Here is a 144,179-nt window from a genome sequence, read left to right on the forward strand (position 1 = left end):
CGTCATTGACCCATGCATTTATTTCTATAATGTATACATGTGACACTTAAAATTCCCTACTACAATGATGCATCAATTTGAGATTTCAAATGACATCCTAATCCGTTTTCAGTTTTCCAATGTTCATGACAGCCAAATTTATTTACTACTTAGGACATGATCTGTTTATGATATACAGGTTGTACGTGATCATACTTCAGTCATCTAAGAAGTCAGAAACCAAAACTAAAACCAAATCCTTCTTGGGCAAAATAATTTCTCATTGAGCACAATCCTTTAGTCTAGAACTCTGCAAATATTTTTCAAAGAGAAGGCTCCTTTTGGATTTGTATAGCATACATTTATGAATTTACGAAAGAACTTCTACTAAACTTGGAATCAGTGGGTTTAGAAGAGTCACAAAATTGCCCCTCGTGTAATTTCTAAGGATAATTTACCATTACCACCCATATTATTTTTCAAAAGATAACTTTTGTTTCTCAAACTGTTGTACACAGAAAAATACAAACTCTTTACATTACAACTGAGAAATTTATTGATACTCCTTCATAAACTAGTAAGCAGAATTAAAGTAAAGAAGAAATATACAGCTTAAAACAGTTGAAATGATCCTAAAATTTTTATGACAATTATACATTTATGGCCAAAATAAAAATGAACAGTTTTTAATAATTAAATCACTTTAAAAATTTTGCTCAATAATTTACCTGAAATTAAACAGATACAAGGATAACTAGGATAATGCCACTTTATCCTTCTCAAAAAAACTGTGATCCTAGTAAAACAGTGGTTCGGTTCTGCTCCCCACTCACAAAAGCTACCTCTCCATTCTATCACTTATAAACGTGTTAACAATCAGCCTTTACTGATTTGTAAGGATGCCAATTTTGTTTCCACTTAAAAATGTTTCCAGTAGGCAGTCAGAGATATATGACTTAGCTGGCCTTACTCAGAAGAGTCGAGGATCAGTAAGTATCTCAACGTATCGGTCATGGCTTTCTTCTCAGTGCTCACTGAGGTCAAATGTCCTCATATAATTATAAATGTTAAAAAGTAAAATTACATCTTAGCAGCCAAAAATTTATATATTTTTTATGTATTTACAGTATTGTACATATTTACATGACCACATCCAATAGTGAAATGTAGAAACGAGACCACCTACAGAGGCATTCATTTAATGCCGCAACATTATTTTCTTGTGCAAACTGAAACTTGCCTCAAACTTCTTATAAAGCTATAGACAGTCAACATTGCGAAGGCCACCGTCCATGGTTAAAGAGCCAAACCTAAAACACAAAAGAAAAAAGGCAATCTCAAAAGATTCATTTATTTGGCCTCCAACATTTTAAAGAATATCAAATACTTTTCAGAGGAATAAACTATTATTTTTAAAGAGTTAACCAACTATAATTTGCTCTATTTCTTACTGAAACACAGTGCCACTATCATAAATATGTGAAGAAATACAACTCAGTGGCTTGGGAAGACTTCTTAAGAGAAAATGGGGGAGTAATGTAATCTAGAAAGTGATAGAAAGAGCTGGATAATTTCTTTTGGTGGGGTGGCATTTATAAGCAAAGATGTGGAGTTGGGAGTCAGGGACAGTAAGGAATGGAATCTTGCTAAAACAGAATGTTACTTGGAGGAACAGTGGAAAATAAAGTTGGGTGATTAGGCTGGGGCCAGACTATTATATTCTTTTAATTCAAGTATGAATTTAGACTTGACTTTTTAGGTAACAGGAATTTAGAAATTTTTGAGCCAAGGGAGTGGTATGATTAGATCAGTATTTGGGAATATTACTTTGGCTGTAAAACCCATGACAGATGGGAAGAACTGGTTAGGGAAATAGGTAGTAGATTATTATCATGGCTCACAAGGTAGGGGGAAAGGAGATCTAAATGAGGTTGATGAGGGGGAACACAGAAACGTTTGAAGGAAGATTACCAAACTTGATGAAAGGGAGTAAAGAAGAGTGAGTGTCTAAAATAATTTATGGGGACTTGCCTGGTGGCACAGTGGTTAAGAATCTGCCTGCCAACGCAGGGGTTTGATCACAGTCTGGGAAGATCCCACATGCTGCAGAGCAACTAAGCCCATGCGCCACAACTACTGAGCCTGTGCTCTAAAGCCCGTGAGCCACAACTACAGAGCCCGCATGCCTAGAGCCTGTGCTCTGCAACAAGAGAAGCCACAGCAATAAGAAGCCCGCGCACCGCAATGAAGAGTAGCCCCAACTCGCCGCAGCTAGAGACAGCCCATGCAGCAATGAAGACCCAACGCAGTCAAAAATAAATAAATTCATTAAAAAAATAAATAATAAAATAAAATAATCTATGTTCATGGTAGGAGGAGAAAGGGGAAGAAGATGAGTAAATTACAGGGGAGACTGAGTTGGGAAGGATGATGTTAAGTTATTTTAGATACAAAAAAATCTGAAGTGATAGATATCCATATGGAGACAGTGCACAAGACCTGGCTTCTATTACTAGTTCTGGCACAAATCCTTAAGTGGTCATTTAAGTTATGATTCTGCCATGTCTGATTACCCATGTATTGTCAAGCCTCCAAATAAGACATGACTTATTGCACATGCTTTGGGAAGTGGGGATTTTATTCCACAAAACATGTGATTCAATATAAAATTTTGTTAAAACACATTTTAATAGTCTTTTCTACTTGCTAATCTTTAGCCTTTCAGAATAAATTTAGGATTTAGCTAAAGTTGTGAAGAAACTATAAACTGCATAAATTTATAAAAAGTTAGATAATTACTATGTGGATGCTATAGACCAATAGGAAACCAAAAGGAAAAATACTTTAAAACCTAATAGGCAATTCACCGAAAAAAAATTGAATAAACCTATAAAAAGATGTTTGACATCACTATTAACCAAAGATATGCATATTAAAACAAGATTAAAACAAGATGTTGGTTTCTACTTAAACAAATTGGCAAACATCTAAAAAACTGATAACATTCAGTGTTGACAATGGGACTGTAACAAGCCTTTTAGAGGACAAACTAACAATGCCTATCAAAATTCAAATGTGCGGGGTCTTCCCTGGTGGTGCAGTGGTTAAGAATCCGCCTGCCAATGCAGGGAACACGGGTTTGAGCCCTGGTCTGGGAAGATCCCACGTGCTGCAGAACAACTAAGTCCATGCACCACAACTACTGAGCCTGCACGCCACAACTACTGAAGCCCATGTGCCTAGAGCCCGTGCTCCAAAAGAGAAGCCATCACAATGAGAAGCCTGCGCACCGCAATGAAGACTAGCCCCCACCCACTGAAACTAGAGAAAGCCCAGGCGCAGCAACAAAGACCCAATGCAGCCCTAAAAAAATAAATAAATAAATTTATATATATATAAAAAAATTTCAAATGTGCATACCCTTTGACCCAACAACTCCACATCTAGAAACATCAAGAAGGCAACCTTTCAAAAATTCTTACACAAGCAAATGAAAGTATATATACAAGTATGTTCACTGAAGCATGTTTTGTAATTGTGAAAAATTAGAAACAACTTAAATGCCCAACAAATAGGGATGCACAAATTGATATGGCAGATCCATACACTAGGATATCAGGCAGCTGCTGAAAATGAGAAAAATAGAGCTATATGTATGGATATGAAAAAGTACCCTTGATATACAGCCTTAAGTGAAAAAAGTGAGACTGAACTAGTATGAACAGAATGATTCCATTCTTATAAAACACATATGCACAACAAACTATTAATAGTCATCACTTCTGTGGGAGTGGGGAGGTATGAGAAAGAGGAGGTGGGGTCTTTTATTTCAATTTTTACAATTATATATTGTTTAAACATTTTTTTTACCAATTCAATAAATTCATTTAAAAAAATCGATAATACTGTAGAAGCGCCCGATAACTTTCTGCATGTAGCTCAAATATCATGTGATTTCCTGACATTTAATCTTTCCAAGCCTTATGAACATGTTTGGTCTTTTATTTGAGAGAACAGGGCTAGTGGGGAGATAGGAGGCTGGGTTCCAGCTCCAGTTCATCTTTTCAGGTATGAACGTCAACACCTGTGGAACATGGAGAAGGACTATCTGCTGTGCCCTGGAATGCAAGGCTGGAATGCACGCTTAGTGAGGCCATGCAGCGTGAAAGTGCCCTTCAAGTGTACAAACCACCACATAAATGTGAAATCCTTGCGTTAATATCTTGCGGGTGAGAGGACCTGTGGAGAAGCACCTAAGGGCTGGAAAGAGAAGGCTCCCATTCATGGGCCAAATAGGACTTAACTTCTCTGAGGAACCCAGACAAGGAAACAGCCACCAAAGTGGCTTTATTGGCTCTGTACATTTTCCAACTCTCTTTCTCCTTGATCTATTAGGATTCTGGAGATAAGCAGACACTCAGCTCCTCAAAGAACTCCATGAACAGACGGCGCTCACGTGCAAGGAGGGATTCAGAGGGCTCTGAGTTACACAGCACTGATCAGAGTGCTGGCATCTCCTAAGCAACTCTGAATCCAGAATTGAAAATGATAATTCTTTATGAGAAAATGTTTTGAAAAATGTGCAAAAGATTGTCGTTTTCACAGACTGATTCAAAGAATTCTATTAACCAGTGCTTCTATAAAATGGAATCAATCACAGTTGACTTGTCTTTATCGAAAGAACCCCAAACACATTAAAAGGCACCATGAAATTCACAAAACCTAAGGGTTCTGACTTAATATTCCTTTCCCATTGCTTAATCTACTGATACAGGAAGACAGACAGATACAAGTATAGATGTATGTTTATGTACTCAATTGCATGTATAATTACAGGGCAGAATGATCTTTTTATTACTCACCTTTCTAAAATATGATTATTTTCAGCAAGTTCTTTAACTACCCCTTCCATTTCTTCCTTTAATTTCTTCATACTATATTCAAAATAAAGATAAAAGTACCTGTGCTCAAAAAAAGTATTCAAGTGTTTTACAGTTATATTTATATATAGTATGTTTAGTTCTCTAGATTGATCTAAGTCATTAAATAATATTAGCAAATGTATTCATAACAAATATAAAACATTTCAAAATAAAAGAGCAAGATCACAAAATGAAATAAAAACAAATGGAAACACTACAGTTACCAAATAATAAATTTCTTACCCAAGAGTCATTTCTACTAATGTGTTAGAACATGGATAAATTGGGGTCATGGTATGTTTGATTCCACTGGAGGCTGCAAACATTTTCTGTGGCAAAGTTTCTTGTAACTAAAACATCAAAAACAAACAAACAAAAAAACCATATCAATCACAGAACAGAATACTTACTACAGATCTTATATCAAATGTTACAGGTTTTAATAAGTCCTTTAAAGCTTTAAGTTTTAATTTCAAAACCATCAATGAGATAATACTTAAAACTTTTTAAGAAAAACTTTGCTTATAGATGATTTAAAAAAATGGTCTATCAGATGTTTTTCACTGTAAAACATCTTAAAACTTGGCTCAAAATACATACCACAAGTGGGCAAGCAGAGCTGAATATAGGCATATTATACCCTATTTCCCTCTTCTCAATCATTATCAGATATAAACTTAGAAGAATTTTATTTTTCCTAGTAGGAAAAAGCCTTTTTTTTCTAGATAATTTTGAAGCTATACCTCATTAGTATAGTCTTGATACTTTGATACTTCTTCTTCAATATCAAAACACTGATTAGTTAGGGATAATAACTGTTTCCTAAGATGAAGCATCTTTCTGAAAACCAAAAAGAACCAATTAATAAGCAGTCTAATATTATTTTTACTTAAAATATATAATATACATTAAATTATATATTGTGCAGACAACCACTAATCACCCCCCAGAAAGTTTACTTACCTCATCCAGTCTTCTGACTTATCCAAAAAAGCCTCATACTTTTTAACACATTCATCTGTAAAGTGGGTCATAGCTTTTGTTGCATGATAATACAGTTTTTGCCTGTAATTTAGAAATAATCAGAGGCTTAAACCAATGTCACTGTTTCTATTTCCAATATTAAAGAATTTTCAAATATATGAAATTTATTTCCTCTAATGACTGTTGTGGGTTTAGAATATTTACGGTAGAAAGCCTAAGGTTTCCAAGACAGACATTATAGCAGCAAGAGGAGAAAAAGAAAGTTGATAGTAGAGAATGGTCAAAAACTATTTATCAAATGAGGTTAAGGTTAAGGAGGTGGTTAAGTCTGCCCTTGCCTATGTTCTCCATTATCTGTCCTTCTGCAATCAGAGCACAGAAGGCAGAAGAAGACTGCCCTCTTACTCTCCCATCTCAGTAACCTCTCAACCAGGGGCCAGATGAGTGGGCCTCAAATATGTGCACATACAGTAACAATTCTATAAAGCCAAGACTAAAATGTATTTTTTATTATGATTAATTCCAACGTTAAGAAGAAACATAACCAAAAATAATTATTAAACATAATCTGGACACTTACTTATCAAATTTGTGGATTTGTTCTTCATTATAAGCTAGTCCTAAAAATAAGAATATGTATTACTCTTGTAAATGTAGAATCATAAAATCACATGCAATTTTTTTTTGAGATTATTACTTCATAAAGGCTAAGAGTTTAAAGCAGATGTCACAAACTTCTGACCCATGGGTAGATACTGCCCACAAATGCTTTTATTTGGTCTGTACAGTGCTAATGTTAAAAAAAAAATTAACTGCCAACATTTTAAAATCAGGATATTTCTAATAAAGTCTATTTCTAGCTTCTCTTGAGGCCTAGGAACACTGGAAAAACAATCAGGTGAATCTGACTAGTGGCTCTCCCCTTCACATGGGGGTGGGGGTCCTCCTCTCTAGTCCCCCTCAGTTTCCACGGGCCAATCTCATTCCTTTCCATTACGTGCGTGTACTCTAGAGGTTTCAGAGTTCTGATCCCTGATTTGAAATACTCAAAAGGTTGGTTTTAAGGATAATTTTTAATACATTCAACCTCTTCCCTGACAGAACCAAGTCTCTGAAATAAATAACTTATGTAGACACCCATACAAATATACCAAATTAATTCAACCGAATTACAACTAGTAGGGCTGACTCAGATTAACAAATGGAAAATTTTACTCACTACGTTCTGCTTTGTCTTTTTTGAACTGATAGTAAATCTCTGTGATGCAGTTTAACAGGACTTGTAGCTTTTCTACACTATTTAAGAAAGAAAAATCCAAATAAATTAACTGGGTCAATGTGAAAAAGGACATTTAATAGTAAGAGCAGAAACTGCCAATGCAGTTATAACCTACTGTCTATCTTTTGGATGAGTGCCTTCTTGATGGGTCCATGTATCTGCCAGCAATCCACCTGGAGATAATTTGCTTTCAATATCCTGAAGACTGGTTTCTATTGTTCCCTGAGAACTGGAAAGCTAAATAAAACCAATTTCAGATCCAGATTACCAAAAATCAGAAATGATCATCACAATGCCAATGGAGCCTAAAGTTTGAATAACATTTCTTTTGTAGATTACTTCAGTTCAAAGTCAGAATAATTATTTTTATCTTTAAATGCAAGGGCAGTTGCTTAGGTTATATTCCACCAAGAGTACAATATGATAAAAAAACATGACTATTAATATATTTTATAGGGCTTCCCTGGTGGCACAGTGGTTAAGAATCTGCCTGCCAATGCAGGAGAAATGGGTTCATGCCCTGGTCTGGGAAGATCCCACATGCTGTGGAGCAACTAAGCCCGTGCGCCACAACTACCAAGCCCTGCGCTCTAGAGCCCACGAGCCATAACTACTGAGTCCGCATGCCACAACTACTGACGCACGTGCACCTAGAGCCTGGGATCTGCAACAAGAGAAGCCACTGCAATGAGAAGCCCATGCACTGCAGTGAAGAGTGGCCCCCACTTGCCGCAACTAGAGAAAGCCCACACACAGCAATGAAGACCCAATGCAGCCAAAAATAAATTAATTTAAAAAAATCTTATATAAAATATATTTTATAATCTAATCTAATTTTTTTTTAAAAACATAGAAAATACTTTTTTTTTTTTGCAGTACGCGGGCCTCTCACTGTTGTGGCCTCTCCCGTTGTGGAGCACAGGCTCCGGACACGCAGGCTCAGTGGCCATGGCTCACGGGCCCAGCCGCTCCGCGGCATGTGGGATCTTCCTGGACTGGGGCATGAACCCGTGTCCCCTGCATCTGCAGGCGGACTCTCAACCACTGCGCCACCAGGGAAGCCCTCAAATTAAGTTTTAAGTGGTGGATTATGCTGCTACTAGCAACAAACAAGAGCGCCCTTTGCATTCCGCTCGTGTTAGCACTGGCATTATATATAATTCTTAAAGCCTTGCTAATTTGAAAGACAAAATGGTATCTTACTGTTATAATACGCAATTTTCTATTACTCTTGTGGTTGAACTTTTTTTTCCAAGAGTTTCACTTAGATCTATTCATTTTTAAATCATTTCTAAATGTTCTCTATTTACTGCAGATTTAATGTTTTCCTTATGCATTTGTATGAGCTATTTTCATATATATAAAAAAATCCTTTATCTCATTTTCTCAATTTATTTGTTTTTTAATATTATTTTTTTTAACATAAGACATCTTGGGAATTCCCTGGTGGTCCAGTGGTTAGGACTCCACACTTTCACTGCCAAGGGCCCAGGTTCAATCCCTGGCTGGGGAACTCAGATCCTACAAGCCGCGTGGTGCGGCCAAAAAGGAAAAAAAAAAAAAGAAAAAACCAAACCAAAACAAAAAACATATAGAGATCTTAAATTCTTTTTTTTAAATTTATTTTTAAAATTTATTTTATTTATTTTTGGCTGCATTGGATCTTCGTTGCTGCACGCGGGCTTTCTCTACTTGCGGCGAGCGAGGGCTAATCTTCGTTGCAGTATGTGGACTTCTTATTGTGGTGGAGCACGGGCTCTAGGCGCACGGGCTTCAGTAGCTGTGGCACGCAGGCTCAGCAGTTGTGGCTGGTGGGCTCTAGAGCACAGGCTCAGTAGTTGTGTGCACGGGCTTAGCTGTTCCACAGCATGTGGGATCTTCTTGGACCAGGCCTCAAACCTGTGTCCCCTGTATTGGCAGGTGGATTCTTAACCACTGTGTCACCAAGGGAAGCCCCTTAAATTCTTATATAGTCAAATACATATCTTGCTTTTCATGCTTTATGTCTTCTTTAACATTAATGTTAAGAATGTGCTACCTTACACTTCTAAAATATGGAAAATATTTTATGGACAAAGTTATTTTTTACAGCATTACATAAAAGTGTGAGAAGTAGCAAGCAACCTGAAGGACCAACATTAAGGGGGTAATAAGTAAAACTATTAATAAATCAATTGGCTGCAATATCATGTCTATTTAAAAAGTAGTGTTCCTTAAGTTGGGAAAAGGCTGTTCTTTCTCTGGAGATCTTTAGGTATATCATGTTTCTAGGAAAGTTCGGATCTAATCTTGCCAGCAAAGGAACAGATTATGAGCTCACGATTGTCAAAATTTTGTAAATACTCACTCTCAACAGTTTGGTGTGTATGTCTGAAATTTCACCTAACTCTGCTGCTTCTAGGTTGATCTTCATCAACTTTTCATATCTGTATGAAAAACAAGTACAGAAAAATTAAATGAGCATAAAATTTTACATGAGCATAGATTTTAAAAGATGTTTTATAAATTATATTTGAGTTATTATCATAACTATTTAACAATAGAATATTGAATGCAAAGCCTATAAGCAACAGATCCCAAGAAAACTTGATGTCTCCGTAAAGAAGGGATTTTATACACTTCTGCTTATAAATTTGCATATTAAGAGATAAACTATAAAAGACAACTTTATTTCAGTCTTATGTCAGGATAATAGTCGAAATACTAGATTTCGGAAATAATGGAGGTCAAGAGTATATACTAGTTTCACTTATTATATTTCCTGTGCAGTACCAATAGTATAGCCTAGGAACAAGGCAGTTTAAAATATCATTGTTTCAAAAAGGCATTCTCAGGGGTAAGATTAATAAGGAAGAGTAAACTAAAAGTAATCTCCAAATTCTAAAAATACTACCCAAATAGGGTTCTAGAATACCTCTTCCTGCTTCCTTTGATCACAGGTTTTATATTTTCCTATGCAGAGTTGTCTGCTTTGCAAGGTAAAAAAAATGAGATGTTTCTATTTCAGATTCCTTTTCCTTTTCAAAGGGAAGGAGAAAATGCCACCAAAAAGATGGTACTCATTTCTTACTGAAATGACTGAGTATTTTTGCCCTTATGAGGAAGTGACTTAATCTAAGGTTGTCCCTTAATAGAAAGACTTGCAGAGTATGCTATATCATGCCAAGGATAACTAAACAAACTAAACAGAAATGGAAAATCATTGACATTTTAACCACTATTAGTAAGGAAGTAGTCTACTTACACTTTCACAGTCTTTTCAATGTTTCTGATGCAGAAATCTAATGTGATCACAACTTCCGTCTTTTTGTGAACAGTTTCATTATAATCATCTTTAACTAATTCTCTAAAAAATAATAATATTCCCATTAGTTTATCTAAAGAATTATTTGTTTTCTCTTGCCTTTCACTAATTACACTGCTGTGCTACTTTCTGTTCAGACAAACTTCTTAACAGTCTTGACTCATTATGAAAGCCAATTCACTTTTTACTACTGAAAGCATCTCTGTGACGCTTTATACCTAACCAGGGTACAAAACCATTACCACTTATCAGGGTAACAGTTTAGAAATCTAAGGCATTAAAATTATATTAAGGAATAAAACTAATCTACAAGCACACAAATAAGCTGAACAGCATTACATTTTATACCACCAGAATTAATTTTTAATGCTCATAGTAGACTACTGTCTGATTTATACTTAAGCAGGATGACACAGTATATAATATAATTGAAGACCTTCTGATCTATATCAAGGGCCAACAAACTAAGGACTGATGCCTGTTTCTGCTAAGAAAGGTATTTACATTTTTAAAGGTTGTAAAAACAAAATGAAAACAGAATTTGCAGTCCACAAAGTCTAAAATATTTACTAACTAAAAAAGTTTGCCAACAGTGGTCTACGTGAAAAACTATTTTCTCATGACTTATTGAACTAAAAGCTAATAAGTAAAAGAAACAAAAGCTTCATGGAGCAGCGACTGGAGTAGATAGCAGCAGCAAGAGAAAACAAGAACTATTAGCAACAATGCTATGAAAATAAATGGAGTCAACACTTAGATTTTTCCAAAAACCATTTAGTAAAAACAAAAAGGCTTCTTAATGGAAAGAGAAAAGCACAGGCTTACAAACTGGATATGTGAACACATAAAAAAAATTATAAGCATAAATTTATGGGTTTAACATAAACGTGATAGAAAAAAAAAGAGCCTTATACTTTTTTCTTCTTAGAAGCAGCAGCAGAACAACAAGAATGATGAAATGCTTCATATCTGTTTGTTCGAGAACGGAAGGACAGGTGTGAGGTGGGTAACCGTAAACTGTCACAAGCCTAAGGGCACTGTTGAGTCCATTATTATGTGTGTATAAAACTGAAACACTTCAAATGATGTTGTATAGAACTAGAGGCACGATTCTTAAGAGACCATTCATTCTCCATTTCTATCAGACGGAAAGATGACATATTATATATTCATCCACAAAACGTTTCTTAGGGCCACGGGAGTGAAAGCGCCAAATGCTAACCACTGGACAACCTGGGAAATCCTATATTTTTCTAATTTTTTTTTCTTAATTTTAAAATTCAGATACTATTTGTCCTATCTGTCTCATAAGGTTTTTGTAGGAATCAAATGAAAAAAAAAAAAAAAAAAAACAGCTGCTAAACGTTTTGCAAACTGTGAAACAAATGTATTATAATAAAAATCATACACGTGACCCTACCTAGTCTGAAGAGGTAAAGCATCAATGATGGGATGATTACCAGTTATTTAATGAGGCCTATGCGAAGATCAATTTTCAAATTTCAATCCATTACTTACATCAACCATCGTATCCCCTTTCGCATTAATTCCTGATAAAGCAGCAAGGTACTGGCAATTCTACAGGCATAACACACAACTCCTGTTACTGCCTAATGAAGAAATACAAGTCAATATTTGGTGCTAACTGTGGTACAGGGTAAGAAAAACTTTCACATAAAATTTTCAAGCTTTTGTGTTTTTATCATTAAAAACACAGTAAGCTACTAATTTCTAAAAGCTAAAGACAGATATAACTGCAATAAAAATTTTAAATAAACATAATGGTAAAAATGCACTGTCTCAATGGAGAAAATTTTCGTATGAGTTCAAGAAAGGATACAAAGAAGAAAGAACACAAAAATTTGTCATGGGTAAAAATCTAAATGAATAATTTCCTAAATTACATAGGTGTATATAAAGATACACCTTTTATTGCTTTACTATTAATAAGATAATTTTAATTCAAATGTTTATATAGTCATTTAATTAAATACTAACCTTAGCCATGCTGGCATCCCCATCTAAATCATAACGTGGATGTACTTTAGGGAGGGAAACTGAAATAATTAAAATCAGAAATAAAAAATTATGAATTATTTCATCCTTCATACATCAACCTCCAAATTAAACATTAACCTCTAAATTACCTCTAAATTAAATGTTAGTGGTAAAACTCTTTAATGTTCTTTTCCTGGTTAAAGAAAACCACTTGAACAAAATGCTCATTCCTTAACAAATTTCCTGCACTATTTCTAAGGAGTTTCATTTCTTTTTCTTAAATATATTCCAACATAACAAGCTCAATGCTTTTCTTTAAATCTAAATCAAATCCCAAGATCTAAACAGAAATATAAAACTCCAGGTAATTTTTTTTCACCACTAGAATTAGTAATTTAAAAGATTCCAAAATGCAGATCTAATTTTTCTTAAACTTCAAAGCCTGGAAAAGTGTCCTACTCACCCTGGAAACAATAAATATTTGTTGAGATTTATGATACAAAAGGTTATTTTGAGTGTTAGTAAAATACTAAAAGCAGAGAGCTACAGTAAAACATATATGACGAACTATTTTACCATTTTATAAACAAAATATTTAACGTCAAATTTTGTTGCACACAGGGTTTTAAATTTTACTACTACTCTAATTAACTTACAAAATTTTAATATTTATAAAAGTTGTACATTAATGTCATCATCAGTCGACTTTTTGAAGATGACAATCATTTTTACAGTTTTTTTTTTTTTTTTTTTCCTTTTGGCCATGCCGCATGGCTTGTGGGATCTTAGTTCCCTGACCAGGGATTGAACCTGGGCCCTCAGCAGTGAGAGTGTGGAATCCTACCCCTGTACCGCCAGGGAATTCTCAGGGTTTTTTTTTTTTTTTTTTAAATGGCTAGTAAGAACAATACGAAAAATCCCAACTTACTTTTTTCATATATCAATCCTATTGTACTCAGAGGTTCCCGGCTTACTACAAAGATGGGATTTTCATCAGCAGTTTTAGGGAAATGTTGTGCCAGTCTTCCAGGTTCTAGAACTAAACGTCGTCCTTCATATATAAGTTCTTGATTTGAAGAAATAATTTTGGTCTGTTTATACACCAGTTCATGAAATACAGTAGCACTATGTGAGAAAAATCCAAAAGGACAACATAATTGGGATAAAAAAAGAGGTAAAAAAAATTTTTTTAACGAGGGCCACATCATCTATTTCTCAGTGATACTTTAGATCATGACCAGTCCACAGAAATGCTGCTTTGTTGATGTGGATACTATAAAGTCTATTAAATTCCACATAATCTGCCTATACAGCAATCAATTCTAAAATATTTTTATGTTTGATACCTATATTGGATATGTGCAATACACAGGAGTTTTAATATTTAATAATAGGGAGCCAATGTAGCAGAGAGTTTAAGGGCACAGACTCTGGAATCAGAACAGCCAGATTCAAATTCCAGTTCTTCCACTTACCACTTAATTGTTGTATTACCTTCAGTTACTTAACTCCTCTGTGCTGAGGTTCTTCATCTATAAAATGGGAGTAACAGTCTCCACCTCACAGAATTGTTGTGAGGACTAAATGATTTAAATATATAAAGAACTGAGAACAATACTTACAACATGACTATGTAATGTTTGTTAAATGAATTAATAAAATCAGGCATTTTCAAAATGATGTTTTGGGGAAAAAGGTAGATTCTCCCTGAACAGATTCATGAAATCAAATAAACATTCCAGCAGCAATGTTGTGATTCCAAACAAAAAAAAAGCCACTTTCAAAAAGACTCTGCTGTGATTTTTGGCTCAGGCTTGGGTGGGCTTTTTATGTTCATGCACACTCTTAAGATGAAATAGTGGCCAACACCTATGGTACATATCTATTCAGGCTATTAAGCACCAAAATAAAGATGAAAAATATATTTTAACCTAACGTTATATGAATATTATTTTATTCATTATATTTACATTATATTTAATGTTTATAATATTGTTAGATATAGATTAGACAAAAATGTATAAAATATTATTCCATCTAATTGATTTTATTCCTTAATAAATTATCAGAGAAAGTCTCTTTTTGAGTTTTATGAGGCATCAAAACTGCTGAGTCTTGTCAAACAGCAATCAAAGCATATAGAAAGGGTGTAATGTTTTTTTGCCTTTCATTTTAAAAAACATTTTTTTTGAGATCTTTGTAGATTCATGTGCAGTTGAAAGAAATTATAGGGAGAGACACTATATACCTTTTACTCAGTTTTCCCCAATGGTAACATCTTGCATAAGTATAGTACAATATTACAATCAGGATCTTGACACTGGTATAATCCACCTATTTTATTCAGATTTCCCTAGTTCCACATGTAAGGATGTGTGTGATTTAATTATGTAGTTTTATCACATGGGTAGATTTTTATCACATGGGTGTAATGTGTTTTTTAAGATAAAACAAATGGTTATTTCCCTAGTACTCAATAAGGGCTTTATGCCACATATGCAAATAATAACTACACTAACTATCTTTAAGACTTACACTTTAATATTTTTTAAGTGACAGGACAATATTCTTAATAAAACCTGGCCCATTTATTAGTAAATGCTATTTGTAGTTATGTGATTATGTAATTTGAGAGAAAGCACAGAAAGGAAAATAGTCCTGCAAAACTTGCAATGTAAGAACAAGCTAATTTACCTGTAAATTTTAGAAAATAGAAAACTAATCCTTTTACTCCAAAGATAAGTGAAAAGGAATTTACTCAGCACTCAAACGTTTTCTAAGCAGAAAGTGGGTACCTCTTGTGAAGCTGGGACATCTTTTCTACTTCCTCTCCTGATTTATGAAGATACGTAATTATTATATAACAAGACATTATACAGTACAGGAAAAAATATAAAGAGGTACTTACGTATTATAGCTATGAATATAAATTTTATGAGCTGTCATTTGTTGTAGCGAAAAAACATGAATTATCATCCGGTGAAGTATATCACTTGTTTCTGCAAAAAACTGGTCAAAACCCCAACACTTTTCCTGATCTGCCTCAAGGATGTTTGCAAGAACAGGGGTAAGTAGAACTTGAAGACCCCTAAAATAGTATTGAAAAAAGTTACATGAAGAGTGAATGTGTTATATTCTGTCTAGGTACAAAATCATAATATTTACCAACAAATCAAAGGAACTATTATTAGATTAGATTAATTTAAAATTGTAAAAAATCTGCCAACTTTTCAGAAAGCCAGGTAACCTTGATTTAATATTGCCTGTCAATGAACCAGGGGTTACGGTATTTTTATGTTAGCTTTTACAGATTATTTTCTTTGATTCTCTCCTTCCCAAGTTTCCTCACTTTTCCAAACATATTCTAACATTGTATATACATGCTATCCAGGTGAGATAAGTTGATTGGAACCCTGTGGTCATGAGGATAAGGTAATGGTTTAATTACAGGGTCATTAATGTCCTTTTAATACGTCACTCCAATATGTAATTTTTTATGTTGAATTCATATGACTTTTGTAATACACTTCTTTAGGAAGGAAAATTACAATCATTTAGCAACCAATGAATGCCAATTCAACTAGGAATAATCTTTGACTAATAAACTTAAACATTAAAAAAGAAAAGAATGGAAGGACCTTTATTCTTTCTCATGCTTTCACTGAATTTTAAAATCTGCTTAAATAGACTCAATTATGGAATTTCAAGTAGTCTTGAAAATATATTCTTGACTACACGACACTGGAATAATTCCTTGCCTGTTAACAGTTTTTAAGGTATGCAGTGGACATTAAAATTTTTGCCTAACAAGTATCTATTCTCCCTCATTTTGTAAGAGAATCCATACCTCTCCACTCTCTAACTCTACTCCCTGTGCATAGATGGGCATGACAGTCAGGTTTGGTGATTATGATTAGTCAGAAGTGGCCAGGTGGTAGCATGTAAGTTGTTAAATAAGAATCAACCCAGAAATCTTTGCTAAACTATCGGGAAAGAAAGTCTGTCTTTCCACTGAGCTTCCAAAGCTGTGAGAATGTGAATCTGGGAATGCCAGCAGCCATCTTGTGGCTGCCAGGAAAGAGCCTGGCTGAAAGTAAACAGAAATCAGAGAAAAGCAGAACTGAGAGACCAAGTCTTGATGACAGTCTGAATCTGAGGATTCCACTGGGCTCTGAGTTACATACACATGTGAACTTTGAATTATAATGTCAATCTATTTTTCACTTAAATCTTGTTTCACTTTAACGAACTGAGTTAGGTTTTTCTCATTGGCTATCCAGTCTTGACTAATTAATGCATATAAGAAAGAGGATGGTTATCTTTTTTCTGTGGTTGTTACATTTTTGGTAGTTGATTTTATTGCTGATTGGTAGTACTTAAAGTCCTTACTATTAAAAAAAATCATATAATATACTTTCTGATACCTGAGCAATTTTTGTCAAAAAATTTATAACATGGTGTGCTAAAGAATAATTAGATAAATAAGGCCTGTTACCCTCCTGAAATATGCAATATATAGTTCAGATTGTCAAAGTATTGAGTCTGAGTGTCAGCAATATAGTTATTAAACAGCAGGTGCTCATTTCCTGACCCCTTTAAATGTTATGTTTTGCCTGAGATCTCCAAAATGAGTATTTTCCAAATCAAAATTTAACACAGATCACTATTATAATATTAAATTTCTGCTCTCCAATAAAGTGACCTTCTCTTGGTAATTCTAGCTGCATGACACAATTTTATTTTGGAGAGTTTTTTTTTTTTTTTTTTAATTTATTTTATTTATATTTGGCTGCATTGGGTCTTCTTTGCTGTGCGCAGGCTTTCTCTAGTCATGGCAAGCGGGGGCTGCTATTTGTTGCAGCTGTGTGGGCTTCTCATTGCAGTGGCTTTGCTTGTTGTGGAGCACGGGGTCTAGGTGCTTGGGCTTCAGTAGTTGTGACTCGTGGGCTCTAGGGCACAGGCTCAGTAGTTGAGGCGCACGGGCTTAGCTGTTCCGTGGCACGTGGGATCTTCCAGGACCAGGGATCGAACCCGTGTCCCCTACATTGGCAGGCAGATTCTTAACCACAGCGCCACCAGGGAAGCCCTGGAGACTTTTCTTTAAGTAACACACAAAAATGAAACTGTCAGTGTAGTGGTTTTCAAAAATGATTTCAGCACTGGAACTACCAGTTTAAATGAGTTTTCACAGCAATATATAAAATGGTAGGACATATTTTATTAGCTTGTGATATATATATAGTTTAAATAAATATTTTGAATTAATATATTTATTTACTTATATGTTGAAAGTAATACAAAGAGCACCCACAGATTATAAAAGGCATTAAGCCAGTAAATCATAACCTGTGTGTTTTCACTTGTGGATTATACAATTCCTACACTCAGGAAAAATAGAAGTTAATTCAGTAATTACAAATTCTAAATATTGATGAGTGTCTTGGCTTTATTTCTAGAGTAAAATCTAATAATTTACTCTCAAATTAACACAACTTTGTAAATCAAATATACTTCAAAAAAAAAGATATAGCAACAGAAAAAAAAATTTACTCTCTACTTTTAATTTCTTCTACCTTAAATCTCTCTTTGTGATAACAGGATTCATATATAATTTGAGTTCTGGCTGCCATAATAAGTAAGACCTATATGAACATTTGAAATGCTAGAAAAAGTAGTAGAAAACTGTTTTTCTTTCTTTTTTTAAAATTTAATTAATTAATCAATTAATTAATTTATGGCTGCATTGGGTCTTTGTTGCTGTGTGTGGGCTTTCTCTAACTGCGGCTCACGGGGGCTACTCTTCGTTGCAGTGCACGGGCTTCTCATTGCGGTGGCTTCTCTTGTTGTGGAGCATGGGCTGGCTCTAGGTGCGCGGGCTTCAGTAGTTGTGGTGCATGGGCTTAGTTGCTCCGCAGCATGTGGGATCTTCCCAGACCAGGGCTCAAACCCGTGTCCCCTGCATTGGCAGGTGGATTCTTAACCACTGTGCCACTAGGGAAGTCCCGAAAACTGTTATTTCTCACCTTCTGAACAATATGATTACTTTTTGAAAATGAGGATAATATTAAACTTCTTGAGTGTTTGTTTTTTAGAACTCTGGTTATTCCTATCTGTGCCACTATTTGTGCTACGTCATTATGAAGGTCAGCACAAGAGATACCAAGGTCCTTAGCTGGATCCCCACATAGCACACAATTCCAAGACCAGTGATTAGCAATCTCAAAGATGTATGTACACTCTATGTCCTAAAAGAGATCTGGCAAAATTATTTACATAGACCCAAATCGATCTTTATATTGCCGAAGATGAAAATCACGAAATCAAGGCATATGGTTTAATAATATCTACTGAAACATTAAACAAAACAAAACAAAACTACGCTTAAGTATTTGTGACTTCAGTCAACAAAGATTTCAAACACCAAAGTGCAAAAGAGAACTGGGTACACTATATTTACCGAGAAAGACTACAAGAAACAGGCATGTCTCCACTCCAGTCAATTGGTCCATTTTCTGCTTTCTGTACTCCAGATATTGCACCAGAAGGCTTTCCAGTAATTATTTTATACCTTGGGGGGAATAAAAGCAGATTAAAATAAGTAGTTTGTTACTGCATAGCCTATCAATGGGCTTTGCAAAAATATTTCCTCAGTTGCACCTACAATTATCTACTAGACGAAACTTTGTGATTGATGTTCACAGGATCCATAAAACAATCAAAATACTTTGAATCTGACTGACTGAAGTAGAATAGTGGCTGTACGATTACTTTACTTATGCCATAATTAATTTTCATTTGGGTTCTCACAGTGCCATAAAACAGCATCTTGATGTTCACAACAAAAATATTAATTTTTCCATCTGAAAAAATTGAGCAAACACAAAAAAAGTTATGTTACAGAATATCTCTAGACCATAAAAAAAAGCATCTAATCCCTCTTACCCAGATTATCCAAAGGCACAGTCAACTGGACCATGAAATTACTGGAGAATGAACAATAGCTTTCTTTAAAAAAAAGATAAAACTACACATAGCACAGTAACAGAAAATTTTTGCATATCGAAAACATATATACACATATAGGAATAGATGTGTGTACCAAAATTAAAAGTCAAAACTTAATCTGCTTCTTGAGGAAGGTGACAAAAATAAAGATGACTTAAAGAAAGAGATGGATGGGGAAGCTAGAGAATACTAATAATGATAGAGGCAAGGCAGCCTTTCAGGTGTCAGCACTTTCCAAAACAAAACCTTAAAGTAGGAGAGGAAAACAAGGTTCATGCCTTCCAGATGAAAATGTAAATCATAACACAGCAGAATCTTACATAAATTTATAAATATTATTTCTGGCATAATTTTTTTGGTTTGTTTAATGTCTACATAAATGTGCCCTGAGCAAATTAATATATTCTTTAAAACAGCAGAAGAAACCAGTACAACTGATTTGGACCACTTGCTGCTTCTTCAGTAGAGGCAGCCAGGACTTCTGCCTTAAGAGATTTTTCAGAGAAGAAGGAAATTAATGTGAAAAATAAGTTGCATTCATGTGAGAACCATGTGACTGTGGAGAAATAAGCAGAGATATGTGAGATTAATGCAAGAAAAGAGAAGTGAATAGAATGAATGACAGAATTCTTAATCAAGGTAACGCTTATAAATTCTTGAAAAAACTGAACTAATTTTGTTAAGATCCATATACAAATACATTTAGTAACATGTAAATGAGATGCTGAGGGATCATCATGGCTATAATGTGAGATGAATACATCACTCAATAGTAAAGTAAAACAGTCATTATTACTTCTTTAAGCACTTCTGAACATTCATTAGCATCAGTATTCATAAACAGTTGAGTTTCTGTGCAAATAAAGAAAAAAATTCTTCTAATGGTATTATCTGCCCACATGGTGGTCAGATAAAATCATCAGGTATTCCTAGTTGCTTATAAGTCATGTTTCCTTTATTTAGGGAGCATCACACTTTTATTTAATCCATTTTTAGGGCAGCAAGACATACTGATACTGCTTTAAAACACCTATGACAATAAAAACATGATTAACTGTTGGACACACTTTATGTTTCATGAGGAAAAACAGAAATTGACTCTTAGCCTTCATTAATGAGGAGATTTTATAAAAACGACACTGCTGTAAAGCAGTCTCAAGATGATGCTATACCAAAATCATCAGTACAGTAATGGATAACTTCTTCCCATGAATTTGTACACTGTCCTTGCTGGAAAACATTTAGATATCCAGGTTTTAGCAAAAGTCATCGTTACCAGTTGAACTGGTTTACTTCCGCAAACAAACAAAACAGAAAATATGCTTCTACTAATTTTCTGAGATGAGATTAGATAAAAGATTGTATTTTTACAGTTGTGATTATTACTTTATCATGTTTGCTTATAAAGGGCAGGGTCAAACATATATATAAAGTTCTGAGAGAAATGTTAAGATCTAAAAGAATGGTTGAACATGTTAGGCTGTCAAGTGAGTTACTTCACTAAACCAAACAATCATAACCTCATAAGTTTTATGTGTACATAGGTTGGCTGTTTCTCATAAGGCAAGGTCATTCACTAATTTCTTTTAAAATAAAAAGTGTGGCCAATGTATGGATGAATTTTATAATAGATTTCACATCTAAAAATCCATCCCTCTTTTCTTCCATTATTTGGTTTACAGTAGTGACTCTGTACACAGTAATTATTTCCTAATAATTATGTCAGTACATAAATGTATAATGTACTAGTAATATGCATTCAGGCTTTGGACTGAAACTGCAACACGAAAAAAATGTAATATTACATTAAACGTTATTTTTGAAATGGTTAAAGAAATCAGGTCAGCTCAGGGTAAGAACCGTATTTCTTTTTTTTTTTTTTTGCGGTACGCAGACCCCTCACTGCTGCGGCCCCTCCCGCCACGGAGCACAGGCTCCGGACGCGCAGGCCCAGCAGCCATGGCCCACGGGCCCAGCCACTCCGCGGGCATGTGGGATCTTCCCGGACCGGGGCACGAACCCACGTCCCCCTCATCGGCAGGTGGACTCCCAACCACTGCGCCACCAGGGAAGTCCCTGTATTTCTTTTTGATCCGCTAATGGTTCTAGTACTCCACAGAAGTTCTATTTTTTTTTTTTTTTTTTGGTTACATGGAGGAAAAAGCCTGATAAGGACACAGAAAACTAAATATACAGTGCATTGAAATAAACTCCAGAAAGCAGTGTATTTTTAATACGAATCAAAGACTGGATGCCATTTATGCTTTGTACATAAGATAGTTAAACATGGTATGAAACGGTATGCCTATACACTTTGATAAGGCTGCATTCTTATTAAAAAACCAAATAGCTTAAAATATCAGAAATGATGGCTAGATCAATTTTCAGTAGCGTACCCCTCTAACATGATGAAACAAAATAAGATAGAGATACATTTAAAAAATTATTTATAATTTTAGATGGAGAAACCACTTACATCACTTCCTTATTCCTACGTGGCCCTTCAAATGGTCTAAATGGCAGTGATCCAGTAGCTGCATGGTAAAATGTTACCCCAATGCTCCAAAGATCAACAGTCGCTCCATATTTCTTCTGATGATCTTTTCTCAGCACTGCTCTCTCATACATATCAGGATGCTTTAAAAAGAAAAAAAAAGCTACTAACTTGTGTTCTATAATACATTACACAAAAATGGGTATTCAATGATGCTTGGAAATTCTATTATATTTTCCTAATTATTTCACTTTCCCAATCTGAAGAGGCTATTTCACATCCTGCCCGTTCTCCTCAAACCTCCAACACCGTCTCCTTCGACCCTCAATTTTCATGACCTCACTTCATAATTCAATGAAGAAATGGAAGAAATCAGAGATCAACTCTCCCTTATGTCTGTTTCCAAATACCAACCTACCTGAATCTGTGTCCAGAGCTAAGCCTACTTTCCAGTTATAATGGAACTGCTCCTATCAAAGGCTAACTTTTCCATCTGTATTATGGGGCCCATCATATCATCTCACCAATTCTAGAAATCAATTCCTGTAACTACCACTTTTATTTTATGCATCAATTTCCCTTCGTATGGATCATTCCTTTCAGCTTACACACATGCTTTAATAGCTCCCATTAAAAAAAAAAAACCTAAATAGACCCTACATCCCCTTGTAGCTATCACCCAAATCTCTGCTTCCCTCCATAGCAAAACTCAAAATAGCTGTCCACACTTACAACTGCCTTATTTCCTCATCTCCCATTCAAGCCAATGGCATTAAATATTACCTATATCCTTTAACTCCCCAAACTATCTCTTGTCCTGGGCTCTGGATTCATATATCCTACTGTTTTCTTGAATGTCTAAAAGGTAGCTTAAATTTAAGGTATCCAAAATAGATCCTTGGTCTTCCGACTCAAACCTGTTTCCTTCTAATCTTTATCCTTTAAGTAAATGGTACCATCATCTACCCAGTCGCTCATACCCAAAACATATCAGGCAGCCTTGACTCCTCTCCCTCATCTCTCACATGCAATCCAGCTGAGCAAGTCATATAGGCTCTGAGATGAAAATTTAATTTTCTAGAATTAATTCAGAGGACTAGCCTGACTAGGTACACTGGGGGATACAGCAACTGAGACAAGTAGCTGGTCTGATGTTAAACACACGTCCTTAAGCACAGAATACACTATGATACAGTTGTGGAGAACAGGTGGAACTTAGAGGGCATGGCTTAGGAGCTTACAGATCCAGACAGAGACTGTGATGGACATTAAGCTCTGCAGAGGACAACCAGTGGTCATACATGCTTAGCCTCGTGACATTTGTCTTTATGTTAGTTATGCGCTGGAACTTAAAAGATTTTTCGAAGATAAAGCTACAAGAGTGTACTCTCGATCAAAGTAGAGTCATCTCCCAAATGATGCCAAACGAAAACAATGCCTTACGACATTGTGGTATTTGGCAGTGACCCAAGGGACTGGGAACCCATGCAGATAACAGTGCTGGGAAGGTGTTTCTAAATGATGCAGTTTATGAATCTGACTCTCAAAGGGTCACAAGCCCTGGATTATTATTTTTTGGGGGGATGGGTGGCCTCTTTTGGGAAATACATTTTAATGAGAAATCAGAAGAGGTGATAAGCATGAGGAGCTTAAGTGAGTGTCCCAACATGCCTACCAGACACACGGGGGCTGAGTGGTCTTGCTGGTTCTGTGGCAGAGCACCTAAAGCAACTACTGGCCAAAGAAGCGCTGGCCAGACCTTTGACCCAGCAGCCAGTACTTAGTGTATCAAGGTGCTGTGAAGAGGCCAAGAGTACCTGGACATGCCTGATATCTTCTGGAACATGAGGCCGCCAACCTGGGAAGAGGAGATACAGCGATTCTAGAAGGAGACAAAGGGGGATCTCCTCAAACGGTGCAATAATACACTGCCTAATTGGTACAGCTGGAAGGCCTTCCCTGGGCAGTGACGGACTGATTGTGGCCTGACACAGGCTGGTCTGACGTATCTATGCCCAGTGGCTCTCTCGCAAATGTGCTACTTGTACTTGTGTAGGGACCAGTATTACTGGGCCTGGGTGTCTGCATCTGAGATAGGAGCATAAGGACAAACCTACTGCAAGTTCTCAGATATTATTAAGATAGCCATCATATTAAAAATGGCAGAAGAAAAAATGCTGGTGTTTCCTTTGGTCTTTAACACACAAAAAGGAGAAGATTCAACATCTGGTCTGGGAATTCCAAAATGAGCAAAGTTTTCATTTAAATACAGAAATATTTCTAGATTGCTGAGCTTCAGGCCATTACGTGTCTCATTTTATAACTGTGGTGTACTGTATTAGAAAACAGGGCTGGGCATAATCTGAAATAGGAAAAATAGATCCGAGTAAAATTTTAGCCAAGAGAACAGCATGGACTTGGAGTAAATTTATTTAATAATTTAAATAATGTTTAAATGTTTCGTTCTTTCCATTTTAAAAGTCTGTTAGAGGCAAAAGCTGACCTGCGGTCCTAGGAGAATATGTGAAAGACTGACAGTTGGTAATAGGGATCAACCTCCTGAACGCTAGTACTGTACTGCTGTTTGGTTTTTTTGGTTATCACAGTAACTGGGAAGGGCTACTGGTATTTAGTGGGCAGAGACCAGAGATGAGAGACATCCTGTCAAATATGAAACAGTTCTGAAAAATAAGCTTCTGACATCTTGCATGACTTTTGAATATCTTGCCGGATATTTGTGCAGGAAAGAATAATGATCTCAGTTTGTTTTATATATAAACAATGTATTTTTGTACATAAAGTAAACAAAGTATTTTTGCAGCTACAGGAATGCAGTACATGTAAATCTACTTTGTTTAGTTAGAAACTTTATCAAGAATTATTCACTGCTTTGGAAAATCATGTCAGTGACAACACAACACCTGTGATATGTGACTCACCAATACAACATACAAGTTATCACTGCACGTGCACTGGAGGTGTTATTACATACAGGTGAAAGCGTCCGATTACTTACGTTTTCTGCCAGTGAAGGTGCTCCTAAACTTTTACATATTAACTATCTATGATTTTATTATATTTTCCTTTATATTATTATTAAGATACTATGCTATTCTTTTAATTAGGTATGCAGGTGATTATATTATCTAAGAATTTCATTTTAAGATACTGAAAAGAACATTGTAAAACATTTATTATAAAAAGGGGGCGATCATACACGGTAAAACCACTAGCCTGTATGCCCTGGCTGCCTTCTGCTTACTTCTCCAATTCCAACTCCTACCACCTGCCTCTTCACTCACTAAACTGCAGCTATTCTGTCATCCTCTCTGTTTCTCAAACATCCAAGGTCATTCTTATTTCTAGGCCTTTGCAGTTGCTTGTAATGCTTTTCCCCCAAATCTCTGCATGGCTTGCTTCTTTTTATCATTTAAGTGTCAGTTCACTTAGGACTGAAAGGAGGCTTCCCCCAGCTATCTTCTTCCTGCTAGTCACTATTTTATTACCTAATATTGTCTTTCCAACACTTTAATTATCTGAATTTATCTTATTTACTTGTCTGTTGTCCTCACTAGATTGTGGGTTCCATAAGAGCAGAAATCATGTACATTTGGTTCATCACAGAAGTCCCAGTTCCTAGAACAGTGCCTGGTACCTAAATAACTGTTGGATGAATGTAATCCATTTTTAGGTATTCTTAATAAAGACTACCAAAATATAATTGATTAATTTGGGGAGATATATTGATAGAACAAGACATCTTAATTCATGCCAGACTTAGTATAATCTGAATAAAGCTATGGGGCCAGGTAGACTTTATTCATGTTATAAGATTACAATGGCAGAATCCAGTTGGAAAAAAAGTCACAGATTCTAAGACTTTTAAAACAAAACCCAGAGCCATGAGCAATTAGTGATAGCTGTATATTATAAACTTCCTGATTACATGTTAAATATACTTATTTTTCAGTGTCTTTTCTTAAGTGTTTCAAATGTTTACTAACTTCACACAAACACACTTACATAATCTGTTTCAACCACAGAGCTTTTCTAGTTTTCTAGCATCTCAAATTAGTTCTTTTAGAGGCATTCAATTTTATGTGTGTTTCTAACAACTATTCTTTTTGTCTTTCAATAACCAACCTCCCTGAAGAGAATCTTCTGCTTCAGAATTATAATGAAGTTTCCTCTACAGGGAAGAGTACTATAACAAGTTTGTAATGTATTAACTGCTCTGTTCCAAATAAGGAAGCCTTTACTAGTTAGATGTTTCTGGAGTGTACAGACAGTTCTTTCTTTTAATATAGATGAATAACATTAGTAAAATTATTTAAGATTATTATAAAACTTGTAAGAATTTTTAACAGAAATAACCCCCTGAGAAACCGATATTTAATACCTCATTACAAACCATATTCATTAGAATAGAAAATTTAATTTTTGCCATAAAAGTTGACATTTCATAGTGAACTGGTTGACCAATTATCCATATTTACAATATATCCAACTTCTTTAAATAAAATTATTAGTGATACGACTTACCAAATATTCTTCTGTGCCATACAGAGAAACAAACTGCTCATCATCTTCTAATTCTCTAGCTGCACCAAAATCTGTGAGTTTGTACACAGACTGTCCGTCTTCCCCTATTACACGCATGATATTTCCTGGCTTAATATCACGGTGAACTATGCCATTTTCTCGGAGATGATTCATTCCACCCACTTCAACAATAAATATAAAACACAGGAAATCATAATGTAGGTATCTATGCATATGTATGCGTGCATCAGACTCACTAATATTAATATTAATATTAATTTATATTCACTCAGTGTAAGTTTTTACATAAGTTGGTCCAAAGTCATTTTAATCAAAGAAGTAACAGATTATACTTATATTTTGTATTCCATGTTTGAGTAATGAGGAGTTTTAGAATGATAAGGACCAATATGGTCTAAGGAAGAGTCCAATCTCTCTTAAACACTATCAAGAAAATGGAACACAACAGTCTTAAGCCTATGACCTCCAGAATTACTTTTGGTTATATACCTGTGGGCCATCTGCTTAAACTTAAGAATGAAGATTCCCAAGAAAGATAATCTTTCACCACAATTATACATTTTTACCTTGGGAAAAAATTCCACAAAAGAGTAAACTGGACTCGATACATAATATAGTAAAAAAAAAAGTAATAGAAGGAGGCAAAGTGTCAGACTTGTTTCCACAAAAATATATTTCTCATATGCTTAGTGCTCTTCTAAAAATGCCATTTTCTTTTCTTTCTTTTTTTTTTAAGGACAAAGGTGGCAAAACTGCTGAAATTAAGCTGTTTGGGCTAACTGACATGCAATGTCACAGAGTGATAGTCTGAAACATTTGTTTGACAGCTGATAGATGAGTGCCCAAGCATGACATATAAAAATAAGTTTAGGGGTATCAACATTCAATTACGAAAGCTCAGAACTACCAGTACACTTAGGAAGGCATCAATCATCTATAACTTCTATTTGATTTTCTAGGCTGTAGCACATATTGCTTCTTTTTCATTTTACCCTCACCTAAGTAGTCTCTACTGCTTCCAGTGTCAAGTTCAAGAATTCCCACTAACCTCATACTTTATCACTGGGCTTTTCCTATTCTTCAAATATTGATTCATTTCCTTCCAAGAAGATATTATTCCCTTTGGTTGCCATATATATTTTTTAATAACAGCTTTGTTGAGATAAAATTTACATATCATAAAACTCATTTTTTAAAGTAGTTAAGAGTCACGGAGTGTACAACCATCACCACCAATTTCAGAACATTTCCATTACGCCAAAAAGAACCCCACGTCTATTAGCAGTCACTCCTCGACTCCACCCTCCCCTCAAGGCCCTGACCACCATTACTCTGCTTTCTGTCTCTATGGATCTGCCTATTCCGGACATTTCACGTAAATGGAATCATACAAATATTGTGGCCTTTTGTGTCTGGCATTTTTCAAGTTATATCCATATTATAGCATGTATCACTACTTCACTCTTGTAATGAACAAATAATATTCCATTGTATGGATATACCACATTTTGTTTACCTATTCATCAGTTGATGGATACTGGGCTACTTCCTTTTTTTGGTTGTTGTTATACATACTGGTGTACAAGTTTTTGTGTGGATTTTAAATTCTTTTAGATAAATACCTACTAGCGGAATTGCTAAGTCATATGGTAATTCTGTTTATTAACCTTTTGAGGAACTGTCAGACTGTTGTCCAAAGAGGCTGCACATTTTTACACCACCACCAACGGTATATGAGGGGTTCAATTTCTCCACAGCCTCGCCAACACTTGGTTCTGTTTTGTCTTCTTGATTTTAGCCATCCTAGTGGGTGTGTAGTGGCAGCTCTTAATTGTTTTGACTGGTATTTCTCTAACGACTAATGACCTTTCTATATACTTGCTGGCCATTTGTATATCTTGTTTGGAGAAATGTCTATCAAATCCTTTGCCCATTTTTAAACTGGGTTGTCTTTTTATTGTTTTGTTGGGATAAAAATTCCTCATCAGACGTACGGTTTGCAAATATTTTCTCTCATTTTATGGGTTGTCTTTTTACTTGATGTTGTCCTTTGAAACACAAAAGTTTTTAATGTTGATTAAACTTATCTTTTTTCTTTTTGTACTTGCGCTTTTGGTGTCATATCTAAGAAAGCACTCCATAAAGGTCTTTGGCTTTGAATGTAAGAAATTTATTTTAAAAAATTCTTATGTCATTAAGTTATATATACACATATATAATCATATAAATAAACAAACATACCCACATCTCGCAAAACAATTAAAAATTCAGACTCTGGTAGTCCATAGGCATTACATGGTTCTTCTAAAACAGTGTATAAACTTCCACATGGACAAAATTCCATAATAAGTACTTTATGTCTCGTTGTTACCTGAAAAAAAAAAAATCACTGATTGGGGCTCAATATAAAAAATAAATTTTTATTATATGCCAATACTTACCTGATTTCATTTAAAAGTTGGATTTACTACAATAATGAAGGCACTTTCAATTGCTTTTTACCTGGGGTTTGTTAAATATTTGTTGACTGTACAGATGAGAATTAACATCTTCTAAATTCGTATTAAAATTGGATTTGTCAGGCTTCCCTGGTGGTGCAGTGGTTAAGAATCTGCCAATGCAGGGGACACGGGTTCGAGCCCTGGTCCGGGAAGATCCCACATGCCACAGAGCAACTAAGACCGTGCACCACAACTACTGAGCCTGTGCTCTACAGCCCACAAGCCACAACTACTGAGGCTGCATGCCACAACTACTGAAGCCCGTGCTCCTACAGCCTGTGCTCTGCAACAAGAAAAGCCACCGCAATGAGAAGCCCACGCACCGCAACACAAGGTAGCCCCTGATCGCCGCAACTAGAGAAAGCCCGCACACAGCAACAAAGACCCAACGCAGCCAAAAATAAATAAATTAAAAAAAAAAAAACTGGGTTTGTCTTTGAAGACAAACCACAGCAAGTCTAATTAGAAAATCACTGCTACAATGTTATAATGATTCTTTCAAAATTATGTTTAATTTCTAATACATAACGTACATTTATTTAGGATATTTGTTCTTCTAACAAATCTCTTAAACTTGAAATTCTTCCTGTGACAAGCACTTTTACTTCAAAGAATGGAGTTCTAGACCTTTTTTTGGCCACGCCTTGAAGCCTGCAGGATCTTAGTTCCCCAACCAGAGATCGAACCCGTGCCCCCTACAGTGGAAGCGTGAAGCCCTAACCACTGCACTGCCAAGGAGTTCCCAGAGTTCTAGCCTTAAAAATAAATAGGTGGCAGAATAGTTGAGTCGTCCTCTTGCAGCAAAGTTCTAGTCTGCTCATATGAATCTGAGCTGCTGATTTGTTTTAAACCTTAATTTTAATGTACCACTGAATATAAGATACATCATCAATTTAATAACAGCTTTATAAAGAAAAAGAAGTATTACCAAATTACAAATACACATTAATTATAAGATACATGCTCATTTCAGAAACTCAAAAATATGAATGAGACTTAAATCCAGTATTCATCTCCAACTTTCAATTCTTCCTTCCTTTTATAATTCTTTCTACATATCCCCAATATATACCCGTAAAATATTTTAAATTTCTCTACGATTGAGTAGTATAAAAGAAATATTTTTTTAAAAAACTGTTGTTTTGAAAAAATGAAATAACTGAATGCTGATGAATTGTAAATTTGAGAAATACCCATAATCCCATCACCCAGAGATAATTATGTTAATATTTTGGTATGTTTCCTCTCAGTCTTTTTTCTATGCATCAAATCATATTACAGACACATTAACACTTTGTATACCATACTGTATATATCAAGATCACACTGCAGGGCTTCCCTGGTGGTGCAGTGGTTGAGAATCTGCCTGCTAATGCAGGGGACACGGGTTCGAGCCCTGGTCTGGGAAGATCCCACCTGCCGCGGAGCAACTGGGCCCGTGGGCCACAACTACTGAGCCTGCGCATCTGGAGCCTGTGCTCCGCAACAAGAGAGGCCCCAATAGTGAGAGGCCTGCACACCGCGATGAAGAGTGGCCCCTGCTTGCCACAACTAGAGAAAGCCCTTGCACAGAAACACAGACCCAACACAGCCCAAGATAAATAAATTAATTTAAAAAATTAAAAAAAGAAAAAGATCACACTGCATATATATTTTTAATACTGATTTTCTCACAGAACATTATACACAAGCATGCTCCCAGGTGATTGAAATTTGTTAAATATCTCTCTTTATTACTGCTTAACTACTGTGTAGTAAAGAATTAATTTTAGCCAGAGAGGTCCGGTCATTGCCCTTGGCTACTGGGAGGTGATTTGCTAGGCTTCTAGAATGTCCTATCTGCTAGAAGTGTCTTTGTCTGTGGGTTTTGGCCATGTGACAGTCTAACAATGTGATTTATGATGGGGATTTTGGACATGCACATCCGTTCCAACTTCCAGAGGAAATGGAGGCTAAAAGTATCATCAGAACCTATGGGAAGGGCTGACTACAGGTCAGCCATGCAGGCAGTATGTGATTGAGCCCCAATAAAAACTTTGCACACCAAAGGCTCAGGTGAGCTTCCAGGGTTGGCAATACTCTGTGTGTACTGCCATACATCAATGTCAAGAGGATAATGTATCCCTGAGGATAAGGAAGATTCATGTTTAGAACCCTCCTATATTCTGCCCTATGGCCCTATGGATCTCTTCCTTTGGCTAGTTCTGATTTATATCTTTTTGCTATACTAAAATATAAATTATAATGTAAGTACAGTTGACCCTTGAACAAAGCAGGGGTTGGGGCGCTGACCCTCTGCACAGTCGAAAATCTACACATAACTTTACTGTATCTGTGGTTCCGTACCTACAGATTCAATCAACCTTGGATTGTGTAGTACTGTAGTACAGATTTAGTGGAAAAAACGCCCATTTTTAAGTGGACCCAGGCAGCTCAAACCTGTGCTGTTCAAGAATCAACTGTACAGTGCTTACCTGAGTTCTGTGAGTCATTCAACATTCTAGCAAATTATCAAATCTGAGGGCAGTCGTGGGAAGCCCCGACTGGGTAGCCAGTTGGTCTTAAGGGAAGATAGCCCTGGTGACTCCTGAACCTGCAGCTCGTGTCTCAATGTGCAGTCTGGTGGGGACTTCTCTATCTACCTGCATGGTTTGCCAAACTCCTCTGCAGCTTGCATCAGAAGTTTTGAACAGACTTGGCAGTCTGGAGGGCTATGCTCTTAACCTCGAGTGTAGCTAACACTGGGTGACTAGCCAAACATTCTAACTTATTTACCCATTCTTTATTATAAAGAGGGCAGCAACGAACATTTTTGTGCATAAAATTATAATTTACACTTCTGATTACTTCCTAAGAAGTAATCACTAAAAATGAAATCAGTGGGGCTTCCCTGGTGACGCAGTGGTTGAGAGTCCGCCTGCTGATGCAGGGGACACGGGTTCGTGCCCCGGTCCGGGAAGATCCCACATGCCGCGGAGTGGCTGGGCCCGTGAGCCATGGCCGCTGAGCCTGCGCGTCCGGAGCCTGTGCTCCGCAACGGGAGAGGCCACAGCAGTGAGAGGCCCGCGTACCGCAAAAAAAAAAAAAAAAGAAATCACTGGTATGAGGAGTATAAGCTGCCAAACTGTTTTTCAAAAGGTGTAATTTTATCGATTACCCACGCTAACAGAATTTATATTTTTCTAATGACATTTTTATTTTCACTGTTTCCCACTAAAATCAATTCTGTCTTTTACAACTGGACTTCATATATCACTCTCTGGATTCCAAGGATTTTTATTCTTTATAAAGCCTTCTTTTTACTGTTTGACTTTCTTCTTGATCCTTATATAATTATTTCAATTTAACTTTAGCTTTTGTTTTTAGTAATAATACCAGTAACCATGTTCTATAGTCTTTTATTTCTTATACTACTTTTTCTGATTCCATGAGACTTCATTTCCATTGTTATAGCTATTCAAGAATCTTTGAGAATAAATATTTGGTGGTAAAAAAAAAAAAAAAAAAAAATATTTGGTGGTGTAAGCCCTAATTTTCACCATTAAAAAGCCCACTGTTTATAGGACAATTTTTATATTAGATTATTTCTCCTGAATCGTAATAACTACAATAAACATGACACCGTTAATTAAAGCTTGACTACTTACCTCCTCTTCAATAGCAAATAATTTGACAATATTTTTGTGATTGAGTTTTTTTAACACTTCAAATTCTCTCATTTGAACATCCACTGGACGAAGAAAGCTTATGTTATTAAATACTTTGATAGCAAATAAGTCACCAGTTTTCTAAGAAAAAGAGAGAAAGGTTTTATTTATTTATAATATTATAAAGAAGATACAAAAGGTAGCATTAGCACTAGATACGGCAATTTATCTTTTTTATAGAACACCCTGAATATTTTTAAGCATTAGGCAATTTGTACTAGGACTCCTGACCTTTTTATTTTAAGCTGAAATAAATCAATCAACTGTTCAGTATTTCTTTCAAATTGAATGCTCTGGAATGTAGAAAAGGCTATTTTTTTTCATATTATAAATAAAGCTTCCTCTCTCTATGTATATTTATATATATATAAATAAAGCTTCCTTTATTTATATATTTCATATCATAAAGCTTCCTTATGATACACGTGGCAAAGATAGTCATTTACATATCAGAAGAGCTCTAACAGTACCAAATGTGAATGTGTATTTTGAATAAGAAATAGAAAGTGAAACTCACAAGGGTTTCTCCAGGGCCTAACAATTTTAAACTAATCAATGTAGGAAATGAAACATTAAAAATTATATTCCACATATGCAATTTTTAGTAAGAATCTCAAAGTAAGGCAACTAACTTTAAGATCCCCTAGCTGGGGGCTTCCCTGGTGGCGCAGTGGTTGAGGGTCCGCCTGCCGATGCAGGAGACACGGGTTCGTGCCCCGGTCCGGGAAGATCCCACATGCCGCGGAGCGGCTGGGCCCGTGAGCCATGGCCGCTGAGCCTGCGCGTCCGGAGCCTGTGCTCCGCAACGGGAGAGGCCACAACAGTGAGAGGCCTGCGTACCACAAAAAAAAAAAAAAAAAAAAAAAAGATTCCCTAGCTGGACAGAATGTGTATGTATGTGTTGGGGGGCTGGGATTTGAGAATAAGGTTAAAGCAGACCATCCTCATTGGACTGCACCACTGCTGCCTCGGGTAACCTTCTGCAACTTCACCTAGAGGACTAGGGCAGATTGTTGCTTAGCAGATCATTTCTAAAGGATCAAAGACACTTCCTTTCCTCTACCAAAGCTCCGGCAGCACCCCAACTCTCACTCTCTCATGGCATACTGAAGTAGATTAAACACAGAATTACAATGCAGCCATAGTTGGGAGGGAATCCTAGAGGTACAAAATACATGCTAAATTTCAGGTAAACATTACATTGTCATGGTCTTCATTTAATTAACCTTTCTTTGAGGCTCTCTTCCAGACCCTCCCACCTCTTTCCAACCACTCAGGCCAGATTCTCTGAATTTAACCTTACTTTTCACACAATCCAAGGTTGAACTTGCCTGGAGTTAGTGGAGAGACTATTCGTTTCTCCTATGAGCTCGGGGTTCAAGCATGCCCTGCCTAAAGATGTTTCATGGGTCTCTGTCTTTTAGGACCTCTGTGCTCTTCCTGCTTTGAAGCCCTCTCTACAGCTTCTCACACAGATTCACCACCTACAGCCATCACCCTCTTGCCCTCACCTCAGAATTTCATAATCTTCTTCTTAAAACCATTTAGCTACATCACAGTCTCACTCTTCAAGATCCCTCTTTGGAGACCACCACCTGTGTTATGTGATCACTCCCCACTCTCTCCCCTGCTCCCCCCACACCAAGTACCCATATATTCTTTCCAGAGGAGAAGACCCATTGACTGTTTTCAGACAGTATGAAAATGGAACAACTTAACTAGAGCTCAACTACACTGTTTTCCCATTTGATCAGCCAGGGTAAGGACACTGCCAAATCTATACCACGCAACAGAGAGATTTTTCTTGAGGACACCTGTCTCAAACTTAGTCTGAAATTAGGAGAATCCTAACAGAGGAGCAAGCAGGGAAAAGAACACAATGTTGCAATGTACCCACTATGACCCAGGCCAGTATTTTCCCGCCTTTTGTAGTCTACATCATACCTGTGAGATCACTGGGATATGTGTGGGAATGTCCCATTGTCCCTCTATTCAACTGCACAGTCACCTATCGGTCACTGTCTCTAAGTCAAAGCATGATGAATAATATTTAGAGATGCACGTGTACATATATATACAACGTGCAGGTCAACATGTCCTTCCTACAGCTCTCTCCCCTTTAACTGCACCTCAGTCATCACACACGTATACACCCGTCCACACACAGTAGCAGCTCAAGGCAAATTAATGAAAAAGAGACAGATTAAGTAAGTAATATACTTTGAATAACAAATAGTAAACTTAGGGACCGGGTCACTCTGAGCAGTAACATAAAAGGGTTTAGCTAATATAGTTAAAGATGTTTGAACAGTTATTAAGGGCAAGTAGGATTTGGGGGGTATAGTCCTAAACCCTTGAAATTGATGTCACTGAGAACAAACATGGTTTCTCAAAACACATCCCAGGAAAGACTGCTAGGGACTGAAAACTAAACTGGGTGTTAGCAATATTTTAAGTCAGTTCTTATGCCTCTCAAATCCTTATTTGAAGCTTTCAAACTATATTGGATAAAGAACAGTTTTACTTCCTTTGAAGAAGAACTTCAGGACAGTAGTCTACTCTGTCCTCATTCATTCATTTATTCTTTCAGTCAACAAGCATTTACAGAGTGCCTGCTAAGTGTAGGCACTTACATGAAGGACACTGGATATCTACGTAAGGAAAGAGGATCAGAAAATGTGAGATATTTACTAGTGGCAGGCACTTTATGCCTCCCTCAATTCCTACCACTACTGACTACCTGTCACTCCATCAGTTTCTAATTTACGTTCCTTCCAATACCACCTTGCTACTAAACCCAACACTCTTCGTGGGCAGGTACAGCACATTATCTGTAGCTCAAATCACTAGGTCCATCATAGTGTCTGACACATACCAAGTGATTACTAAAGTCTGTTAAGTTAACCAGGGTCACAGGAACACAGACGGTCAGGTGCGTCTCACTGCTAAACCCAGAGGTGCCACGCCACCCGTTTTCTCTTCTTGGCACAGTGCACAAAACAAAAACAATTTCTAGGACAGGAATGTCCAAGGCTGATCACTATGAATCTGACCAAGGACTGGAACCTGCGGACAATGCTAGAATTGGAGGTGAAAAAAAGCTAAAAACTGTACGACACTACTTCCGATTCACTCTCTAAGAGCCAGAGGAAACAGCATGCATCTATGAATGTTCATCTCATTGCCACAGACAGAACTGACTGGTGGCCTCAAGGTTACAGAAAAATATAAGGAAACTCCTCCTTCCTAAAATGTTTAGAGCTCCTGTGCTGAATTCACAGTGCTGAGAAACTAGTGAATGATTATTTGCATTATAAAAGGATGTTTTTGTTCCATTATTTTTCCAGCTTCCTTCCCAGAATAGAAACTTGAATGATCTTAAATTTCTTCATTTTAAATGACTTTAATTACCTTTCACTTCATCCTCCAATACAGAACCTGACACAAAGTCCTTTTGATTCTTGAAATGCCTCTGGGATTTAGCCCTTTTATTTTATTCTCACTTGCACTAACAAGTTCTGACTACCGGGATATATAGTCTTTTAAATCTGGGCTCCTTGATGATAACCTCACTTTACTCCCATCTACTCTGTAGAATGTTTTACTCTGGGGGCATGAAGCCTTACTACAGCACAGCAGAATCATCTGTGGGTTTCCCTCAAAAATGCCCATCTGCTCCTCACCATGCCTCCCTCTATTACCTCCTATCCCAAATCACTGCTGCACTGAACTCGGTCAGTGAGATCACTCACTCACGTAGGAGGATTAGGTCGAGGAAAAAACCAAACGGCACAACACTAATCTTCCCCAGTTCCTTTTTTCAAACAACCTTCTGTTTTTCTCCATTCCCCAACACATGACCTCTGCCACCACTGGGTAGATATTACTGCCTCTGACACAAGCTATACCTTAAGCAACCACAAAAACACATACTCTCTCTAGACAAATTAATCAAAACCACCAAGTCTCACTTTAGTACAAGTGTGCGTCTCAGAAAACTACATATATGGTGCTTTCACAGTATTCTCTGTACCAACCTTATGTCTTCCACGAAAGACATTTGCAGTAGCTCCTTGGCCTAAAATATCAGATAAAAGCCATAGATGATTAGAAGTGCTCTGCATCTCGGCGTGGTTAGGTGATCCTCTCGTTATACTAAGAGAAAAGAAAAAAAAATTGCATGTTTGTTTTAAGGGAATAATACATGTAAGAAACAAATGTTAGCTATTTTTACTCTCAAGAAAGATCACCTATTATTTATTACTAAATCAAAGTGCATAAACAGTCCCAAAAAATCTAACTTTCCAGAAATATTAAAGACTAAAATGCTGCATGGGCTCTGAAAAAACATCAACCAATAACATCTTATATATTCAATTTAATTCACTTATTCACAGGGCTGAAAAAACATCAACTTCCCTTCTAATTTTGTCTCTGTCAATGAGAGTGATATTGGCCATTTACCTCCTTAAAATGTTTTGAAAGATTAATCAATGATAAATCATATTATAAAGTGTTTTAAAATAAAGTAATAAGGTAAAATACAACAGAAATATAGAAAAAAATTACTTTGTTTCCTTCCAGGGCAGGGCAACACTAATGAAAACAACTGTTGCCACAGCCTAACACTTCTATAACTTAAAATTTCACCTACACAAAGCCTGACAATCAGGAAGCAAAGGTGACCTTTCAGCAATAAATTTTGAAATTAACTTAAGGATAGTTTCTTCGACCTCCAAGTATATAAATATACACATACTGAATGTGTATTAGCAAGTCTTAAAAAATAAGCAAGGGGAGGCTCAGCATGTATGGGGGGGCAGGAGGTATATGGAAAACCTCTGCACCTTCTGCTCAATTTTGCTGTGAACTTGAAACTGCTCTAAAAAATAAAGTCTATTAAAAAAAAGCACCACCCCTAGCCTTGTCCTTCAATATTGAAAAGCTGTAAAAGTATATTGTAAATATTTGAGCTCCATGTTGGAATAAAAATGAGGTATGCTAAATAGCATAAACACTTGTCCCACCATGCCACCTTAAACCTGATGTAATATCAGGTTGAATCAAAACAGATCTTGCTCTCCCTTCACAGTAAGTTAGAATGGACTAGGTATTCAGTGATGAATTAACGACTGCCAATATTCCAAGTAGGGTTAAGTACACAAAGAATGGCCAGGGGTCCAAATTTCACCAATCTTTGATATACTCAGAGAGATGTATATAATTTTACCACCCATCTAATTCAGATAAGGGAATTTTACATACAGCAACTTACTGGAAATAAGCAATAAAAATACGATTCCTTTTTCAAAATATGAAATACACATTTGTCAGCTACTGAGATAATAATAAACTTCTCAAATATCTTTTCAATAATATTTTCAAATACTTCTCAATATGAAAAGCTTTGCTCATTAATGTAACTGTTGCTTGAGATAACTATAATTGGCAAATAATATCATTAAGTATCTATCTATACCTAGTGGGTAATATAAAACACATTTATCAGCTAAGATATCTGCTCTCTATACGCAGAAATTAAACTATGGTGTCACAATGATCTGGGAAATGTCTTTTAAAATTATCTTCCAATAACCCCACAATAACCGCATACTAAAACGTGACTCAGCACACCCAGAAGGTACTTGCTATATAAATCGTTCCAAAATTTGGACACAATATAGGCAGGCACTCAACAAGTATGAGACTGATAACCCTGCCTTAAGTCTACTTCCTTATGCTGTCCAAAATGAAAGTTACCATCTGTCCATAGATGAAAACAGGCTTGGTGACGCTGCATATGGACAAAGTTCCAGGATTTCCAAACCCTACCACTAAGTGAATCTTTATTAAACAGATATTATATTCAGCGTTCCTCAGGGAAAAAAGTCGGTCTTTGGTTATGCATTTGACAATTACTGGGTAGAACTTGTTCTGAGGCCACCTACTAAAAATGCCTGGGAAACGGATTGGAAATTACACTCATAAGCCACGTCCCAAAGGAAAGGTTTGGGCATTTGCATTATACGTGTGTACATTAAAAACGCCTTTGGCTTCTGGCTCCCGGCGAGTCAACCCCCGCTTCACTAAAACACGTCTCTTTTTAATCGTCTGAAAAAAAAATCAAACGATTTAAACACTGCCAATAGCGTCAACGCTCGGAAAGAGGGGTAGAAAGCGGCCAGCCTAACTCCAAGGAAAAGGGGCATCCGCCTGTCCCGGCGGCCAGGGCCCAACCCCGGTAACAGACACATCCTCTTTCTCGGCTGCCCAGCGCCACCAGACCAGGGAGGGTCCGGGTCAGACAGCCGGCCGTAGGACGAGGAGTCCAGACGCAGGGGACGGGCCCGCGCGACCATTCCGGCCGGCTTCGCACGCCCCGGACACCCGGGAGGCGGTGTCAGCCCAACCAGAGTCGGGGAGGGCTCGGCCTGGGGTCCCGCTGTGCTCCTCCGGTTGCCCGCCCCGCCCCCGCCCTGACTCAGCATCCCAGTTTCCCACTGGGGGTGGGAGCGCTCCGTGAGGGCCGTGCCCGGCTCGGCAGCCCGTACCCCACGCGCCTTCGGCCTCTCCGCCCCCGCCCGCACCGCTTACCTCGCCCGGTCTCCGCCGCGCCACCGCCAGCGGGCTCCGGCGGCCTCCTTGTGCCTCAGGCCACTTCCGGCTTCGCGAGCACGGGCCGGGGGTCACGTGACCGACGGCCGGCGTGCGGGTGCGGATGCGCGTGCGCACTTCCGGCACACCGACCTGGGCCTCTGCCTCAGTTGCCAACGCTCCTCCCTCGCCCGGCTCTCCGAGGCCTCTGTGGCGAGGGGCCGAGAGGCTGTGGGGCGTTTGGACCTCGTCCACACCCTCTGCCTGTCCCCCTCTTACTCTGAGGGTGAAGCCGGAGAGCCCTGCGCAGTGAGCGCAAGGATTCAGATTCCAACTGCGAATCCCGCCCCGTCCCCGACAGCCAAAGGCGGAGTGAGGTGATAGTGGGACAGACGGTGGACGGGTGATTACAAACATGCAAATAATCACGGGTGTGCAGAATGCTGGACACATGAGGGGACATCGCTGGAGGATCATACTCTGCAGGGATAGATTCGTATGTATCTTAAAGACCACATTGGCTGCAGGGGAGCCAGATTATCGGCTGCGAGTAATTCGGACGTGAGATTCTTAATGTAAATAAGCTCATTTAATTCCCTCTTTTTAGACGGTATTTTGGAAAATGGCAATACTGGAGAATCTAGGGACTAAAATCAGGTCCCCTGCAGTATTCGTGCCGCTAGGATCTCAAGCAGCTATTCCCGAGTGATCCTTGTTGCCCACTGACAGAACTGCAGCCTTTCTCAGCTTAACGAGAGGCCGAGAGGCCGAAGAGACCTCTGCAGATAAGGGCTAAATTTCTGAGTGAGGGAGGCGGAAGCAGGGAGTTCTTCCCAGAGAACTATAGGAAATAGGAAGCTATGGCAGAGTGGTTAAGAGCAGAGGCTTTTGAATGGAATAGACCTAGGGTTGCAGTCCCAGCTCTCCCTGCCAAATACTGACTTTGTCATTTTTAAAAAAACCTCTGTAAGCCTGTTTAATCACATATCATATATACAGTGGAGATAAGACCACTGTAATGCTTGTTACAAAGGAATTTATTAAACCTTTAAACAATGTTTAAGTGATGGAATCATTCTACTGTAACAACAATCTATTCACTGCTTACATTCCCACCAATTTTAGTTGTCCCCTATCTAATGCCAAGAAGAGAACCTGTCCAAGTTCCTTATAACTCACATCTCAAAGGTGAATGGGAGAAAATGTGATTAGCTGAAGGCCTTGATTCACATGTTTACCACATGAGTGAGGAACACTGAAATACATTTTCTTAAAGATCAAGCCGTTTGTGAACCAATTAATATTAGTATTTAAGATTTAAATAAACTGTTAGGCACAGAACTATACCAGGCCTCATAAAACTCTCGTAGTTCCATAGTTAAGTCATACAAATCGCTCAGTCTTACTGCCTCAATGAGGCTGTTAACAGATGAGATTCACCCTTGAGACAATTATTTGGGTGTTTGCTTTTGGAGACTAAACAATACAGAAAAGGTAATTCATGGTGGAACAGTTTCCTAATTGCTATGGTACTCCCTAAGTAAAGTGCGCTAGGCAACTTCGGGGAAGGAAGGTGGGAATTATTACACATGATTAGATAACATGAAGTTTTAATTTCTGTTACAGACTCTTAATTCCCATGTTTTGATTTCTCTTAGCTCTGAAAACTTGTTAATCTCCTGAAGGGCTTTAAAGAACCAGGGGAAAAGGAGGTGTTGCCTTTACATATTCGGAATAAACAGTACAATAACAATAGCTATTATCAAGCCTTCATTTGCAGATGCTGTAGTAAGCTCTTTTCATGTTTAACTTACTGAATTCTTAGTTATGAGGTAGTTATCATTATTTCCCCCACTTTACAGATGGGGAAACTGGGGCAGGGAGAAGTTATTTAACCTGCTCAAGGTTCTGAAACCAATTACTGGCAGCACTGCTATTTGAACCTACTTAATCTGGATCCTGAGCCTGTCTAAGCTCTGCAATTCAGTATACTTTGGACAATTAGTTCAAAGATCACTGCAATAGATGCAATGATCTCTCCCACTGTAAAAGAAACAATTAGCTCTCACTCATCTATTTTTAAAACCATTTTTATTTAAGTACAGTCATCCCTCAGTATCCACAGGGAACTGGTTCCAGGACCTCCACAGATACCAAAATCCTTGGATGCTCGTTTCTTATATAAAATAGCATAGTATTTGCATGTAATCCACGCACATCCTCCCATATACTTTAAATTATCTCTAGAATACTTATAATACCTAACACAACGTAAATGCTATGTAAATGGTTCCCAAGTGCAACAAATTCAAGTTTTGCTTTTTGGAGCTTTCTGGAAGTTTTTTTTTTTTTTGCGGTACGCGGGCCTCTCACTGTTGTGGCCTCTCCCGTTGCGAAGTACAGGCTCCGGACGCGCAGGCTCAACGGCCATGGCTCACGGGCCCAACCGCTCCGCGGCATGTGGGATCTTCCCGCACCGGGGCACGAACCCGTGTCCCCTGCATCGGCAGGCGGACTCTCAACCACTGCGCCACCAGGGAAGCCCTGGAAGTTTTTTTTCCCAAGTATTTTTGATCTAAGGTTGGTTGAAACTATGGATGTGGAACCTGCACCTACAGAGGGCTGACTGTATAATATACATTCCACTGATCTATTTTTATAATTAACTGTCAACTTAGTTTAGTACCTTTATTCTATGATGTAAGGAAAATATTTATAATCTCTTCTGGAATTAACGCCAGGAAAAGATTTATGTGCAAAATTTTGAATACAATTTTAGGGAATTTAGAAGACCACTGAAGCCCATCCATGAAACCTCTAGGGACCACATGGGCCAAAGGTTAAAAAAAAACCCTCAACCACCCTAAAACCTTACTTGGGCTTTTAAAATTTAAACTTAAATGATGGCTACAGTAAGTGTGCTGCTCAGTTTTGTCCACCGTTTCTTAATTTTCCAATACTACTACTGATATTATTTGTCTTCTTGGTTTCCTGCATAGTCATGAATAAAAATGGGGGAAGGCAGGGGAACTAAACGGGCAGCTACTACTTACAAGCATCATAAACACATAGGTATATTGTGCCCTAAGTAAATCTAGTAAGATGGAAAATATTAGATTTTTAATTCTATCAACATACTGACACAGGCTTTTTCTAGTTCATTTAAAAAAAGGATTCTGAATTATTTAATAGAACTAAGTCACATGTAATCTTTTAGGAGCATAATTAAATAAATCATCCATACAGTTATATGTGCAATCCTTTAAATGGGAAATCAGGGAGAGATGAGAAAATAAGACTCCAGTATTTATAATAATTCTAAAGAAGACTCAGTAGATTTCACTACGTAAAATTTATTTCTTTTTTTTTATAAAAAATGTATAACACCAGCACCTACTCTTCAATCAGTTAATTTATGAAACCATTCTCTTTTGTAGAATACACATTGGCATTGAAACGGTTTAAAGAAATGTAATGGCTATCTACAAAAAATTAGTTTTGATTTGTTGTATTTCCCCCATATTTGATGAGTCTGCACACATAAAAGAAAATTAAAATTTTCAAACATTTTATATTCAGCAATTAAAAAAAAAGTACACTGTTTTCCTGCTATGGTCTTTATAAAGGACTTAAATTTTCAAGTTAAAAAAAAAGGTACTAGGATAACTGCTGTATCTTATAACAGCATTTTTATATAGAACGATTTGAATTGGCATGCAAGCAACTTCTCTAGTTGTCACATACCAGTAATTTAGGGAAAATTACACCCATTTTACAGAAAAATCCCAATGCATATACTGCAATAAGCTCAAAGCAGTGTTAAAAAGACCAGTGTGAATGGCACACAACAATTGTTTCTTTATAAATTATTAACTGGAATTCTGATCATGAAGTAGGCACAGGGAGATCCAGTCCTTAGGGCTTTGCTCTCTGGAAAAACACCTGTAAATAAAGTATTAGTACAATTAGTACTGATGTCAGAAGATTATCACCTTTACCTGAAGAATGGCTCCAGGTTACTGGGTGCTAGTCACTCTTTTGTAAAATACAATAGATTATGTAAAACATTTAATATACTCCATAAATCCACACATAATGCAAGTCAGGAACTTTCTCTTCTGGACAACTTGATAAGGTCTAGAGATAACTTACGTTGCCATTTACTAGTGAAAATATGGTATCACCTCCAATGCCGTGAGATTCAAGCAGTCAGAGGAAAAGACGCTCTTGACACCTTTTTGCTGATTGGCACTACTGTCAAAGTTAATGCTAGGAAATTAAATTTTGAGGAAGAAACAAGTCAAAGCTAAAGACAGCAGTTGCTATCTCTTAACTATTTATTTATTTGATTATGAAAAAATACTTCCAATTCAACACTTGAGACTATGAACGAGTAGGCTAGAGGCTGTGCTAGGCACTGGCTCAGTATTACTACCTTCCATAGTTGGGTACATGTTAAGTTAGTATTCGAAAGAATAAATAGTAGGCAGTAAGCTCATTATGGATAAGGACCACATTCGTCATTATATCGCTAACACCTAGTAGGTCAGACGTTCACTTAACAATTATTAACTGTCTATTGACTAAGTGGAGAGAAAAGAATCATCAATATATGAGCAAAAAATAGCCCTACAAAGAGGCCATGCTTGAGATAAGCCTAGAAGAACGGGCAGAATTCATAAAGACGAAGCATGCTAATAAGGCAGAATTCTTGAAGAACAGCAAGAATAGTAAAGACTGTTCCTGCAAGAGAAACCGGAAAGGTAGTCTGAGATCAGAATCTGAAAAAAAAAAAAACACCTAAACTAAGAAATATGTACTTTTTAGTCAATAAGTTATGAAGATTATGAGGAAGAGGAAGGAATTTCAGAGGACTGTTCAATGTTTTCAAACAGATCAGCTTGGATAGAACAATGGAAGGGAAATCAGAGTGAGATAAGAAGCCTACACCAGAGTGGCAGCAGTAGAGACAGAAAGGAAGTTAGCAAGGAGGAAACAATCAGCAAGATCTAAGGATCAATCAGATAGGAACAGAGTAGGCACAAAAGAAGGAACTTCATTTTTTCCAACTAGAAGAATAACGCTATCACTGAAGAGAAGCTGGGCTGGGGAGGAAGACTTTATAAATGCTGTTTGGATGAATATGTTTGGGGCACAAGCCTGCTACAATGTACGCACATCTGCTATAACAGATACCTCTAACAGAGAGTTACAATGTTTTTAGTCCTTTAATCCAGTGTGATTGATCTCTTACTTAACAGAGGTTACCTCCACAGGCACTTTGCTTTTATGGGGAAATGGGAGAGGGGAGGGTTCTCAATGACAGACAGTAACTCTATCTTCTCACAAACTCTTTTGTCAGTTTAAGCTGACAAACTACTACTAGAGGAAAAACTTGCAAGGGAAGATGTTAGCACCAAAGTCAAAGGATAGCACATTTATTTATCAGCAAAGCCCCTTGACTTGAATGCCATGGGCAAAAGAACGAGGGAGCCATTAAGTTACCTGCCCCTAAGAAATTTAACACAGTGCTTTACCCTCAAATTTGCTGAATGAAGATAATAAATAAAAATAAAGAATAGTTCCTCATCCTGTCACACTGTAACTTTATTTCTAGACCATGAGCTCCTTGAGGGCAAGGAAAGTCACTCATACTGGTATTTGCAGCAGTTAGCATAGTCTGTGTTACATAAAAAGCAGTAATGGAGTACTGAATGACTGACTACCCAGGTGAAAGCAAGATACCTGCTTCATGGATTTAACTGTAAAAATGAATACCGAATACATATTTGGTACTTCTTGCCAACTTGGAGGTTGATTGGTTGGTTTGTTTTAATTTGGTGATTTTATGAATGTAAAAATAGCCTTAATGGCCAAATCTGAGGATTCTACTTTTTGTCCATTTTGCAATTCAAAAGTTTCAAGATAGGGTATAACCAAGTAATTCATACTTGTTTCTTTATTTTTAGCTCCTTCCTTTCCACTCAATATGGGCAGCTGTTCATAAAGATTACTTGTTCTCCCAGTCCTCTAGTTCCTGTTTAATTACATCACAAAACTTAAAGGAAACTTACATTTTCATACCAACATGCTCAGGCACATACACATTCGGTTTGCTTATCTAACTTTCTATATCTTTTGTAGGAGCTCAGTTGAAAGGGGCTTCACAGAAAACTCTGAAGTGTAACATCTGTTAACCATGGATTCTTAGAAGCAGGTTTTAGAGCAAAGAGATCCCCAAATATGTAACTGTTGATCAAACTACAGTATGACACAGTATCCTGTAATATGTATTCTCTCTTGGCTCTGAAACATCACCTAATTGTATGAAGATATATAAGTTTTTCCAAATACCTACCTTTAAGTAGTTTTTAAAAACTTTAGCATCAGGCTGCTGAAGCGCTTGGCAAAACTCCTGGGGGGGCCAGGAGGGGAGGAGAGAGAAAAGAATGAGTCTATTTGTATTAAATTCATCATAATTCAAAACCACAGTATTCTTTTTAAATTATGATTAAAAAAATAAAATCGACCATCTTAACCATTTTTATGTGTATAGTACCAGCAGTGTTAACTATAGGCAACTGTCATGCAATAGATCTCTAGAATTTTTTCATCTTGCAAAACTGAAACTCTATACCCATTGAACAACGCCCCCTCTTCCCCTTTTTCCAGCCCCCATCCCCTGGCCACCACCACTCTGCTTTCTGTTTCTATGAGTGTGACCACTTTAGATACTTCATAGTAAGTGGAGTCATGCAGCATCTCTTTTTGTGACTGGCTTATTTCATTTAGCATAACATCCTCAAGGTTCATCCATGTTGTAGCATATGACAGAATTTCCTTTTTTTTTTTTTAAGACCCAGTTGTATTCCATTGTATGTATATACCACATTTTACTCATCCATTCACCCATCAATGAGCATTTAGGCTGCTTCAAATCTCTAGGATTCATATTATAATTTATCAATTAATTAACCTGAACAGTTCTCCTCACCAAAAAGGTTATATGACATTTTCAAATGTAATACTTGTCAGACAGGCTGCTTTCACTTTTGAGAACATGGCCTCCTGGGCAAGATTGACTCTTGCCTCAGAAGGGTGGGTGGGACAAAAACCACATGGCTATGGCTGTTTTCATCTAGTAAGAGGGTAACTGAGCGAAGCCAGACTGAGAGAAAAAGAGAAAATTCTCTTCAATAGAGTTGTGCAGGGACTTCCCTGGTGGTCCAGTGGCCAAGACTCCCTCCTCCCAATGCAGGGGGCCTGGGTTCGATCCCTGGTCAGGGAACTAGATTCCACATGCTGCAACTAAGAGTTTGCATGCTGCAACCAAAGATCCCACAGGTGGCAGCTAAAAGATCCTGCATGCCACAACTAAGACCTGGCACAGCCAAAAAAAAAAAAAAGGATTGTGCAAATAGTGCTGTCAGAAGGCATATGAAAAAGGGAAAACTGGGAACCATTATCTTTTATAAGCAAATTATTAGATAGAAATATAATACGCAGAAAGACAAATATCATATATTGCTTATATATGGAGTCTAAAAAGAGGGTACAAATGAACACATTTACAAAACAGAAACAGACTCCAAAAACAAACTTATGGTTACCAAAGGGGAAATGTGTATGTGTGTGGGAGGGATAAATTGGGAGATTGGGACTGACATATACACACTACTATATATAAAATAGATAACTCATAAGAACCTACTGTATAGCACAGGGAACTCTACTCAATACTTTATAATAGCCTATATGGGAAAAGAATCTAAAAAAGAGTGGATATACGTATACGTATAACTGATTCACTTTGCTGTACATCTGAAACTAACACAACACTGTAGTCAACTAAACTCCAATAAAAAGAAAAAAAGAAAAAATGATTTTGCTTCATTTAGCAATCTGGGAAACTACTGATATTCAAAATTGAATGGTATATTTCTATTTTTGAGGTGCACTAAGATCATACGAGTAATTAATAATGTATTGTTTTCATAAAATACTAATTTACTTGTGTAACAAATGATAACTGAGAAAATTAATACCAAGTTAAAGATATGTCATAAAATAAGAGATCATAAATTCACTAAAAATGTTTTATGATTACTCTTATGTGAGATCTGTTTCTACCTCATTAGAATTATGTGCTATTGGACAACAGGTCTGGATAACTATGCATCCAGAAAACAATCGAATGCCATCATAAAAATCACTCTGAAAGAGTGCAAAAATGTAAGATAGCTTTCCAGGCACTTACCTCAAAATACAGTTTCTGATTCACAAATTAAGCACTGGTGAGCTTGGCCTGTGTAAAATGAACTACCTGGCACAAACTTTCAGAGCAGAGGTTCGTGTGCCACAGCCCCCTCTGGCAGTCTGGGGGAGCCTGCTGGACTTCTTGCAGAATGTTTTAAAAAACATACTTGTGACACATGGGGTTACAAAGGAAGCTAATTCAATGAATTATGGTTATCAAATGTATTTGTGACATGTGGTAGAAGAAGAAGACTTATTGATTTAGATAACAAGGTCTAGTGGCATATTCTAATAACTCATAATTTCAAAAAGATGAATATAAATAATATTTCGAGATCTGTGGAACAACTAATGCGATATAAAAATATCTGTGATTTCTACGGGTGACAACATCACAGGCAATGCAAATACTACTGTGATTTGTCCCCTACACAATGGTAGGAAATTAAATTTCTGTTAAAGGTAGTGAAAATAAAAAGTTTTTTTCTCATTCAATTTCATAGGCCCCCTGACATTTGGACTTTTGCTGTCCTATACATAGTAAATCAAGGAGAATGTAGTTTGGCTTCCTTGAATCAAAATTTAGATTGAATTACATAGCTCTATTTCTTTAATTAAGAGGAAAATCCACTAGGACAGATCTTACCTGAATTATCTCTGGAGCTACTTGCAAGGAAGGCAGGTATTCTTGTTGAAGATACTGAACACATTCTGGGCCCTGAAAATTAAATTGGAACAACATATGTATACTTTAAACACAAAATGGTATTGTGATTAAGAACACAGACTCGGGAGCCAGATTGCTTTGGTTTGAATCCTGGCTCTGGCAAATTTCTAGTAACTTGTGCAAGTTATTTAACCTCTCTGAGCCTCAGCTTCCCCACCTGAAAAATGGAGTTATTGTGAGGCTTGGATGAGTTAAGAAACCTAAAGCTGTTAGAATAGCACTTAGCACTGAGGACACGTTCACATTACTTAGTGCTAGTTATGCAGTGCTAAAGATTAAACAAATACTCTTCTAAATGCAGGAAGTCACAATGCCAAAGCCTGGTTCCATGCACTGAAAGGAGAAAGCAAAGAGAGGGGCTTCTGGTTCAATCTACCATTGGGTGGACTATAGGGTGTCTATGGGTGTGCAAGGGGAAGCCTGTGGGTAGTGCCAGGATAATGAACATCTTTAGAAACTAAAATACAAGCAAGAAAGAACAAAATGCTATGTCGGGAGATAACAGCAATAAAAGTACACCCCTCTCCCTTCCAGTTCAATAAACTAGGAAACAGGAATTTAGTAGCCAGGTAAGGAAACCAATACCCAGAAAGATAGGGTGATTTGGCTAATTTGCTGTTAATTAAGTCTGTACTAAGTAAAAAGCAGGTCACCTGACTTCTAAAACCATTGCTCTTCATTGCCAACTGCTGGTACTGCTAGATGCTAAAACTCTAATAGTTTTCTGGGTTTTTAAGGGTAAACTTGGTAGAGGGAAGGGAGAATTCCACAAACTAACCCCTAAGCCCTACACCTTCTCAACAGCTACAAAGGAACTTAAGATGCAATTTGAAAACGGTTTTCCTATAGCAATTTGTTTCTGAGACGGTGGCCTCGACCAAATGCAATAAATCCAATACTTAAAAAAAAAAAAAAAGAAGGAAAAACAAAAAACCCAGCTAATTTCACTTTCAAACTTGAATCTGACTTAAAGGCTTTAATACGTTAATGACTCCAATCTAGTCCAACTGAAAGTAACAGTTATCAAAATGAAATCAATCCAACTCTCCTCAATGTACTTCCCCCTGCATTAATATCTCACCTTTTTCTTTAGTCTACTCTCCCTACACTTACTGCCCATTCACTGCTCATCATTGCATATAACCCCCCTGTTACCACTTAAAAATGGAGTATACTTTTTTTTTTTAATGAGGAAAAGTAAATTTAGACCTCAAGAGGAAGTCAGTCAGGTAGATAAATGAGAAAACAGAACAAGGAAGTAAAACGTTTTCTAATATGTTCCATTTGATTCAATTCTCTGTGTGTCTAAATAACAGCTCTAAGGACAAGATAAATACTTCTGCATTGTAAACATCATTCTTACTGTTTGTTATTCCTCATCCTCCTTGACTCTCTAGCATCCAAAATGTCAACTAGTCTCCTCTTTCATGACTCTCTTCCCTTAACTTTCATTCCTTTGATTCTACTTCTAGCTTTCTCTTGACTCTTGCTTTAGCCAAAGTTCTTTCTATCCTGGTCTTAGAAAGGCTCATTCATTCCTACTACTTCATCTTAGCAAACTACAACCTGAGGACTCCAATATCAGTATTTAGTTCTAACTGCTCTAGACCCGTATATCAAAGTGCCCTGTGAACATTTTTTCCACTTAGCTCTCCTAAATTCAACCCCACTGACTACTGACTTACCAACTTTTCACATGTAACACACACCTAGTTCCGTTTTGGTTTTTAGCTATTCTACCTCCATGCTTTAGCTAAACGGGATAACACTATTTTCTACCAAGTCTACCATGTGACATCTGATCTGTCTTCATACACCCACCGCATAACTTTGCCCAGAGTGCCAGCTCCTCCTGGTCAGCCCGATGAATGTACATTTGTTTCAAGGTCTATCAGAAAAACAGAAAAATACCCCCTCTTTTCAATGGCTGTCTTAGACTGCCCTCATAGGCAAAGCTGCTCATTCATCTTTAGTCCCACCATGTTACATTTAATACAAATGTATTAGTTTAATATACCTCTGTTAAAGTACGTACTTAACCCATCCAATTGAGTTTTTAGGTACTGGTCTCCCCTGATTCTAAGCTCCAAAAATATTGGGGCACTTTTTATTCATCTTTATACAGGTCTCCTGCAGCCCCAAAATGCATACCCCTCACCCTAGCACATAGAGAAAATGTCTGATTGAAAACTCTTCAAATCTCTTTTGGAATCAAAAATTCAAGTTCAAACGAAGAGGGGGCTATACGGAGACTCTGAAGAAGACGTCATGCTTTTATTTTAGGCAACTGAGGGAAGACTCATTAGATGACTGCAACTGTGTGGGAATGCTAGTCCTGTGTTGGCATCCTAGCTTTGTGAAGTTGGAGACAGAAATTTTTGTTTAAAAAAAAAAAAAAGCTACCTGATTTTCAAATATTGGCAGTCAACTCATTATTATTTAAAATACTGTATAAAGCAAACAACACACCAGATAGATTCAACCCAGAATTGCTTATAATTTATACAAATGGTTAAACTGACAAGGACAGTACAACATTCTGAAGTAGTAAAGTGTTCTAACCAATCTGTAATACTAAGAAGTTGGACAAATCTGTGAAGAACCACGAGGTAGTGAAATCTAGATTGTGAAATTCTGGTTAAAATTTTTCTCACTCTTTGTCAAACCAAACAAACATACATTTTAACCTTCCTGTTACCCCAAACATGAAAGACAATAAAGGATACTACTATTTTCATTCGACCCGCCCCTCACATCCAAAAAAGTCAGAACTGAAGTTAACTTTTATAAAAGATATAGCTTTCAAGAACAAGACATACTCAAAGCTACAAAAAATAAGGGACTTCCCTGGTGGCGCAGTGGTTAAGAATCCGGCTGCCAATGCAGGGGACATGGGTTTGAGACCAGGTCTAGGAAGATCCCACATGCTGCAGAACAACAAAGCCCGTGCGCCACAACTACCGAAGCCCATGCGCCTAGAGCCTGTGCTCCACAACAAGAGAAGCCACCGCAATGAGAAGCCCACCAAAATAAATAAATAATTAATTAAGGAAAAAAACCTATAACAATAAGCATGTGAGCTGAAAACGAAGGGGCAGGGAATACAAAGCTTACCCGTTTGAGATGAATTGTTTTCAGCGTCACTGCACACTCAGATAAAGCCTGTGAGAAACAAGTTTAAGAATTTTAATATAGTCAATTCTTGGTTACTGTTACAACTTTTCTTTTTATTTCCCTGGCCACTGCTCATTAACATTTACCTCCAAAGAAGGGATGGAATGATTTCCTGGGTGGCTCAGTGGTTAAGTATCCACCTGCCAATACAGGGGACATGGGTTCAATCCCTGGTCCAGGAAGGTCCCACATGCCACGGAGCAACTAAGCCTGTGTGCCACAACTACTGAGCCTGCGCTCTAGAGCCCGCAAGCTGCAACTACAGAGCCAGTGTGCCACAACTACTGAAGCTTGCATGCCTAGAGCCTGTGCTCTGCAATGAGAAGCCACCACAATAAGAAGCCCACGCACTGCAACAAAGAGTAGCCCCCGCTCGCCTCAACTAGAGAAAGCCTGTGTGCAGCAACAAAGACCCAATGCAGCCAAAAATAAATAAAAAAAAATAAAACAAATTTACAAAAAAAAAAAGTGATGGAGAAAGGAAAGGTAACAGGCAGGCAGATGGAACAAATGGGTTAGATAGAAAATTTTAAAAATAGAAAAATACAAAAATGCTGTCTTAATGCAGTACATGATAATTAAGAAATCTAGCTTTTACTAGGTCCTGGGTAAGTGAGTAAAGGGCAACTGCTTGACATTAAGCATTCTGAAGATGAGATTTGGGGAAACTATCAAATGAGGAAGAGAAAGTTACTCTTAATAATTAGGAAAAAAACCATTAAGCCAAGTTTTAGAATGAAAGTAGAGGCAGGAAACTAATAACTCAATCAAGCTTTAAAAAATGTTTGTATCATGTACCCTTTCATGGTCCTAGAAAAAGAGTTATGGCTGTTAAAGTTGGAGGAGTTGGATTTTATACATTCAACTTTAACATCAAGATTTAGTTAAGAATCAAAAGGTCCAAAAGGTATCAATTTTTAAAAAATGAATTCTAATTTGAAAATTTTTTGTTTTAAAAAGGCATTGAAATCTAATATAACCAACCTGGCATTAAAAAAGAAATTGTGAGTTAGAACACATGAGATGTACACAAAGTAAATAGAAACTCCTAGGTGCTTACCAATACTGTTTGTGCATCTGCCAGGTCAAAGGTTTGTTTTAAAGGTGCTAAGAAACATGCGGGGACAATGTGCTTATAAACAAAATCAGCAAATCCCACTGGTCCGTCTTTACCTCCTGTCAAGAGAATTCAGATTTTCATCTTGTATAAAAAGAAAGTCATTTAATTTATCACTGGTGAAAATCAACTCCCAGCTCCTGTCTATGTTAGGGCCAGGATCCCATTTCATCTCTCTTGTCTTAGGAAACAGGTTGGGGAATAAAGTTTTTTTTTTTTCTCTAAATCATCTTACCCCAGAGTTCTACCAACTTGGAAAGGATGATAAAACACGTTTTCTGGGCAATTGGATCTGGATATTCGACTGCTCCTTGAATAACAGTTACCAACACTCGTTCTACATTCTCTGCACCTGAAAAGAAAAAAAAAAAACTGAGTTCAATCTCATAAAGAACTAGAAAGGCAACCTGAAGCTCTTACTTCATATACAGTAACATAACAAAAACAATTACAGAGTTGCTAAGATCCTCAGTTTTTATTAACGTGGCTCCTAAATTTTAAGCATAAAACATTGAAAAATTACTATTCCCTTATTATCTTGCCCTCTGGATTTCCATATAGCAAAATATTCTATGTTGATCTATATAGTCTCATTTATTTTAAATTTCAAAACAGCAAAGTGGCCAGTAAGATTTAATTGTCAGGTCAATTCTAGCAAGTAGCTATCACACTATTTATACTATGAAGGAACCAATTAATACAGCTTTAGGCACGCATGGATCATTCTCTAGGATAGACCACATACTAGAACACAAAACAAGCCTCAACAAATTTAAGAGGATAGAAATTATTTCAAGCATCTTTTCTGACCACAACGGCATGAAACTAGAAATCAACCACAGAAGAAAAACAAAAAACCCCCAACTACATGCAGACTAAACAACATGCTACTAAAAAAAAAAGGAGGAAATCAAAAAATACCAAAATGCTAATGAAAACACAACCATATGAAAATCTATAGAATGCAGCAAAAGTAGTCATAGGAGGGAAGTTTATAGAGATTCAGGCCTTCCTCAAAAAACAACTTAACCTACCAGCTAAAAGAATTAGAAAAAGAACACGCAAAATCTGAAGTCAACAGAAGGAAGGAAATAAAGATCAGAGAGGAACTAAACAGAGATTTTTAAAAAAAAACAGAAAAAGTCAATAAAACCAAGAGCTGGGGGACTTCCCTGGTGGCACAGTGGTTAAGAAACTGCCTGCCAATGCAGGGGACATGGGTTCAATCCCTAGTCTAGGAAGATCCCACATACTGCAGAGCAACTAAGCCTGCACACCACAACTACTGAGCCTGTGCTCTAGAGCCTGCGCGCCACAACTACTGAGCCCGTGGGCCACAACTACTGAAGCCTGTGTGCCCTAGAGCCTGTGCGCTGCAACTACTGAGCCCACGCACTCTAGGGCACACATGCTGCAACTACTGAAGCCCGTGTGCCTAGAGCCCGTGCTCCACAAGAGAAGCCACTGCAATGAGAAGCTCGTGTACTACAACGAAGAGTAGCCCCCACTCACCACACCTAGAGAAAGCCTGTGCGCAGCAACGAAGCAGCCAAAAAAAAAAGTGCTTTATTTAAATAAATGAACAAACAAGTAAGTAAATCATAGCAATATTTTCTTATATCAGTCTCCCAAGGCAAAAGAAATAAAAGCAAAAATAAACAAATGGGACCTAGTCAAACTTATAAGCTTTTGCACCGCAAAGGAAACCATAAATGAAACGAAAAGACAACCTATGGACTGGAAGAAAATATTTGCAAGTGATGAGACCGACAAAGGCTTAATTTCCAAAATATACAAATAGCTCATACTACTCAATAACAACAACAAAAAAGCCAACCCTGTCAAAAAACGGGCAGAAAACCTAAATAGACATTTCTCCAAAGACAGACGGCCAACATGCACATGGAAAGATGCTCAACATTGCTAATTATTAGAGAAATGCAAAACTATGAGGAGGTATCACCTCACACTGGTCAGAATGGCCCTCATCAAAAACTATCCAAATAATAAATGCTGGAGAGGGTGTAGAGAAAAGGAAACCCTCCTACACTGTTGGTGGCAATGTAGATTGGTGCACCCGCTATGGAGGACAGTTCCTTAAAAAACTGGCGGTTCCTTAAAAAAACTAAAAGTGGAGTTACCATATGATCCAGCAATCCCACTCCTGGGTATATACCCGGAAAACATGAAAACTCTAATTATAAAAGATACATGCACACCAATGTTCACAGCAGCACTATTTACAACAGCCGAAACATGGAAGCAACCTAAATGTCCATCAGCAAATGAATGGATAAAGAAGACGTGGGGTATATATACAATGGAATATTACTCAGCTATAAAAAAGAATGAAATATTTCAATTTGCAGCAACATGGATGGACCTAGAAATTATCATACTAAGTGAAGTAAGTCAGACAAAGACAAATATTGTATGATATCATTTATACGTGGAATCTAAAACATGACACAAGTGAACTTATTTATAAAACAGAAACAGACTCACAGACATAGAAAACAAACTTATGGTTACAAAGGGGAAGGTAGGGAGGGATAAATTAGGAGTATGAAATTAACACATACACACTACTATATATAAAACTGATAAACAACAAGGATTTACTTATAACACAGGGAACTGTATTCAATATGCTGTAATAACCTATAACAGAAAAGAATCTGAAAAAGGATATGTATATACATGTATAATTGAATCACTTCACTGTATACCTGAAACTAACACAAAATTGTAAATCAACTTGAAAAAAAAAAAAGGAATACTGCTTTAGGAAAATGGGAACTGAATACAAGTTAATTTTAAGGTCCTCTATGTGAAAATGATTCCCACCCTGATGGTAATAAAATGTCATCTTTGGGGCCAACATAGAACTACTTCAAAAGTTTAGTGTTTACTCCAGCTAGCTCTTGCTCATATAGATATACAACTGTGACAAGTACTTAGACAATTTAGGCACTGCATGCATCCCCACCTTGATTTGCTATGACTTCGCTCATTCCACTGCCTGTGACTGTTTGCAGGAAAGCAAAGTAACTCCTGCGCAACATCTGCTTCTCTAAAGCAGCAGACTGGTCGTTTTCTTCTGCTGGTCGGAGCAAAACTTCAAAAATTGCATGAAGAAGAGGCATAAACATTTGTTGTAAAAATGGGGATACCTGTATCTGAAGAGATGAAACAACTATTACTATTTCAGAAATAAGAAAATTAGTAATACGAAACTTAGAAAAAACATGTTTTACATAAAGCCTTTTTCTAGAGATTCTAGTTAGGACACATATTTACATAATTTGGTTAGCAAATATCAATGTTAAAACAAAAATCTATAGAGCATAACAGTATTGAAAGCCTCAAGATCGTTAAGTTCAACCCTTTTCCTACAGTTCAAGATTCAGGTTCAAATAACATGGAGTCAGACTTATTTCACAATCAAATATTGCCATGGATTATTTTCAAATTTAAATTCTCAATAAATGAATTCTACTGCTAAATTATAAATGAATTTATATGATTGACTCTCAGGCTTTACATGCCCTTGAGCAAATTGCTTGACTTCTGTGTCTCAGTCTCTTCATCCTTAAAACAACAATACTTAACTTCTAGGGTTGTTACAAAGATCAAATGAATGTATAAGAAAATGCTCTGAACAGATTCTGAACACAGAAAACACTATGTAAGTGTTAGTAATTTTTATTAGCCAACTTATGCTTAGGTTACATTTCCTTGTACATAAAACTGACACTGAATTATTTTTAAACTACTTGGGCACCCAAATTACAGGGCTTAAAATTTATTCTTTAGGCATTTATTATTCAATGCTGTTTTATTTGCTTTTCTAAAATACCAGACTAATAGCTTTCTTCTGCTGCATAGAACAGAAAAGGTCTGTTCTTATTAAAACATCTTTTAAGCATTTCCTATGTGTCAGACAGGGTTGCAGACATTGGGGATGATAAAAATACCTATGATCCATGCCCCCAAGAAACTCATAAAAAAAAAAAAAAAGAGCAAGGGTCAAATGCTAAAATATACCTAAAGATGAATACATCTAATCTTGAAGTCAGGAGATCTTAAAGTCAGGAAATTCTCTGAGCTCTGAAGGTTTGTGGTACCTTAAATTTGGCTGTAATCTGGTTGATAAGAGGAATGAATTCCTGGAGGTCTTTTGCTTCACAATCTTTGAGCATGTGTTCTGAAGCAGATGGAATGAACGGAAGGACTTCTTCCTCCAGGCAAATAATCATGCGATGAAGGAACGTGCGAACCCCACTTCTGAGAATATCCTTTTGTAAGGGACAACTAAGGGCTGGCAAGAACGTCTGTAAACAGTCCAGATAAACTTCGGAACAGCCACACTGTTTCACAGTCTGCTTGTTGCTGAAAGCTTTGCTGGTTCGACTATATAAACAATTATCAGGTAACTAGTTTTAAGTTTATTCTTCAAATGTTTTATGGAGTAGTCAAAAACAACACACAACAAATTACAAAACTGGCAAAACAAAGAAGCCATTTCTTTATTTTCCATGTCACAGCTACGTCTATCTTTAGCTGATATGGTTATTTGTAAACTATTGCTTCCAGTTACCATTCCAGAAAGAGCTCAAGTTAAATGAATGAATGAAATGTAATTAATACAATCTCTCAAATGTGAGTCCACCTAAATGTTTTACTAAAATCCTGCTGACAACTTATGCAGAAAAGAGAAAAAAATCTATTTATTATGAATAGGCTATACTACACAATCTGTAAACTACCAATTTATATTTAAAACAATCTTAGAATCAAGTTATTTATACAACATCTTTAACATAAGCTTTTGCACTAAAGTCTTCTGCAGAGCAATTTCTCTGTGTAGCTTCTAATTAGCAATCACTATAACTTTCATGCTGTTATTATTTGCCAATAAACAGAGAGAAAGAAAGGGCAGCTTGGGTGGTCTTCAGGACACAATGTAACAACTAAAAAGAAGCCTCAGCACCTTCTCTTTAAGGTTCCAAAACTGATCCCCTGATGTCATTGGTATATAAACACTTAAGACTAATCTCCTTAAATACGTAATCAATTTATAACAAAGAAATCAGAGGAGTTAAGGATTTAGATAACTGTCAAGTCAGAAATGCAGAATGTTACATGACCTAATTCCTTCTTCAGTTAAATCTAATTCAATGAATTTAGAAAAGAAACAATTTAGACAATTCTCTGGACGATCTAGTTTTGGAAACATAGATATGCATGCCCAATTAGAAAAATCCAAGCAAATGATTCTGTGTATGTTGAAAAAATCACTTCACAAATTTAAATGCAGTCACTCACCTGGCAAATCCAACAGCGTGGTTGAGACAGTCTGCAAGAGATGCCTGCCTTTCTTCGTCCTGCGCCAGCATCAATTTTTCTAACAGAATTTTAAACTTCTCCATGAGTGGAGTCAACAGATTCCTCATTAATGCCTGCTTCCGTTCTGCTGGGTACTCACTATTAACAATCAGCACTCCAGCTGTCTCATAAATAAATAATTGATCATCGCTGCTCAACAAAGACTGGTAACCATTCTCCTAAAATGAAATTTAGTCTTATTGAAGTTTTTCTTTGTTCAGTTCCTCTCATTTAAATGAGAATAAGTACAAGAGGGACAGGAGATTTAATCTATCACATCAACTCATTATTAAAAAGAAGACTGAGTACTTATAAAATTTTTCCCAGGATCATATAATGGAAAACAAATGGAATTAGAGGTCAAAAGATCATGGGTCTAATTCTACCCCTAACAAGTCTTCATAAATGGTCATATAATGTAACTGTTCGTTTTCTAACTTGTTTTCTTTTGTAAAACGTATTTATTATTAGGAGGCTAACAATCAGGTATACAACGTGCTTTGAATGTTAGGACAAAGGCCACACAAGTTAATACTTTCAAGAGTGTTTAAGAGTTAAATAACAATAAACACCACACAATAAACACACACATACACAACATTTGTTACTTTAGAACATCTGAAAATAAGACTGCAAGTGAAAAAAAAAGATCTCATTCAAGCATAAGCAAACATCTATATATTGATTCATTTTTATTAATGAGTTTGTTATTTATTTTTATTTATTTATTTTTTTTGTGGTACACGGGCCTCTCACTGTTGTGGCCTCTCCCGTTGCGGAGCACAGGCTCCGGACGCGCAGGCTCAGCAGCCATGGCTCACGGGCCCAGCCGCTCTGCGGCCTGTGGGATCTTCCCAGACCGGGGCATGAACCCGTGTCCCCTGCATTGGCAGGCAGACTCTCAACCACTGCGCCACCAGGGAAGCCCGAGTTTGTTATTTTTCACATTTATGCAGTTTGAGAGGCCAGGAGGAGGGGGAAAATATCAGAGGCCTCTCTAGCTCTAACATTAAAGCTCCCTGTTAAGAAATTATTTAAAAGCCTAGTCTTGAAACAGATAAATTATGTGGCAGTCTTATTAAAAAAAAAGACCTCATCTTTTAAAAGAGAATGTCCCTATTTATTTATTTATTTATTTTTGTGGTACGTGGGCGTCTCACTGTTGTGGCCTCTCCTGTTGTGGAGCACAGGCTCTGGACGCGCAGGCTCAGCGGCCATGGCTCACGGGCCCAGCCGCTCTGCGGCATGTGGGATCTTCCTGGACCGGGGCACGAACCCGCGTCCCCTGCATCGGCAGGTGGACTCTCAACCACTGCGCCACCAGGGAAGCCCCCTATTTATTTTTTATATAAATTTATTTATTTAGGCTGCACTGGGTCTTAGTTGTGGCACACGGGATCTTTTAGTTGCGGCATGCAGACTTGTAGTTGCAGTTTGCGGACTCTTAGATGCAGCATGTGGACTCTTAGTTGCAGCATGCATGCAGGATCTAGTTCCCCAACCAGGGATTGAAACTGGGCCCCCTGCAATGGGAGTGTGGAGTCTTACGTACTGGACCACCAGGGGAAGTCCCATGAAGTATTTTAATATATATGTTTCTCTAATACGTAGGCAAAGATAATTTAACCATATAATGTACTAGTAACCTTTCATGCAATGAAATTATATACCTTTGTACCCTGAATACTGGTATTTATTTTTTAAAAACCCAAAATATTATTTTATGTTTAACACTTTTCAAATGGCAGCTCTAGTAATAATTTTCATCAAAATGAAAAAAAAATGTCAAGGTCAGTATTTTGCTTTACACAAAAACATGTATCAGTCAAAATGTGCTTACAAAGTATCTCAACTTAAATCTGTCTAGTGAAATAAACACCGAAATATACAGATCAACCAGCATTTAAATTTTACCCCAAGCCAGAAGTTTCACAGAAAAACTTCAGTCTACCAGTAGCAGTCACTGAGAATGGCTAATGTGATCATAGTACTAAACAGAGAATAATTTAGAAACCGAATTTTCCTTCTCCAAAAAACACTTCACTGGCATTTAACAGTACAGAGAGCAGACCATATCTCACACTGCTAAATCTATCAGTCAAATTTTGATTCCTTTCTATTTCTATTACTATGTTTTGTTTATTGTATCTCAACAGAGTTTTGGTAAACAAAACTAACCCTTGCACACCCTCCATCCACACTTTAAAAAACAAAAACAAAAACAAAACAAAACAAAAAAACACCCAAAGGCATTAACACTAAAGGCTAAAGGGATATGTAGCCTCAATATTGGGGAAAACATCACTCAGAAGGATAGATACTTACAGGTGGAGAAAGTTCTAATAAATCTTGTATTCTATTCAGAATATCCTCAATGAAAGGATTCATTTGTTTACTGAATAAAGGCAAAAAGGAAAACCACAATTACATAAATAACAGTGCTTGGCAAAGTGCGGAAATGCCAAATCCCTCTTTAAGGCAGAACTAAAAAAAAAGTTCAGTGCTAAGGTAGTCACATGTGATCATTCAGACTAGCTATGATTTTTTTAAATTACAATTTTATAAGCCTAAGAATAAGTAGTTTTCATACCAAAAGCTGGTACTAGTAAAGAACAATACAATATAAAACAGGTTAAGTTCAAAATGTATTTCCAAGGAATATCATCTTTAGAATTTCACAGAAGCCATAGAGTTATCTACAGCAGTAAAACTGTTAAGTAACTAATGTCACTAGTGATGACAGGTGTTACATACAAAAATATTCAAACAAATCACTGTTTAATGATGAACAAAGTACCTGGCTAAAGAGAAGGAAAAGAAATCGTAACATCATGATACAAAAAGGAACACCAAAATTTTACAAAAGCCTTAGGACGAAAAGACCAAATCTACCACAGGCTCTTAGAAAATAATTTACATCTTACTTAACAATCTTAAAAACAAGAATTAAACATTATAGATGAAATCTTGTACTTACTTCAGAGATTTGACAAATCTAGAAAACAGGTAAGCAGTTCTGCTCCGTACTTTTGCACTAGAGTGCCGCAGACCCCTGTGATCTAAGAAAGCCATCTAAAGAAAGAGAGACACTTTTACTATTTCTGTACTTATTTAAGGCTTTTATTGCTATTGTCATGACACATTTTTGTTCATACCAAATTCTACTTTTTAGCTCTAGAAGGGAAGAACTAGGTACATATAAAAAGTAAGCCTACACTACACACAAACAGGCCCTTGAGTATTTGTTTTAAATAACTGACTAGACACAAACTCCATTTTAAAGGAATGGAGGAGGGGTTAGTGTCAGTGTGTTGAAGAGTTTTGGAGAGCTTCTGGCTCTGGAAAAAGTAATAAAAGAAAGATAGAATACTATCTGCTCATTAGCTGAAACACACGGAAAATAAAAGTTGAGAGTAAAGTGTATACTTACTAGTACACATGGAATGTGTTGAGGTTCAACTGTGAAAAACTTTTCGTATCTAACAACAGTTTCGAAGAACTCCAATGTCACAGATGTGTGCTGGTAGGAACTAACTCCTGATGTTACCAACTGGAGCAGGAAAAAGTTAAGAAATCTATCCTTATTTACTGCAACATCAAAATGTCCCAGTATTAACATATATTAAGCTCTAACAATTAAGGAACTCACATTAGCTTATATGAAAACAGAAAATTAAGTTCAAAATAAATTATCTTTAGTATACTTACAGTTCGCATCATATCCTGCAAAGCACTAGCTTTTGAAACATCACCTGAGAAGTGAGCACCATGAGATACTGGAAGAGCTTCTGCCAACATATACAGCAATCTTATTGCCACTTCAACTTCCATAAACCTTGTAGTCTGCCAATTCCTACCAAGGTATATAATATGTCAGTGAAATCTGAATATAAACTTTCTATACAACTAGTGATGCACGGGATAAAAAGACACCAACCAAAGCCTCTTTAATTATTAAACAGTCACAGCAATTGTTAATTTTGCCAGGCAACATAATTCATATCACAAAAGTATACAAAACTAATGAAATCCATTTTATTGACATTCCAAAGAGCAGTATTTCCCCCCAAGAATCAAGATAAATCAGAGGCAAGTGCATTGTTTCAGAGATACACGTAAGATCTTCATAAGTAACATAAATTAATAAGTCACGTGAATCACTTATGGTAGACCATCATCAGGGAGAAAAGGAAAGAGGTGACTTGTTAGAAACAGCATAACAAACTTACTGCAGGGTAGAACTAAAAACTCTGCGAACAGAAGCCAGCAGTAACTCGGGTGAAACTTGAGCAAGCCTGTCCAACAATAACTTCAGTTGTTTTCTGTATTCTACAAACATGGCTTCGTCTTCACCCTATGATATTTTAAAAATTCCATTAAAAGACATAAAAGATCTTAAAACACATAAAATGGTGAGTTCTCACTAGTTTTTGTATTTACAAATTTAATACACTTTTATTTTTTCATTAATATTTATTTATGTAGGAAAATGTACTATGCTCAATAGCCTTTCCCCTCCTGCTCACAAATAATTATTTCTGAACACAGCCCTAGACCATGAAAGCCTAGAGCCAGAAATAGCATAGGGAGGACGTTAAAAACAAAAGTCTAACAGGAAAGAGTTATTGAGGGACAATTAAGCAAAGGACAGATAATGCAAGGCTTTGGGGAAAAAACAAAAACAAGTCTAAGCCAGGATGGGTTCATGTAGGGCTCTGTGAGAACTCTGGCACCTTATTTATACTCCTTGTATCTCACTGTCCACTTTAAGAACTGCAATAATATCACATGATTGAAGACATTATATGTAACGAGCCTAGCACTTCATAAGTGCATGGTGTGTTAGTGATCATCACCATTATTCTTTTACAGTTAGAAGTTTTTGAATGCCTGAAGTGGGTAACAGAACACGTTAGCACACAACTAGACAGTACACGCCATCATTGAGTTGCTAGAAAGCACCGATGACCCTTGTGATTGATGAGAAGCTGACTCACTGACAACCCTGGACAAGCCTTTAACCAGAACAAGTCCAGAGACGGTTAAGTACCTCATTCCTACTCTCCCACAGACAATTATGATCTGATGTCCATCAACTGGGCTTCAATTGATCACTCTTACTAAATATAAAGTGAAATATGATCACCAATAATACTGTCAATATTTATGAAGTTCAATGCTACAAAGTGTTTTTAAAAGGGTCATTTTAAAGAGGGACAAAATACAAAAAAATGAAGGAATATGAAAGTTTCCATTAATTTCACCTAAGTAGAGGTCAATATAAACAAGACTAGGGACTTCCCTGGTGGTGCAGTGGTTAAGAATCCACCTGCCAATGCAGGGGACACGGGTTTAAGCCCTGGTCCGGGAAGATCCCACATGCCGTGGAGCAACTAAGCCCATGCGCCACAGCTACTGAGCCTGTGCTCTAGAGCTCGTGAACCACAACTACTGAGCCTGTGTGCTGCAACTACTGAAGCCTGCACGCCTAGAGCCTGTGCTCCGCAACAAGAGAAGCCACCGCAATGAGAAGCCCATGCACCGCAAAGAAGAGTAGCCCCCACTCGCCACAACTAGAGAGAAAGCCCGTGAGCTGCAATGAAGACCCAATGCAGTCAAAAAACAAAAACAAAACCCCAAGACTAATTTTTTAAGATAATCAAAACTCGGAATATTAATTTGATGTAAGTAAACAAAATTAAAACTGATTTCTCCTCAATGCAAAATTCTTACCTCATTTTCAAAGTTATATTCTTCATCATAGGTTAATTTTTTCATAACGGCCAACATGATTGCCTAAAATTAAGAACAAAATACCTTTTGTCAGTCTCCTTAATTTCATATAATTTGAAATTAAGCTACATTTCAAGGCAGACTGCAGATGTAGATTCTATTATTGGTTTAAAAGAAACAAAAAGAAGTCAATTACCTCTACATTAGCTTTTTGCTGATCAGAGAGCACTGTAAGCTGTTGAAAGAAAGCAATCATTTATTAGCTTTCCTAAAGTTATACTTGCTTATCAGAATATTTTTCTGATCAGTTAAGATCTTTTCAAACATGCACACAGCTTTTCTGGAGGGCAGTTTGACAGTACATTTCTATATATGAAATGTACCTAACCTAAGATCTATCAATTTCACTTCTAGTAAGTAACTTGACATGTAGGCAAAGACATGTAGATGAATTTGATTTTAAAAGACACTTATAAATGTATTCAGCAAAGAAGCAGATTATAGAACAGCAAAGTATGATCTCACTTTGTTTTTAAACACGGCCAAAAAAGCCTAGAAATCCATTATGAGATACACAGTGGGACTATCAATACTGATACCAATTTTAACTTTCTTCATACCTTTCCACATTGCCTAAAATTTCTTATAATATGCATGTAGAAACATATTAGATTTATAACAGAAGCTAAACTCAGTTTGGAAAAAAATTATTTTAAGCTTGACTCAATTCAACTAATTCAATGTAAATATCAATAAAATAGGAATGGCTCTCACCTAATGTCATAATGAGAAATCACTAATTCTTTAAAAGGCTACATGCTATCAATATAATATGGGAGATTCATACCTTCTACATTTTAAGGTCTATTATTGGAAGCAACTCTCTAGGGGGAAACTTTTCATCGTAAAAAAAAATTGTTTATAAGAAATGATGCATATGTAATTAAAATAACGAACCACGGGGACTTCCCTGGTGGTGCAGTGGTTAAGAATCCGCCTGCCAATGAAGGGGACACGGGTGTGAACCCTGGTCCAGGAAGATCCCACATGCCATGGAGCAACTAAGCCCGCTCGCCACAACTACTGACCCCGCATGCTGCAACTACTGAAGCCTGCATGCCTAGAGCCTGGGCTCCACAACAAGAGAAGCCACCAGAATGAGAAGCCCACGCACTGCAACGAAGAGTAGTCCCGCTCGCCACAACTAAAGAAAGCCCGCATACAGCAACGAAGACCCAACGCAGCCAAAAATAAATAAATTAAATAATTAAATTAAAAAAAAAAAGAACCATATTTAACAAAATTTCTACTGTATTTAGAAATAAACAGAGGGGGCTTCCCTAGCGGTCCAGTGGTTAAGACTCTGCGCTCCCAATGCAGGGGGCATGGATTCAATCCCTGGTCAGGGAACTGAGACCATACATGCCACACAGCCAAAAAAATAAATAAATAAAAATAAACATTCATGGAGTTCCCTGGTGGTCTAGTGATTAGGATTTGGCACTTTCACTGCTGGGGCCCAGGTTCAACCCCTGGTCGGGGAACTGAGATCCCGTAAGCCGTGCAAAGCAGCCAAGATTTAAAAAAAGAAAAAGAAATAAACACAGATTCAAAATAAAAGAAACCCCTAAACCTATAACTAATTCTGAAGCTTTTTAGTCTAGTGAATTTTAGAACCTGGCCATTTCTGTTTTTTGGCTAAGAAGTTTAAAGAAAAAAAAAAAAGATGAAAATACATTAATAATTAACAGTAAATGTCATTAGAGTGTAGAATTATGAGTATTTTCTTGTTTTCATTTTTCCTGTATTTTCCAATTCTCTATTGCTTTTCTATATTATCTAGTGGACAAAAAGATTAAAATAAGGACTTACCTGTTTCAAAATATGAAGATAATCATAACAAAATCCAATAATGTTAGAAGAGATGTCATCATCCTCATGAACTAGGAGTTGCAACATCAGTGCCACCTTTGTTTCAATAGCTTGTAGTGCCTCTTGAGCATTCTTGATATCCCCATTCTTAATTAATTTAGTCCAGCTAACTATCAATGACTGTCCCATTCCATTTACCAGTTTAGAAAATCTGGCCAGGAAGTCAACATCTTCTTCCTACAAATGATCAATACTTCAATTTAAAACCAACCACCTAAGAGGGAAAACTCTAAACTTAGGTATGGGTCAAATACCAATCATAGGAGTCATTTTTATTTTATTTATTTATTTTTTATTTTTGGCTGCGTTGGGTCTTCGTTGCCGCGCACCAGCTTTCTCTAGCTGCAGCGAGCTGGGGCTACTCTTCGTTGCGGTGCGTGGGCTTCTCACTGCAGTGCTCTAGGCACGCGGGCTTCAGCAGTTGTGGCGTTGTGGCTCATGGGCTCTAGAGCACAGGCTCAGTAGTTGTGGCGCATGGGCTTAGCTGCTCCGCAGCATGTGGGATCTTCCCGGACCACGGCTTGAACCCATGTCCCCTGCATTGGCAGGCGGATTCTTAACCACTGTGCCACCAGGGAAGCCCCAGGAGTCATTTTTAAACTAACATTAGACACTAACAATTCTACCATTTTGACTGGGAAATCTTAAGAATTTGAATTCTTCTACTATTATTATCCATTAGTACTAACTCTTCAAAGCAACTTTTTTTAATGATTATAGTCATGTAGACATTGCCAACTTATAAAAGCTTAAAAAAAAGAGATCTGGGCTTCCCTGGTGGTGCAGTGGTTGAGAGTCCGCCTGCCGATGCAGGGGACACGGGTTCGTGCCCCGATCCAGGAGGATCACACATGCTGCGGAGCAGCTGGGCCCGTGAGCCATGGCCGCTGATCCCGCACGTCTGGAGCCTGTGCTCCGCAACGGGAGAGGCCACAACAGTGAGAGGCCCGCGTACCACAAAAAGAAAAAAAGAGATCTGTGGTTTCAAAACCTTCTCTCTAAACCACTGAATTTAGTAAATATGCTCTAATAAATTTAATGCTGCCATATTATACTATGTATAAGAATTTACAACAGCCCTTTCTGATACTATTTAATTTGAACCTCAACTGCACTACAGAGAGATAAAACTGCTATTATAATAATCTGCCTAAGGTCACATCAGCACTAACTCTAGAACTTAAAATTAGGTTATTTTCATTAATTATCCTTATGATGTTTCCTACAGAAAGAGATTTTTACCTTCACCATTTTAAATCTTTTACCAGGGACTAAATAAGACAATTATCAGCAGTGTAAGAAAACACTACTATTTGTCAGCTAGGAAAATACCAGAGGTGTTGTACTCCTGACATATCAACAATACAAAGACTTCTCAGTAATTCTTTACCAATATCACAGGTAAAATTAAAAATAAAAACCTTCAAATTCAGTTTCTAAATTACTAATTTACCACACTCAGCCCTAATTCTGCTGAGGCTAAACTTTAACAGCTCAAATGAATGTGATGAAAATATAACATTTATAATTAAGTCTAATTTAGGTCAAAATGCATTGCCATGCTTCTTAAAGTGTGGTCCATGAATCAGCAGTATCACAGTATCACCTGAGAGTTTGTTAGAAACGCACAATTGTAAGTACCATCCCAGATCTTCAAGTTGAAGTCTGGTATAATCTATTGTTCAAGGCAAACATTACAGATAACGTTATGGCTTTCTAGATACAATGTTTCATTATTATAATGTCAAGGAAGTTTCCAGCATTTAAAGACAAAACAAAAAGAAAAGAAAAGCATATTTAAATTACTGCCTATCCTAATTTTTTCTAACATTTTCAAAACCTTATACATAAATTTACTGACCTGGTCAATGCTGAAAAACCCAGCAGACTGTAATACTCGACACAAAGATTCTACTAGTTTCATTTTATCAACAGGATCCATTCCTTTATTTACAATTTCAAATAAACAATCACATGCTTCTTCCCGTAGAACTTCTATTGACATATGACCTAGCAGCATATTTATAAACCTGGCAATGGTGAAATAAAATTGTTACAATATTTTCAAATTCATGAGTTTTACATACTGTATTTTGTAGGTTTATATTTTTAAAATATAGGTTAACTTACCTATCATTGGCTATAAGGGATAAGTCTATCCAAGAGACATAAGCCCCAACTACTTCAAGGCACTGACATGTTACTTCTGAATTAGTATACTGATAGTTTTGTAGGATTTGGTACCATGATTCCACCAAGTTTGGAATGCACTGTTCCCTCATGGTATCTTTTATGAGAGTATTCCTACGAGCCTCCTAAAAGACAAAACAAAGTACCATATACACAATTAAAGTAGATTACCTCCCAAAATAATGTTTAACATCTGAATAATAGTTGCACACAGTAATTTCCTCACCACTAAACTTCCAGACTTGTTAACACATTCGCTGCCGCTATTTCCTATTTATCTGCTCTAAAATCATAACCCGTGATTCTAATTCCTCCTTCCATTCTACTCATTTCCTCAGACACAATTTCTTATTAAACACAAACTATAAATAAACATTGCTTAGAAATCTTAACCATGTGATAAAAGTTATTTCTCAATATTATACAAATACTTAAAATTACTTAAGAGAATAGCAATTACTTAAATGTTACAAACATATTTGACATACAATGACCTCAAATTATCATACACATTTGAATTAAGCTATTTCCATTGTGTTCTTTAAGAAAAAGGAGAAAGTTATATTGGGTAATACAGAAATAGAGAAAGACTAAGGTGATGGGCTATGCGACTAACTGAGAATACAGAAGAACCCAGCACTGATTCATAAGCAATGCTTTTTCCTCACTCGGTGACTATAAAGCAGTAGTAAATATAGGCCACATTTGTCTACAGATTCATAGGAAAAAATCAGTTTGTGTATTTCTCTAGAGAAAGTTCTTGCCTGGTTAAAAAAAAATCTGAATACTCTTAATTTCACCCTACACCTGGAAAAAAACCCCAAGTTTAAATTCCTTTGTAAAACAAAATTCAAAATGTTGAGTAAATTTATAAGTATTCTTAATAAAGTTTTATCTCAAAAAAAAATAAAAAACTCTTCTTGATCCTTTTATTATATGCCCACCACCTCCTACAATATCTACATTAAAAACTTAAAATTAATAGGAAGTTACTTGCCTCTGATGTATGCACCACATCACGATCCACCAACTCTGAATCAATAGCCATGAGAATTCGGAGGTACAGATCTACTCCCCTTGGATTTAGGTCCACTACTGAGAGAATGTCAAAAAAAAACTTGGGCCATTTAGTGAGATATTCTGTAACAAAAAGCAAGGCGAAGACTTGGGCTGCTTTATTTCGTATAAAGGTCTTCTCTGGTTGGGGATTCAGCATCTGACAAACAGGGAAATAGTTCATAAAATCAAATGTAAATGGAAAAGACTCAAACGTTGTTTTCCTATTTATCATTAATAGGCTAAACCCCACCAAACTTCACTAGGCTCTAGAACAGCTGTGCAACAAATATGCTTGAGAATTACCAAAGTTCTGAGGTGACTAGCCAGATGGAGAACAATCAAATGAACAAAGGTGCTAACCGTTACACCTCTCTCACACTTTCAGAGAAAAGTTTCATGGGCAGAGCGTTAGTAGTTCCTATAATTTTTTCTAAGAAGAAAAAAAATTCAATGATTTTTCTTCTAGCTGCTTGCTCTTTAAGGAAAATAAACATCCTAGCTACACAACTGCTTTAATACGTTAAGATTAGCTAAAATTAATGAAAAAGAATGTAGTGAATAAAGAACTCTATTGGCTCCTTTGAAAAGGGCTCTTTGGTAAGAGGCTGTCCAGGAGAGCTCACCTTAAGCGTGAACAGCAAAGCCACTCTTGTCAAATAGTTAAAAAAATATTACATTTTAAAACCAAAGTTTCCACCATGTGTCATGGACAGAATGACAGCTTCAATTATCAATATAATTTAAAGTTATTGCTAAGTTTTCATCTACCCATGAGCTTCAAAAACAACTTTCTAAAAGAGCTACATGATGAAATGGAGGATAAATGAGTGACATTTTTGAGGTGAAGCTGCAAACTCTTGCAAAAATAAAAATTTAAATATCTGGCAATTTGAGGCACTAAATATAACAACTACTATTTTACCTGAGCTTGAAGCCAAGATATGAGTGTCTCCCTAATCAGCTGTTGTTGAACAGTAGTTAGTTCTGAATATCTGTTCAAAATAGGGAAGAAAAATAACAATGATAATGTTTAGTGTCTGTGGTTTTAAAAAAGTAACAGCCTCTTATAAATTTGAATGAGAAAATTTGTACAGCACTTGACTATCTAAAATTCCCTAAAACAAATTGGTAATACCTCTCATTACTGCTTTAAAGACAAGGGTGGGAGAGGCAGGTGGGGTATCAATACTGATCTCTGTTTTGTGGTTCAGTTCATGTTAAAACAAAATGGCAGCCACACAATTTTTCAGGCGAAAATACACCCATGGTCTCAGGTCTGTGGTTTACAGAATAAATCAGTAGGCAAACTAAGGATCCCGAGAGCAGCAATTCACTGTTTTTACTTAAATTAGGCAGGGGTTCTAAATGCAAGTGCCCACACTGCCACTCAACTCTAACAGAGAGTCATCGTTCAGAGAAACAGGCTCAGTATTGCTAGATTTTCTAATTTTTTCCAGAGAAGCTGGAAATCTACTTTTTTCCTGTGAAATGACTGGATTTTTATGCGTAACCAATGAACTCAGTATTTTTAAAACACTTTTTGGGATAAATCAAAATACATCTATGAGCTGGATATGACATATACCATCAATTTACAACCTATGTTATGGTGTCCCCAAAGAGGGAAAAACTAATTTAAAAAATGGCCTCTCGGGACTGCCCTGGTGGCGCAGCGGTTAAGAATCCGCCTCCCAATGCAGGGGTCACGGGTTCAATCTCTGGTGCAGGAAGATCCCACAAGTCACAGAGCAACTAAACCCATACACAACTACTGAAGCCCGTGCGTCTAGAGCCTGTGCTCTGCAACGAGAAGCCATCGCAATGAAAAGCCCAGGCACCACAACGAAGAGTAGCCCCTGCTCGCTGCAACTAGAGAAAGCCTGACTGCAGCAACAAAGACCCAACGTAGTCAAAAAGAAATTAATTAATTAATTATTTTAAAAGTTAAAAAAAAAAAAAGCCCTCTCCCCACAAATCTCAGGGAGAAAAGCCTTACTTGTATTTAACTTGATGTTCTAGTACTTGAAAGCAGAAAAATTTAATGTGATCATCACTGAAAAAGAAAAAAAAAAATTAGATAAGCAGAATATGAATTAGGGAAAACAAATCAAAGGTAAAATAGTAATGAATAAACTACAGTTGAAAAGTTTCTCAAACTAGACCTTTGGCTCATTGATCTCAAGTTTTACATTCACATCCATTTGTTTAAAAAGCTAAGAGAACTTTTTATGTTATACAATATTCAATGGAAATCTGGCAAACGGAATAAGCAAAAAAATTTAAGCCGCACTTTAAGTACATACAGTGCTTTTGCAAACAGAAGGCACTCCCCCTAAATTCCAGAGGTTAGGATTCCCAGGACAACTCCTCCGTTTTACAGTAGAAAGGCAAATGGTAGGACAGCCAGAGACTGAGTCAAACCAGAAATGGTCATCAAAGTCATACTTAAAAGTTCTACTGCAGTCAAATCCAAAGCAAGCAGAGTCACCTGGACTGGCAGTCCAGCCCCCAAGATTCATACAGAAAACCAGGTTACCAATATATTGCCCTTATAAAAGGGGAGTAAAAACCAACACCCACCCATCATCCACTTCCAACTGTGTCTCTAGGGGTGACGGCAGAGCTGCAGTGAACCAGCGACAAACTCTGACCAAGTCCCGTTAGTGAACAACCATCTGTTCATCTTAATACAGTTGGTCGAGGCCAGGCTTAGTCATGGGACAATTTTTCATATACAAAGCTAACTAGTCAATACAAGAATGGAGATGTTATCTTCATTTAGACTACATCAATTAACCAAAAAATAATAAAAATTTCACACTTAAGAAAATGAAACTTAATTTTTTAAAGTTTTTAAAAAAGTTACGTTTAATTTGCATCTCTTCTAAGACCCTAGGGTTTCTAATCTTATCATGGATGGCACTGAAGCTTTAACTAATTATGTGACTTAGATCTTCCACTCAAAATATAAACTATAGGGAGCCTTTAATTAAAAGCCAGCCCTTATTTACTCTAAGACATCTAGATATTCTCAAAACCAACTTTCACTAAACTGGAGCACTTCCTTTTGGCTATAAAATGTAGTGACTGATATCCACAGCATGCCAAGAACTCTAGCTAGGAGTCATCACTGACCCCTATAAACTTCTACTCCCACTAGTAGAGTTGTTTATTTACAACTAGTCAGCTGTGTTTCCCCAAGCCTCACTATGTGCGTTGTACTTCTTTTGTATGTAAGTAACTTAATTATTATATAAACTAATGAAATGAGTATGATGACAGTTTATATTTTCATAAAAATTAAGTTGAATACTTTAGAAAGAGTTCATAGGAAGTCACACTGCACGGGGAAAACCTTGGACCTATGTGATGTGAGACAGATAACTTGGAGAGATAGGAACAAATAAATAAAAAGTTTAGAAATCTGTACTCACTGTTCCTCAATCCACTACAGGGACCCAAAGTGGAAATTACAGAGGATCAATTATGGGTGTGATCAACGTTGAGAATGATGAAGTGAATGTTAGTGGCATATACGCAAAGAAAAGTCCTTGGTCCAATATCAAAAGATTAGTAACTAAGTGTTTATATACTTTAAATTAAAATTAAAAATTAAGATATATACAATTTTTGATTACCTCCTTTACCAACTTTTTAGAAAACCAACTATCCCTTCCCATCATAAGAAGATAAGGAAGTTTCTACTGTATAGAAACCATATGCCGCTTGGGATCTACTGCCAGGTACTCAGAATAAGGCAAAGGATATTTTAATGAGAAGTCAATTCTGGAATGGCCAAATTATTAGTTTACTATTTTTCTCATTTCTACACTGAATAGTTTTCCGAAATATAAGTCATAAAATGTTTTTATGAAAACATTTTCCAAACAGGTAAATGTAACAATCCTGTCAAGTTCACAAAAATTTAAATTCTCCTACAAATCACGCAAATTTTGTTTTAGTCACCTGTACGTCCTCTGGGCCAGAGCTTCTGCACACACCTGCCAGGCATCTGGGGAAATCTTTAACTGCTCAAAATAGGCCAGGGCCTGTAAGATTGCAAAGCAGAAAATGCATTTGGAATAGTCAATCTCAATTCTCTGCCAATACTCGATAAAGTTTTCTGGGAGTAGCAAACTAACAACAAAAAAGTGACTAAATAAAAAATAGCTAAACATTGAATTCAGGCTTCTGAGTATGTGCAACTTAGTGATCATTCCTAGGAAAAAAGGTTAAGTAAAAACCAAATTCCATCAGTTGGATACTCCAACCTGTTTCTTTACAGGAAAGGAGACAACACAAAAATGCCCTGCAGGTATCTATGAATTATTAGGAAGATCAAAGAGCAAACATGCTATTAAAGAGGTGATTATAAAAGATGAAACATACTCTGTATGTCATTTGATCTACTGTTTAACAGAAAAGGAGAGTTATTTAAAATCTTCAGCTATATCATGTAAGTTTCCTAAAAAGTGAGATTAAAGTTGGAGTTCAAGTGCTTGATATGAAGTTTGCAGAAGTACCAAATAACTGAAATGGTCAAAGTTTTAGGAAATGTGTTTCTCATCCCTGTATTCACGAATTCTGGGGCCTGTCATAAGAACAAGTATACTCTAGACTGGATGCAGCACCAAGTCCATATGCTCTCTACCACTGTTGGGAAAATGGGAGTGACTTCTGCCACTTTTCCATTAGTATGTTGCAACTGGAATCAATGACAGATGCAGGTTTCACACATGACAATGGACAAGCAGTAATCTCACCAACTTGTAAAAAATATCTCAGTCAGGAAAATAACACATAATCTCTAGAAACACTGCTAAATGATTTTAAAGCAATTACATACTGATATAAACCCTGAAATTAGTTAGAAACAATATTAAGCCTTAGAGGAACCTAATTTCAATTAGCCAGTATATATTTTTTAAATGTGGTTTGTGCCCCATCCATGATGAAGACAATTTTATTGGTCTTGATCAGCAATTTTTAAAATGAAACAATACAGATATCAGACTGCACTGCACCTAGCAAGAATAACTATTATTTTGTGTAACTTGTCTTAGTCATGTGTGTATACGTCATATATTCATGTGTATATGTGTCTATGTTTACATATATATATATATACATACACACACACATATACTGTCAAGATATAAAATTATTTTTTCCTTTCAGATAGAGGTTAAAAAATAATAAGCAGCAAAAAATCCACTGTAGTTAGGTGATAGTTTCCTGTGTTATGTAACTGTATGAATGAGGGAATGGGTTTTCAGACGTGGTCTCAGTGGCTGCTCCCACTGACAGAGGACCAGATAAATGAACGTGAGCAGATGAAGAAGATCACCAAATACTATCTTAAGTGTAAGTAACAGCTACCTTTAGAAATTAAGAATATAGGAACCCAAGCAGCTGCAAAATAATCTAGTTCAGGTGTCTAACAACATCTATTCCATGAAACCTAGAGTTTCCTTTAGGAATACCCCAGGGGCCAGGGCAGGGGACAATGCTGAAGTCAATCGTATACTGCATTACCACCTAATATTTCACTTACCAAACGAGGTGGGGGAGGTGTGATTCAGCTGCTAGAATTGTCACTGACATACCATTTTCTTTCCTTTTTTTTTTTTTTTGTGGTACGAGGGCCTCTCACTGTTGTGGCCTCTCCCGTTGCAGAGCACAGGCTCCGGACGCGCAGGCTCAGCGGCCATGGCTCACGGGCCCAGCCGCTCCGTGGCATGTGGGATCTTCCCGGACTGGGGCATGAACCCGTGTCCCCTGCATCGACAGGCAGACTCTCAACCACTGCGCCACCAGGGAAGCCCCATTTTCTTTAAATAATGGCAAGTTTTAAACCAAAGACAGATATTCTATTTTTTTAAGTGATAATAACTTGAAAATTTTCAGTTTTAGCTAGTCTTTGCATTCTGAATCCATGTGATACTAGCATCAAAAAAAGACTGGGGCAATGACGAACAAGTCAAAGCTTTTATCACCCAGTTCTCTCTCGTACCTTCTTTCTAACGCTCCACTGTCTCTAAGTGGCAACAGAGTCAGTTCAGCTACTTACTGCCCATGTAGAAAACAGAGAACTACAGACAGACAATTGGGAACCAGGGTTAGGTAGTCATTTATCTTACTACGAAACTGAATTAAGTTCCCACTACTCCTGAATTCCAATATCAGGACTATCAGAACTCAGTTTTCCTTAAGATTCCTTGTTTTTCATCCTAATTGTTATGCAGGCTGGCCTAATGGGATATCAAATTAAGCCTGCACTAGGATGCCTAACATAAGCCTGTGACTGATAGAACCCATTTTTATTGATTAAAAACCTAACTTCTATATTAAAACCACTGCCAGTGTACTAGTTTTACTTATCTGAAAAAGAAAATCATGGCACATTTTAAAAAAAAAACCTGTCGGATGGTGGAATTTAATTATAAAACAAAGGATTTCAAAAAAGGAACGTAAAAAATAACAGAAGTTTATTTAATAACTAAACAAATAGTCAAAGATTTTAGTTATAATAACTATGTAGTACCAAGCCAGACTAAAGGTACAGGTCTGTGATGCTTCGACTATGTGACTAAGGGTTTGAAGGCAGGTAGCTTACACTCCCATGAAAAGAAATATTTGTCCATACACAGAAGACATGGACTTTCAATGACTTTTCATGTCCTAATCAGTTTGATAGGTATCTTGTAAATAGCTATTTAAATCTCAATTCTTATTATTTACCTCCATCTGGAGGGCTGGTTACTTCTTTTAACAGCAGAGACATGCACATGATACTATGCTGGAAACCCCTGGAAATTTTTTACTACTTAAAAGCAGAAAAATTGCTATTTTTTGTGAAATTGTTAAATTGCTATTTTTTGTGAAACTGTTAACCTCGTTTAGCTTATTTATAAAAAACATTCTTTGGGGTTTCCCTGGTGGCGCAGTGGTTGAGAGTCCGCCTGCCGATGCAGGAGACACGGGTTCGTGCCCCGGTCTGGGAAGATCCCGCATGCCATGGAGCAGCTGGGCCCGTGAGCCATGGCCTCTGAGCCTGCGCGTCCAGAGCCTGTGCTCCGCAGCAGGAGAGGCCACAGCAGTGGGAGGCCTGCGTACCACTAAAAAAAAATAAAATAAAATAAATTCTTTGTTATGAGAAGTAGAAAGAAGAAAATGACTCTCCATCCACTTACCTTATACTTCAAACCACCCATGCATCTTTAAAAAATTTAATTATAGGCTTGTTCTTTAGATTCTTCTATCATTCAGCCATAGTCATGATTACAGGTGTAGGCTAAATTACGTTTAATTGTTTATACTTACCCAAATATCCCAGCACCTCATAATGGATTCTTTGTCATGTGATCATTTTACATAACCTGATGGCATATCATAACTGCTTACTTACATGTCTAAATAACAAGGATGTTAACTATCACTAACATGAGGGTTAAGCAACTTGTTTAGACCAAACCAAGCGATGGGAAAATATAATATGCACACCGGCTACTATGGAAAGTCCCTTGAACAATCCTTTGCATTACAACTTTTAAATAATTAGAAATAGTGATGTGACATAAAGACCTGCCTTGAATTACATGAGATTTTAATACTTTTAAGCCAACTTAAGAGAAAATAAATCACAATCACTCACTGTTTCTGTATTCAGAATATAGTCAAATACCTCAAATTTGTTTCTCTATTCACTTCCACCCAAATTAGACCTTTATCAGATGTATATTTTTGATTCAAGTCCTCTAATGCAAATCTTTCCGTAACATGCTTTAAAAAATAATTAAGCCGACTTAACTTACCCTTTGCCTGAAGTCTGAATCAGCATTTGGATTTAGCCCTAAAAGAGCCTGTTCATCCATCCCTGCTGCTATACTTGGAGTTTTCTGATTACAATAGGCGTGCCCTCTGATCCCACAGAAGAATCCACAAACATCTGCACACACACACACACAAAGTTGAAAGAAAACAATACTTGATAAACAAAATAGATGCTTATCCAGAATATCATAACAAGCGGTAACATTATGCAAAGAAGTTTAAGAGTTAAAAGAACTTCTTTTGAACCTATCCAAATTACAACTAAAGGAGCCTAAGTCTCAGAAGATTGGGTCTGCTAAATACTCCGCTAATGTGTAATTTCTAAAAATCTAAGGTATGCCATTAAGGTTCTCAAATGTTTTTCTTCAAGATCATCAATAAAGTACAGAAAGTCATTCTTTTTCTTGAAATAGAAGTATCTAATTTATGTTATTACCATCTCCAGTAAAGTGCAATTGTGCAACTACATTAAGTTAAAAAAAAGACAAATCCAGATCATCTTATTACACTAATACTTGCTTACTGCCATTTATCAATATCACAATCCTTTAAAAAAAAATTAGAATGGCTGACTAAATACGGATCTCAGAGTGCCTTTCTGGAGAGTCTACCAAGTACTTCAGGAGAAGTCAAATGAAAAAGGAGCTAAAGAGTGAAAAACAAGTCATTTAGCTTTTGAAAAATGGGCTAGCTCTGCCTTTTACAGATCTCTGCTCTTGCCAGCCCAATTCCAGAAATGTATTTCAAAAACTGTTTTCTAACAGTAGCTATAAAAATTGACAACACTGATTTTTCTTATTTAAGAACTTCTTTTAGTCTCCGGAAAATACTGCATTTTTTCACAATATAGGGTCTAACATTCTCCAGTAAGAACATGACCAGCCCTAAAGGCAACTTGGTTTCTGATAAACTGTTTATTTATCTGCAGAAACAAAGAACAAACTCTACCTGAGGTAGGGAGACCAGATCTTACTACTCCTATTAAAAGGTTGTAAGGCTTTTTAAAAAAAAATTATCATAACCAATTAGACCATAACTGATCTAACCAAAGAGAAGATCAGAGCCTAAAGGGGTCAAGTACCTAAATGGGGGATGTGGTGTGGAAGGGGGTCACAGCCTTTCGGGAATGGTAAGACCAGGATCAGATCCAGGTTAGAAGACTCCTACTACAACATGCTTTTCTGTCTCCCTGGCTCTGCCTGAATCAAATGATAAATCAGGATATGTGCTGAGAGCCTTGGAGAAGAAAGCTTGACCCCTTCTCTTACTATTACCATCATACTTGCAGACTACAGAGGGGCAGTGTAACTCCCCACTGCCCTCAGGATTAAGATCCAAACACTTTTCAACGACTCCTCACCATTCTGTACCCTAACCCAGCAAGGCCAGTGGTATTCTGCCTTTCATCTTCTTCGGACACATTGCTCTTTCCTTGTTACTTAGTTAACCTCTGCTTGTTCTTCAGAATTCAGCCTAGAGGCCACCTCTTTCAAAAACGCTTCTTTGACCTCTATTGTTCAACTCTCCCAAACTGGATTAGATGCCCCACCTAAATGCTGATACATTGTCACTGTCTGCTTACTACTTTTCTCTCATTAACCTTAAAGGGAAGGAGGGACTGTCTGAGTATTTGTCATTGTGTCCCTAGGACATAATATAACATACATTTTGGATTTGGAAAGACCTGTATTGGTACTCTGATCTTGTCATTTTCAAACTAGGGCCACATAGACAACTACCAAACCTGAGAGAGAGAGCCCTTTCTATGAAATGGGAAAAAGAGCATCTGACTCATAAAGTTGCAAAGACTTCAATGAGATAAGGTATGTAAAAGCGTGCCTGGCACCTAGTGGGTCCTCAATAGCTTATCTATCATTCAGAGCTAGGCACACGGGGGAATGGGAACTACTTGGAGTAACCTAGATTTCTTTCTTTCTTTCTTTTTTTTTTTTGCCGTACGCGGGCCTCTCACTGCTGTGGCCTCTCCCGCTGCGGAGCACAGGCTCCGGACGCACAGGCTCCGGACGCACATGCTCAGCGGCCATGGCTCACGGACCCAGCCGCTCCGCGGCATGTGGGATCTTCCCGGACCGGGGCACGAACTTGTGTCTCCTGTATCGGCAGGCGGACCCCCAACCATTGCGCCACCAGGGAAGCCCTAGATTTCTTATACTAGTAAACTGGCATTTTGAACAGATGGAAAACCAAAAAGGTACTGTTGAAAATTTGACGACAATTCCCCTGAAAAATGCACACACAGAAAGAAAAGACAATCTGAATTTCTATGAATCCCAGATTAAGTCCTATAAAAAGATTCCTTGAATTTGGCATGGCTTTAGGGAAAATTGCGTAAACTTGGTCACTCCGATTCTACCAAGGGAAACAGCAAGTGGTCCTAAGTAAAAACATCGGAAACAAAACAACTTAAGGAAACAAAACTTGTTACAGTTGTCAGCACAGAAAGAATCCCCCACGGAGAAGGCACTTGGATAATAATCAACATGCAATGGTAAATTACTTACATGTATGCAAAAAACGGAAAAGTTACAACCTCTGCAAAAAGGTGACAATTTTCCCAGTAAAAGGTTGCGCATAATGTTCTAACACCGCATAGCGGTGCAGGCTTAAACATTTGTTACAATGTGATAAACACTTCAATTACGCATCTAGCAAATGTTCCGGGGGAAGGCGAGCAACATACTCGAAATATCCAGCCCTAACTCTCCCATGTATAGCCATTAAATCAAGAATCAAAACAATCTGGAAAAATTCCTCTATACCTACTGAAGACTGATCAAAGACCAGGACTGAATCTTTCCAGCCTTTTAACACCACTCTGACAAGTCGCTTTAATAAAACGTAACTTCCCTCAGTAACAACTAGCACTTTCAAACAGTGTTACAATTAGCACTTTCAAAAGGTACTCCTTTTTTCGGGTTACAGGGAAACATCACGCTTCTCTACTCCGGCAGAATTGTGAGGAAGGGAAAAGCAAAAATGGCGTGCCGTGCTGGCAAATTACTACACAGAAATAATACTTTTTTTTGTCCTGGGACGGGGGTCGGGGGTGGGGTGGGAGGAATCAAGTCTGAGGTCTCTGCAGTTGAAACTGGTGGGACACGCTACAAGTATTACAAACGGGATCGGCCACTTTTACTATATCGGGGGCCACAGGCAATGGGGGCCCTCCTCGACCGGCCTTGGCCCCTTCCTTCCCCCGATCCCTCCCCTAAAGGGAGCCTCGTGGCAATTCGGGTGATGAAACACCCGGCAACGAGCGGCCACGCACTGGGGACGCGCTCAGTCTCGGCGGCCGCAGCTTGTACCCACCCCCACCCAGTCCGCCTAGCCTCTGGGAGCATCGCCATGCAGGGCCCGACCCGCACCACTCCCCGACATGGGGGATCCCCGGGCCAGTCCTCCCGGCCAACTTCCCCGCAGCCTCGCGTGGACCGAGTCGGGTCCGAGTCCCGCCCCGAGCCCCGAGTCACCTTCCCTATCACTCCATCCCGCCTCCCAGCCTGCACTCCCGAGGGCCGGTCAGCAGAGCGGAGCGGCGCCGCAAGCAGGGAGCAGGGAGAGCGGCCCTCGCCCTTGTCACCGTCGTCCTCCGCCACGGCCGCAGCGCTAACCCCGGAGACAGAGCTGGCCGGGGCCGCGCGCCTCTCGCCGCTCCGCGTCCCCTGGCGCCTTCTATTGCGTGGCGCCGGGCAGGCAAGCTAGCAAGCTGGCAGGCGGGATCGGCGCCCCAGGAAGGGAAAGAGCGCGAGGGCCAGCTAACGCTGCCGCCGCCGTCGCCGCTGAGTCAGCGCGAAGCGCGCTCCCCGCGTCGGAGCCGCGCGGACCAAAGCCTGCAGCCTCACGGAGAGTGCGGACTACGGCCCGCGAACCTGGACCGAGAGCCTACAACTCCCAGCATGCAATGTGCAGGGCGACACTTCCGGGCAATGGGGCGCACGCGCTCGCCGGGCGCTCGCCAGGGGACGTGGTCGCCGGGGTCTCTGGTGCGTGCTGGGGTGGGGGTTCGTGGGAATCTCTCCCGGCTGTAGAGTCACTTGCTGTTTCTGCGCCAGGACAGAGACCCAGGGTTGGGTTTGCTTAGCACGTTCCATAAAGGCTTTGGTAGGTAGTCGGCAGGTTAGAGTATGGAGCCCCGGAGAGCCTCACCACGTGGTCCAAACCACGTGTGAGTCAGTTGTTTAATTATTCTCTTTTGTGGTCCCACGTGTTCCCCCGCGTGAGGATCCTCCGAGGAAAGCTGAAAATTAAAAATTTTCTTTTTAAACGTACCAGTATTTGTCATTCGTGAAAAGAAGGAGCGCTTTCTTAGGAAGTCCTATTCGTAGGTTCCTTCTATGATACTGTTACTTCGTTTATTCATTCACCGATTAGTTTGTTAATACTGAGTAGAGGTAGTGTGGGCACAAGCTGCGTAGATTTGGATCACAGCTCGCCCTACTTCCGTCACCAACCACCCCGCTCACTAGTTGTTAACCTCAGTTTCAGGCGCGTTACATAATCTATCTGTACTTAAGTTTACTCATCAGTGAAACGGTGGATGATAATCATATTGACCTCAAAGTGTTGTTGGCAGGATTAAATTAATACATGTGTTTGGCATACAATAAGTGCTCGTTATTTAGGTTTCATTGTTGATTGTTAAGTATGTACTGAATACAGACTAGGTTGCCCTCACTGGAACTACAGTGAAAAACAAAACTTGGGGGAGGGGAATGGAAGGAAAAGTAGAATAAAATTAATGTAACCATTTAACAGCTACATTTATTTAGTGACCGGCCATGTGCGAGACACTGCACCAGGCATTTCATATATAAAGAATCTCGAATCACTTTTGCATCACGCTTGTAATTTACTCGTTTAAAATGTCAGGCTAGGATTCCTGTGCTATTACAGTGTATCCCTAGCGTCTAATACCATGCCAGCCTGTAGTTACAATTCAATAAGTGAACAATATGGAGGCCTAATGCTAATCGTGGTCTAAGTGGCTCCAAAGTCTGTCATATGTTCAGTGTATTCCACTGTATCATCCTAAAGACCCTCAAAATACAGTCTATTGTATTGTTACCATCTATATTTGCCTTTTTCATTTGTAAATTTATTTTGTGGATACTTCATATGGGGAAGTTTATCTACAGCTTATCTAGTATCTATAGCTTATCTACAGTTTATCTAATAACACTGGCCCTTTATGGTAGTTCAAATGCCTAGGATTGTAAAAAACCTCTGAATTTTGTAAATTCATGTTATTTCGTAACAAATAAGGAAACTACTTGGAATCTACCTGAAGAGGATCTGAGAGGGATATTAAATTTGACCATTCCGTATTCTGGTTCCCCCATCCATAAAGGGATGGACAGTTTCCCATCTCAGACTAACATAAAATGCCAGTTATCAAAATGTTGACAAAGAGCTGTGATTATTTTAACTTAAAGCATGTGTGCTTGCATATGGCAATGCTTGTATGTACTAATTGGCAACATTTTGGAGCATTTATTATGTGCCAGAAACAGTCCTGAATGTTCAGATGTTAATCCACACAACAAGGTACTATCATTACGCCCATTTTATAGATGAGGAAACAGCAGTGCATAAAAGTTAAGTAGCAGAACTGGGATTCAAACGCGCATAGTCCGGCCCTAGAGTCTGTGCTTCTAACCCCTGTCTCTCAAATGAAGGTCCACTAAACGGTGATGACACTGTAGAACTATTGTGCTAAGTCAATTTTTCTTCCTATAAATATGGTGAGGCACCTCTCTTATAAAAATAAAACATTGTTCCTGTCCCATATTTCCCTTTTTTTTCAATTGCCAGAGTACTTGAAAGAATTAGGGTAGATAACATTTATATATTTCATTATGGTTTACAATATGTCTCCATATAACTTTTCTAATTTGTTCCTCTTAACCTTGTAGGGATGGAGCAGATATCATGATCATGATCATCATTTTTAATTTACAGAAAAGGAAACAGGGGCTTCCTTGGTGGCGCAGTGGTTAAGAATCCGCCTGCCAGTGCAGGGGACATGGGTTCGAGCCCTGGTCTCGGAAAATCCCACATGCCGCGGAGCAACTAAGCCCGTGCGCCACAACTACTGAGCCTGTGCTCTAGAGCCAATGAGCCACAACTACTGAGCTCGCGCGCCACAACTACTGAAGCCCGTGCACCTAGAGCCTGTGCTCTGCAACAAGAAAAGCCACCGGAATGAGAAGCCCGCGCACCAAAACAGAGTAGCCCCCACTCGCCGCAACTAGAGAAAGCCCATGCGCAGCAACGAAGACCCAATGCAGCCAAAAATAAATAAATAAATAAATAAATAAATAAAAAACAGGTGGATCTATTTTAAGTAACTTATCCACATAGCTAGTAAATGGTGGGCTAGAACCCTAGATTCTTGATTCTAGATTTCCTGTCTTCAGGACACCATATATGTTGCCTACACTTAATCTTCCAGTCTCTCACTTATTGTAATCTGTTTTCTGTTCCCAAATCACTCTACTAAAACTCTTACAAATGTTCCAACCCTGTGACCATATTTATTAATTTATTTCAACTTTTCTGTTGACTATCTCCTTCCTCCTTGAAATTCCTCTCTTGACTCTGACCCTGTGTTATCCTCAAAATCCTTTTATTTTTTTTGATGACTACTCTGTCTTCACTGCACTCCTACTTTTGTTCTCTTTACCATGTCTTCCCCAAAGTTGCCTTCTTAGCCACCTGGCTTTCTGTTTTCTGCACTTGCTCTCAGTAATTATTTCCATGGCTTCAACACTCATTTCTATGAAGATAATCTCCCATTCTCTACTTCTGGTTCTAAGATTCTCTACTCCTAACGTGTTACAAGACACCTACACATCTCACCAGTATGTCAACTCTTAACATGTCCAGAACCAAAGTCGTGATCTTACCCACAAAATACATCTCCCTCCTGAAGTGGCTATTTCTACCAATGCATTCAACTCCTCAACATAACTCAGTGCTCTTAGGGTCAGTTTGTTGCTTTCATGTTCAGTGATCCAGTTCAATTCCAGCATAGTGCTGTCACATCTATCTTTTCTGTTCCTTTCCTTATTTCCTCTACCTTACATTAGGCTTTCAAAGCTTCTCTCATGGACTTACTGAAGGAAACATCCATTTCTTGAAAGTTATCTTTAGGTTGTGAGACTACAGGTGATTTTTGTTATCTTCCTTGTACCTTTTTGGATTTAAAAAAAATTCACAGTGAACATGTAGTCCATTCATTAAAAAAAATTTTTTTAAACTGACTATAATAAAAGGAAAAAAAGAAAGTTTCATTCACTCTTTGAGAATTTATTGAATGCTACCTCCCTCAAGAAGTGTTTCCACATTTCCATAACCAGGCTTATTTGATCATTTCTTTGATGTTGTGCTTTTTTTCTCATACCTCTCATGTCATTAATATATTTTAATATGTTTTTGTTTTGTATTAAATTTGTGTGGTTGTCTTACCTATTAATCAATTCTTGAAGACTGAAAATAAGTTTTATCCTGATTCTGTTTATGGGTAATAATTTCTCTGTAAATATCTGTGAAATGTATTGAATTGAACCCAAATAATATAATATGAGCTGATAACCACTGAGTTCTGTGTCAGATTCTCTTATTTGTCTCAAAGCTTATTAAGCCTAGTGTCATTGTCACCAAAAGCTCATTCATGATGGGTTTCCTGGCCGAGAAAGAAGTCGGAAAATAGGTCAGGTGAGCTGTCTTTATTGGGTTCTAGTCCAATCATTGGTTTCTTTTAGAGTAAGTGGGTGTGAAGCAGGAAGCCTGAGGCAGAACAGAGCACTGGGGCATTATTTAGTAAAAGAAAAAGTTGTTTGTTTTAATCCAAGGCATTTGCGTGTTTCCTTAGACTTTATCATAATGATACCTCCTCTTCTCTATATGTCAGTTGACTGCTAATGTTGTAGATATTAAATGGTCAGTATCCATTAATACTAAGTAGAAATACCAAGGGATTCCTAATTCAGACACCTTTAAAAGTGCAGGTTCTATTTACCTACTACAGGCTTCAAGTATCTCTCTATACATACTGTCTTTAGTTTCACGCTGGGAGATGGGAACACTTGGGATCCCTAGACCCACTGAAGGGTACTTCTAGTTTGAAATCCTTACAGGATTCTTACGACCTATGGCCCACTGCTCATTTCTCCACCAAAAATGCAACTAAAAAAAAAAAAAAGGTAAAAATGCCATTCTTTTGTTTGTATATTTGTGCATGTAGATTAGATGTTGTCTTGAGCCTTAATCTAAAGTTTAAAAAGTTAGGCTAGCACCCAACAAGGAAGAGTTTAATATTACTACTTTGTATATGGGGAACTAAATGACCATATATGTACCAGGAAATCACATACTTGTTCAATTTATTTTTAAAACACTTACACATTGTCGCTCTGTTCTAGGTACCTGTTCTAAGTACTTAGAAACATTGCTAATCCTCATAATAACTCTATGGGGTTGGTACTATTACCCCATTTCACAGATCAGGAAACTGGGGCACTGAGCAATTAAGGTAAGTTGTCCAGGAACTCCCTGGCAGTCCAGTGGTTAAGACTCCATACTCTCCCTGCCGAGGGCCCAGGTTTGATCACTGGTTGGGGAACTAGGATCCCGCATGCCGTGCAGTGTGGCCAAATAAATAAAGTTGTACAATGTAATTTTTTAAACTACTGAGTGGGACCTGGAATTTGAACCACGTCATCTGGCTCAACACTACTGTCCTCTCATCCTTAGACCTAAGGCTATTCTGTTCTTCTGGTTAAGGAGAGTGCCTTTGGGTATTAGTTCCAGGTAAGTAATGTTCCATTCCTTTGGATAGTTTTATCAAGAAACATCCCTTAAGTGCTTGATTGCATAGGATCTGTACCAAATGCTTCCTGAGTTTGGATGGATTTAGAAGATAAGGAATAAATGCTTATGTAGGGTGTATTTATGTTAACTATCCTCATAAAGCTTACCAAAAGATAAGGGAATATGGATACTTTGCATGTCTGTAGTGCTTTCAGAACTCATAAGTCATTGCCTTTGCTCCTCACATCAGCTCTTTGGTTAGTAGGGCATAAATTAGTACTAGTTTCATTTTACGAATGGTCAAATGAGGCTCAAAAAGGTGAAGTGACTTTCCAAAAATCTCAGATACTGAGCAACAGGATTAGTGCTCTAATCCAGTTCTCCTGACTCCAAATCCAGGGATCTTTCTCCTATATGAAACCCCTTTCCTGTGATCCGAACTTTGCTGTTACACTGGCAACAGTATAGAAAAACAAGTGACTGGAAACCAAGATACTGCCTTCTCTGTGTGCCACAAAGTTAAAAATTTAACTGAGCTCACCTTAACCACCAGACCCTTTGTTAAATTCCCTTCTTCATGTGCAACATTTGTTCAGCCTAGTACCCTTATCACCAAAAGCTCATTTATGGTGGGATTCCTGACAGAGCAGATATGCTGTCTTTTCCGGTCCTGATCCAGTAATTCTGTTTCTTAGTCCCAGGAAGTGGGTATGGAACAGGGAGCCCAAGAGACACGAAATAGCAGTCTGGACTGATGCCTTTCCCCACTTTGCTCACATTCCACCTCTGCAGTAGCCATTTACTTTTCTTTTTTTTTTTTTTAACATCTTTATTGGGGTAAAATTGCTTTACAAATGGTGTGTTAGTTTCTGCTTTATAACAAAGTGAATCAGTTATACATATACATATGTTCCCATATCTCTTCCCTCTTGCGTCTCCCTCCCTCCCACCCTCCCTATCCCACCCCTCCAGGCGGTCACAAAGCACTAAGCGATATCCCTGTGCCACGAGGCTGCTTCCCACTAGCTATCTACCTTACGTTTGTTAGTGTATATATGTCCATGCCTCTCTCTCGCCCTGTCACAGTTCACGCTTCCCCCTCCCCATATCCTCAAGTCTGTTCTCCAGTAGGTCTGCGTCTTTATTCCTGTCTTACCCCTAGGTTCTTTTCAACCACTCTTGTGAGGTGTGGCTATTTGGCAAAGCTGAAGGGCCTTTGCCTTCTGTTGGTTTGAGGCAACAAATTCTAGAATGGGTTACATAGCGAATAGTCTTTATTTCAGAGGAAATAGCCATGCCTCTGGGGCTCCAGGTATGAAGTTATGAAGAGTCAGATGTATGATCAGATTCCAAGAAAACTTGAAATGCTAGGTCATTTAAAATTTTGTCAGCAGGTGGCTCTTCTCTCCTTATTCACCAAATACATTCTCGCCAAAAAAAGAAATATTGTTTCTACTTCTTTGCTGCTATCGAGTTCCTCAGACTTCTTTAGTCACATCCAAACATTTCTTCTCAGTTCCCTTTTGCAGCGATTTAGTCTACAATAAGTTTATGCATTTTAATTTATTTATACTCTCCACAAAGGATTTGAAATTGCTTACAACATACAGTATGCCATAGTAAAATATGAGGAAAAGGAGAATATAAAATGCAATAAAGAATATGTAATTCGATTCTGGGTTGCAGGTAGCTGGAGCAAATCAAACAAAATATAAATATATGGTTTGCATTACCAGGTCTCTGGGTGAGTGAGCAGGAAGGGAGAATGACTTTTCTAGGATTTGAAATTAAAATGAAAGTTCTCACCTAGAGTTATTGGAGGCAAGTTTCTGTTGCTGTGTCCTTCTCATCTCTCTAACCTAATTTATAATAAGTTATTCATGGTCTGTAAAAACTAAGCAGTACTTTTACTACCCTGCAGTCTCAAGGCTGCACGATCAGCATTTCTCAACCTCTAAGCTTCAATTTGTTCAAGATGCAGGCTTCACCCATTCATTCATCCTACACAGATTGAGTTCCGACTGCCTACAGGGCATTGTCCTGGGCACTGGGAACAGAAACATATCCATTAGGTAGGCTTGGGTGTGCTCAAAACAATTTATAAGATTTTCTTCTGTCTGATTTTATGTCGTTGGAGAAAGAAAAGCTACGTTTCTACTCATAAAAATTAGAGAGCTATGCCATGCAGTGTTATAATCGAATGATAAACCTGTGTGATTGATCTTAATAGGGCTCTAGGATTGTTCTGTTTAAAAATAAATATATTTTAAAATATTTAATAAATAAATCGGTAAATTACATGTCATTCAAGTTTCTAATAGAAAACCTGACTAAAACCGAGGCTTCCACACGGTTTGTAAGAAATGGCTTGGTCTGCAACAGCTGGAGTAGGCGAGGGTAGGGGGCCAGGGTGAGAGGAGGGCCCAGGATGCTTGCCAGCAAGGAACCTGGGGGACCGGCGTCGCGGCCCGCCCACTGTTGTCTGGGGTTGAGACCAGGATTGGGGGGGAGCGGGGGCGGGGCCGGGAGGGGGGTTGGTGATGCTCCAAGAAGACGGACCCAGGATTTGGTCTCCGAATCCCGGGGCCCGGCCCCCAGCGCCCGGGGGTGGCGACGGCTTCGTGGCGCGCGTGGGTTCTACCGCGGGTGGCGCGGAGGCGGGGCTGCGCGGAGGCGTCCACCACTCTCAGCCCTCGGCCCTGCAGCGGGCGCCCCGCATGGCCAGCCCCGCGCGGGCCGGTTTCCCCGCGCGTAAGAACAGCCGCCTGGACGCGTTCCTGCGGAGGCATCTGCCGGCCCGAGGTCTACGACGCCATCCGCGCCTACGAGCAGTGCATCGTGGTGTCCGACACGGGGAAACACACCTTAAAGTACGTGCTGCTCAGTGACCGGCTCATCTACCTGACCGAGAACCCGCTCCAGTCCATCCGGCGAGTCGTGGCGCTCCGGAACATCGCGGCCATTGACCTGGTGAGGCGCGCGGACGGGCTCGCGAGAATCCCCCTTCTTGGGGGGGTTCTGTATGCACTCTGAATAAAGATGCTTTTACCGTTCTCATCTTGTGTACCGGTCATCCCCTGTCCCCTCAAATACAGATTTGGAGAACATAGCCCCCTATCAGAAGTACGCTTTGAGGTCATTCCTAAGTTCATTAAGCATCTAGCCTTGCCAAGCACTGTCTAGACACTGAGGATGCAAAAGTGAAATAGGGCGCCATCCCAGAAGCTGCTATGGGAGAGACAGAAAGCCAACACCAGGACAAATAAATGCCATGTGATAAATGCTATTATGCCTTGTTTATTTTTTTATTTTTAGGGCTTAGAGCGTGTTAGGTGCTCAATATGAGTTGTGAATAAATGAATTAATGAATGAATGCATGCATGCATTAATGAGATGCGCATGGGATGCCTGGCAATCTCAGGCGGATCATTCATCCAAACTGGGCTCAGGCCATGCTGGGAAAACTTCCTGGAAGGAGTGTCATAAGAGCGGAGCCTTGAAGGAGATACAATCTGTCCCAGTTTTTAGTGTGCTGCTACTGTATCCCTTTCGTCCAGGAATAGATTTACCTTATAAATCAGCAACAGCTTGAAGCAGTCTCTCTCCAATTACTGTTTTTCCCCCTTGGCTCCCTTTGTCTGAGCTGCTCTTCAGGTGTGTTCTTCCTTTTTCCATTGGGGACAGGTGTCTAGCCTCGTTTTTCTTTCCTTTGCCCTAGTCTCTGTGTCCCACAAGGGAGAGGTTGGCGAGACTCTTGATAGAGCTGTTTTTTTATTTTTATTTATTTATTTATTTATTTTATTTTTGCGGTACGCGGACCTCTCACTGCTGTGGCCTCTCCCGTTGCGGAGCACAGGCTCCGGACGCGCAGGCTCAGCGGCCATGGCTCACGGGCCCAGCTGCTCCGCGGCATGTGGGATCTTCCCGGACCGGGGCACAAACCCGTGTCCCCTGCATCGGCAGGCGGACTCTTAACCACTGCGGCACCAGGGAAGCCCTGATAGAGCTGTTTTGCCAAGAAAATCATAGCTTGTTTGGAACATGTCTGTAAGAAAATAATAAAATTAAATGAAAAAAGTAGGGCTTCCCTGGTGGCACAGTAGTTAAGAATCCGCCTGCTAATGCAGGGGACATGGGTTTGAGCCCTGGTCCGGGAAGATCCCACATGCCGCGGAGCAGCTAAGCCCATGCACCACAACTACGGAGCCTGTGCTCTAGAACCTGCGAGCCACAACTACTGAAACTCGCGTGCCTAGAGCCCGTGCTCCGCAACAAGCCACTGCAATGAGAAGCCCGTGCACTGCACCGCGGCTAGAGAAAGCCTGCACGCAGCAATGAAGACCCAATGTAGAGAAAAATAAAAGAATGAATAAAATAAATACATTAAAAATAAATAAATAAATGAAAAAAGTAAATGCTTTCTTTTTCTACTTAAAATACTGCCGTGGGCTGATATCACTATGCTAATTTCTTTGCTTTATTTGAGCCAAAGCTGGAAGTAAAACTGCCTTTTCCTCACTGCTACTGTTTGCATTCTCTTGAACTAAAATTAAAAAAAATTAAATTTCTGACCAAATGTTTTAGAAAATATTAAACACTTAACTTCTTCTAGTGTCTGCAGTGTAAACATGTATTCTTTTAACAGAAAATAGTGATTTTAGGATATTGTTACTCTCCCCAAAAAGAGACAGTATACATATTTCAGTAGTTGTTATATGTATTTCTTTCTAAGCTGTCAGAATCTGAAAAGTACAGTAAAGCTCCCTAGGCCTCCCAAGCCAAGAATATTACAAAAAGGCATACCAATTTATTTATTTATATGAAATACTACATATTTCAGTAGTTGTTATATATATTTCTTTCTAAGCTGTCAGAATCTGCAAAGTACAGTAAAGCTCCCTAGGCCTCCCAAGCCAAGAATATTACAAAAAGACATACCAATTTATTTAGTTTACAAGGTAAACTCTGTACTCGATTTACAGAGTTTACCTTTCAGGCATATAGAAGAATGTGTAATGTCTCTAAAGGTGCCAAACAAATCTAAGATTTCAGCATTGTTGATAGATTTAAAGTCCATCTTACACAATATAGTTTAACTTTGTTTAAAGTTGTGGTAGGCAGAATAATGGCTCCCAAAAGATATCTCCAGAACCTGTTTTACGTTACATGGCAAAGGGGAATTACAGTTGCAGATAGAATTAAGGTTGCTAGCTAATCAGCTGACCTTAAAATAGGGAGATTATCTTGGATTATCTGCATAGGGCGAATGTAATCACAAAATCCTTAAAAGTGGAAAAGGGAGGCAGAAGAAGAGTCAGCAGCAGAGTGATGCAGCATAAGAAAGACTACTGGTTTTGAAGTTGGAAGGGGGCCACGAACCAAGGAATGTGCGCAGCCTCTAAAAGCTGGAAAAGGCACAGAAACAGGTTTTTCCCTAGAGCCTCCAGAAAGAATGCAGTCTTGCTGATACCTTGGTTTTAGACCAGTGAAACCCATATCAGATTTCTGACCCCAGAACCGTAAGAAAATAAGTTTGCGTTGTTTAATACCACAAGTTTATGGTAATGTGTTACAACAGCAATAGGAATTCAATAAAGAAGTGTTTTCTCTTATGTTGTTTTAAAATGGGTATTTGTTAAAATGTATTGTTTCAGTGAGAAATAAGTATAATCATGCCAAGCACAAATGCCTTAATCTCTTTTTCTGGGTTTTTATTATAGTTATTGTTACATTTCAGTGGCTTGTGCTAAGCTCCATAGGGTGTGTGAAAAATGGGTGTCCCCAGATTGCTTTATCTAGTGTCAATTAATAACGAATTAATAACACTATGTCTCTCCTTGGTACCACATAGAGAATTTTGCTGATTTCTATGTTATGTCATATATAGTTGTCCTGCTATCTATTACATTGGAGTATATCATCTCAGTGCCGGGCAGCTTTGTTTTTTAGAACTGGTTCCTCCTTTCTTGAAAGATAAACTGTTTAATCTCCTTTTCTACTAGGGTGCTGTCCTCTTTCTAAGGCTACCTCTTTAGACATACTTTTCCGTTCTCAAAGGTCTTCTCATTTTACTGTGCAAGTTTGTCTCTTGTTATTTAACTTTCAGTTGGCTCAGGTTCCCACTTGGCCTTTGTTTTTACTGTCCTGTCAATAAAGCCCCTAAGCAAACTAGTCCTTTATGCCTCTGGGCCTCTACCCTTCTTGTTCCACATTTGGCCAGATTTCTCCACATAGTTCATGTCTCATATTCCAGTTACACTTAGGATAAAATTTGCAAATATACAGATAAAATTCTGTTCTCTCCCCTAAGGAAAAAAATTGAAAGAACAGCAACAAAACGTTAGACCCAGAGTATAGATGTGAGATTTCTGTTCTAGCAAAGACAAGTTCCACGTGCACTTGGAGGTCTCAGTAGGTGATTTGTTTTTGTTTTTTCAAAACAAATTAATGTCAGTTTTATTTAAATAATTTTTTTTTTTTTTTTTTTTTTTTTTGCGGTACACGGGCCTCTCACTGTTGTGGCCTCTCCCGTTGCGGAGCACAGGCTCCGGACGCGCAGGCTCAGCGGCCATGACTCACGGGCCCAGCCGCTCCGCGGCATGTGGGATCTTCCCGGACCGGGGCACGAACCCGTGTCTCCTGCATCGGCAGGCGGACTCTCAACCACTGCGCCACCAGGGAAGCCCTAAATAATTTTATGTCAGTTTTTTAATCATTTATATTTAAAAATTAATTATTTTAAAAGTTGATATATAATTGACTTATAACACTATGTTAGTTTCTGGCGTACAACATAGTGGTTTGATATTTCTATACATTACAAAATGATCACCACTCAGTAGGTGTTTGTTATGGTTCATATCCTAAAAGAAAGGGTTTCCAAGGTTGTTTGGGCAGAGCTTTTGTGAAAGGCAGATGTTTTCTTTCAAAGTTCCTTTTGAAAGCTCTAGAGTTCTGCTCTTGTCCTGTACATCACAATACTATTCTTTAAGCCCTTCTAAGATTAGACACATTTTTCAAGTGTGAGAACCAGCTCTCCTGAACAGTGATTTCCTATGGATTCACTCTCCTTCAATGCCATCCCATCACCTACAAAGAAAAAAAACCTGTCAACTTCAGCAGCCCTTGTTTCTACTTCTTGCCTTTCTTTGTCCTTGTCCTTTCACCACTTTCCTCAGTGAATATCTCCTCTCCAGCCATCCTGGGGTCCATGTGGCTTCTTGAACAGGCAGCAAATGCACCTTTATAGCCGGGCCTGTTTGCTTGCAGCGTTTGCTTCCTCCTCCTTCAAGGATGTTCAGAACGTCGTATCTATAATCTTCCTCCTTTTAAAAATGTAAAAAATATTCTCGGCTCGGACAGAAACAGGTCACAGGCTGTGCCGAAGGGGCCACTATAGTTTGCTAACGGATTCCTGCTTTCCCCTTCCCGTATTCAAATCCTACACAGTTTCCAGGCTAAGTCCAAGTTGTTCTTTCTCCAAATCACTTTTCCTTGATTGAGCCCATGAGAGCAGGTCTTTTGGTCTGTTTTGCTCATTGCTCTATCTGGTTCCTAGAACATTGCCTGATACAGGTGAGATGGCCAATAAATATTTGTTAAATATTCAACATAATCTGTCTCTTTGTTTCTCAGTTTATTATCTGCAATATACATTGGGGCATTTAGTAATACATTTTTATTCAGCTTTTGCTTTCTACCTGTGTGGACTTGGTCAAGTATATATATTCATCCTCTACTTTGTGCCTCCATTTCTTCATCTGTGAAATGGAGATAACAGCGCCTTCCTTATAGAGCTGTTGGGAGGATTAACTTCATTAATAGATGAAACACACTTAAAATAGTACTTGGCACATGGGAAGAGCTACATACACGTTTCATTATTATCAATAACCTTTATTCACATATATTAAGTCAACTAAGTTTCCTGAATCTGTAAGATTGATATTATCTCTTTAGGAGATTTAGTAAATTTGGGGAAAAAATAACTGGTTTTTGAGCATTGATTATGTATTAGGTGTTTTATTTATTTATTTAGGCTGCGCCAGGTCTTATTTGCGGCATGAGGACTCTTAGTTGCAGCATACATGCGGGATCTAGTTGCCCCACCAGGGATTGAACCCAGGCCCCCTGCATTGGCAGCATGGAGTCTTACCCACTGGACCACCAGGGAAGTCCCTATATATTAGCTGTTTTTAAATCTCATTTATTCTTTTTGAAAATTTGTGCACTGGGTTTGTCAAGTTTAATATGTTCAAAAACAGAATTCCTCATCTCCACCCCCAAACGTGTTCCTCTCTCAGCTTTTCCTATTTTAGGAAGTAACATCATCTTCCATTATCTTTAATTCTATCTTTCCTTCACCCTCCTCATCCTACACATCAGTATGTCATCTTGACTTGTGTAGAAGAGGAAAACGTTTTTCTAGGTCTGAAAATTTTATATGACATGGGAGCCTTTATAAGGAAATGAAATCTCAAAGAAGAAACAGTTAAACCTATGTGTGTTTAGTACTAGGTTTAATGAAGAATGGAGAGTCATAGAAAAATGTGATAGTTCAAAGAAGTTCAAAAAAGCTAAGGGTAATAGACTGGGGAAATTTTAGAAAGGCCTGCTTGTTTGGATTTGTCTTAACATCCTTGTCTTGGAGATAAGGATGTTCCTTTCCTCTGGGTATAGGGAGGGCACCTCTCTCACGAGGGCCTTAAGACCTGATTCAGGGGAGGAGGGCTGGGGAAGGTCAGAAGGACTTTCCTGCATCTGTGTTTTCTTGAATTCCTTCAGCTCAAAGTATTCAGTATGCCAAGGCACCATATTTTGGGGTAGTGTGTTCTGAACCCCATCACTTGTCTTCCAAAATATATCTAACTATGACCTTTCCCATTTTTCTTATTCCTTTTTCTAGCACCACTTGTCCAGTCCCTTATCTAGACTACTGAAATTGCCTCCAAATTGATTCCTCTCCACATAGCAGCTGGGATGATCCTTTTAAATAATAATTATAAATTAAATTATATCACTCTTCTGTTTCAAAGTCTGCATGAACTTGCAAACTCCTTATTCCCTATAGGAGCCTCCATGGTTTGACCCATCTCTGACTTACCTCCTACCACTCTTCCCAGAGCTCTTTCTGCTCTTCTTCCTGCCTCAGGGCCTTTGCACCTGTCATCCTATCTGGAACACATTTCCTCAGATCTTCAGAGGGTTGATCCCTTCTTGTCAGTCATGTTTCTGAATTCAGCATCACCTCCACAGGGATGCCTTCTGTGTTCACCCAATCTAAAGTACCATTCCCCCAACACACTTAGCACATCTCTTTGTTTCAAAACACTTACCACTATTTGCAGTATAAGATTAATGTGTTTAGTGATTTATTATTGTCTATGTCCCATAGTAAATGTAAGCTCCATGAGAGCAGGACCTTGTTTGTCTTTTCATCCCTGTATCACTGTGCGTTATATTCCCAGACACATAGCAGATAGTCAATAACTACTTGTAAAACTGGAAGAATGAATAAGTGAATGAATGGATGCTCAGATCCATCATACAGTTTACCTCTTAGAAAGGGACATATTTCCTTATTTCCAAATATTGAGGGACTTGGGAGACTGACAACTCATCACACTGGCCAGAGTTAACACAGCCAGTTAGTGGCAGAGTCAAGAGTAAATTCCCACGGGTCTCCTGCTGCTCAGATTCAGCTCTCTTCATGCTTCTTTTGTGTTTGTATGGGATGACCCCTGTGTTGTTTATCTGTGTCATGCATTTTGAGAGATAGTGAGAGTTATATGAGACCATGTTATGCATACTTCTTTTTATCTTGAGCTTTTTTCCCCTCTATTTTGACTCACTTGTTGCATTTCAAAGATCTCACTGTGGGAGGAAGAAAGAAGTGATAAACTCTTTATCAGTCATTGTGGCTGTTTCTTTTTTTTTTTAAGTTTTTAAAAAATTAATTAATTTTATTCATTTTTGGCTGCATTGGGTCTTTGTTGCTTCGAGCAGGCTTTCTCTAGTTGCGGTGAGCCGGGGCTACTCCTCATTGCGATGCACAGGCTTCTCATTGCGGTGGCTTCTCTTGTTGCAGAGCCTGGGCCCTAGGCGTGCGGGCTTTGGTAGTTGTGGCATGTGGGCTCAGTAGTTGCAGCATGCAGTCTCAGTAGTTGTGGCTCATCGGCTCTAGAGCACAGGCTCAGTAGCTGTGGTGCACAGGCTTAGCTACACTGTGGCATGTGGGATCTTTCCAGACCAGGGCTTGAACCCATGTTCCCTGCATTGGCAGGCAGATTCTTAACCACTGCGCCACCAGGGAAGCCCAGGTCAGTGCTTGTTTGATTTTATTTATTTATTTATTTATTTATTTATTTTTTGGCTGTGTCGGGTCTTCATTGTGGCATGCAGGCTTTTCGTTGTAGTGCATGGGCTTCTCTCTAGTTGTGACGTGCAGGTTTTTCTCTCTCTAGTTGTGGCGCAGGCTCCAGAGCACGTGGGCTCTGTAGTTTGCAGCACGTGGACTCTCCAGTTGAGGCTCACCAGCTCAGTAGTTGTGGTGTGTGGGTTTAGTTGCTCCATGGCACGTGGGATCTTAGTTCCCTGACCAGGGATCGAACCCGTGTCCCCGGCGTTGGAAGGCAGATTCTTTACCACTGGACCACCAGGGAAGTCCCAGTGCTTGTTTGATTTTAATAACCTTATTAACAGCCAGAGATTTTAATGAAAACCCTCGTGAAGAAGTGCAAGGGGGTAACTGGAAAGATTGTGAACACTTGGCTTTAGGAAAGTTCCTGGTAGTCATCTCTGTGAAACTTGGGCCTCCCACTACAGAGGGAACCACAAGTCCTGCCCTGATAATTGTGGTTTTATTATGGTTATTAACAGCATTCACTCTCCATTCAAAAATATTGGCTGGGGGGCTTCCCTGGTGGTGCAGTGGTAAAAAGAACTTTGGCTCTTTGCCCAGTTTATAATTTTGAATTTGCAAGTTTTTGTGAGGATTTATAGAGTCGTCAATTCAGAACAGTAACTCTATCTTCTTCATAAACTCAATCAAATCATGTGACTAATGACCAACTAACTTTTTTTTTTTTTAAGTCAAAGAAGAGAATAATGGCCCTAAAAGTTTGAATGAATCCCTTTTCAGGTGAGATTGTTGTTTTATGTTTTTAACTTGCTGTCCAAAACTTATTTTACACTTCAATTGGCTTTTTAAAAAAAAATTATTTATGTTATTTATTTATTTTTGGCTGCTTTGGTTCTTTGTTGCTGTGCGTGGCTTTCTCTAGTTGCGGCGAGCAGGGACTACTCTTCATTGCAGTGCACGGGCTTCTCATTGCGGTAGCTTCTCTTGTTGCGGAGCACAGGCTCTAGGAGTGTGGGCTTCAGTAGTTGTGGCACGTGGGCTCAGTAGTTGTGGCGCGTGGGCCTAGTTGCTCCACAGCATGTGGGATCTTCCCGGACCAGGGCTCGAACTCGTGTCCCCTGAATTGGCAGGCGGATTCTTAACCACTGCGCCACCAGGGAAGCCCTCAACTGGCTTTTTAAAATGCTTTTTCTCTACTAATGTCTTTGAACTGAATTCTGTTTATCTCATGTACGTAATAATGAAGAAGGTATTTTGTGAGATTTTCTTCTAAATTCAAATCCAGTTAGTTATAAACTATAATTTTTCTCATTTCAATTGAATATACAGATGTCTCAGTATAAATAAATGATTAAAATCAAACTCAAATCATTTATTGAACTCTGGTTCTGTGTAGTGGTATGCTGGGCCCTGTAATAGATACAAAGATGAGTAAGACATAGTTCCTGTCCTTGAGAGGCCGATTCTCACCAGGACATATGACATTTGTGTAAATAAAGATACTGCAAAGTATGCATGCTAAGTGTCATGATTGAGTTTGAGCAAATTGTCAAAGAGATTTAATGAGGGGAAAGGTCTTATTCGGTTGTGGGGAGAAGTCAAGATGCCAGATGACGGTGAAGGAATGGTGCACATGGTGATAGAGATATTGCAGTTGGAGGGAACAGTAGAAGCTACGGTAGAGGCAGGAAAAAATGGAACATGTATAAATTGAAAAAGGAGTTTCCTAAGCTGCATAACTCAAAGTATGATTCTATTACACACTTTAAGTATCTAGACATTAGGAGGAAGGGAGCATAGGATTCTAAGAGCTCTGAGTCAGGGGATTATAGGCATGGGGAAAATTAAGGTGCATTGGGGCCCTGAAAGTCAGGTCATGACATGGGGGAAACAGCCCCCAGGAAAACATTGCAAAATGTGGAAAGAAAAAGTGAACGCCTACTTGGAGAGTATTCACCCCCAAGACCTGTGGTGTACCATGCTGTGCAATGGGTTACTGGGGAGGGGCCTTTTCCCACTGTACTTATTCTCATACCTTCTCTCACTGAACAATGACATACAAAGGTCTTTTAAACTAAATTTTATTAACTTTTTTTGTCACCAAAAGAAAAAAAAATTGTTTTAGGAAGCCTGGCTTGTATCATTAGGCTTAGAGGGTCATGATTTGTTCTAAATCCATGTAATAACAAGCTATGTTTTAAGGGGTTGATACACTTCCATTGTTACCCTGAGCGCCATAAATTACTAGCTTCTGGGAGGAGGGTCTCTGCCTTCTTGTCTCAGGGCACTAAGTGAAGTTCCTAACGTGGCCCTTGTAACTGGAAGTACTGAGGGAGAGGCACTGCCATTTGGCATATAATGCCCCAATTTTTCTAGATCACTCTGATAGCCTCATTGTTTTCTTCCAGTTTAGAAAAATAAAAGAGATTTCTAAGTAATGTGTGCAGTAGCTGTTTTAGGTTATTGTGGAGGTCAGAACTCTTTTAAAAGTGGCAGAGGTCCAACTTAGGTTAAAAGGGGAATTTATTGGAATTACAGGGCAATATTGGAATTAGAGGGCAACTCATGTTATTCAACATTCATTCAGCAGATATGTACAGATACAGACATAAATATAGATGCAAATGTAGATCTATCTATTTTACCTGTTAAATCTGGCATATTCTGTTTGCTGGGCTCTTCAATTTTAGATGTACAATGGTGAGCAAAATCCGCAAAAGTTAGAAACCACAACTTAGGAAAGTAGGAATGCTAAGAATGAAGCTGGACTTAGGCATAGCTGGAACTTGGGACTTGAATGCCATAGAACTTTGTCTCTGTCTTCTCTGATGTTTGTGGATCAGCTTCATTTTCTCTCACTGAATACCACGTCTTCTGTGGGACAGCAAAGTCACCAACTGTCTTAAATTCACTTTTTACTTCTCCCACCACCACACAAAGGCTAACTCACACACTTTCTCGTACCAAATTAAAAAATCCTGGGAAGGTCTCTGATGCCTAGCTTGAATAAATGATTGACTGCTAAAAAAATATCCACCATAGCCAAGAGGTTTAAAAACATGGCAGCTTCTGCGTGCTCCATGTGTGGAGAGGAGGACTGATTTCCAAATAAAGTGGGGGTGGTGGAGTTAGGTCTGCTATCCCATAGTTTTCTAGTACTGTCATCTTCATAATTAAACATCTGAGTCAAAAGTGTAAACAAAAGGCAGGCTACCATAAACACTAATTAGAGGGCTAAAGAATGTTAGCATGTACAGAGCTTTGTGACACCTCTGAGGTGTAAAGTTTTAGGCCTAATTATGAGAAGCTGCAGGTCATAAGAAGGATGCAGTTATCTTGGGACATCACACTTACATAAATATGATTACTTTTCAAGGTAATAGTAAACAACAGGCCTTTTAACACCTGAGGGATAGAAAACAGACTGCTGATGATCTCTGATAATGAGATTCAGTACTTTGGTTTCTCTGTCTTTAGTATAGCTCTTCATTAGTGCATAGTTCCATGTAGTCATGCATTTTACAGGAGAAAACCCAAGCAGATATCTAACCAAAATGTTCTCTAAGGAAAAGTTTATTGTGACTTACTTAAGAATCCCCTAAAGCTGGGAGGAAAAAGACTGCCTATTGCTTGCATGTATAAAAAAAACATACAGATCAATAGAACATTTTTACAGTGCTGGCATAGAGTAAGATTTATGTAAATTTAATTGCATTCACCTTGAATAATCCAAAGGAAGAGTGAAAATGCTTAGCCCTCAGTCCAGATCTGCTAAGCTCATACCCACCAGGGTGGATTTCAATTGAGTTTACATCTATTTATAGCCTCTACTGATATTTAGCTAATGGAAACTTAAAATTAAGCAGATTTTCTAACCATAGTGCATGGCAAGTAGTGGGATGAACTTTTGGAGAAACCGATCTGTTTAATTAACAGAATCAGAGCTGACCACCTTGGCATCCTTATGAAATGAGAATGTATTGCATTTAATTGTATATCATTAGCAAAATAGAAGGGAAAAAAAACAATAAAGAAGGTGAACCTTATATTTTTCTCTAAGAAGAAGCACTTCTTGGCAGAAAGTAGAAAAAGCTGTTTCATTCTTCTCTGCATAGTAGATAAAAACATAAAGCCTCTGTAGCCACACTGGCTGACTTCAAATCTGGACTCTACCTTGGACTATTTAACCTTCCCAGACTTCACTCCTCATGGGTAGGATGGGGCTCACAATGGTACATATCCCACAGGGATGATATGTAAAGGGCTAAGTCATGTACAGTTGACCCTTGAACAACACAGGTTTGGACTTTGAGGGTCCACTTATATGCAGACTTTCTCCAATAGATACATACTACAGTCCTACACAATCCTTGGATATGGAACCTTGGATACAGAGGGGTGAACTGTAAAGTGTTATATGCTGATTTTCAACTGTGCAGAGGATCAGTACCCCTAACCCCACATTGTTCAAGGGTCAACTGTACATGTAAAGTGCTTAAACTGTGTGTGGCACTTAGTGAGTCCCTATTAAACTTAGCTCTTTCGTTTTTGCAGTCAGTCACTGAGCTATAATCTATTTAGCATCCTCAGAATCCTTGATCAAGCCTTGAAACAGAATAACTTTCCTCTTTTCTCTTCTCCCTAATAAATACTACAGTATGTAAAAAATAAAAATGCTCTTGTGCAGTAATTTGGCACGAGGCACCATCTATATTAATTTCCTAAGGATTTCTTATGCAGTAGGTTGCTGTACTTCTATTAGAGGACCAAGTCCTGTGTTTATGTAAATATACTTTGTGTGTAAGTATATGAATTCAGAATGTTTAGAAACTCAAGAGAAGGATTCAAGGCCTCCAGTAGCTGTTCTTATAATAAGCCCTTATTTCTTGATATTTCTCAAAATTGACACTGCAATTATTAAATAGATATATTCGCTTGCACACAGATCATAGTTTATAATTATTAACAAATATTCATTGATCAGTTACAGATTTATAAAAATACAAAAAATATTGAGGGTTGGGGTAGAATCAGTATTCATTTTTCTCCCCCTTACTCTCTTCCATCCTGTTTGAAAACTTTCCTGGGACATATACTCAGGAGCAGAATTGCTTTGTACATTCTACTAATATACATTATACTAATCAGCTTATTGGTTTTAGAGATTAAAAATACCTCATCCCATATTGTCAACTACCTATTAGCTTATTCTATGTGGTGTCTTCTACTGAGTAGAATTTTAATTTTGATGTAATAAAATTAATTAAGTTTTTAATTCTGGTCGAGGTGGAGTAAGCACACTTTGCCCTACCTCTCCCTCTGAATGGAAATAAAAATCCTGAACAGAATGCACACAGCAGTTGATTGCCCGATTTAAAAAAAAAATAATAACATCCTACATGGAATTTAAATAAGACCCAGAGTCAACAACAGCTATAAACTAAAATCTGTTTTAGCTGAATCACATGTATTTGATGTATATTTGCCATTCGGTTCTAAATATCTCTTAATTTCCTTTATCACTTACAGCAGTTTGATTATGATCTGTCTGGTGTGGAATTCTTTGAGTTTATCTTACTTGGGATTCACTCAGTTTCTTGAATCAATAAGTTTGTGTCTTTTGCCTAATTTGGAGAGTTTTCAACCATTATTCCTTCAAATATTTTTTCTGTACCACTCTTTTTCCTCTCCTTCTGGGACTCTGAAGACATGAATATTAGGTCTTTTTCATATTGTCACACAATCCCTTGAGAATGTGTTCATTTTTCTCTTCAATCTCTATTCTCTCTGGATTGTTCAAATTGGATAATTTCTATTCCTCTATCTTCAAAATTCAGTGACTCTTTTCTCTGTTATCTCTACTCTGCTCACTGAGTCCATTCAGAGAATTTAAAAATTTTTAGTTATTGTAGTGTATTTTTTCCTCCTAAAATTTCCATTTGGTTCCTTTTTATATTTGCTATTTCTCTGCTGAGACTTTCTATCTTTCCATTTGTTTCAAAGGGGTTCACTCTCATTTATTGGAGCATGGTTATGATGGTTACCTTAAAGCTTTTGTCTGATAATTCCAACATCTTTTTCATCTCAAGATTGATATCTGTTAATTTTCTTTTTCCTCATAAGGTATTGAGATTTTCCTGGCTTTTCAAATGTCAAATAATTTTGGATTGTGTCTGGGACATTTTGAATATTATGTGACTCTGGGTCACATGAAGAGTTTGGTACTGGTCTCTGCCAGCCTCTTGATTACACTTAAATATCTGAGAATTATTTTCTAGCTTTGAATTATTTTACATAGAATTGCTTATATTTCACCAATTCTGCTTTAGTAGAGTCTTCATGGGGAATTTTTTATTCAGGAGAGCTCAAATTCTACATCTTGAGATCTAGATCTATATTTTTTTTTATGGAAGAATCATTGTTCCTTATTGTTCTGCTTGTTTCTTATATTTTAGCACATTAATCTGACAATTTCGGTCTGATAGGTGTTTTACTTTCCATGAACACTAAACTCCCCGTTTTCATATTTACTTAACTTCTTTCTCATCCTTTTTAAGTTTTAAAAATCGATGATTTTTTTCTATTCCATTTTAAAACTCTTAAAAAGGATGAGAAAGAAGTTAAGTAAATTCTATTTACCATTTTTCTTCATTTCTTGATAGAGTCAATATGCTAGTATATATGTACTTTGCATTCTTAGCTGACTTTGCATTTTTCTGAAGCTGTTTAATGTTGCCTGCTGCTTTTTGGACTCTGGCTTTTAACCTGACAGTTTCAGCCTCAAGGAGTTTATCTGTGTTTGATGCAGAGGGAGAAAGGAGAAAAAGGATTTGTGCATACTTTTGATTCTGGAGTTCTCTTTCCCAGTTCTCCCATTGTTTTCTCCTTTGCGGTGGCTCTCTCTAGAGATATGTAATCAGCTCATTAGAAAAACACTTGACTTTTAGCAACTTAGTTGTATAAATGTGAAGTTGACACATGTTGAAACTCAAGGTTCTAGAACTCTTGCTTAGTAATGAACTACTCTTTAATCAGACTACTAAAAGTGGGTATTATTGAATTTCATGTGAAAAATACAGTTCAACTTTATGAGTTGGCTTGCTTCACTGGTGAAACTATAATGTCCATGACATTTTAACTTATGCTGTCAAAAAGGTAATCCTTTTTAGAAGCTCTTTTAGCTCTTTAAAATAATAAATTTTTCATACAACTAAGTAAGTAAATAACAGTCACTTCAAGTGTGCCTTTCTGTAACTACCTGAAATCATTTTGCTGACCTTTCACATGAAACATATGTTGTGCCTAAAATGAACATTTTAACATAATTTCATAACATTACCTAACATAACCTGTGCACTGGTTATTTAACTCTCTTAATTTCCATAGAGAAAATTTTAGAAAATATCATCTACAAGAATAAAGAAAAGCTACCACTTTCAAGAGGATTGGAGTATGTATCATCCATTTCTGGGCTACACATATTCATTGACCTGAAAATCCTATATGAGCATCTTATATTCTTAGATACTTCGATATCATTGTTACATAGTACTAGAATCCTATAAAGAAATAGGGCAAGGTAAGATAATCAGTAAGTGGCATTCAGAGATTATGGGTCATATACATTAATTTGTTTAGTTGTGTGTTTAAAATCTGGCCATGTCATGTGCCACTCCCCAGGGCAAGAAGAGTGCAGGAAGGAGGGGGTGCTCGTACACTCTCTTTCCTGATCATGCTCTGGGACCACAATGCCAGTGTGCACATCCTTAAGCCTGAGGGTTTGGCAAGGATGGCTGTTTAAGGGGGATGGAACTTGGATAAATGAACTGAGGTGAGCACTTGTGTATGTGTGTGTGTGTGTGCATGCATGCGTGTACACGTATGTAAGGTCAGTGGAAGAGGGAGCTGAGGGCTGGAACTCAGCACAGTTCATAGCATTGTACAGATGATGAATGAATTTTATACCTGTTTAAAGTTAAGAACTAATAAAAACAAAGTGGTTTTCCACTTTCATGGAGGTGCCAGTCTCATAAGGAAGATAAGATATCTTAATGTAAAATGATAAACCAGCAATTCAAGGCAATATAGGATAATATTAATCCCTAGCACCTACCGAGTGTTTCCAGTGTTAAAAAACACTGCATGTATTTTCTTACTTAATCCTCACACAAACTCAATGAAATTGGTTCTATTATTGTTCCTATTTTAAAATTAGGAAATTGAGGCTTAGGTCAATCTAAGTCACATAACCACTGAGTGGCAGAGCCTGGATTAGAACTTAGATCTCATACTCTGCAACTTCTTAGCCTCTACCACTTGCTTCCTTGTGTTGCAGAGAAAAGAAATGAGTCATGGCGAGCTGGAGAGAATAGAGAAGGTAAAAGATGGGACCCAGAATTGGTTCTGAAAAAAAGTGCTGCTGCTATTGGGATGATATTGGAAAAATCAGAGAGTGTTAGCAAAATATGAGTCAAAGAAAACACCATTTAAAAAAAATCTCTCTCCCCCCACCAAAAATAAATAAAAATTTAAAGAATCTCTCTTCATCTCTCCATATGAATAGTTCTTTTTTCTTTATAGGATCCATTAGAAATGCAAGATGAAAGAACAAGTTTCAAAACTAGAATGAAAAGTCCTTTCACCGGGAATGTTGGGCTCTGTGAAGGCCAGGCATAAGGCTTTAGATATAAAAAATCCTTCTTTAAATGACATAGCATAGAGTTTTATTTCTGAAAGCGGGAGTATATACTGAAGAATTGTGCCATACCTCCTCTAGGTCAATGGTCAACAGCAGGTGAGAGTAAATCACTCCTTTCTCTTACAAGCATTTCTTTTATGTGAAGACTTTTACTTTCAGACTCTTAAACTGCTGCAATGGGGCCATTGGGTTCTCTTTGTTCCTTACTGTTAAATTCTGAATATTATGTTTAACTCTAAATTCTACCTGACAGGTACCACCAAGAGAGCAGCACACCACCATCCAAGGACTCAACTCTTGGCCCTCCTTCGGACCTCAAGAAGCTGTCCCTTCATGGCCAAAGTGCCTGTCGACCCTTACCTACCCCCTCCAGGAGGAGCTGTCAGCCCACATCAGCCACTAGCAAGGCTGTCGGTGTGCCATTTTGCACTACAAACACAAAAGAACCCCAGGGACTTTCAGATCACAAAGACTCTCTAAGTGAAATCCCTTTCAAGTGCAGTGGGAACGGAAATGAGTTTTACTTAGGAAATTCCTCCCTGGCCTCCCCTTTACAGAGTAACCCAAACCTAGAGAAAAAGGAGTCAGAACTTCATTAGTACATTATTTCCACAACTTCATCAATATTTCTGCACTTAAAACGTTCATGGAACAATTATGTTATAGTAAGTGTCCTCCTAAGTTAACCTTGACTTGAATATTGTTTTTTTTGCGGTACGCGGGCCTCTCACTGCTGTGGCCTCTCCCGTTGCGGGGCACAGGCTCCGGACGCGCAGGCTCAGCGACCATGGCTCGCGGGCTCAGCCGCTCCGCGGCATGTGGGATCTTCCCAGACCGGGGCACGAACCCACGTCCCCTGCATCGGCAGGCGGACTCTCAACCACTGCGCCACCAGGGAAGCCCTTGAGTATTGTTTTTTAGGGTAGGCTTCCCTGCTCTTCCTCCCCATTTTGGAAGTTTAACCTTCGAATTTAGTAATATTGTGCAAGACATAATGCACTGGACAATTAAGGATATGATTTTACCAGGCTATTGCAATAGGGAAAATGCTCATTAATGAGACATGTCTTCAAGAAAAGGAGATGGATCTGAGGTTTTATAGAGGCAGGTAATAAACAAGGGAGTCAGCAGTGAGTCTCATGGGAATCGATGAGGAAGGTTGGAGACAAGTCTTATCTTGGCTTATCTTGGAATATTTGTGAGCAGGGTGGTCTTTCGCAGTTAGCTGGGGTGATTTCTCAACCATTCTGCTTTCAGAGACCAGGGAGCTCAGATAAAGTTCAACAGTATCAATATGTTTCTGTATTTCTTAGTTGTGTTATTGAAAGTAGGTTAGTGGGAGTTTTTGACTTAAAAAAAAAAAAAGCACAACATGAGATTTGTGAGTGAAGTTTTATTTGGGCAAAACGATGACTATAGCTCGGGAGACAGCATCGCAAATAGCTCTGAGAGGGCTTCCCTGGTGGCGCAGTGGTTGAGAGTCCGCCTGCCGATGCAGAGGACGCGGGTTCGTGCCCCGGTCCGGGAAGATCCCACATGCCGCGGAGCAGCTGGGCCCGTGAGCCATGGCCGCCGAGCCTGCGCGTCCGGAGCCTGTGCTCCGCAACGAGAGAGGCCACAACAGTGAGAGGCCCGCGTACCGCAAAAAAAAAAAAAAACCCAAAAAACAAAACAAATAGCTCTGAGAAACTGCTCCAAACAGGTAGGGGGGAAGGTCAGTATATATATGATTTTGGTGAAAGGGGAGTACATGCAATCAAGCACTTATTTTTTGCAGAAGGTTTCTGCTAGTCTTGTGAAGGTTACTGCTCGTCACGAGGCACAGACGTTATGAAGGATTTTAGTAGTGCTTTTCTAGATATGAGGAGATACAAGAACTGGGCTCATAAAATTGGCTCCTGAAAATATCTAACTATCTGAAGACCTGTTCTGCCAGTTTTTCCCAGAGCGCAGCGTGCCTCATTTCTGCTCTCCACCCTGAACTCCTTTCAGGGGGTGTTGAAAAGTTAGCAGCTGCAGCAGCTCATGATTTAATCCTTGTAGAGGCAGATGGCAAGTGCCAGTGGCAAGTGCCAATTTGTAGTTGACACTCATTGTCATAAGATCAGATAATTTTATAGAGATCACCTGGTCTATGTCCCTTATTTTATAAATGAGGAGACTGAAGCACAAAAATTCTAAGTGACTTACTCAACATTATATAATAAGTGTAGGGGCCAAGTCAGAACTCCCATTTAGGGATCTTCTTATAACACCAGAATCAGTTTTAAAATAAGCAATTTATTAAAAGAATAGTATGACCCTTTTTACTTATCTTCAGTGATACATAATTTTTATTATTGATCTTCCCACATAATAATATTAAGAAGTATGAAAGACTCTTTTCACTCGGAAGAAGCTAGGAAGGAGGGGGTTTTATAAGTGGCCAAAAACTGTGGAAGATTGCAAGACAACTCTCATTTTTTTCTCATAGCACAGTTTAGAATGTTATTGTTTAAATTAAATGTTAAATGTTTAAAATTCCTCTCTAAAATTTTAAACCGCTTTCTCCAAATTAAGAATGTAAGTGAATCATGAATAGAGGGAAAATCCTGATCTATTAAAAGAAGGCTTCATATGTTCTAATAGAAAACCACAATTTAATTGACTTCTAAAAATCTACCTAAATATTTCAAAATAACTGTTTAACTAACTCCCAGTTTTAAGTACTACTTTTAAATTCTGCAGCAAAGGCATGGATGGGGTAAGTCAGATAGGCCAATTCATAGCCCTTCTGATACTACAAGCAATAACAAACAACTAACGTGTAGTGTTATTATTGGTAGGAACTGTTCTGATGCTTTCTGTATATTAACTCATTTAATCTGTACAACAGTCCTACGAGGTAGGACTGTTATTCTCATCTCATAGATGAGGAAATTGAGGCACAGGGAAATTAAATGATATATTCAAGGTTGTACAACTAATATAGAGCTGGGATTTGAACCCAGACAGTCTGCTTTTTTTTTTTTTTCTATGACCACTGAAATAATGTGGATGGAGGGGGGTTATCTTTATGAGTTGTCAGATATTATCATTGAAAACAATGTTCTGGGAATTCCCTGGCGGTCCAGCAGTTAAGACTCCGTGCTTCCACTGCAGGGGGTGTGGGTTCTATCCCTGGTCAGGGAACTAAGATACTGCATGCCTCGCAGTGCAGGCAAAAAAACCCCAATGTTCTATCCCTTGAAGGATGAAAAATGAGTAAGCAAATATTTCATATATAAATGATGAATCTATCAGGTTAGCATTCATTCTAGTGAGAATAAGATATTAACAATATAAACATTTTAAAAGTTGTGACTTTTTTGTGACATTGTTGAAGTCTTTCATTAGGTTGGTCACCTTTGGTTAGTCTTGGCTATCTTCATAAATTTTAGGAAATGGACAAAAATAATCTCCTAAATCTGTCAGAATTATCTTGGGTAATTGCTCTCTTGTGCCTTGAGATTTCTTTCATTTTGAGGTATGGATAAATGCTCCCGGGAAAAGGAATTAGACATCTTAACTCTCTGTATACTTTCAGGTAAAATTAACGTAAACCATCCAGTTAGAAATTAGCACTCATTCTGATTTTAAAGGTTTCCAAAGAGTTGTCCTTGTCAGTAACCCATTTTATCTGTAACTTTCACCAAAAGTAATTACATCTGCATTGTTTAGCATCTCAAATTCTACAAAGACAAAATATGGCAATTCTTTGCCCTTCATACATTGTGGAATAACTGCTAGAAAGCTAAATAACGAATATCCTCAAATTAAAATTCTAGATTTAAGGCAAGCATAAACATTTGGAGAGAAAAAAAAGGCAGCTTTTTTTTTTTAAACATAAAGCAATGACAAAAATAGTAAGAAAAAGTACATAATTCCCCCCTACACACACACCCACCACCCTACTCTTATTAAGGAATAAGACAGGAGTTGTTTGGAGTTGTAAATCAGCAACATTTCAGAAATTCCTTCTGACCTGTCTGTTAAGCCTCAACATAAATAAAAAATTATTACACTACATGCCAATTTGTTTCAAGACCCAGTATGAGCGGGAAGCGGCAGCACTAAAGATTTAAGGAAAAAATAACCCCATTAATGGGGGAATAGTTAACAAAATTATTGTATATCTCGGCTATGTAATACTGGGTAATCATTATTAAAAAGACTGAAGTAAATCTATATACATAGACATGAAAAACTGTCCACCATATATTAAGTGAAAAATAATCCAGATTAATATGTGATATGATGTAGCTAGTATTAAATACATATTATAAAAATATATCATCTAACATGTAAATATTATAAATGTATATGTTATAATTAACATGTTTTTATATGCCTGAAAGAATATAAACCAAACCAACAACAGTAAGGTGTTTTGAATATTGAGACAGAAAGGGTAGGGAGAGATAGGGAACTTTTATCATTTACTTTTCATTTCTGTACTGTTTGATTTTGATAGATTATTCTATTTTATAATGAACAAATGCTATGTTTAAAACTTTAAAAAAACTATATAAGGAAAAAATTCCCTGTAGTATTATCAAATACTGGAATGAGTTACAAATCATGTACTGTAGAAGGGATTAAAGAATAGATATATGATATTGACTAAAAGTAGTGGGAATTGATTTTTCAGTAAACAAAAATTCTAACTATTCCCACTTTTTTTCCTCTTTCAGAAAGCTACTCTTTTACAAGATCCCCTATATGTTAGTGAGCTCAGTCCTGCTACTGGAAGTCAAAAGCCATATAGGTAAGGAGTGATGACAGGACAGAGTTGCACTGGGGGGGCGCGGTGTTCGCCCTCTTTGCCTCTCCTAACTCTATGTGATGCTGAGCATCACATTTATGTCTACATCTCTTCTTGCCCTGAATTGCAAAGACAATTACCCACTGGATATCACTTCTTGTATGTTTCACAGGAGCCATAACGTCAGCATATTCAAAACAGAACTCAGCCTCTTCCTTCTGTGACCTGACCTTCCATCTATGTTTCCTAAACAGGGCATGATGTCATTATCTCTAGACAGCCTAAGCCGGAGTCCTGGATCCCAAGATCCCCATCCCCTAACCCAGTCATCACCACATGATTTACTGTACTTGTTGAATATATCTGGATAACACCCACTTCTTTCTACTGCCACGTGCTCAGATCCAATTATCTGTTCTGGGCTCTGACAGTATTTTCCTGGCTGGCCTCTGCTTTCACTCTTGCCCCTCTCTAGACCATTCTTCAATACAACAGAGGAATCTTTCAGAAGTACAAACGTGATCGTGGAACTCCTCCCTTAAAGTCTTTCCATAGCTCCCCATTGCCCTTAGAAGGTGTACACTCTATAACAGCTTTTTACAAATCTTCCTGATGTCTCTATTTTTCTATTGTGTCCTCCACACTCCTGCCCTAAGCTCCTGATCCAAATGAACTCATAGCTCTCAAAGAGCTCCCTGTTAATCTGGGCCCTAACGTGATGGCCTCTATTCTAGAACCCTACTCTCTTCTCTTCTTCCCCTTCATAGAAACTTCAACTCCTCAAGTTTTACCTCACTATCCCTTTGTCTAAAAATCATTTCTCAAGACTAAGTTAAGAGGGACCCTCCATAACGTCCTGTGCTTACGTATCTGTAGCACTGTCCACTCTGTATTATGGATTGCTTGTTTATGTGCTGCCCTATTATGCAATATGCTCCTTAAGGGCAGGGACTCTTCCTTGGTCACTGGCACATAGTAGGCTGCCAATAAGCCTTTATACAATGAATGAATGAATGAAATAAGATAGAGGATGGGACCTTATATGCAAGGCAAAGGAGTTTGGATTTTATCCAGACTTCATAGTTCTATTATGTTCTTATCATAGTCAGCCTTACATTGAAGTAGTTACTTGTGATGTGACGATTACTTCCAATAGATTGTGAGCCCCTGGAAGGCAAGGAGTATGTCTTATTAATTTTTGTATTTTTCTTACTTAAAACAGTGCTTTGTACTTAGAGAGCACTCTGTCAATTGATGGTGCCAATAATTTTGATATTAAGTAAGTCATGAGTGACTTTTGAGAGGTTTACGATAGTGACGTATATTAGAGGTGATGTAAGTGAACTAAGGGAAAGTTTAATTTTAAAAGATACAATTCATTCCCCATTAAAGGGAACCACAGTTCCTTGGAAGAATGACTGATTCTAGGTCTGGGGTAGGAAATATACAAATGAGTCTGAAACAGCTTGTGGCAGAATGCAAAGAGTAACAGGGCTCAAACTAAAGGACACAGGAGCCCACATGAAGGGCCTCCTGATAGCCAAAGATGGAACAAATCAAGAATCAGAAAAAATAATGAATGAGATGGTTAAAACATAACGAATATATAAAAATTCCAAAGTGTATAATGATGCATCATAGAGAGAAAGTCCTCCCTCCTACCCTCCCCCACCCGGTTAAGAAATAAAAATGTACTGAACTCCATTAGAAGTAAATAGGGCACTAATTCATTTTTCTGCAAGTCAGCAAACAAATGGAAAGAATTAAGCATTTATCCTGCCTTTCCTGCATAAACTGTAATTAGTTCAGGGTAACCAAGTAGCCCAAGTTGATGAGAGCAAATTCCATTTTACAGAATTCCAGCTAATGAATGTGGGAGGTTTAACAGAATTAGAAAGTTACCATTTTTTTAACCTCTGATGAAATAATAGATTCATGCAAAGATCCTCAGTGGACGGAACCATCAGACAGAAACGTGAAGTGGAATTTCAAAATGGAGGGATCATGTAAATAACCAAACACTGATCAGTCTTAGAATCACTTAAGTGGGATGCTATAATGGAGCACTTAAAAATTATACAATGCCTCATTATTTGATGTAACATGAAACACATAGCACCACCTATGACATATCTTTGTTCAAACAATTAAACTGGAATCTGACTTAAAAGTGTGGGTGTGTCAGCCTTGAGAAGGAATGAAATTCTGATACATGTGACAACATGGATGAGGCTTGAAGAAATTATGCTAAGTTAAATAAGCCAGTAGTAGAAGGACAAATATGGTTCCACTTATATGAGACACCTAGAATAGGCAAATTCACAGAAACAGAAAGCAGAATATAGGTTACCAGGAGCCATGGAGAGACAGGAATGGAGACATTGTTTAATGGATGCAGAGTCTGGGAAGATGAAAAAGCTCTGGAAATGGATAGTAGTGATGATTGCACAACACTGTGAATGCACTTAATGCCATTGAATTGTACACCTGAAAATGGTTAAAATGGTAAATTTTAGGTTATGTATATTTTATCTCAAAATTTTAAAAGGTGTGTGTGTGTGTGTGTGCGTGTGTGTGTAAGGGAATAGATAAAACAAGACTGGCAAAATGTTGAAAATTACTGAAGCTAAGTGATGGGTATGTGAGGGTTTCTTATAAGACTTTCTCCATTTTTGTGTATGTTTGAAAACTTCCGTAGTAGAAGTTTTTAAAAGATCTAAGAAACATAGCAAGCAAATATAGCAATTATCTTATTTAGATCTTGGTTTTAATGAACCAAATATAAAAAGGCATTTTTAAGACAAGAGAGAACATTTGAATATGGACTAGGTATTAGACAATACCATAGAATTATTGATAGGTTTGTTGGTGTGATAATGATGATTTTGCAAGGAAATGTTCCAGTTATTTCGAGATACGTTCTGAGTTATGTAGGGGTTAAATAACATAATGTTTGGGATTTCCTTTTTTAAAATTAATTAATTTGGCTGTGCCGGGTCTTAGCTGCGGCACTCGGGATCTTCGTTGCAGCATGCAGGCTCTAGTTCCCCAACCAGGGATGGAACCGGGGCCCCCTGCATTGGGAGTGTGGAGTCTTAACCACTGGACCACCAGGGAAGTCCTGGGATTTCTTTTTTTTTCTTTCTTTTTTTAAAAGTTATTTTATTTTTGGCTGCGTTGGGTCTTCGTTGCCGCATGAGGGCTTTCTCTAGGTGCGGTGAGTCGGGGCTACTCTTTGTTGCGATGCACGAGCTTCTCATTGCAGTGGCTTCTCTTGTTGCGGAGCACAGGCTCTAGGTGCACAGGCTTCAGTAGTTGAGGCTCGCGGGTTCTAGAGCGCAGGCTCAGTAGTTGTGGCGCACAGGCTTAGTCGCTCCGCGGCATGTGGGATCTTCCCGGACCAGGGTTTGAACCTGTGTCCCCTGCATTGGCAGGCGGATTCTTAACCACTGCACCACCAGGGAAGCCCAGTCCCGGGATTTCTTTTTTTAAAAGATGATTATACAGATAGCTTAGAATTTCTACATGTTTTCTTATGTTTATTCTAAAAAAAAGTATCAGTTTTAATTTTGGTACTATATTATATAAAGTGATTTTAAAGCTAATTGTATAATAAAAACAGGCTCTTACTTTGCGTGGCTTGAAATTTATCCCTGAAGGCAAGGAGAGTTCTGCCACTGTCCTGACTCAGGAAAAGCATATTTCTTGTAAAGTTAATTTCTGAAGGCAACATATTTAAAGTGTAGTAATTTAATGCACCATGAAGGATGCAAATATATGCACAAGATACATAGGAAATAGTCTGTGCCTACAAGGCACCTTCAGTTTATTAATTAATTAATTTATTTTTGCTGTGTTGTGTCTTCGTTTCTGTGCGAGGGCTTTCTCTAGTTGTGGCAAGCGGGAGCCACTCTTCATCGCAGTGCCCGGGCCTCTCACTGTCGCGGCCTTTCTTGTTGCGGAGCACAGGCTCCAGACGCGCGGGCTCAGTAGTTGTGGCTCACGGGCCCAGCCACTCTGCGGCATGTGGGATCCTCCCAGACCAGGGCTCAAACCCGTGTCCCCTGCATAAGCAGGCAGATTCTCAAGCACTGCGCCACCAGGGAAGTCCTTCAGTTTAAAAGAAGTAAGTATTCTTTGGGTTTTCAAATTAGGATTTTGTCACAGTTGTGAGTTCTATAATCTGACCATTGTGAACATATACACAGAGCTTCTGAGATAATGTATGAAAAACCATACCAGCTGTAAAGCATTATTCAAATGTAAGGTATTACTGATATTAAATGTCTGGAAAAATGAAAAAAATAGTAAAAATAGAGCTTATCATTAAATCAGTAATCCTCCTGCTACTTTATTTGCATGAATTTATGTTTTCTAGCTCATGAAAATACAGAATATCTATTAACATTAATGTAAAATTTCCTCTTATTCCTAAGTTGAATAATGGATTCTTCTGGCCTAGACTTTTTCTTTTTCTTTTTCTTTTTTTTTTTATGCGGTACGCGGGCCTCTCACTGTTGTGGCCTTTCCCGTTGCGGAGCACAGGCTCTGGACGCGCAGGCTCAGCGGCCGTGGATCACGAGCCCAGCCGCACCGCGGCATGTGGGATCTTCCCGGACCGGGGCACGAACCCGCGTGCCCTGCATCGGCAGGCGGACTCTCAACCACTGCACCACCAGGGAAGCCCTAGACTTTTTCTTATTTAAATTAGTCAAAGAACGTTTGTCATCTGTGTAAAAGCAAATATTCTCTGAATGTTCAGAGAAACTGTGATTATCCATAACTTCTCTGTAGAAATATAGGCTACTGAATCTAACTTGAATTTATGAGGTATATGAGACCTCAATTTATATATTAATTGATTTTTCGTATGAAGAGATTTGTGTGCTTTCTCTTATGAAATTTGTTTTGAACTTTTTGAAAAAAATATAGTTTGATATTATTATAATCTTTTGGCACCTATGATATCATAGGTGCCAAAAGATAAAAACAGTTCCTTTCTACATGGATCTTAGCAAATTGCTGACTCCTAACGGAAAAAACTGGAAAATCAATTTCAAAATAATTGTGCTGATATTGTATTTTTTCTGGGCTTTTGCTTTTCTAAGCTCATTTCTTCGTGAAAACTACATTTCTGTTGTTTTTTGGAATTCTCAGAGAATAGAGGGATTTTATGGGTTTTTTTTTTAACATCTTTATTGGAGTATGATTGCTTTACAATAGTGTGTTAGTTTCTGCTTTATAACAAAGTGAATCCGCTATACATATACATATATTCCCATTTCTCCTCCCTCTGGCGTCTCCCTCCCACCCTCCCTATCCCACCCCTCTAGGTGATCACAAAGCACCGAGCTGATCTCCCTGTGCTATGCGGCTGCTTCCCACTAGCTAGCTATTTTACATTTGGTAGTGTATATATGTCCATGCCACTCTCTCACTTAGTCCCAGCTTACCCTTCCCACTCCCCTATGGTTATTTTTCAAATGAAATGTGGCAGTAGTTAGAAATGGATGTATAGGGAAGCAAGATCTCAAAGCTTACTCCTCTGTTACTTAGATAACATTGATTAAACACTTACTGTGTGCTAAGCACATGAAGTAACTAAAGTATCAAAAGAGCACAATGGGATAGGTACTATCATCATCCCCATTTTACACATGAGGAAACTGAGGCACAGAAAGACTAAGAAACTTGCCCATGGTAGTTACTCAGAGGAGCAGGGGCAGATCTAGGATATTGATCAGCCTGTCTGACACTGCCCCTATGCTCATAATCATGTTCTTCTGCCTTCATGACTGTTATCACTGAATTCTTGCATTTTTTTAACTCAAGTTCAGCTGATTTACAATATTATATGTTTCAGGTGTACAACATAGTGATTCATAATTTTTAATGATTATACTCCATTTATAGTTATTATAAAAATTGGCTATATTCCCTGGGCTGTACAATATATCCTTGTAGCTTATTTATTTTTAATATTTTATGTATTTATTTATTTATCTATTTATTTATTTTGGCTGCACTGGGTCTTAGTTGAGGCACGTGGGATCTTTTAGTTGCAGCATGCAGGCTTCTTAGTCGCGGCATGCGGACTCTTAGTTGCGGCATGCATGCGGGATCTAGTTCCCCGACCAGGGATCGAGCCCAGGCCCCCTGCATTGGGAGCATGGAGTCTTACCCACTGGACCACCAGGGAAGTCCCTATTTATTTTATTTTATTTTTTATAAATTTATTTATTGATTGATTGATTTTTGGCTGCGTTGGGTCTTTGTTGCTGTGTGCGGGCTTTCTCTAGCTGCGGCGAGCGGGGGCTACTCTTCATTGCGGTGTGCGGGCTTCTCATTGCGGTGGCTTCTCTTGTTGCAGAGCATGGGCTCCAGGCGCGCAGGCTTCAGTAGCTGTGGCACTTGGGCTCAGCAGTTGTGGCTCGCAGGCTCTAGAGCGCAGGCTCAGTAGTTGTGGCACATGGGCTTAGTTGCTCCATGGCATGTGGGATCTTCCCAGGCCAGTGCTTAAACCCATGTCCTCTGCATTGGCAGGTGGATTCTTAACCACTGCACCACCAGGGAAGTCCCCCTATTTATTTTATATATAGTAGTTTGTACCTCTTAATGCTCTACCTCCAGCTTGCCCCTCTCCCCTTCCCTCTCGTCACTGGTAACCACTAGTTTGTTTTCTAGATCTGTGAGTCTGTTTCTTTTTTGTTATATTCACTAGTTTGTTGTATTTTTTAGATTCCACATATATGTGATATCATACATTATTTGCCTTTTTCTATCTGACTTATTTCAATTAGCATAATGCCCTCCAAGTCCATCCATGTTGTTGCAAATGGCAAAATTTCATTTTTTTTTATGGCTGAGTAGTATTCCATTGTGTATGTATACCACACCTTCTTTATCCATTCATCTGCTGATGGGTACTTAGGTTGCTTACATATGTTGGCCATTGTAAATAATGCTGTTATGTACATTGGGGTGCATGTCTCTTTTCGAATTAGTATTTTCATTTTTTTTCAGATAGGTACCCAGAAGTGGAATTGCTGGGTCATATGGTAGTTCTATTTTTAGTTTTTTGAGAAACCTCTATACTGTTTTCCATAGCGGCTGTCCCAATTTACAGTCCCACTAACAGTGTACAGAGGTTCCCTTTTTTTCCACATCCTTGCCAACAGTCTTTTTGATGGCTAAGACTGAATTCCTAACGATCATCTCCTCCAGTATCTCCACTAGAAAAGAGACTTTTTTTCAGGAAGTTTTAATTTTTGCGTTAATAAGAGAGGTTCATTGATTGCAGAGAGGAGAGCATCTTAGAATTTTTTTAAATAAAGGGGGAAGGAGTGGGCAAGAACCAAGATTCCATGTAGCATTATTGGAATAAATGGCTGGTATCAAGATTTGTGGAATAAGTGGTAAAAATATTTTTACTTCAAGTCAGAAATTCTAAGACATTTCCATCAACCCACATATGTTCTGTTACTGTTACTTTGCACCCTGCTTCTCTGAATCACTGGTTGTGTTAGCTTGGACAGGCTACTTAACATCCTATAAATGCGATAGCAATTCCCAGCTCAGCCCTCCTAGTGACGCTGAATGAGCTAGCCCATGAAGAGAACCCAGGCCAGACCCCGCCATAGAGTCAGTGCTCAATTAAGTACAGGTTGTTATTATTGAGCACAGTGGGAGATGGAGACAATATCTAACCTGATAATGTGTTTTCAAGTTGCTGCGAAGCTGAGGGGCCAGGACAAGTACACAAATAACTGCGATGGAGTGAAGTAGGATTAGTGTGGTGTAAGAAGTATGGAAAAAGTGCTATGGGAGAGGGTTCCCCATCATTGGTGGAATTAGGGAAAGCTCTGAGAAGAAGGTGTTAACTCATTTCAGCTAAGCCAGCTTTTCCTGAAGTGTGGAACGCACATGGGGCAGTAATGGAAGATGACTTCATGTGGTATTCTGACATGGCATGAAATAACTTTGAATTCCATGGTAAAAAATGATTCCCTTTTCCAATTCGTCTGACCTCATTAGGGAGAACCTCTTGGCTTGGTGCCAGTAGTGGCAGCTCTCAAACACATGCTCATATGCCTTTTTGTCAAAGGGAGAGCAGACTTCAGGCTCAAAATAGGGAGCATCTACTTAGAATTTTGTTGCTATTTTTAGTTACGTGCTATTTATAGCAAATGGTACTGGTTTTCCCATGTGAAGTAGTGATACAAAATTTTCTGTATAAAAAAATTTCTCTAAGAAAAAATGAGTTGATTTAAAGAATACTAAGCAAATAATATTACATATGATTCGTGGGTTATGGTAAATGGTATGTGAACAAACTCTGTGCTGGACTATGAAAGAGGGACAGAAGTTTACCAGGAACAATGAGAGTATTCATGATATGTACAGCTTGAGTAAAGGGGCATGGCAAAAAAGTATGTTTGGAGATTACTAAATAGTTCAGTTTGGGAGGAGCAAGTTTCATTACTGATAAGTAACAAAGCTAGAAGTACAAAACTATATTAAAATTCAGTTAGTAACAAAGTTTTACAGACCTAGCAATAATCGTTGATATTCCTCAACTGCTGTTTATTATTTTTTCCATGGAAAATTTTCTTTTCTTTTTATATATCTGAGGAGAAAATTAAGCACTTCAGTCAACTTAAATCTGAACTTTTTCTTAAAGACAATACTTTGAGGAAGATACTTTGTTTAATTACAGAACTTAAAGTAGCAGCCCCGAAAAACTTCATTCTGAAAAGGCTTTTCTGGAAAGTAGTTGTTTTGTCTTATTTTTAATCTTTAAAGCTTGTTTTACCTGTTTATCAAATGCAGCATATTCAATCTTAAAGTAAAATATAAATAAATGTTGTATACTGATGCTGCATTTTAAAATGCTGATTAAGTTTAATGCAATCATCTTGATGCCTGAAATCTTGTGATGGAATCATTGTATATGGTGTGTTGGGGCCAGGGAGACAGAAGAGGGGAGAGAGCAGTTGGGAAAAGACAGTAGGTCACATGGGTTGGGTTAGCAGACACAAAGAAAGAGAGATCGAGGGGAAGCTCCTGGCATGCAAGAAGTATGAGTATGGACAGTGAGATGAGAAAGTACATTTCAAGAAGTCTTATGTGTATGTTCCCTTACAATAAAAATATAATTAAAAAGTTACTTTTGAATGTAGGATTGCTATTTATTAAAAGGTGACTCCTGGGAAGTCAAAGCAGTCTAGCTCCCACTTGGCAAGTTACACACTTACTCTGTAAGACTGACCTGTAGTCTCAGGTTTAGGTGAAGGTATTGAGAAGCCCAGGTGAGTACTGGTGCCGTGCTAACGAGACTCATTCTGGTTAGTGGTCTTATACATAGTTGCCACCTTTTTATTGCACAGTTGGGAAGTGCACAGCTTCCCCAGCCATACCTGACAGTCTTGGCCATTTCTTAGATTCTTAGTGCTTGACACATCTGATGACCAACCATCCTGGTTTACCTAGACTAGGATAACAAACTGTCCCAGTTTGCCTGGGACCGAGGAGGTTCATGGCACTTGGGACTTTTAGTGCAAAAGGTAGACCAGTCCCAAGCAAATTGGGATGGTTGATCACCCTAATTAGAGGGCAGAGTAGCTACAGAGAATAGAGTATCAGGTGTCCCCAACATTGAGGCAGGTAAGGATGATGTAGTGCTGTATAATCAAAAATGCTTGAGCTAGATAGACACTGTTAGGAATACACCATCCAAGTTTTAACTAAAAAACTTCAGAGAATTATGGAAAATACAGGGACAGGCATCAACGTGACTTACATATGGTTATGAAGAGTCCACATGGAAAGGCTAAAGAAATTGGTATTATCTCCCACCCAAATAAACCTCTCCAGTCCAACCTACATGGTGTTTACTCATCTATAACACTGACTGTGAGGACTTTGCTTCCTGAAAAACTTCTTGAGGTTCTCCTTATTAAGTACAAGCACTTTGGCTTTGGCATTTAAGGCTCTCCACTACTGACCTCTTGTCACAGATTCCAAGTTTGGACAGGCATGGCCTTTATTTTAGCAGGGTGGGTTATCAGGAAGGGGCCAACATCTGCATAGGGCAGCCACTGGGAAAACGAATCCAGCTGTAGATGCTAAGGGAGAAGGCACAGTGCCCAAGGACGAGAGTGATCTCTACGAAGAGAATGTGCAAAATGAGAAATATCAGGGCATTATAGCATGTGAGTGGATTACACCCAGATGTCTGCATAAACATTTGGCACCAGGAAGATCTGCATGTTCAGGATTTGGGAACAGGGCCTTCATGGAATGTGGGGTTGGGGGGAGTAGCAACGATACAAAGTCAAGAGTAAAGTCAGTAGCTGGGAAAGGACTGGCAAAGGACTTAGCTCAGGGCCCAAAGAAGAGGTCCACCTAGACAACCTGGACACAATCAGGGGATTGATTTAAAGCAGATGTCTAGGCAGGAGAACGGAGCTACCACCTAAGGGTTAGACTCGGAAGAAGGGTGTTGATTGCTGAATACCAGAATGTTGGTCTTAAGCGTCTCCGATCTTAAAACAGGCCTGAAGCAGGTGCCCTCGGCTGTGGAGGAAAAGAGGGATGCAGAGAAAGGGAATAAAACCAGGTCTAGCCCACTCAACCCACCACTTCACCACTCTCACCTCTTTTCTGTAAAAGCTTGAGCCATGGGAAATGATTGGAACACCCTGCCCTTCCCAGCCCCTCCACGTTTTCCCCTACTATTGCTCTCTAGGATACTCTTTCCATTTTCTCCTGTTAAAATCCTACCCATTCATTCTCCAAGGCTCATCTCAAATGCTGTTCTTTGCCTTTCCTCAATGGAGAACTTTGGTACCTTCCTCGTTTTGATCTGTTATGGCAGTTCTGTGCCTTAGAACTCTCCTTGATATTTTATAATCTGCACTGTTCAGTAAAGCAGCCACCTAGCCACATGCGGCTATTAAGCACTTGAACATGGCTAGTGACCAAGGAAGTGAAACATTAATTTTATTCAGTTTTAGTCAATTTAAATGTAAATAACCACATGTGGCTAGCGGCTTCTGTATTGGACAATGCAGTTCTACAGCATCTCCCATAGCACTTTCTCTTTAATGATTCAATAAACATTTATCGCATGCCTATTCTGTGCTTGTAGTAACAGGCACTAGAAAGGCAACCATGGCTAAGACACAGTCCCTACCCTCAAGAATTAGCACAGACATTCTCCCTTTTGCTTGGTATATATTTGTTATTTACCATAGTATTCTATAAGCTTCTTCAGGACAGGCACGTGTCACACTCATCTTTGTATTCTCCCTAAGGCGTAACATAATGCCTGCATATATCAGGTTGCACAGTCAATTCATAATAAATTGAAATTTTATTCTCTTGTGAAAAATTAAACTGATTGGAAGTCTAGGAGCAAAGCATTCATGTTCTGCTTCTTACTTGAAAATTCTGCAGCCGTTCTTTAATGTAATATCCTTAGATGGACTACAATAGAAGATCTTCTAATTTAGTTGTCAAAAATGAAAGGTCAAAGTGAATAGAGAGGGAAATAAAAGGCACATGGGTAGTCTCCCTGTTTGGGGTCTTTCCCTACTTCAGTGGAGGATGTTGTGTCCCTCAGAGCTGGTAGCCTTATGTTCTCTCTCTAATCTGCAACCAAAATCTAGTCTCATATTCATTTACACAGAGTTAACAAATATGACTAGTAAAACTCAACATTTTAATCTTCTTTTAGGAGCTCTTTTATTTAAATGGTTATCATAGCCTTAAGCTAAAGCAGTGTTTTTTTCCAACTTTGTGCTGGGCTCCCTGCAGAATGTAAGTTTATGTGAAGCTCCCTTAAGAACCCACACTGGGGTGGGGAAATTAGAGGCAGCTTTAATTTTTGGTTCTTGGGTAAGAGGATGGGAAATTATACATATATATTTAAAAATTATAATAGGGGCTTCCCTGGTGGCGCAGTGGTTGAGAGTCCGCCTGCCGATGCAGGGGATGTGGGTTCGTGCCCCGGTCCGGGAGGATCCCACATGCTGCGGAGCGGCTGGGCCCGTGAGCCATGGCCGCTGAGCCTGTGCGTCCAGAGCCTGTGCTCCGCAATGGGAGAGGCCACAACAGTGAGAGGCCCGCGTATGCAAAAATAAATAAATAAATAAAGTTAATATAATGAATAACTATAGGCATATTCTTATAATTAATAATACAATTATTATAATCATATAATAAACAATATAATATTATATAATCACAATATATACAGTTGACCCTTGAACAACATTAGTTTGAACTGCTTGGGTCCACTTATATGTTGATTTTTTCAATAGTAAATACTAAACTACTACACGATCATGGTTAGTTAAATCCAAGGTGTGGAACCGCAGATATGGAGGGCTGACTGTAAGTTATACTCACAGCCCATGTTGTTCAAGGGTCAAATGTTTATCATTTTCCCTTTTAAAAATCAACTTCATTGAGGTATAATTTTCCTCTGTAGGTAATTTTTATTCTTCAATTTTATTACAAGAAAAAATTTAAATTACGAGAACACTTTTGTACAGGTTGACTAAACTGCAAGCTTTAGGAGTACAGACACCATGTCCAGTTTGTCAGTTTTGCTTAAGATGTTATTCTCATTACTTAGCACAGTGCCTGCCACATGGCTGCAATCAATAGTTACATGTTCAATGAATGAATGAAAGAGTTCTCTAGACATGTTATTTCCCAACCATTCTTTTTTTCTTCATGAAGTTTTTTTTCCCTTCAGTTTTTAAAAACTATGGTGAAATACATATAACATAAAATTTACCATCTTAACCATTTTTAAGTGTCTAGTTCAGTGTTAGGCACTCATGTTGTATATCTATCACCACCATCCTTCTGCAGAACTCTTTCCATCTTACAAAACTGAAACTATATTCATTAAACAACAACACCTCATTTCCCCTTCCCCCCAGCCCCTGGCAACCACCATTCCTCTTTGTGCTTCTATGAGTTTGACTATTCTAAATATCTCATGTAAGAGGAATTATACAGCATTTGTCATTTTGTGACTGGCTTATCTCACTTGGCATGATGTCTTCCAGATTCATTGATGTTATAGTATACGTCAGAATTTCCTTCATTTTAAGGTTGAATAATATTCCAGGTATGTAATACCACATTTTATTTATCCATTCATCCATTGATTAGCACTTGGGTTGCTTCTACATTTTAGCTACTGTGAATAACGCTGTTATGAACATGGGTGTGTAAGTATCTCTTTGAGACCCTGCTTTCAATTCTTTTGGGAGTATAGTTGGAAGCAGAATTGCTAAATCATATGGTAATTCTATTTTTAATTTTTTGAGGCACCGCCATACTGCTTTTCACAGCAGCTATACCATTTTAAATTCCCACCAACAGTGCATAAGGGCTCCAGTTTTTCCACATCCTTGTTATTTACTGATGTGTGTGTGTGTGTGTGTGTGTGTGTGTGTTACGCGGGCCTCTCACTGTTGCGGCCTCTCCCGTTGCGGAGCACAGGCTCCGAACGCGCAGGCTCAGCGGCCATGGCTCACGGGCCCAGCTGCTCCGCGGCATGTGGGATCTTCCCAGAACGGGGCACGAACCCGTGTCCCCTGCATCGGCAGGCGGACTCTCAACCACTGCGCCACCAGGGAAGCCCTTTACTGATTTTTTGATAGTAGCCATTCTAATGAGTGTTGGGGGTACCTAACTAAGTATGCCCCACAACATGTTAGGTACCTACCTAATAGTTTTGATTTGCATTTCCCTAATGATTAGTGATGTTGAGCATTTTTTCCCATGCTATTGGCAATTTGTATATCTTCTATGGAGAAATATTGGCGTCCAATTTACATATAATAAAGTGCACATATTTTTGAGTGCATTGTAAAGAGTTTTAACAAATGTATATATCTGTATAAACACCACCCCAGTCAAGACTGAGAACATTTCTATCACCCCTTAGGGCTACCTCGTGCCCCCTGGCAGTCAGTTTCCTCTGACCCCTGGCCTCAGGCAACTATTGTACTTTCTGTCCTCATAGATTAGTTTTGCCTGTCCTAGAATTCCACTTACATGGAATTGTGCACTATGTACACTTTTGTGTTTGGCTTCTTTTGACATAATGTTTTTGAGACTCTTTCATGTTGTTGCTGGTAGGCGGAAGATATTTTATAAGTGAAAATTCCTGAACCACTGAGCGGTGGGAGATCACAATAATAACTGACATTTTTTAAGCATGTACAAGATGTTGAGTACTGTTCAGGCTTTACAAATAATATCTTACTTAATCCTAACACCAACCTCATGAGGTGATTCTATTAATCCCATTTTAGAGATGAAAAGTCACAGAATGTATAAGTAATCTGGCAAATGTCCTACAGCTACCCAGTGGCAGAGCTGGTATTTGAACTCAAAGAACCTGGCTCCAGAGTCAGCGTGTAAAGTTACCACCCTCTGCAACCCCAGCACTCCTGAGAGGGCCAAGGTGTACATCCTGCTCCTTTTGTCCTTCCCTCTCTCCACTTGCCGTCCTCAGCCTCTTCTGAGCACACATATACCTGTCTAAACGAAAAGTCTTAAGTTGCCACTAGTAAACGAAAGTGCTGGGAAAAAAATGAACAGTAGAGGAATAGAAAAGAGAAGCAATTATATCCTATTCTCATTAGTACCGACTTGCCTGATTTCATGGGCCTGTGCTTATTTTCATGCTCAATTATCTCATGAGACTGGAAAGGAACACAGAAAAACTGGTTCCCACACTCTTAAGTCAGTGTTTATTTTGGCAGAAGTGGCAATCTACATTTCCACTGTATTAACAGAAGTATTAAAATCATTCTGTACCATCTTCATAGGCTATACCAGTGCTGTACATTTGTTCCTGAATTAGTAAACAGTTTTAAATGAGTGCTTTTCTAGCCATTATTTCCTTATGTCCTCACAAAGGCCAAATTACTTTGGAAAGGCAGGAAATATAGTGGCCCCCATTTAATATTATTATTCCAAGGTGACTGAATGACTGGCCTAACGTTATACACCTACTTCTGGATGATCTTCACTATTAATGGTGAAGCTGGGCCTAGAAGGCATCTCTCAGCATCACCCGCTAGGTTTTAGCTCTGGCTCTGTTCACCAGGACAATGGTCTCCTGGTTGTAAGTAAAAGTATATTTTCAATTTGGGTTATGCTAGTGTTAATGAGAGAGAATGTAAATCACTTTCTCCCTAATTGAAGAACAAATCATTTCTTCTTATTTTTATTATGTAAGAATTGAGAGTTTTGCCAACAGGTACCTTAATTACTGTCTTCTTTCCTGCTTGCTTTCACAGACCAGTGACCTTTTTTATTTCCTAGTAAACAAACTTCATGAGTACTTGCCAGAGTCTAGGGATAAGAATGCACATCAAAATAAAAGCCAAAGTGTTGGTGAGCTGGTGTAAGTACTAACTGGTTAATCATAGATACTTTTTCCCTAGGATGTTCAAGATAAATGGAAGGCACTGGGCAAAATATATACTGTATTAATGATTAATAGGGCAGCAAGTTTTGCTTCACATAGATTTTTTAAAAACAGCATTTGTTTTGTTCTAATTGTATAGTTAAAGAAAAACTACACAAGAAACTAGTAATACTGGCTGTCCCAAAAGGGAAAAAAATGAGTGTATGAATAAAAGACACCTTTCACTGTATTCCCTTTTTTACCTTTGAAATTTTGAGCCAGAAATGACTACTTGAAACAGTTAAAATTATTAAATGTAGTTTAAAAATAGTGTGATTATCATTAAAACTTTGCAAAAAATAAGTGCAAAAATCAATATGTAAACGACTTTTAATCCTGACATGCACCTATTAATTCATTCATTCAACAAATATTTTTGAGTGCATACTATGTAGCAGTCACAGAGTAGACACTCAGCCAATGTTGGCAATTTAATATACAGAATTTCCTTCCTATACTTTTTTCTACATGGCTATCTGAATGCAGTTCTATTTTTTTTTCTTTTTTTTTTTTTTTTTAATTTATTTTATTTATTTTTACTTTTTTGGTTGCACTGGGTCTTTGTTGCAGCGCACGGGCTTTCTCTAGTTGCAGCAAGCGGGGGCTACTCTTTGTTGCGGTGCGCGGGCTTCTCATTGAGGTGGCTTCTGTTGCGGAGCACGGGCTCTAGGCGCGCGGGCTCAGTAGTTGTGGCTCACAGGCTTAATTGCTCTGCGGCATGTGGGATCTTCCCAGACCAGGGCTCGAACCCGTGTCCCCTGCATTGGCAGGCGGATTCCCAACCACTGCGCCACCAGGGAAGCCCTGAATGCAGTTCTATTGAGCATTACTGATTTTGTGGAATTCTTAACTTACAATGAAATCATGCCATTTCCGTGATGTTTTTTCTCTTTGTTTTCTAGGGCATGCATTGAAATTATACAGACTCTGGGACTGATGTTCAGAGAAACAGAAACTGAGGCATCACCCCTGAACACATTGGCAGCTAAGAAGTAAGGCCTTTTAAAAATTGAGACCTTGTAGTTGCAACCCATTAACTATTCTACTGAGTGTCTTCCAGAACTCAACTCTCTTGACTTCTCTGTTCAATCCCCTTGTAAATATATTAAACTCTTTTGTCTCACTTCCTTCTTTGATGAATAGATTAATTAACATACTGAGTTCTCTCTGATTACTGGGGGCACAAACATTTTGTTAGCATAAGTTTATCTTTTGTCATTGCCTGAAAAAGACCAAATGACCCATCATACGTTAAAAACGAGGGGGTCTCTATTAGAATTTTCTAGAGTACACTTTTATCCACATTGCAAAGGCAGGAACTATAGTAGCTCCCTTTAGTATATAATTGTGTGACCTTGGAGTGAATGACATTGGAGGGAAAGCTGTTGTAAGATACTCCAAGATATGTGGCCCAAAGAAGATAAAAATTTACATCATTCTTACATAACAGTCCCGAGTTAATAGCCACGCTTTTCCTCTATGAGATCAGCCAGAGACTTAGGTTCCCTCCTTTTTGTTGCTCTGCTATCTTCTATCATGCTATCTTTGTCCTCATGGTTAGCTGGCTAAATTGCTTGCTTTCATAACTCCCTGTGGGAATCGGGAAGAGAAGTAAAGGGCGAGCAACTTTCCTTTTTAAGCAAGGCGTATAAGACTTTTGCTTACCTTCTGTTGGTGAGAACTTTAGGCACATGGTGTTTCTAGGTGCAGAAGAGGCTGCAAAATGCGTCTGTAGTTGGACAGCTGTGTGCCTAGCTAAACTATAGATGGCAATGGGACATCTGTAATTTAAAGGAATAATGGAAGAACGTATAGTGAGGGACAACAGCATTCTTTGCCACAGAAAGTATGTGTTCGCATGTCTTCCATATTATCTGCTTGACCTTTTTATGAGATTTATAGGCTATGAATTACACCCTTGGGCAATGGTCTGACTAAAATCTTAATTTTTTTCTACCCATATCAATTGTTTATCTACATTTCTTGTACTAGAAGGTGGAAGAAGGATGAGAGCCATGGACTCTGAAACATTTAAACCAGAGGGAAGAATAAGAACTTTTAGTAATATTTGTCCAGGCTATTTATTAGAGACCTTTACAAATAAATTTTAATGATAATACTCATTAACATAGCTTAAGCAACTTGCTCTGTGCCAGGGACTATGGGCATACTGTGCATTATAGCAGGGATGGTCAAACATTTCTGCAAAAGGCCATATAGTATGGGCTTCCCTGGTGGCTCAATGGTTAAGAATCCACCTGCCAATGCAGTGGACACGGGTTCAAGCCCCGGTCCGGGAAGATCCCACATACCACAGAGCAACTGAACCTGTGTGCCACAACTACTGAGCCTGCGCTCTAGAGCCCGTGAGCCACAACTACTGAAGCCTGTGCACCTGGAGCCCATGCTCCGCAACAAGAGAAGCCACCGCAATGAGAAGCCCACGCACCGGAACAAACAGTAGCCCCCGGAGGGCCCCCACAAGCTTCTGGGATCCGCAGGGAGCAGGTGTCTCAGTGATGACTATACTCTTGACTAAATCCTGAGTTTGTCTTGTTCGTCAAAGGATTAACATCAAAAGCAGCTCCAAGAGACTGGCTCAAGATGGCGGAGTAGAAGGACATGTCCTCACTCCCTCTTTCAAGAGCACCGGAATCACAACTAACTGCTGAACAATCATTGACAAGAAGACACGGGAACTCACCAAAAAAGATACCCCACATCCAAAGACAAAGGAGAAGCCGCAGTGAGATGGTAGGAGGGGCACAATCACAATAAAATCAAACCCCATAACTGCTGGGTGGGTGACTCACAAACTGGAGAACACATACCACACAATGGAGTGAAGGTTGCGAGCCCCACGTCGGGCACCCAAACACGGAGGTCCAGCAACGGGAGGAGGAATTTGTAGAGAATCAGACTTTGAAGGCTAGTGGGATTTGATTGCAGGACTTCGACAGGACTGTGGGAAACAGAGACTCCACTCTTGGAGGGCACACACAAAGTAGTGTGCACATCGGGACCCAGGGGAAGGAGCAGTGACCCCAGGGGAGACTGAACCAGACCTACCTGCTAGTGTTGGAGGGTCTCCTGCAGAGGCGGGGGGTAGCTGTGTCTCACCGTGAGGACATGGACACTGGCAGCAGAAGTTCTGGGAAGTACTCCTTGGTGTGAGCCCTCCCAGAGTCCACCATTAGCCCCACAAAACAGCCCAGGTAGGCTCCAGTGCTGGGTTGCCTCAGGCCAAACAACCAACAGGGAGGGAACCCAGCCCCACCCATGAGCAGACAAGCAGATTAAAGTTTTACTGACCTCTGCCCATCAGAGCGACACCCAGCTCTACCCACCACCAGTCCCTCCCATCAGGAAGCTTGCACAAGCCTCTTAGATAGCCTCATCCACCAGAGGGCAGACAACAGAAGCAAGAAGAACTACAATTCTGCAGCCTGTTGAAGGAAAACCACATTCACAGAAAGACAGACAAAATGAAAAGGCAAAGGACTTTGTACCAGATGAAGCAACAAGATAAAACCCCAGAAAAACAAAATGAAGTGGAGATAGGCAACCTTCCAGAAAAAGATTTCAGAATAATGATAGTGAAGATGATCTAGGACCTCGGAAAAAGAATGAAGGCAAAGATTGAGAAGATGCAAGAAATGTTTAACAAACACCCAGAAGAATTAAAGAACAAACACCTAGAAGAATTAAAGAACAAACAAACAGAGATGAACAATACAATAACTGAAATGAAAAATACACTAGAAGGAATCAATAGCAGAATAACTGAGGCAGAAGAAAGGATAAGTGACCTGGAGGACAGAATGGTGGAATTCACTGCCACGGAACAAAATAAAGAAAAAAGAATGAAAAGAAATGAAGACAGCCCAGGAGACCTCTGGGACAACATTAAACACAACAATATTCACATTATAGGGGTTCCAGAAGGAGAAGAGAGAAAGGACGTGAGAAAATATTTGGAGAGATTATAGCCGAAAACTTCCCTAACATGGGAAAGGAAATAGCCATCCAAGTCCCAGAACTGCAGAGAGTCCCAGGCAGGATAAACCCAAGGAGAAACACGCCAAGACACATAGTAATCAAATTGGCAAAAATTAAAGACAAAGAAAAATTATTGAAAGCAGCAAGGGAAAAATGCCAAATAACATACAAGGAACTCCCATAAGGTTAACAGCTGATTTCTCAGCAGAAACTCTACAAGCCAGAAGGGAGTGGCACAATATATTTAAAGTGATGAAAGGGAAGAACCTACAACAAATATTACTCTACCCAGCAAGGATCTCATTCAGATTCAACAGAGAAATCAAAAACTTTAAGACAAGCAAAAGCTAAGAGAATTCAGCACCACCAAACCAACTCTACAACAAATGCTAAACGAACCTCTCTAACTGGGAAACACAAGAGAAGAAAAGGACCTACAAAAACACACCCATAACAATTAATAAAACGGTAATAGGAACATACATATCGATAATTACCTTAAACGTGAATGGATTAAATGCTCCAACCAAGACACAGGCTCGCTGAATGGATACAAGAATAAGACCCATATACATGCTGTCTACAAGAGACCCACTTCAGACCTAGGGACACATACAGACTGAAAGTGAGGGGATGGAAAAAGATATTCAATGCAAATGGAAATCAAAAGAAAGCTGGAGTAGCAATACTCATATCAGATAAAATAGACTTTAAAATAAAGAATGTCACAAGAGGCAAGGAAGGACACTACATAACGATCAAGGGATCAAACCAAGAGGAAGATATAACAATTATAAATATATATGCACCCAACATAGGAGCACCTCAATACATAAGGCAACTGCTAACAGCTATAAAAGAGGAAATTGACAATAACACAATAATAGTGGGGGACTTTAACACCTCATTTACACCAATGGACAGATCATCCAAACATAAAATTAACAAGGAAACACAAGCTTTAAATGACACAATAGACCAGATACATTTAATTGATATTTATAGGACATTCCATCCAAAAACAGCAGATTACACTTTCTTCTCAAGTGTGCATGGAACATTCTCCAGGATAGATCATATCTTGGGTCACAAATCAAGCCTCGGTAAATTTAAGAAAATTGAAATCATATCAAGCATCTTTTCTGACCATGATGCTATGAGATTAGAAATCAATTACAGGGAAAAAAACGTAAAAAACACATGGAGACTAAACAATACGTTATAAATAACCAAGAGATCACTGAGGAAATCAAAAAATACGTAGAGACAAATTACAAAAACACGACGATCCAAAACCTATGGGATGCAGCAAAAGCAGTTCTAAAAGGGAAGTTTATAGCAATACAAGCCTAACTCAAGAAGCAAGAAAAATCTCAAATAAACAATCTAACCTTACACCTGAAAGAACTAGAAAAAGAACAAACAAAACCCAAAGTTAGTAGAAGGAAAGAAATCATAAAGATCAGAGCAGAAATAAATGAAATAGAAACAAAGAAAACAATAGCAAAGATCAATAAAACTAAAGGCTGGTTCTTTGAGAAGATAAACAAAATTGATAAACCTTTAGCCAGACTCATCAAGAAAAAGAGGGAGAGGACTCAAATCAATAAAGTTAGAAATGAAAAAGGAGAAGTTACAACGGACACCACAGAAATACAAAGCATCCTAAGAGAACACTACAAGCAACTCTATGCCAATAAAATGGACAACCTGGAAGAAATGGACAAATTCTTAGAAAGGTATAATCTTCCAAGACTGAACCAGGAAGAAATAGAAAATATGAACAGACCAATCACAAGTAATGATATTGAAACTGTGATTAAAAATCTTCCAACAAACAGAAGTCCAGGACCAGATGGCTTCACAGGTGAATTCTATCAAACATTTAGAAAAGAGCTAACACCTATCCTTCTCAAACTCTTCCAAAATATAGCAGAGGGAGGAACACCCCAAACTCATTCTACGAGGCCACCATCACCCTGATACCAAAACCAGGCAAGGATGTCACAAAGAAAGAAAACTACAGGCCCATATCACTGATGAACATACATGTAAAAATCCTCAACAAAATACTAGCAAACAGAATCCAACAACACATTAAAAGGATCATGTACCATGATCAAGTGGGATTTATCCCAGGGATGCAAGGATTCTTCAATATACGCAAATCCATCAATGTGACACACCATATTAACAAAGTGAAGAATAAAAACAATATGATCATCTCAATAGATGCAGAAAAAGCTTTTGACAAAATTCAACACCCATTTATGATAAAAATTCTCCAGAAAGTGGGCATAGAGGGAACCTACCTCATCATAATAAAGGCCATATACGACAAACCCACAGCGAACATCATTCTCAGTGGTGAAAAACTGAAAGCATTTCCTCTAAGATCAGGAAGAAGACAAGGATGTCCACTCTCGCCACAATTATTCAACATAGTTTTGGAAGTCCTAGCCACGGCGGTCAGAGAAGAAAAAGAAACACAAGGAATACAAATTGGAAAAGAAAAAGCAAAACTGTCACTGTTTGCAGATGACATAGTACTATACATAGAGAATCCTAAAGATGCCACCAGAAAACTACTCGAGCTAATCAATGAATTTGGTAAAGTTGCAGGATACAAAATTAATGCACAGAAATCTCTTGCATTCTTATACACTAACAACGAAAGATCAGAAAGGGAAATTAAGGAAACAATCCCATTCACCACTGCAACAAAAAGAATAAAATACCTAGGAATAAACCTACCTAAGGAGGTAAAAGACCTGTACTCAGAAAACTATAAGATGCTGATGAAAGAAATCAAAGATGTCACAAACAGATGGAGAGATATACCATGTTCTTGGATTGGAAGAATCAATACTGTGAAAATGACTGTACTATCCAAAGCAATCTACAGATTCAATGCAATCCCTATCAAACTACCAATGGCGTTTTTTATGGAACTAGAACAAAAAATCTTAAAATTTGTATGGAGACACAAAAGACCCTGAATAGTCAAAGCAGTCTTGAGGGGAAAAAATGGAGCTGGAGGAATCAGACTCCCTGACTTCAGACTATACTAAAAAGCTACAGTAATCAAGACAATATGGTATTGGCACAAAAACAGAAATATAGATCAATGGAACAGGATAGAAAGCCCAGAGATAAACCCACGCACCTATGGTCAACTAATCTATGACAAAGGAGGCGAGGATATACAATGGAGAAAAGACAGTCTCTTCAATGAGTGGTGCTGGGTCAATATTTAAAAAACAAACAACCCAATCAAAAAATGGGCAGAAGACCTAAACAGACATTTCTCCAAAGTAGACATACAGATGACCAAGAAGTACATGAAAAGCTTCTCAACATCACCAGTTATTAGAGAAATGCAAATCAAAACTACAATGAAGTATTACCTCACACCAGTTAGAGTGGGCATCATTAGAAAATCTACAAACAACAAATGCTGGAGAGGGTGTGGAGAAAAGGGAACGCTCTTGCACCATTGGTGGGAATGTAAATTGATACAGCCACTATGGAGAACAGTATGGAGGTTCCTTAAAAAACTACAAATAGAACTACCATATGACCCAGCAATCCCACTACTGGGCATATGCCCAGAGAAATCCATAATTCAAAAAGACACATGCACCCCAATGTTCATTGCAGCACTATTTACAATAGACAGGTCACGGAAGCAACCTAAATGCACATTGACAGATGAATGGATAAAGAAGGTGTGGTACATATATACAATGGAATAGTACTTGGTCATAAAAAGGAACGAAATTGGGTTATTTGTAGAGACGTGGATGGATCTAGAGACTGTTATACAGAGTGAAGTAAGTCAGAAAGAGAAAAACAAATATTGTATGTTAACACATATATGTGGAACCTAGAAAAATGATACAGATTAACTGGTTTGCAGGGCAAAAATAGACACAGATGTAGAGAACAAACGTATGGACACCAAAGGGGAAAGTGTTGGGTGCGGTGGTGGCTGTGGAATAAATTGGGACATTGGGATTGACATATACACGCTAATATGTATAAAATATATAATTAATAAGAACCTGCTATATAAAAAGTAAGTACAATAAAATTCAAAAAAAAAAAAAAAAAGAGTAGCCCCCACTCACCACAATTAGAGAAAGCCTGCATACAGCAACGGAGACCCAATGCAGCCAAAAATTAAAAAAAAAAAGGCCATATAGTAAATTTTTTTGGCTTTTCAGGCCATACATTCTCTGTTGAAACTACTTAATGCTGCCATTGTCACAAAAGCACCCACAGACAATATGCAAAGGAATGGGCACAACTGTGTTCCAATAAAGCTTTATTTACAAAAACAGGTTCTAGGCTATTTGGACTGCAGGCCATAGTTTGTTGACCCCTGCTTTACAGCATACAAGGAAAATATACTCTGTTATTTTCTCTGCATACTTCTTTATACAGTTGATGGTACTGCCATTTTCCCAATCTCCAAGGGGGAGATTCAAAATTATGAATGATATTTACATTTTCTCCCACACTGAAAGTATTGCTAAGTCATGTTACCCTTTTTGTCCACCTTTTGGTCCTTATGTTTCTTTATCCAAGATGGAGAAAATCATTCTTACCAATCTCTGTTGTAAAGTGTCGCATTTTAACTGTTCTGTCTTAACTTGGTTCAACCACATCAGCCCTACTACATCAAGCCTCTTTCCTGATATGTCTAATTCTTTTCATGTCCTTTGATATTTATATTATATTGCTATAGTAGAGTCTGGTTGTAACACTAACTTTTCAGTCAATTTTGATATTCATAGGGGTCAAATCATGTTACCTATACCATTAACTACCACCATAAATGTTTAATACAACTAATAATCTTCTATTGCCATGTAACAAATTACCACAAATTTAGTGGCTTCAAACAACATACACTTATTATGTCACAGTTTCTGTAGATCAGGAAATTTGGGCACAGCTTAGCTGGATCCTCTGCTCAGGGTCTCACAAGGCTTCAATCAAGGTGTTGGCTAGGGCTGCAGTCTCATCTGAGGCTTGGGGCCCTCTTCCAAGCTCATTTGGGTAGTTGTTAGCAGAATTAATTTCCTTATAGCTGTAAAACTCATGACAACTTGCTTCTTGGCAGGAATATCTCTGAGCTCAGGAAAGGCCTAAACTCTCCTTTAAAGGGCTCGCCTCATTAGATCAGGCCCACTCAGGATAATCTCTTTTGATTAACTCAAAAGTCAACTAATTGGGGATCTTAATTATATTCGCAAAATCTCTTCACCTTTCTCATCTAACATAACATAATGACAAGAGTGATAGCCTAATAGATTCACAGGTCCTGACCATACTTTAGGGGAAGGGATCATATAGTGTATATACCATAGGATGAAAATCTTGGAAGCCATATTAAAATTCTGCCTACCACAATATCATAAGATGACTTATGAGACCATGAGTTTGCCCTTCAAAGTCTGTATTTTAAGATACTTTAATACATTAAAAATTCTTATATTAGAAATAATAACAATCTAAACAATGAAAGTATCAAACTGTTGGTACCATTTTTAAGGGTGTGATGTCAACCCTATTATAAGTCTATTATAATAAGTCAGGATGAAACTACCATTTTAGATTAAAATTCTTTTATCTATTATTGGCTTAATGGATTTTAAATTGAGTTGGCAGAAGGGATAGATTTCAAATTAAATTCCATTTGAGCAAATAAAAAAGCATTTATTCATTTCAGCATTTTTCTCTTTATTTTTTTCATAAGTAGAAATTTTATTTGTTCAACCCACTTCATTGTATTCTTGAAATATGCCATAATCCTTTCTTTTTTTTTCAGTATCCTTATGGTTGAATTCATGTATTACCACAGCAAGTGACTCAGAATTTGAGAGTTCCTTCCCGTAGCCTAGGATATATGATACTTTGAAATGAAGCTGTTGCTGAAAATAAAGGACTATAATTAAATATAACAGTGAATGGAATGTCAATTCAAACTTAATATCAGGAAAAGCTTCTAAATGGAGTGCTTTGTTGATTTTGGAAGTGTCTTCTGAAAATAGACTGGCTGTTTTATAAAACAGCCTGAATCAAACATTAGCAAATATCCTGTAGGACATATCCTGCTGTTTTGAGCGATGTGCTAACTGACAATGTTCTAACTTCTTTTGCAGATATGAGAACTAGACTTGTTTTGTTTTTTTTTAAATTAATTAATTTATTTAGTTAGTTATTTTTGGCTGTGTTGGGTCTTTGTTGCTGCAGGCAGGCTTTCTTTTTTCTGGTTGCAGTGAGCGGGGGCTACTCTTCCTTGCAGTGCACAGGCCTCTCATTGTGTTGGCTTCTCTTGTTGCAGAGCATGGGCTCTAGGCGTGCGGGCTTCATTAGTTGTGGCACATGGGCTCAGTAGTTGTGGCTCACGGACTCTAGAGCGCAGGCTCAGTAGTTGTGGCGCACGGGCTTAGTTGCTCTGCGGCATGTGGGATCTTCCCGGACCAGGGCTTGAACCCGTGTCCCCTGAATTGGCAGGCGGATTCTTAACCACTGAGCCACCAGGGAAGCCCTAGACTTGTTTTTTGAGTTGGAGAAACGAGGGGAATTATATTTCTAGTAGAATTTTGGTAAACTTCTAATCATGGTAATGATTTAAATGATTGTAAAAAGATTAGGAAGCCTCAAATATTACTAAACAAGGATTGTTTATATTCTTCTTTATTCCATTATGAAAGGAATGCTTAAGGTTATAGAGAATTTTTATACAGTCCTGTATGTAAATTCCTTTATTGCTCTTATCTGTCAAAGCTACTCTGATACTGACTTCAATTAGGCAACTGATATTTTCAGTGGCCTGCCTTCAGCTCCTTTTCAACCATACATGAGTTGTACTATACATATGAAAATAGGGTTACTAACCCAGCTTCTCAGGATGCACGTTTTGAATTGTGATTTTGTGTGTGTGTGCCTTTTTATTTTCAAATACTGTGATATATTATTCAAATATATAGTAACATTTAAGTGAGTTATTAGTGTACGTTAGTGGACTGTACTAACAGTCCACATTTTTGTTTGAAATCAAAAGGCTTCAAGTTTAATACTAGTTTTATTCACTAATAGCTAGTGATCTTTAGTGGAACAGTAAACCTCTGAAATGCTTTGTTAAAAAAAGGTTTCTCGAGTCAAAAAACTTAAGAGATAAGCGTTTTAAGAAATGCTTCATACTGTTTCTTTGTCCCAGAGATAAACAGATATAAAATCTCTGAGAAGTCCTGTAGTAAAGCTATCCAGTGAACTTGGCTTACCCAAGTATTTCCCATACTTCCTTTGACCACAGAACCTATTTTGACTATAATATTGCCTGGAATTAGTAATCCATAAAAAGCCTTTTGGGAAATAACTGCTATAATTTAAATCACTCAAATTTCCCTTAAATCCAGATTCCCTAAGCTTTCCAAGCTAAGTGAACTTCTAGAACTATATTTTTTCTGAACCAAAAGACCAAGAAATTATATTTTCACTTAAATGTTTTATCACTAGACATTTGTCTGCATGTCTAGGGATACAAAAGTTCAGTCAAGAATGATCTGCAATCGCCACTAAAAACTACTAGAGCTCATCAATGAATTTGGTAAAGTTGCAGGATTCAAAGTTAATACACGGAAATCTGTTGCATTTCTATACACTAACAATGAACTATCAGAAAGAGAAATTAAGAAAACAATCCTGGGAGGGGCAATATAGGGGTAGGGATTAAGAGGTACGAACTATTATGTATAAAATAAGCTACAAGGATATATTATACAACATGGGGAATATGGCCAATATTTTATAATAACTATAAATGGAGTAGAACCTTTAAAAATTGTGAATCAATTGTACACCTGTAACTTACATAATATTGTACATCAACTATATGTCAATTTAAAAAACCATGATGAATTACCACTTCATAAAAAACAAAACAAAACAATCTCATGTACAATCGCATCAAGAAGATAAAATACCTAGGAATAAACTTACCTAAGGAGGAATAAACCTACCTAAGGGAGGTAAATCTACCTTATAGTTTTCTGAGGTGAAACCTACCTCAGAAAACTGTAAGACACTGATGAAAGAAATTGAAGACGATGCAAACAGATGGAAAGATATACTGTGTTCATGGATTGGAAGACTTAATATCCTTAAAATGACCATATTACCCAAGGCAATCTACAGATTCAATATAATCACTATCAAAATACCAATGGCATTTTTCACAGAACTAGAGCAAACAATTAAAAAACTTGTATGGAAACACAAAAGACCCTATATAGCCAAAACAATCTTGAGAAAAAACAGCTAGAGGTATCGTGCTCCCTGACTTCAGACTGTACTACAAACCTACAATAATCAAAACAATATGGTACTGGCACAAAAACAGACACATAGATCAATGGAACAGAATAGAGAGCTCAGAAATAAACCCATGCACTTATGGTCAGTTAATCTACAACAATGGACGCAAGAATATACAATGGAGAAAAGACAGCCTCTTCAGTAAGTGGTGCCGGGAAAACTGCACAGCTATATGTAAAACAATGAAATTAGAACATTTTCTCATACCATATACAAAAATAAACTCAAAATGGATTAGAGACCTAAATGTAAGACCATAAACCATAAAACTCCTAGAAGAAAACATAGGCAGAACACTCTTTGACATGAATTGTAGCAATGCTGTTTTGGATTTGTCTCCTAAGGCAAAGGAAACAAAAGCAAAAATGAACAAATGGGACCTAATTAAACTTAAAAGCTTTTGCACAGCAAAGGAAACCATTGACAAGACGAAAAGACAACCTACTGAATGGGAGAAAATGTTTGCAAATGATATGACTGATAAAAGATTAATATCCAAAATATATAACAACTCATACAACTCAATGCAAAAAAACCCCCAAACATCCCAATTAAAAAATGGGCAGAAGACCTGAAAAGACATTTATTCGAAGAAGACATACAGATGGCAAACAGGCACATGAAAAGATGCTCGACATCACTAGTCATCAGAGAAATGCAAATCAAAACCACAATGAGATAGCACCTCACATCTGCCAGAATGACTATCATCAAAAAGACCACAAATACAAATGTTGGTGAGGATGTGGAAAAAAGGGAACTCTTGTACACTGTTGGTAGGAATGTAAATTGGTGCAGCCACTATGGAAAACAGTATGGAGGTTTCTCAAAAAATTAAACATAGAATTACAATATGATCCAGCAATTCCAACTGGAATTGCCCAACTCCTGGGTATATATCTAAACAAAATGAGAAACACTAATTCGAAAAGATACATGCACTCCAATGTTCATAGCAGCATTATTTATAATTGCCAAAATATGGATGCAACCTTAGTGTCCATTAACAGATGAATGGATAAAGAAGATGTAGTGTGTGTGTATATATGTGTGTGTGTGTGTGTGTGTATATACACACACATATACACACAGTGGAATAGTACTCAGCTCTAAAAAAGAATAAAATTTTGCCATTTGCAACAACATGAATGGACCTGGAGGGTGTTACACTTAGTGAAATAAGTCAAACAGTGAAAGCCAAACACTGTGATATCACTTATATGTGGAATCTAAAAAATAAAACTAATGAATCTGACAAAAAAGGAACAGACTCACAGATATAGAGAACAAACTAGTGCTTACCAGTGGGCAGAGGGAAGGGAAAGGGGCAAGACAGACATAGGGAATTAAGAGGGCAAACTACTACATATAAAACAAATAAGCAGGCTTCCCTGGTGGCGCAGTGGTTGAGAGTCCGCCTGCCGATGCAGGGGACACGGGTTCGTGCCCCAGTCCGGGAAGATCCCACATGCCGCGGAGCGGCTGGGCCGTGAGCCATGGCCGCTGAGCCTGCGCATCCGGAGCCTGTGCTCCGCAACGGGAGAGGCCACAACAGTGAGAGGCCCGCGTACCGCAAAAATAAATAAATAAATAAATAAATAAATAAATAAATAAGCTACAAGGATATATTGTACAAAATGGGGAATACAGCCAATATTTTATAATAACTATAAATGGAGTATAATCTATAAAATTTTTGAATCACTATATTGTATACCTGAAACAAATATAATATTGTAAATCAACTATACCTCAATTAAAAAAAAAAGAATGGTCTGCAATGCTTCATACTTGTAAGTATAATTACACTCAGTTTCTGCAAACTTAGTGTCACTGCTATTTTTTTTTAACTTTTCCCATTAACTGCCTTTTTTTTTTTTTTCAGGGTAACACTATTTAACCTCTTGGTAATTTTAATTAGCGAGCCTCAGATTCCAAAATCTTGTCCTGTGTTTGATATCCAGTTGGTGGCTGATTCAGCTTTAGTTGAGATGTCTTTTGATGCTGAGGTGAGCTGAGAATTTTGGAATAGACTAACTACAATATATAGGGGTCCTTGGGCTTCCCTGGTGGCGCAGTGGTTGAGAGTCCGCCTGCCGATGCAGGGGACACGGGTTTGTGCCCTGGTCCGGGAAGATCCCACATGCCGCGGAGCGGCTGGGCCCGTGAGCCATGGCCGCTGAGCCTGCGCGTCCGGAGCCTGTGCTCCGCAGTGGGAGAGGCCACAACAGTGAGAGGCCTGCATACCGCAAAAAAAAAAAAAAAAAGAATATATAGGGGTCCTGGGTTCTTCTATGTGGACCATGACATCGTATAGAAAGATAATTAAATCAAGGAGTAAATACGTTGTTATTAATCTCAAAATTTAGATAGGTATTCTGTCAATATTACTATTATATCCATTTTATATGTTTTAAAGTATGCATACAAAGAAAAATTATTATTCTTTATACATTAGATAAATCTATTTATATTTGTCTCTATATAAAATATTTACATATATAATTCCACAGCAAGGGTCTAACGGGTAAAAAAGCACTGTCTTAGAGATTTTAGGATTAACGTTCTTGCCTTAGTTTACCATGTCCTTACCTATCTAAGTAGTGCAAACTTACAGTTACTTATTTTTCTAAAGTTTTACTAAAACATTAGACATATCAAAGTGCCTATAATGCACTTATTCTGAGAGAATAAATCAGGTTATTATTAGTTTATTTTGAGTAGGCCAACACAGAATTTCTTTAAAGGATGGGACATGATTTCATAGTTGTTGAACATACAATCAGAGTTATGTTTTAGAAAACTCTTAAATTCACTCATTCATTCAATAAATATTTATTGAGCATCTGTTATGAGCTAAACAGTGTGCTAGGCAGTGGGGTCCAAACGAGAAGCAAAATAGACACAATCTCTGCCCTCATTAGTTGAGAGTCGAGTTGGATAGACAGATGTTAGTCAAATATAACGTCAATGTGTTATAGCAGACTGTATACAGAGTGTCTATGATACCAACAGTGGAGTGAGGGAATTAGGGATGAAAGAGGAGGATGGAAGCAAGACTGACAGACAGAGGTGTTAAGAAGCTAGTGCTGTAGTTCAGGTGAGGGATGATATGGGCAAGAAGGAAGCCTTCCTTGACCCCTAAACAAAACTAGGCTTTCTTTTTAGAGCTCTCCTACCTTCTTGTGTTTTTTTTTCAGAGCCCTTGTCTCAGTTTGTAACTATGCAATTTATGTGATTATTAGACTGATGTCTGTTCCCCGCTAGACTGTATGTTCCATGAGGGCAGGAACCATGTCTCTTGTTACTCTCCATTAGTACAGTACAGCACTCCAACTAGTACAGTGTCTGATGCATGTTTGTTGAATAAATAAATGAAAAAAAGGGGTAGTAGTTGTGAAGAGGAAAGATTCCAGAAATTTTTAGGAAACTGAGTTGATAAGTTGATGGGAAGATAAAGAGTTAAGATTAGATGACTTCTAGATTCTGACCTGGGTGACAGATAAGAATTACAACAAGAAGAGTAGGTTTAAAGGGGAAATAATGAGCTGGGTTTTGGATCAGTTTATTTGATTTGCCTTTGATATTTCCATATGAAAATATTTAGTGGGCAGTATAGATAGGTCTGAATTTCCTGTTTTTGGATCTGCTGACCTTTTGCACCTGGGCTATTAGTGAAGCCATGAGCAAATCATATAAATTCTGGTTCCAAGGTCTAATAGAGTGGGAGATTTCAAAATAGAGCTCTTCCTTGCAAAGAATACCACCAGGGAAAATGTGTTGGCCTGTAGCATGCCTACAGACACAGTTCTTTCTCATGCACCAAGTGGCCTATGGGCTGGAAGACAGCTTCACCAACTGTTTGGATTTCTTGAGAACAACAGCAACAAAATGTCTCTAACCCTATATTTACCCATACCACAGAAGGAGTTATCCTTCAAGTTGGGCATAAGACTAAATTCCCCAGAGAATCTCCCACTTTAATTCTGGGGAGCAAATTTCTACATTCTTGAAAGGAAGCAGGGTTGCTGATCTGAATGATTCTGTGAATTAAGTGTGCAATTTTTTGTGTGTTAGTATTCTGTAGGACCTTGTATCTTCTTTCCCTGACCTACTTTCTTAGCCATTATTAAATGTGCACTCATTTTATGAGAGCCACTTTTTTGAGAATGACTGAATCAAACAGAACAAGAAAATTAACCACACTAATATTTTCTGTTGATCATAAATTCTTTTATAAATACTTAAAGAGAACCAGGAGAAATGATCATTTTCTGGCTTTGCCAATGATATTGCATTGATTACTATTTAAAATTCTAGTTACAGAAGCTTATCCTGGAATATACAGATACAGCTACAGCACTTTTATATGAGATACTTCTTGTCTTTCAGCAGGTACGTTTTTATTATACATACTGTATTGTGTGATTATTAAATATGTCATGACTATCATATGATATATATATTATATGATTAATAATATACCTTAAAAATATTTGTATTAGAGATAATCTCCAAAATTGGTTGATTTAAATGATAGTACTGCTTTTGCTCTTAAGTGTTCATCTAGCTTATTTTCCTAAATACTGACTTTAAAGATTTGATTAATCAGGATAAAATGTATTTGAGAATGAGTATCTTTTTAGGTATCTTTTTACAACTTGAACTTCATGAATATAACTTGTTTATTTCCTTGAATCTTTTAGGGAAATCTTGGATTGGGGTCATCAAAGTTTGCTATTAGCTGGATGGTGCCCTTTCTACAAAGTCGTCCTCCCATAGTAAGTACCTAGAAGCAGAAACAAAACTACCACTCAAGGCTAATGAAACAGATGCTCTCGTGCTTAATTAATAAAACAAAATTTCTCTGTACGCAGTCATTTATAAAACAGAAGAAAATGTAAATTTGATGATTTTATTAACCAAAATAAAATGTTTTCATATTTGGGGCCTGAATGTTTAAGGTACTGAAATGACATCTTAAATGTGATCTTTATTTAATGAAAAGCCCTAAGATATATGCAGAAAACAGAATATTAAAATACTGGCTGTATAATTAAGTGGAAAAAATGAACATTTATCTTAAACACTGAGTGTGAGTTGGCAAGTACGAATATAACACTTTTAATACTCTGGCCACTCTGCCCTGGCAGCCACCATCCTGGTCTGTAATATCACCATCTCTCTCCTTGGCACTATAATTGCATCTACATGGTCTGTCCTATCTTCCCACCGGACTACAGTCAGAGGAACCTATTCAAAATAAAAATCTGATTATGTCATCCCTTGCTTTAAATCTCTCGTAATAAAGAAAGATATAACAGATAAAGACTAAACTTCTTAATATGGCCGACAAGGCTGTACATATTATGACCCTACAGCCTCATCAGTTGCCTCACTCTTCCATGTCGGTCTCATACCCACTGCTCACCCCCAACACCCCCAACTCCGCCACAGGATCTTTACCACTCCCTCGGTCTGCCCTCCTCAAACACTTTCCCCTCCCTTTTCCACCTAGTTAACCCCTACTTGTCCTTCAGGCCTCAGTGCTCCTTCCTGGTGCAGGGTTGGGGGGATGATTCTCTCACCTCTGACTAAGTAAGATTCCCCCATTATGGGCACACAATCGTAGCATGGCGTCTTCTTCCTTTTCTTCATAGGACTTGTCACTGTTGCAGTCACATGTGTTTGTGTTATTATTTGGTTCTTTCTTGTGGTAGCCATTAGTGTCCGCACATATTCTGGCTCTCTCTCCTTCCAGGCACGTAGTAGGAGCGTACATCCTTCCCCACTTGAAATTAGGTGGCTCTCTGTTTTTGCTTTGGCCAATGGAATCTGAGCAGAAGTAACCCACGTCACTTCTTGCGCAAAGGTTTAGGAGCCAGTGCATGCTTCCCTGCCTTCTTTTTTCCTTCTGGCATGGTGACTGGCAACACTCCGTATGGTCCTGAGTGACTACAATGAGCAGAACCCTCTACTGACCCTTAAGGGACATACAGTGTGAGCAAATAATAAACCTTTGTTGTATTAAGCAAATCATTGACGTTTTGTGAGATTTATTACCACAGCATAACTTAGTCTATCACGATTGATACAATGTCTTTCTCCCCAGACTCCAGGTGCCGTAAGGGTAGGAGCTATGTCTGTTGTGCTAGGCACGCAATAGATGCTAAATAAAATATCTGCTGAATTAATTCTAATAAATGCTTTATCCCCTAATCTCTTTTCATGTCCCCAAACTTACTTTCCCTTTATTCATTCATGTATTTGTCTATTCAATCAACATAGATTTAAATGGAATTTAAATGGAACTTTTCAAAAGGTAGTAACCCAAACTAAATTTTCGTTGCTAATGGAGGATTTGACATGTGGTATTATGTTCTCTTTCCACATATGAAGATGCCTCTCTTAACCATCAGTGATTTTCTGCTTTGAGGTATTTTTCTAGAGTGATGTTGAGTCTGTCCTAGGGAATCTAGATTCTCCTGCCAGATCTCTGTGACATATGTTTCCAAAAACTTGGCTGAAGGCAGAGGGTACACTTGTCAGTAGTACAGCCAATTAGCTTATACAGAGACTGAACTCAAGAACTTGGCTCCTTTAGCAGCACATAGACCCCAACCAATCTCAGGCCCACTTCAGAGTGTTGTACAGTTATAGTCATTCCCAGCCCAGAAGCTCTTATGTGCAAGATGCAAAACCCTTCCTTTTTCTGTGTGGTGGTTCCAGACAAGGTCCTAAAAACTACAAGCAACAGGAAAGTTTCCTTATCAACCTCTAGGGTTGGTTCACCAAAGGAACTGAGTTGATTATGAGCCCAGACTGTGACCATAAAGCATGTCAGGATGAAAGATGGCAAAAGGACCACTAACACTGTT

At 38.3% G+C, this 144,179-nt stretch overlaps 3 protein-coding genes across 3 annotated transcripts in view; 1 reads left to right on the forward strand and 2 right to left on the reverse strand.

The window, feature by feature from the left end:
* Window positions 1-514: 514 nt before the first annotated feature.
* TBK1 (TANK binding kinase 1) lies at window positions 515-36,883 on the reverse strand. The gene is made up of 20 exons (XM_065886737.1): window positions 36,774-36,883; window positions 32,677-32,817; window positions 28,770-28,899; window positions 26,508-26,689; window positions 21,948-22,108; window positions 18,924-19,034; window positions 15,375-15,554; window positions 13,395-13,591; window positions 12,467-12,525; window positions 11,987-12,078; window positions 10,409-10,510; window positions 9,512-9,590; window positions 7,280-7,401; window positions 7,105-7,181; window positions 6,466-6,505; window positions 5,865-5,966; window positions 5,645-5,741; window positions 5,145-5,251; window positions 4,842-4,913; window positions 515-1,289 (listed from the first exon to the last, which is right to left on the reverse strand). Exons 1-20 carry the CDS (start codon window positions 36,858-36,860, stop codon window positions 1,238-1,240), a joined length of 2,190 nt encoding a protein of 729 aa, XP_065742809.1. The 5' UTR covers window positions 36,861-36,883; the 3' UTR covers window positions 515-1,237.
* Window positions 36,884-42,671: 5,788 nt separating this feature from the next.
* On the reverse strand, window positions 42,672-76,780 carry XPOT (exportin for tRNA). The gene is made up of 24 exons (XM_065887058.1): window positions 76,721-76,780; window positions 72,873-72,955; window positions 70,903-70,959; window positions 69,829-69,898; window positions 68,845-69,063; window positions 67,788-67,972; window positions 67,519-67,687; window positions 65,598-65,834; window positions 63,922-63,960; window positions 63,726-63,788; window positions 62,222-62,346; window positions 61,701-61,845; window positions 61,423-61,542; window positions 60,970-61,064; window positions 60,318-60,387; window positions 57,933-58,171; window positions 56,732-57,017; window positions 55,594-55,783; window positions 52,840-52,956; window positions 52,548-52,663; window positions 51,428-51,475; window positions 48,233-48,304; window positions 45,689-45,745; window positions 42,672-43,272 (listed from the first exon to the last, which is right to left on the reverse strand). The coding sequence occupies exons 1-24, from the start codon at window positions 76,778-76,780 to the stop codon at window positions 43,246-43,248; spliced, it is 2,889 nt and encodes a 962-aa protein (XP_065743130.1). The 3' UTR covers window positions 42,672-43,245.
* An 11,508-nt stretch (window positions 76,781-88,288) lies between these two features.
* Window positions 88,289-144,179, forward strand: part of C11H12orf56 (chromosome 11 C12orf56 homolog) — a 59,568-nt gene continuing 3,677 nt past the window's right edge. Inside the window, 10 exon segments of the mRNA XM_065888163.1 lie at window positions 88,289-88,366; window positions 88,368-88,591; window positions 104,883-105,294; window positions 109,342-109,422; window positions 118,044-118,181; window positions 124,745-124,851; window positions 125,817-125,906; window positions 139,187-139,310; window positions 141,622-141,696; window positions 142,008-142,082. Coding sequence (XP_065744235.1) covers window positions 88,289-88,366; window positions 88,368-88,591; window positions 104,883-105,294; window positions 109,342-109,422; window positions 118,044-118,181; window positions 124,745-124,851; window positions 125,817-125,906; window positions 139,187-139,310; window positions 141,622-141,696; window positions 142,008-142,082 — 1,404 coding nt within the window.

The sequence above is a fragment of the Phocoena phocoena genome, chromosome 11 (assembly GCF_963924675.1).
Source record: "Phocoena phocoena chromosome 11, mPhoPho1.1, whole genome shotgun sequence".
In the NCBI taxonomy this organism is placed as follows: Eukaryota; Metazoa; Chordata; class Mammalia; order Artiodactyla; family Phocoenidae; genus Phocoena; species Phocoena phocoena.

Excerpts from the sequence above, each read along its gene's own strand:
- TBK1 (XM_065886737.1), bottom strand. The coding sequence starts at position 36,860 with ATGCAGAGCACTTCTAATCATCTATGGCTTTTATCTGATATTTTAGGC. Across the intron at positions 19,035-21,947 it reads CGTAGGAATAAGGAAGTGAT|GTATAAAATAATTACTGGAA; the intron begins GTAAGTGGTTTC and ends ATTCCCCCCAAG. Across the intron at positions 1,290-4,841 it reads AATAATCATATTTTAGAAAG|GTTTGGCTCTTTAACCATGG; the intron begins GTGAGTAATAAA and ends TTTGTGTTTTAG.
- XPOT (XM_065887058.1), bottom strand. The coding sequence starts at position 76,780 with ATGGATGAACAGGCTCTTTTAGGGCTAAATCCAAATGCTGATTCAGAC. Across the intron at positions 62,347-63,725 it reads AATATAACTTTGAAAATGAG|GGTGAAGACGAAGCCATGTT; the intron begins GTAAGAATTTTG and ends AAAATATCATAG. Across the intron at positions 45,746-48,232 it reads TAGCTCCAGAGATAATTCAG|GAGTTTTGCCAAGCGCTTCA; the intron begins GTAAGATCTGTC and ends TGGCCCCCCCAG.